The sequence below is a fragment of the Cynocephalus volans genome, chromosome X, assembly GCF_027409185.1.
Source record: "Cynocephalus volans isolate mCynVol1 chromosome X, mCynVol1.pri, whole genome shotgun sequence".
Taxonomy (NCBI): Eukaryota; Metazoa; Chordata; class Mammalia; order Dermoptera; family Cynocephalidae; genus Cynocephalus; species Cynocephalus volans.
The window spans coordinates 142,643,468-142,763,744 of record NC_084478.1 but is presented as its reverse complement, the minus strand read 5'-3'; the positions used below and the strand labels follow the sequence as shown (position 1 = coordinate 142,763,744).

At 50.4% G+C, this 120,277-nt stretch overlaps 2 protein-coding genes and 1 non-coding gene across 3 annotated transcripts; 1 reads left to right on the top strand and 2 right to left on the bottom strand.

The window, feature by feature from the left end:
* Positions 1-7,711: 7,711 nt before the first annotated feature.
* Positions 7,712-18,265, top strand: ELF4 (E74 like ETS transcription factor 4). The gene is made up of 8 exons (XM_063084213.1): positions 7,712-7,783; positions 11,812-11,983; positions 12,312-12,404; positions 14,002-14,163; positions 14,967-15,050; positions 15,138-15,330; positions 15,986-16,363; positions 17,261-18,265. The coding sequence occupies exons 1-8, from the start codon at positions 7,712-7,714 to the stop codon at positions 18,063-18,065; spliced, it is 1,959 nt and encodes a 652-aa protein (XP_062940283.1). The 3' UTR covers positions 18,066-18,265.
* A 6,324-nt stretch (positions 18,266-24,589) lies between these two features.
* On the bottom strand, positions 24,590-85,938 carry BCORL1 (BCL6 corepressor like 1). The gene is made up of 14 exons (XM_063084087.1): positions 85,885-85,938; positions 66,415-66,544; positions 61,193-61,283; positions 57,645-60,914; positions 53,034-53,199; positions 51,871-51,951; positions 49,535-49,924; positions 46,015-46,238; positions 41,375-41,596; positions 39,229-39,395; positions 38,128-38,273; positions 30,837-30,914; positions 29,614-29,767; positions 24,590-26,355 (listed from the first exon to the last, which is right to left on the bottom strand). Exons 2-14 carry the CDS (start codon positions 66,498-66,500, stop codon positions 26,073-26,075), a joined length of 5,358 nt encoding a protein of 1,785 aa, XP_062940157.1. The 5' UTR covers positions 66,501-66,544; positions 85,885-85,938; the 3' UTR covers positions 24,590-26,072.
* Positions 85,939-111,380: 25,442 nt separating this feature from the next.
* On the bottom strand, positions 111,381-111,452 carry LOC134368809 (small nucleolar RNA SNORD45). The gene has a single exon (XR_010022510.1). It is a non-coding gene; the product is annotated as a small nucleolar RNA SNORD45 (small nucleolar RNA).
* Between the last annotated feature and the right edge of the window lie 8,825 nt (positions 111,453-120,277).

The window sequence follows — 120,277 nt, the reverse complement described above, 5'->3', positions numbered from 1 at the left end:
TATAAGAAGAGACAGTGGGCTGGAATTTGGCACATGGGCCATAGTTTGCCAACCCTGCTTTGGTCTAAGAAGTCAGGCTAAGGTGTCATGAGGAGGAGGAGAAGAGCATATTCCAGGTGGGGAGAAAGCAAGTAAGGCTTTGAAAAGAAGGTGACATTTGCATCAGATCTTGAAGGATATGTGGGAATTGGACCTGCAGAAAGTAGGGAAGGGCATTTCAGGCCTAGGGGACAGAGGTGGGGAGGTCACTGTAAAAGTTGAATGTGTTCTGCACATGTGTGGCCTCACTGTTATGTGCCAGCTCTGGATCTTTGGCTGCTGTCCCTCCTCGCCAGAGGAAAGGGTTGGCTTTGTTGAGGATGCTGGGAGACAATGTGGAGGGGAGGACGAAGCGTCGCCTGGGAGTCAGAGCAGCTAGCGGTGTGACCTTGAGTAAGTTGCTTCACCTCCCACCAGGATTCGGTGTCTGCAGTTGGACAATAAGATAGATGGATGCAGTGATCTCTCAGGTCCCTTGTAACTTGGATATCCTGGGACTTGGAGTCAAGGGGAGGTTTCAACAGTGCGGGTGAGAGGGGGAGGAACCCCAGGAGCTCTCCCTGACTTCGCTGAAGCCGCTCCCCGTCTGGCCAGGCCTGCTAGGCTGTCTTTCCACCTCATCCTTTCGCACGCTCCTTTCCATACAGGGAACGCTGGAGCCCCGGCCGGGTGCCTGAAGTCCCGACCGCCCTGTGCTTTGACGGGCCTGGAAGGTGGCCGGTGGGGGAAGGGGTTATTTGGGAGGGGCACTCAGTGCCAAACAGGCGGTAACCCCACTACGGCCCCTCCCACCCAGGGGATACCAGATCTAAGCAAGGAGCCTCCGCATCAGTTTCTAAGACACTCTCTGGCAAGGGCCTTGACAAAGAACACTGTCCCTTCAGTAAAAGTTATCTGACTTAATATCCTGTTGGTGCCGAGTCACAGATTACCCCAGCTTCTAAAAAACCCACTAATGAATTTAATTAGTCTCTGGCTAGTGCTTCTGTTCCCTCCCTCCCTCCACGAGGATGGAAGCAAGCAGGCCTCCTGGGGGACGGGGGCGCGTTCTAAGCCACCGTTCATTCCGCACGTGCACTCCTGCCCCAGTTTTGCACTGTGCCAGCTGTGCCAGGCCAGGCCGGCTTGTTTGGCCACTGGACCCTCCTGCTCTGCAGCCCTAGCACCAGACAAGACAGAGCCTTAGCAAAGTGACTGTCTGGGTGCTCTTTTTACTCCATTAATCCTGGGTTTTTGAGATAATCCCAACTTCAAAATGTCCAAGCCGAACTCTGTCCTGCTATATTTCCTGCCCCCTCCACTCCGTATCCTATAACATTCGTACAGGCCGCACTTCTCGGGTTCTCGACAGCTACTGGATGACCCCATAGTCCACCATTTTTTCCTTTGGGGTGGCGCTAGGATTCACCTTCTGGGTTCCAGCTGCCCCACCTGGTCTCCCATCTCCTCCATTCACACACCCTCTCGCATACCCAGACCAAACTGATCTTCCTAAAGAACTGCTTTTTCATGCCTCTCCCCTGCTCAGGAGTCTGCAGTAACACCCAGGTGCTTTCCATATTCAGTTCAGATTCCACCATCTGATGGACCTGGGTCCTGTCCACTTAACTCCCCAGTCAATCCTCCCCTCTCCTTGTAGTCAAACTGGTTTCCTCTCTCTACCACAGATTTTAGAGTTGTGGTTATATCCCCTTAACCCCCCCCCCCCCACATCTCTATTTCCCTTTCTTCCTTTCCATCTAGGTAAAGACATGCTGAATACTTCATGAATGACCACAGCCAAAAAGTCACAAGTCAGACCAAGAAATTGAAAAACACACTGGGGACATAACAGAGAGCCTTCGCTTATATTAACTCCTTGGCCTTCTACAGCAATCCTTTGAGCTAGGTGGGATATCCTGTTTGGGAGAGGAGGAAAGTGGCCTACCTAAACCACAAGGCAGGGCTGGGTCTTTGAGCTCTGGGTCTTCCAGCTCACAAGCCTATGCTGTTATGGTCTGCAGGGACTTCTGGTGGCCCCTCCCAGGCTGTAGCCAGCAGCCCATCATACTGGGGTTCAGTCGCTGTCCTGGACTCCAGGGGGTGCTCTTTTGGCTTTCTCAAGGCGGCTGGGCAAGTAGGTTCCCTTTGTCGGTAACCCTCCCCCCTCTTCTTCCTCCCTGATTGGGGCTGCTTTAGTGCTTTTCTTGCCACATAACCACAACCCAAAGGGCTGGGTGGGGTGACAGTGGCAAGGACAGGTGACTGGGAGTGCTCCACCAGCCGCAGAGCCTGCTTCTCCCTGAAGGCCTCCCACCCCCCCAGCCCAGACAAGGAGGCATCCCCTTCCCAGTCAACCACTGGAACCCTCCAGTCCCACCCTGCCTATATTCTGGAACCAATGGGGGACCTCCAGGGGCTTAATGGAGCCCCTAGGCCCTTGGCCGCCTGGGAGGTCACCCGAAACCCATCATCTGGATGAGTGCTTTTTAATTTTCAAAGTACTTCACTACCACCATCTTCACTTACCCTAGACTCCCTGGTGAGCACCTGCTAAGCCTGGATTACCCTCAGCCCTTACCCGCTTGAAGAATGACAGAAACCACAGCCCAGAAAGATGGACGACGTTTCCAGGGTCACACACCTTGTTGGGATGCAGCCAGGAAAGCTCTTCTCTCCTCCTCCCCCAACCTGGGCAGTGTGCACCCTGGGTGGGCTGATGGGTCCCCAGGAGAAAGAGGAGAGGACATCTCTTTGCCTGGGGCCTGCCATCTCCTGCAGCCCTAATCGTCCCTCCTCAGGGACAGATCAGAGCCTGGGAAGGTAGGAGCAAGAGGAGAGTCGAGGAAGGGGGCGAGAGCAACTGGGGACGAGCTCTGGGCCCACCTCGCCATCTGAGTTGTGCCAAGCCCTATGCTGGAATCAGGCAGTGACCAAGGGGCAAGGAGGGAAACTGAGTTTCTTATCAATAAGTACAGAGAAGCCCCAACCAACAGAGCTTGCAAAACCTTTATTCTTTTCCCTCCCTCTTCCTGATTTCATCTCAAATGGAGGGGGTGGTGGAAAGAAAGGAATAGAGGAGGAGCTGACAACACAGCTGTGGCCGGGGCCCCTTCACTGGGCACTTGCTCAAGGAGGGAGATTAGCTCACTGATTGGAGTCCGGCCCTAACGTAGCCAAGGCTGCGGGTTTGAGTCCTGCGGATGGGTTCATTCTGCTCTGCCCAGGACTGCAGACTGGCTCCCGAAACTCCAGCCCTCTGTCCCTTAAATACACGCCACTGGTCACGTGGCGCAGCAGGCAGTTCGCTGCTTGAGGACCATTAGCCGGAGGAGGGGCTGTTTTTAAGTAGAGGGTACAGCTGTTCCTGGGGTAGTTTCCATTTTGTTTGTGGTTGTGGGGGAGGGGTGTTGAGGGAGTGGGAAATGGCATGAAGGAAATTGTCACTTCCTTTCCAGAGAATTCCAGAAAGGTTTCACGGAGGACGAGGTATTTCAGGAGTCAGAAGGGGCTCCGAGGGGACAAGGAACCGGAGAGGGGAATTGTGTTTTGTGGCCTGGCTGATTGTCTGGCCCCATGTTTCCTGGCACGTGTGGAAATGCCACGGGTATTACCAGCAGTGCTCAGAGAGCCATTGGCTTGGCTGAACGGGCATAGATTTAAACTCACTCCGTGGAGACTGTGGACATGGCTTTCCCATCAGGGCTGTTTCCTGTAGAGGAGGCCCAGACGGGTGGGCGCTGGACACAGCCTGATATGTTCCAGTGACAGACTCAGGAAGGGTCTATACGCCCAAATGGGGCCCAGTCGTGGTGACGCAGGAGCAGCCCAAACCACTTCTATTTTGCTTTGGTTTTGAAATGCAGTCAGAAGCACAGAGAGCCAGAGGTGTGTGCATTTGCAGGCGGGGGCGCAGGCTGCCTCCTGCGGTAGGCAGGCTCATGCCCAGTGACCAGGGGCCATAGGCTCCCACCAAGGCTTCGCTTTCAGCCCAAATAGAACAGGCCCTGGGAGCCAGAGAGGGAGCGGACTTTGGAGCCAGCTGGGAGCTGTGCGATGATGGCACAGGGTGGGGGGAATTCACCACGGGTGACTGAGGGCTCCCGGTCACCTCAATTCCCTGAGCTAGCATCCAGGGCTCTAGGCCACTGAAGCTGTGTCCCAGCCAAAGGGCTCAGTAAGGCCACTGGAGAGTGGAGCCCCTGGTGTGGGCCTCTCCGGCCTCCAGCAGGGCGGGCCTTCTGTGGTGGTGGCTTCTTTGGTTTCAGGTTCCTGGGAGAGGAAGGTTATTTTGAGGGACTTGGGGGGGTGGTTCACTCCTCTGCTGGGGAGAGTGAGTGCACATGCAAATGAGCCTCTCTACCTCTCACTTTCAAATCCTCAAACATCTGAAGGGGTAGGGGGAAACTTTCTGGACTGGAAGGTTCCGGGGGGGGGGGGGGGGCTCTTAGCTTTGGCCAAGAGAGTAGGACAGTTACTTCCTCCCCCTACACCCCTTCGCCTTCGCTTCCAAACACGATCACGAGGATCAGCCTTGGGTGCTGGGTATGGCCTCACAATCCTGGGTGAGTGGAATCTGCACCAGCCCAGTCCTGAATCTAGATACCTAAACATGCAGACACTTAAAAGAATGCGACTGGAACCATCTCTTCTATTTCAAACCTCTCCTCTTTGCGTTGGCCAAAGTTTCCATCCAACACAGTGCAGTGCCTGGGCTGCCCCTCCTCCCCGCCTCCCAGCAGAGCGGACCTTGGGGGAGTTCATCCCAAGGACCCAGGGGCCACATGCCTTTTCTAGGGCTGGCATTCTCTCCCTGGGCAGCACAACCCCACAGAGCCAGCAGAACCCGGCCCTGCCCCAGCCCACCCCCATCTCCACCGCAGCCTCTCAGGCAGCTTTGGCTCGGGGTTTGTCATTCTCACGAAGGCAGCTCATGCTGGCCTGGGGGAGGAGGAAGCGACGACTGAGCTCGCGGCTTTTCTGGCCAGACCAGGGCAGCCCTTTGACACACAGAGGCTCTCACACACATGTCCCCACACTTGGAGGATACCTGCGCTGCGTCTGCACACCCACAGCGAACACAGACAGTGCTTCTGTGTAAATAACAATGCAAAAATATACAGATGTAACCTCACAGAGTATGTACATTCTCTCATTCTTGTGTAAGACAGAGGGCATGACCCCTACCCCTGCCTAGTGTGCACATGAATATGTACTGTCCAGAAAACACACCTCACAGATGTGACTGACCAGTACCATCCATCTGTCCATCCATCCATCTGTTCATTTATTCCCCAGACAAAAATCGAGTGTCTGCTACATACCAGGCACGGTGCAAGATGCTAAGGTTTCATCAATGACCAACACAGTTGTCCCTACCTTCAAGGAAGCCACTGGCTAATGGGGGAGGTAAGGAAGGTGTGTGGAAGTTCCCCAAGCACAGAGCACCAGCAGTGAACTTGCAAAAATGAAATCCTGACCTGTGAAGAGAAGCCAAAGACATGAGCAAACCTGGAGGGACGGGCCATAGTGGAATGACCTTGGGGGGAGGGGGCAGACACGGGAGTTTCATGTTTGGACAAAGTGGGATTAGGTGAAAGTGATCACCTTTCATTTGACTAGTATGAGAATGTTGCCTGGGGGCAGACAGCCGGGCCTGTGGGAGGGCGGGAGCTGCGGAATGTGGGCCCTGGGCTAGGGGAGACAGACCTTCCAAGCACAAATGGCCCTGGGAGACTTCGCATCGCAGGCGACAGGAGACCTGCAGGTCACATGTAGGGTTGGGTAGGGGTGGGGTGGGGGTGGAGAGCTGGAACGGGGCGAGGGCTGCCTCTCGTCAGTCCTGCTGCGGGTGGCCCTAGCAGGGCTCAGTCTCTCATTCACCCAAAGGGAACTCAGACCCGACAGGTTGAGCTGAGCTGAGCGACCTCTCCAGGCTTGTTGGGGTGGGTGAAAAGGTGTGGGGTGAGGGTGGGGGTGGGGGGAGGGCGGAGCCAGCCCTGTGGGCTAACGGAAAGGAAGTGGGAGAGGCCTGGGTGTCTCCTGTGGGGGAGAGCGGTCATCAGGGAGGTCACCGTGGTCCCCCTCCCTTTCCTCCCTTTGCCCCCTCTGAAGTTCCTCATTTCTTTCCGGCCAGGAGAAGGTTTTGCCGCCCTGGCATTGCCAAGGGAGTGACGAGGAGGTGGGATTAAGTGTGTCACTCCCATTGGGATGCGTGGACCCCATCCTTCAGGAGCCCGTGGCTGAACCAGGCTGTCATCGACCCAGCCACACTCGCATCCACACACTCAAAACGGAACCCGAAGGGCCAAAGATGTGGGAGCTGGCAGTGGAGAAGCCCGTGTTCAGGGGCGTTGGAGCAGAGCAGAGCAGGCTGGCAGGAGGGAGGTGGGAGCGGGGCTGGGGCTGTGGGAGGCAGGCCTGGGTGTGGCCGCTGACACTCCGCTGCCAGGCCTGAGGAGTGGGGGCCAGCACGCCCGCCGTGGGAGCGCCCGAGGTGCCCGCGGTGCGCACGGGGCGTTCGGGGCAGGAGAGCCGCGTGTGGGCCGCGGCAGACCCCGCCGCTTTCCTGCAAAAGGGGCCTGAGCCGGCCTGGAGGATGGGGCAGGCTCTGCCGTCCCCTCCCCCAGCCAGGGCTCTCCTTGCAAGTTCCCAGGGTGACAGTTCAGTCTTGAAACTGAAAGCAAAGCTGAACTAAGAACACAAACCCACACAGCACAGAGGCCACCCTCTCAGCGGGAGGTGGCGGTGGCAGTGGGGGCAGGGGTGCTGATGAACAGGCAGGGCATGTGGCCCATCTGCCCCTCTGTCTCCAAGCTCTGTGAAGGCGTGGCCTGGCCTGAGAGTGCCATCCCTGAGAGCAGGGTCGGGCCACCACTGGCCTCGACACAGCACAACCCCCATAGCGAGACGTTCTTCCTCCATAGATGCTGCCCCTCAGAGCTAACTGGCCCCCACTCCCAAGGTAAACTGAGACTAACTCCAACTGGAGCCAGGCAGAGTCTGGAAGGGCACTCTGTATACCCACGTGTCCCCGCTCACACCCTCCTCTTCCTGTCCCTGCCACATCCATGAGGCTAGGCTGGGTGCTCTGACTTTCTCCTCATGGCCATGCCCTGGGGGTTATTAGTCTTCAGGATGGAGAGAGCCCAAAGTCCCTCTCTCTGTCACCTTCTCCAGAGGAAGGGGGAGGGGAGGGAGGAAGGCTGCATGTCTTTGGGGCTAGCGTGGGTGCAGATGCTGGTGACCAGGACTGGCATGGAGGCTCAGCCACTTCCCACTGGAGGCAGTTCAGTTGACTTCCTCTTTTTCCTTCTTTCTTTACCTGCCTCCTTTCTTCCCCTTCCCTTTTCTCCCATTGTCCTTCCTTTTCAGCCGTCCCTTTCCTGGCAGTGTGCCCTGGCATGCCAGGGTCGCTCTGGTTCGCCAGCTGTCCCGGCAACAAAGCTCAAGGAAGGTGACTTACTGCCCCTTCTCTCCCTTCTCCCCAGGTCACTCCTGCAGTTGGTCCAGCCCAGCATGCAGCCTTGAGCCTGGCGTAGACCCCCACCTGCTGCAGCTCTCTACGCCCCCGTTTTACTGTGGCTCAGGGAGGAGGCTTTAGGCTCCAAAGTACCTGAGCAGCATCGCTTCGTCAGGAAAGCCTCTCAGCTCCAGAGGGCCCTGCGAAGCCTGCTCTCTCTGAGAGGACAGCATGGCTGTTACCCTGCAGCCCAGTGACCTGATCTTTGAGTTTGCAAGCAACGGGATGGATGATATCCACCAGGTATGGCCCCAGAGAACCAAGTGCAGTCAGCCAGTGTGGACGATCAGATAGACCCAGGCAGGTAGGCAGCCAGCCGGGAGTGGGGGGGGGGGGGAGGCTAGGCAGTCAGCAAATACTGACCAAGCACCTACTGTGTTCAGGGCACTGGCCTACTTGCCAGTCAGCCAGCCTGTGTGCCACCTGGTCACTTATGTGGCTGGTCAATAGCCATCTGGCAGTCATTTAGGGAGCTGGTTGCTCACGTGCAATCAGCAAGCCAGCCAAACAGTGGCTGAGCACATCAGCTGAGCTGTCAGTCGGTCCACATTGTGGACTGGATGTGCAGGTGTGCACAGACCGTCAGATGCGCTTTCGCTGCCGGGACACACGTAGCTGGAGTGAGCACTGCCAGCCGGAACTGCAGAGTGGGTCCGAGCCCTGGCATCTTCCAACTCATGTCTCTAGCCCAGCTGGTTGGCCCTTCCGTGACCATCTTTCTGGCCTCAACCTGAGTGTTCAGGGTAAACTAGAAAGAGAGTCTTTTGGTGGGAGAAAGTTGAAAAATAGAATAGGATTCTGGCACTCGGTTCCCCAGTGCTCCATACTTCGCCCTGCACTGAGGTAAGAGGGCACTTAGATGTACCCACTGGATGGTGGACAGGCACGGTCATCACTGCCCTCCACTCCTCCTTCCACAAATTGGAGAAAGAGGAGGCAGCCAGGTACGGTAGAGGAGTGGAAGATTAAGAGTGAGAGGCCCTGGGTTCTGATCCCAATTTGGCCACAGTGTCACCTGGGCAAGTGCTGTCCCCTGCCCCATCTTTGCCAAGAGTAGATCCGGGTGGATTATCTTTAAGGGCATCCCAGATCTAACTCGGGTGCTCTCTATCCTAAATCCTTCCGAGGATGGAAAACTGTCCAATCTCTAGCAGCTTACTGAAGTCTGCCCCCTAGTGGGCTTTGAGCACGTTGTACTTTCTGTCCAGCTGTTCTTGCCTAAGGTTGGTCAACTTTATTGAACACCTCTGGTGTGCCTAGCCTCTTGGAAGGCATCGGGTGAGAAGGGAAGAAAAATATAAGCTCACTGCCACTTGTCATTTTGTACTTGCTTCTAGTCCACTCAGCAACTGTTTCAGTTCTTCATAGAAGCTGTTCTTACCACCCAACCTACCCCTCCACCTTCAGCAGACAGTCTCTCCTCTAATCCACAGAGAAGCTCGAAACCAAGGACACCCTCAATTTCTCTCCCGTCTCCCTTTTATCTATAACATGCCCTATTCTTATTTCCTTTCCACTGACCTGGGAGAAAGAAGTGTCCCTCTTCCTTCCAAGTATAACTCCCTGCCCCTCCCTGTACTTAATCTGGCCTCTCCTGCCTCCTTCAAGACCTCAAACCCACCGGCCAGTCACACACACACACACACACACACACACACACACACACACACACACACACACACACACACACACACACACACACACACACACAAAACAAACACGGACACACCTCAAAAAAAAAAAAAAAAAACCAAAAAACCCTCAAACCATCAATCACCTCCTCTCTCACTGGTATCTTTCAGACCTCCCAGATCTTTGTCCACGATCTAGAACATCTTCAGGTCTCCCTAACCCTAAAAGAAAACCTTCCCTCCCTTCTCTGCACCCCTCTTCAAAATACCACCTTCTCAGTTCCTTTCTTCTCCCAAGGGTAGTCTCCACCCTCTGTTTTTACTATCTCACCTCCCTTTCATGCTTTTTAGGAAACATTTTTTTTTTTTTTTTTTTGGCAGCTGGCTGGTACAAAATTTTTGAATTTTTAAATTTTTTTGGTGAACAACATTTTCTGGAGTATAGGAAACAATTTTTAGTGTAACATGAATGCAAAAAGACTGCATAAATCATAGGCAGGTCGGTAGGTACATAGATAGATAGCTATAAAATGTACACCCATGTACTCACCCCCTACGTTAAGACATAAAACGTTGCTAGTCTCCTAGAAGCCCCTGATACCTAACACTTAATGAGTGCTTACTCTTTACCAGGTCCTGTTCTGAGCGCTTTATGCATACTGATCAACACTATGGGGTCAATAATATGATTACCCCAATTTTATAAATGAGGAAACTGATACACAGAAAGGTTGAGTGACTTGCCCAAGGTCACACTGCTAGGAAGTAGCAGAGCTTGGTTGCAAACCCAGGCAGTCTTGCTGTACATAAGCAGAATCCAATAGAATTTTCTGGAATGCTGTAAATGTTCTATAATTGTGCTGTCCAGGATGGTGCCATTAATCACACGTGGCTATGGAGCACTTGAAATGTGGCTAATGCAATTGGAGTAAATTTTTAATCTTTTCCAAATTTTTCATTTACATTTAAATTTAAATAGCCACCTATGGCTAGTGGCTATATCTTGGACCGCACAGCTCTGGACACTGTGGCCTTAATCACTACACCCGACCTCCTGCCTCAGTCCATCCTCTCTGAGATCCACTGTAACTTGGCCTGGGACCCCAGCACTGCCCTGAAATTGCTCTAGCTGGGGTGACTGCCCAGTGGCCAAACCCAAAGGCCTTTTATCAGTTTATATTCTGGATCCCTCAGGCACATCAGACAGAGCAGATCATTATTATTCTTTCTTCATGAATAAAGAATTAACATTCTCATGAAAGAAAATTTGGAAAATACAGAAAAGAAGAAAAAGGGAAAAAAATCACTCAAAGTTCCACAACCAAAATATGACTATTCTTAACGTTCTGATATATTTCTGTCTACACAGAATTTTTTTAAAAACAGCTGCGATCATACTCCTTTTTTATTTAGGCTCACTTACTTTCAGAACAACTCTGTTCTCCAGGGGTTGAATTCTCATCCTGATTTATTCACTCCAAGGTATTTAGTGATGACCAGCTCTCTTTGGAGCTCTTGGACACTTATTTCTGACTCCCTGATAGGCACCTCCACTTTAGATATCCCAAAGGTACCTCAAATTCACCATGTCCAGACACTGTACCTCTTATCTTTCTCCAAAAACCTGCTCTTCCTCCTCCTGAGTTCTCCCTTAACATGAGCAGTATCCCCATGTACCTGTTGAATCAAGCAGGAAATTGAATCCCTCTCCCCCACCCAGGCCCTGACCTTCCTGCCTCCATAATGCCTCTGTTCTGTCTTCATTCCACTGTCATTGCCACAGACTGATGCCTAAGATGTCTGAGCCCCTAACCCTGGCCATGAACTGGGTCCCCAGCCTTGACTATGCTGAGCCCCTTACCTGACATCGATTGAGCCCCTCACCCTTGCCATCAAGTAATCCTTTCCCAGTGGCCTCAGAAGGAACCTAACCCTTCTCATAGACTGAGCTCTAGCCCCGGCCACGGATCAGCCCACGACTACAACCAGTTCAAAATGCTTGCCTTTGGTTGGGTGCAGGTGGTGAAGAGTGAACCCATCTCTATTCATCAAGAACCCACTCAAAGCATCTGTATTAGTCTGTTTTGTGTTGCTTATAACAAAATACTTGGAACTGGGCGATTTATAAAGAAAATGAAATTTATCGCTTACAGTTTCTGGGCTGGGAAGTCCAAAGTCCATCTGGTGGTGGCGACAGTGACCCGGGGGGGTCTCACATTGCAAGGTGGTGGAAGCAGAGAGAGCAGAGAAAGACAGACTCTCCTCTTCTTTTAAAGCCCTCAGAACCACGCCCCTGACCACCATTTTTAATCCATTCACTACTGCACAGTCCTACAGTCTAATCACCTTTCAACTACCTTAAAAGGATTTCCCACCCTCTTAACAGTCACAGTGGGGGCTAAGTTTCTAATACATAAAACTTGGGGACACAATTCAAGCTTCAGGGAGTTTTGGGGGGACATAGTTCAATCCCCTACAGCATCACCTAGCAAGGGTCGACCCAGAGCAATGTCATCCTGTACAAATGACAGCGCCCGAGGACTCCAAGAATGAGAAACTGCAGGAAGGGCCAGATTCTGGTCGGGAGAGCTTCCTGTGAGTGTGGCTGGGTTTTGAACCTGATCCCTGTCTTCTCTGTAGCTAGAAGACCCCTCAGTGTTCCCAGCTGTGATCGTGGAGCAGGTACCCTACCCCGAATTACTGCATCTGTACTCAGGACTGGAGCTGGACGACGTTCACAATGGCATCATAACGGACGGGACCTTGTGCATGACGCAGGATCAGATCCTGGAGGGCAGTTTTTTGCTGGCAGGTCTGTTCCCTTCCTGGGCAGGGAAGACCTAGTGGAGAAAGGGGTTCTGTCTTCAGGGAGCAGCAGCTCACAACAGCTTCTAGTGATCCCATGCAGAATGGGCAAGGACCCCAACAAAAGGAGGGAACCATCTTAATGGATCCATTAAGGATTTTGAGATGGGCTGGAACAATCAGAAGTGGGGCTGTCCCCTAGTACCTCTGGCCAGGGTCCCTGTGGCTGCTTAGCACCATCCTGTGGCCCTGATTATAGCTGTACCCCCTGCCCTGAGCCCTGAAGGAACTTTTCTTCTCTCCCGCCCCGGCCCCTTCATGGAACCTGGAACCAGACAACAACGAGGCCACCTCACACACCATGTCAACCACTGAAGTCTTGCTCAATGTCGAATCTCCCAACAACATCCTGGATGAGAAGCAGATCTGTAAGTCTGAACCCTGGGGCCTTAACTCAAGGTAACAAAAAATTCCATTTTAAAATATCACGTGTGTAATGGATTCTCAGGCATGTGTGTGTGCACATGTACCACAGCCACCGACACACGTGGAAACATACTTGAGCTGTTACTGGCATGGGAGGGGCAGCAGGGGCGCCACAAAAATGGAAGAGATGGCCAGGTTGACTTTTGTTTTGACTTTTTTCCCAAGTTTTTTTTTTTTTTTTTAAGATGACCGATAAGGGGATCTTAACCCTTGGCTTGGTGTTGTCAGCACCACGCTCAACCAGTGAGCAAACCGGCCATCCCTATATAGGATCCGAACCTGAGGCGCTGGTGTTATCAGCACCACACTCTACCGAGTGAGCCACGGGCCGGCCCTTTTCCCAAGTTTTTAATTGCAGTAAAATGTATATTAACACAAAGTTTACCACCTTAACCATTTTTAGGCGTGCAGTTTGGTGGTATTAAGTACTTTTATATTATTGTGCAGCCATCACCACCATCCGTCTCCGGAACTCTTATCTTGCAAAACTGAAGTTCTATCTCGATTAAACACTAGGTCTGCATTCCCCCTCCCCCCAGTCCCGGTAACCACCATTTTCCTTTCTGTCTCTAAGAAGGTGACTACTCTAGGTACCTCGAATGAGTGGAGTCACACGTATCTGTCTTTTTGTGACTGGCTTCTTTCACTTAGCACAATGTCCTCAAAGTCCGTTCATGTCATAGCACATGTCAGAATTTCCTTCCTTTTTAAGGCTGAATACTATTGGTCAGGGTGACTGTTCAGGCCCTTCTGCTCTTTTGCTTGGCTCCCAGGAAGTCTAAGAAATGCAGGGTGTGACTGGTTTAGAAACGTACCAGGCTTGGAACATCTTCATCCCTTCCCTGTTCTTGGAGGCCAGGCCCTAAGAGGACTCAGATCCCTGCTGAGCCTACCTGGCTCTGAACACCCAGAAGGTGCCCAAAGCAGGCTCCTCCCAGTGCCCTCCCAGGCAGATGTCCTAATACCACAGGAGGGTGTCCCCCTCCCCTCCACCGCCAACTGCCATTCCCCAGGGAACTTCTGTGATACGGCGGGGGAAAGAAAGCCCCAAAGCTGAGTTAAGAAATTTCTAGTCCTGACTCTGATATTCATCCAGGATTCCACGAATATTTAACCGAGTGCCTGCATGTACCAGGCACTGACTTGCTGTGTGACTTGGGCACCTGACTTGCCTTCTCAGAGTCTGTCTCAGTTTCCTCATCAGGAAAGCAGAGGAATTGGGTTAAATGGTTTTTAAGGCCCCTTTGAGTTGTAAAATGACTGAATGACTAAATCAAGGTGGAATGCCACCTGGAACTTTCCCACTAGCCGCAGTGGGCTACGAATGTGGCAGCTGTGATTGGGGCCAGCTCGTGCCCACAGCTCTGCAGATGTTTCCTCCGCTCGTAGTGTGAGACACATGAGGACTTCTCAGGTGCATCCTGTGTCTGGGGCTGTCAGTACCCGCCCTCCCCAGAAGCCCACCATTCTCCAGAGCACTGGGAGGCCATGCTTGGCCTGGTGCTGGGCCCCGGTCACCTCAGGCCTTTCTTCTTGCAGTGAGCACCTCGGAAATGTTTCCAGACTCGGACCCTGTGCCAGCCGTCACTCTGCCCAACTACCTGTTTCCTGCCTCTGAGCCCAATGCCCTGGAGGGGCATTCCCTGGAGAATGTCCCCATAGAGGAAAGTGCCAAGAAGTCTGGGAAATCAAAGAAGAGAAGTAAGGAGGCTGGGGGGGGGGTCTTCACGGGGCTGGCTGGTGGGGGCGGGGGGCAGGGAGACCATGAGGGCTGATGCAGCTCTCGGGTGAGGCAGGGATGGACTAATAGGCTTCCCTTCTGTAAAACCTGGCCTCATCGGTTAGCCTGCCCGAAGCCTGACATTTCCCGAGCTGCTCCTGTCTGCCCACCATATGTGTAAACTTTTCCAGAAATGTCAACAATCCCCATGGGTTGAATCCTAGGCTGGGAGTTCGGATACCAGGTTTGGGCCCCTGGCCAGTCCCTGGACCTCTGGAGCACCCGCCTATAAAATACCAGTGATGCCATGTGCTTATCTCCCTTCTGTGGAGCTTACGAAGCCGAGGTTATATATGAGAGGACTTTGGGCTTTCTCAAGCCATGGTGTTATTGATTTACTCAGGCGATGGCTGCTTGATACTGCCTTGTCAGCGCCACCACCAAACCCTCAGTGCCACCCTCACCCGCACAACAGTGGTGCCTTTAGGCTGCCTCCCCATATCAAAACGTAGGCTAGGCAGGTTCTGTTCTTGCAAAGATGACTCATTTGCAAGCACCGCATCTCCGCACATTGCAGCCATGTTGGGGTGCTAGCTTTGGGGCCTGAAAATGAGGGTGCAGATACCTGAGGGCTGTGGCTGTGGAGAGCGAGCTGGGGCCTGCAGCCCTGGTGACCCAGCTCCTCCTCGTTGGCCCCGTTGCACCCAGCTTGGCTAGGTCCTGGGGCCTCCCTCTCGGGAGCCTGGACCTCAGCCTCACCCCGCTCTCCCACCTTCCCTCACAGTCCGGAAGACAAAGGGCAACCGAAGTACCTCACCTATCACTGACCCCAGCGTCCCCATTCGGAAGAAATCAAAGGACGGCAAAGGTATGACTGGGGGGCAGCGAGGAGGGAGGGAGCCCCTTCCCTGCCGCCAGGCCCCCCAGCCGCCCCTCACCGCCCGTCCCTCTGCAGGCAACACCATCTATTTGTGGGAGTTCCTCCTGGCGCTGCTGCAAGACAGAAACACCTGTCCCAAGTACATCAAGTGGACCCAGCGAGAGAAGGGCATCTTCAAGCTGGTGGACTCCAAAGCTGTGTCCAAGCTGTGGGGGAAGCAGAAAAACAAGCCTGACATGAACTATGAGACGATGGGGCGGGCACTGAGGTAGGAGCTGCTGGAACACACCATCCCTGCCCCGGGGAGTCACCAAGCTCTTCTGTCTGTCCAAGGAGTCTCTACTGCTTCAGCGGAGACCGGCTGGGACTTCGAGGAAGTGGGGCCCCTAACTCTCCCATTTGCTTGTCCTGTCTCCTTTCCCAGTCCCCCTCTGGGAGGAAAAATCCCCTGCCTCCTGCATCTCTGTCCTAGTTTTTTCTCTTTTTATAGTGGAAGAGGATTTTCGGCCTGTCCCCCATCACCAAGAAGGGCTTTCTTCACATTCTGCAAGCCAGAGATGCAGGGGGTGGGCTTGGGTTGCCAGGGGACTTGCTGACCCCCTGCCGTCCATCTCCTCGTTCCTACTTCCATCCTTCATTCCCTCCCTGTCCTCTGTCCCAGTGCAGGGTGGGGGTTGCCATTTGGAAACCCTTTTCATAGATCTTTTGAGTCCTCAGGGGGAAAATCTCAGAAATGTCATAAGAGCCTTCCAAGTCCAAGAGGTGGCCGCGCCCCTCCCCTTGCCCCAGCCCCCGCCGGCTTCCCGGCCAGCTCAGCCTCATGCCCGTCCTGCCCTGGAGGGTGGTGTGGTGGGGAGATGGAGAGGGACAGCCTCCCCCGCAGTCCCTGGCTAACTCCCCTCTCCCCGCCCCTTGTCCCCCAGGTATTACTACCAAAGAGGCATCCTGGCCAAAGTGGAAGGGCAGAGGCTGGTGTACCAGTTTAAGGAGATGCCCAAGGACCTGGTGGTGATTGAAGATGAGGACGAGAGCAGTGAAGCCACAGCAGCCCCCACTCAGGCCTCCACTTCTTCCATGGCCTCCGCCAGCACCACTTGGCGAGCCAACTCCAGGGTCCCGTCCAGGGCTGCCCCCCAGGGCAAGGACGGCTCTCCCTGGGAGAAGCCGAAGGTTGAGCATGTCGGTCTGCAGCCATCTTCGAGTCTGGAATTAGGACTGTGTCTTGACGAGGAGATCCCCACTACCTCCACCATGCTTGTCTCTCCACCAGAGAGCCAGGCCAAACTCACCACAGCTGTGAGGTAAGGCCCCCAAGTCATCGCGAGGCTTCCCATTGCACCCCATGTCAGGGGGCAGTTTTCAGCTGCTTGCAAGGCTCTGCTGTGTCTCCGGTCTTGTGGGATCCTCACAGAACCCCTGGGAAGCCAGTAGGGCACTTGTTGGCTAAGAGAGGAAAAGTGACTTGCCTGGGGTCACACACCAAAATAATGGCACAGCCAGCACTTGACCTGGGGGGCTTCTGCTGCCAGCTTGGGCTATTCCTATCACATCAGAGTGCTCCCCGAAGAGCCACCAGGGCCTCCATGTCTGGGCACCCCACCCCCCACCCCCATGCCTCTTCTACTCCAGAAAAGAGGCAACAGAGAATGTTACAGAGATGCCTGCTCTGCCTTCCTCAGGACCTCCAGGCCTACCCGGAAAGCTCTCACTACTACTCGTCCACGCTAAGGGGCCTCCAATTTTCCCTGAAAAGGTTGGACTTTGGGTTCTGTGTATGTACCTTTACTATGCTGGCATGGGTCACGAGGCGCTCTTCTGAGGAGGGGAGGCAGCAGAGTGGAATGGCGAGGACCATGAGCTCTGGGGTCACGAGGGCTAGATGTGAGTCCCTGCTCTAGTGCTCACTAGCTGTGTGGTCTGGGGGCAAGGTCCATAATCTCTCCGTGCCTCAGTGTCCTTGAGCTTTAAATCACATTATATTCTTATTCAACTCCTGGGCCCTTTTGAGGATTGAGCGAGATGCCACACACCAATCACTGCGAATGACATCTGACCTATACTAAGTACGCGATAAATGTTAGCTACAGCAGCAACAACAAAGAAAACACCTTCCACTCCGTTCCTCTTGTGCCCTCCTTCCTTAGCCAGTTGGGGGACGCCTCTTGCCTTAACCAGCTCTCTTCTCTGTTTCTTCCCAGCACTTCTTCAGTGCCCAGCAACATCCACCTAGGAGTGGCCCCTGTGGGCTCAGGCTCGGCCTTGACCCTGCAGACGATCCCGCTGACCGCAGTGCTGACCAACGGGCCTCCCACCAGTACTACTGCTTCGACCCAGCTCGTTCTCCAGAGTGTTCCACCTGCTTCGACCTTCAAGGACACCTTCACTTTGCAGGCCTCCTTCCCCCTGAACACCAGTTTCCAAGAGGGCCAGGTGACAGCACCGGGGACCCCACTGATTCTCAGTGGCCTCCCCCAACTTCTGGCTGGGGCTAACCGTCCAACCAACCCAAGGCCACCCTCGGTCACAGGTGCTGGACCAGCAGGGCCCAGCTCTCAGCCCCCTGGGACTGTGATTGCTGCCTTCATCAGGACTTCTGGCACTACAGCAGTCCCTGGGGTCAAGGAGGGGCCACTGAGGTCCCCCTCGTATGTGCAGGGCATGGTGACTGGGGCCCCCATGGAGGGGCTGCTGGTTCCTGAAGAGACCCTGAGGGAGCTCCTGAGAGATCAGGCTCGTCTTCAGCCACTTCCAACCCAGATAGTTTCATGGGGTTCCCACAATCCGAGCCTTATGGGAAACCAGACTTTCTCTCCTCCCAGCCGCCCCACTGTTGGGCTGACCCCGGTGGCTGAACTCGAGCAGTCCTCAGGCTCAGGGTCCGTGTGTGTGGCTGAGCCTAGCGTGCCCACATCTGGGAGCCGGCTGACCCGATCTCCAACCCAGGCCCCCTTCTCCCCTTTCAACCCCACTTCCCTTATTAAGATGGAGCCCCATGAAATATAAACGAAGGGGTCAGAAGAAGTGCGATCTGCCAGGCGAAGCTGAGCAGCACTTTGATGAGGACCGATTTAAGTAGCACACCTGCCCTGACGTTTCAGTAGGATGCCAGCACGCCTGTCCCCCAGCCCTGCCCGGCGTCACAGTGGCCAAGCTATGCCCAATTTGAGCATCCCTGGCGTCAGACCATGGCCTTCAAGAGCACTAGGGGATATGCTCTTGGCAGGATGATGAGCTGACTCGGTGATGGAGGGAAGGGAGGTGAGGAGGGAGGTGAGGCAGGGAGAAGTTTGGCCAGGGCTGGCGCAGGGCCTACGCAGGGAATGGACTACCCCATATGTGAATATCTCTATGAATTTGTGCATACTGTGGGTCTGTATCTTCATTTCTTTGGGGAGAACAGGGGTGTAGCTGGGAGTTCTTGTTTTCAGGGGGTGTGTGTCTCTCTGTGGGTCAGCCACAGGGGTGGGGATTTTTTTCTCAAGGCAAAGCATTCTCTAGTTCCTTTTGTACAAGCCAAGATTCAGAACCTATGGGGTAAAGGTTGGGTCCCCCATATCTGGAGAGATGTCACAGAGCTGCAACAGGTCAAGTGTAGAGCTTCAATGGACGTGCGTGTTGGGGAAGATACACACCTAAGGAGAAGGCCGGAGGCGATCAAACCAGGAAGGGAGGAGGGAGCACTCAGCCGGGGAGCCGCGCCCACAGGCTAGCCCGAGACGCTGCTCCGGAGCCGCCTCCTCGCCCAGCACAGCCACCAGGCCGGCAGGCTAGAGCCGTGGCTGCCCCAGACGGCTTTGCCGAAGGATTAGTCAGAGGCCAAGTGCCCCTGCAGAGTCAGGCCAGCCACTCAGTTCCCAGCCAGGGCTGAATTCATTGAATGTTTGTTTGCGCCCTGAGCTTGGGCTGTTTGGGTGAGACCAGCCCTCCGCTGGACAGCAGCCTTCGCTGGCACCCCGGCCTACGTCCCCCATCCTGGGGTCCCTCTTGATTACTTTTGCCCTGATATTTTCCAGCTGTCAGGTGTCACTGGGGCTAGTCGGGCAGTGACCTAGGTTGGGCCTGCCCCATTCCTGCCCTGTGTGCATGAGTGCCCGCCGCGAGGTCCCCACTGCTCAGCCACCTCCACTGCCCCCCACCCCGGACACTTGCCAGCCCACTCCCACGATGGCAACAGCAGCCTCGGGTGGACCACGGCCCCTCACCTGCACCTGTCACACCTAAGCCTGATTCCTACTTCGCCGAGAAGACACAGTTCCCACAGCAGCTCTCCCGTCTCTCCTGGCTCCTCGCTTCCCTCTTTTCTCTTTCCAAGGAGGGGTCAACCTGTTCTCTCTTAAAGTCAACCCCTCGGCCACCCTCCCCTCTCCCTTCTTTGAATTAACTTGCTTCTCTCCTGCCATTTTGGGGACAAGGCTATGAAATGTCCGCCTCAGAGACAAGTCTATTATCTGGCGAGTTCGGCTAATGCGAGTCAGTGCCTCAGGACCTTTGCCATGTCCTCGGTACAAAACCATCCACTTGACCTGACTCCCTCCCCTGCCTGCTCTTCTCTCTCTCCTGCCGGTAGCTGCCAAGCCGGCTCTCATCCTCTCCCCATCTCTTCTTCTCCCCCTCCCTGCCTCCAACCATATACTGCATTTGTCCAGCAGTTGGCATTAAAGTGCCTTTTTCTAATAAAGTTAGTTTATTATGACAATTTCTTGATGGCTGAAAGTAAGCATCTTGAAGAAAGGGTCTCCATTTAAAAAATAAATTTGCACAAAGGTGCTGCATGGTTAGGGGTGGCTCTGTCCCCTAGTTTTGTTGCTTAGAGTGTGGTGTTGATAACACCATGGCCAAGGGTACTGGTCAGCTGCCAAAAAACAAGACAAAACTACAAAATGCCCCACCTCTGTTCTTTTGCTTTACTAAGCTCTACTCAAGCACAATGCTCTTCCCATCCTGCTAGTACCAATTGTGTCCATCCCTCGAGACTCAATTCACGGAAGCGGCCTCACCAGACCAGCCTCTCCTTAAGTGAGTTCTTTATTTTAAACTCTTGCTATTGCCACTCTTTTGGCAAGTGATCGGGAACAGCCTGTGACATCTCCTCTATTACAATCACAAACTGTTACTTAAATCATCAATGAGTTGTATCTACTTAGTCTCCCCAATTAGTGTGTTACCTCCTGAGGGGCAGGGGGGACTGAACCACCCACAGAGCAGGGCACACATGCAGCAGATAGTGAGCATCCATGAACGGTTACTGATTGAGCTGTTGGGAAATGGGGACCAAACTTTGAGGTAGGTGACCTCTGACTTCCCCTCTGCACAGGCACTCACGCCAGGTGCCCCACTGCCCAGGGCCTGCTGTCCCTGACTCAGTGCTCTTATGGTACCCCCACCCACACCCTCACCTTAGCGCTCAAGATTTGTTGCTACTTGGAATATCTTTTGCCCCTAAAGAAATTTCCCTGTCCAGTTTCTGTCCTCCTCAAAGTGTTAAACTAGCTAATTTGTTAAACTAACCTGTGCTGATACAGTTATGGGTGAGGGCTAGAGGAGAATCTCAGGAGACAGTTTCACTTTAACTAGCATCACGTGGGGATGACAACATCTCTGCCTTTGCGATGGTTTAATGGAGTCAACGGACAGGAGCCACAGGAGCCGATCCCCACCTCCCAGCAGCTGATGTGTTACTCCCTCCTCTGGGCTCCCACAGCACTTTGTATATACCTCTTATCTAGCACATTGTAGTTCCTTAATTATGTGTTTATGTTTGTTTTCCCTCCAACAGACTGTGAGCTCCTCAAGGACAGGGACTGTGTGTTAGTCACTGATGTATCCCCAGCGCCTAGCACAGTGCCTGACACACAGTAGGTGCTCAATAAATGTTTATTGAAAGAATCGATGAGTCCTGGTTCTAATTATGGGGACTTCTGTCCTATACTATGGCAAGCAAGAGGAGAGGGAGAAGATGATCTATAATCGGGAGCTATCACAGCTTTTTGACTCCTCATATAACACTGCAGACGGCTACTTCCTTTCCCATGTCTACAGCCACCCCTGGACAACAGGGCCCATGAGGAGCCCAGGGCTGCTTCCAGCTGTGCCTTGCTGTCACCAGATGCCACAGGCAACTCCTAAACTTCTGCCCTTTGCTGCTGCCTCCTTCCAGGGACTGCCTCACCACTATTTCCTCGTCCATCCCTGGGTAGGACTTGAGTGGTGGAAATGTCAGCCCCACTGACATTTCAAAGTTATTTTTGAAATAAAAAATAAAAGTTTTGGGGGGAGGCAGGACAAAAAGTTATTCTGACAGTCACAGACCTTTCTGACCCCATCACATATTCTAAAAGAGGCAGTTGCCTCCAGCTCCAAAGCTTCTAGACCTGGCGTGAGCGAGCAAATTCCCCTCCCCGTGGTCGCAGCCTCCCAGAGCCTGGGCCCTGGCACGCGACGTGGAGGCAGATGTCCGGCAGGTGGCGCTGTCGAGCCGGCCATGGCGGGCTGGTGGTCCGGCGGAGCCCGGGAAGGGAGGGGCGGCTGGGGCGGGGCCTACCGCTCCCGACGGAGGCGGCCCCAGCCCGCGTCTTCCAGTCCCTCGGTCATGCCCCAGCGCCCCCACCTGTGCTTGGGTGGCTCTGGCCCCAACCAGCGCCCTCTATGGCTCCGGAGCTTCGAACTTCCCCCCCGGCCCCGCCCCCTCCACTTTCCGGGGGCAATTCAGCAGTCCCTTAAGTGCCCTCTCCCCATTGGCTAGCCGCGCTCTGGCCCCGCCCCCGGCGGCCCCCTCCCCCAGACTCCCGGACCAGCAGGTTAGCACGCGGCGGCCGGGTCTCCGGCACCCGCGTCTCGGGCACCCGCCGCCGCCCGCGCTGGGGCAGCGGGACTGAGCCCCCGGTCGCCGCCCTTCCGCAGGGCGCTGGGTCTGGCCCACTCGCCCCGCGGTGGGCCTTTAGCTACACGTGCACGCGCCGCCGGCTTCTACCTTGAAATCGGAGAGCGATCGAGGCGCCCGTGACATTCGTTTGCCAGCGGCGGGCCCCGAACGCCCGCTGCGCGAGCCCCGGCTTCGAGAGGGCCGGTGCGGAGCCGAGGAGGTGTCCGCACCCCGCGGCAGGACGGGGTCTGTGGAAACCAGTGCACTAGGGGAACACGTGGAATCCCTGCTCGCCCAGCTGCGGGGTCCGGAAGGCCTGGGCACTTCGCGCCTTCCCCTGGCCGCTAAGCAGGACGCCCTTGGGGCAGACCCCACCCTTCCTAAAGCACACGCACACGACTTAGTGGGGGCAGGACGCTATAAAATACCCAACAGGCTTCCTAGTTATTTGGTTAGAGTACAGAAGGGGTAGGAGTTTACTGCCCAACTCGACCCCCTCCAAACCCACCTACCCCCCATCAAATAGGCATGCAGAGATGGTTCTTTCTCCAGAATAGGAAGACTTAACAGGGCCTCTCTTTCAACCCCAAAGAGGAACACTCTGGTAAGACCGTCCTCAACCATAGGCTCGTGACCTCTGCACGGAGGAGGAACTAACTTTGGCTAAACAGTCGTGTTTTATCTTCAGTATGATCCTCCTTAGTTGGTAGATCGGGAAATTGAGCCTCCCCGCTCTTTGACAGATGCAGCAATGAAGGCTGGGAAAGATTAGGTTCTCATCCAAGGTCAGCCTAGGTAGCAGGTGGTGGTAGCTGGCACTTTCTCCTACACCATACTGAAAGAATTAGAGAATCATTTGATGAGAGGCCGTTGACCAACCTCACCCAAATCCGGAGCGGTCATGTAGATTTACTAGCAGTCCATACCTCCTGCCTTGAACTTTACAACCTGGCAGAAGGAGAGTGGGACTCCAGGAAAGGCATGGATGAAAGAACCCAAATGCAAGAAAACTACTTTTTAGTTCTGTTTCAGCTCCCCTTCTTTGTCTCCAAGCCTTTGCTCAGATTGTCCCCTCAGTTGGAACATTATTCTCTGCCACCCTTAATTCCTACTTTTCTACTTATTTATCACCTCTCCCAGGAAGCCTTTCCCAAGCACCGCAGTGCCCTTGCCCATCCCTTTTAGCTCCCACAGTGTCCTGGGCCTAGCTGAATCCTTACACTGACCATATGGCTTTCATGACCTACCGACATGTCTGGCTTCTTTACTTAACCTCAAGTTCCAAACAGAAGATTGACCTGAAATCAGAACCGTTATGGGGTTGTTTGGGAATCTGAGAAAGGCAGCTATTGTAGACGGCCTTAGGATCAGAAAACGGGGAGAAGGCCAATGTGGAAGATTCATGCAGGAGCTCATCTGGGCAGAAAGATCCAGCTCACAAAAGCTTCTGGGGCTTGAGCAAAGAGAGCAGCTCACAGTTCACTCCTGAGGATGGCTGGTCTCCAGTGGGATACAAAGATACCTTCGCATATACACTCTCTGCCAGGGCTCTCCAGACACTTAAGCCACAGTGAGAGGCCCTAAGAATATAGTTTAAATAGGCCTCACCCTAAGCCTCTCAAACAGTAATGGGTGCCTTCTGGATCCAGCAGTCACAAGAATCATGGCTTCTACCACTGTTTTTCAGAAGTGGGAGGAAAAATTGTAAAATCCAGCATGGGCATGTTGCCTTCATAGTAGCAAGGTCATAGGAAAAGCAGGACCATGGAAGGCCTGCACTGTGCGGTGGGCAGGGGAGGTCCTGACCCAACAGCGAGGGCAGCGCAAAGACCATGCAGCCAGATGCCAGATGCAGCGGGAGGGTGGTTCGAGGCGGGAGACTGAGCCACCCACAGCCACCCAGAAGAGGGCTCCTCTCTCTAATCCTGCTAAGCCTATGGCAAACGAGGAATGCTCGCAAACACACCCCCAAACCAGATACTCAACTTTCCCCACCGGCCCCCTCCCCCACCCAGGATTTGCCCCTGCCTGTCTTTTTCTTTCCCAATCACAACCCAGTGACCCAAATGTTCACTAGTCACCCAACCCTGCCTTCATTCATGGTACCCCACGGGATCCACAACTGCAAAGCAGGATCGGGGTCTCCCCAGTTACTGAGTCAGGATGCCCATCTTCTTTACCTCCCAAAAGCCACACAGGGGAGAAGAGTGAAAAGAGAGACAGGAGACAGAGCCCTGACACAGGTTTTCAGTATGCAAGTGTTTTTGACTCCACAGCCGGTTGCTTAAAATGAAACATAAAGGGCAGCCAGAATACACACCCAAATGCAAAAAAGTAAAGGCAAACATAAAACATAAAATAAACCACACAATACCATGAACCCCAACAAAACAAAAATTCATATCTAAAACCCCTCAGCTTTATATATATACATATACATGTATATATATATATATGTATTTTTTTTTTTTTAGAAAGGGAGAACAACTGTTCAAAACCATCTGGGCAGTATGGTGGGGGTGGGGAGCAGTCCTACAGAAGGGGGCCCAGAACGTCCCCTAGGAACAAAGAACAAACACAATACAAAGAAAATAACCACCAATGCTCCCGTGTGGGTCAGGAGCCTCCGGAGAACAGATTGTCCCATCCTCAAACTGGCTTTTTTTTTTTTTTTTTTTTTCATTTTCTTCTTTTGTTGTTGTTGTTGTTTTAGCACCTGTACAATAAAACTGTACCATCTCCAACCAGAGCCGGCCACAGCGAGGCCCTCCTGCATTTGGATGGTACATACTCTCTACAAGGATTGTTCGGAAAAATAGCAATTGGTAGAAAAATAAGAACAAGAGTGGGAAAGACGACGTCACAGAGGGGACAGGGACAGGGAAGGAACCCAAACTCCCCTCCCTTCTCTCCCCCTAAACAAATGCAGCGCTGGAGGCCCAGGGGCCAGGAGGGAGGCCTGGTGGGGCCAGGAGGGAGGCCTGGTGGGGCCAGGAGGGAGGCCTGGTGGGGCTGGAGCCCAGTCTCCTGCCCTCGCCTAGGAAACAGCTGCCACCTGGATTGCACCTCTGGCAGTCAGTCAGTCCAGAGCCCTCTGCAGATCCCAAAGGAGAATGGGGAGCAGGAGGAGGAGATAGGGGAAAGGGGTGCTGCAAGTCTGGGAAGGGGTGGAGGCTCAGTATCTCGAGGGGGAGGTCAGAACAGGGTGGGGGGAGCGGTGGGGGGGATGCAGGACAAATCCATATTGTGCACTCTGAGGGGAGCAGTGAGGAGGGGCACCCTCACCCCTCAGACCCATTCTCCACTCTCCTTTCTTAGAGCACTTCATGAACCCCTCACCCCCCAGGTCTCCCCTGACCGCCGTAAACACTAATCTCAAGATAGCAGGGCTGCTGCGAAGGGCAGGGGCTGTGAGAGGAGACAAAACTGGCAGGGGGAGGGGGGGAGCACCAAACCCCCAGCTCTGGGCCAGCAGCAGCCACAAGTCACAAGTTCAATTCCCTGCCACCCCCCACCTGTCCCCTCCCCAGTAGGGAAAGAAACCACCAAGGAATAACCATCAGAGGGAGGGAGCAGCCCCAGAGCTTATCAAGAAAGAAAAAGAAAGGAGGTAAAGAAAGTCCCTCAATACAACAAGTTGTCGCAAATCATCACAGTGATACAGACTTATCAGAAACCAATGGAACAATACAAATTAAATACTAATAAAAATAAATACTATGGAAGACAGAAGAACACAGGGGAACGGAGGGGGCGCTCAGAGATTTGGGCTTTTTCCATTTCTCCTCGGGACAGGCCGTGGCCACCCAGGGCCCAGGTTTGGTCTTGGTCATACACAAGGAGGCCAGTCCAAGGTACCCTGGCACCACTTCCCACCACCCCTGGGACCTCTTGTCCTCAGACGTGGCGCTCAACTTTCCACCCCCATCACCAACCACAACAACAATGAGGATGACAGGGAGATGAGAACTAATTGTAACCAAAAAACAAAAAAAATCCAGTCACTAATGCTGGCATTGATAAGGCGGCTTCTTGTTGGTCCGTGTTATTGCCTCATTCTGCAGTCTGGTGCTCGGTGGGGGGGACACACAGGAGGCGGGGAGGGTGAACTCGGAGGAGAAAGAAGAAAAAGGGGTGCTGTTTCCTGGTCAACTGCACCAAGACTGGAATTCCACCTCCGAGCCTAGGAGCCGAAGGAGCTCTGGCTCATAGCGCACCAGCTCCACAGTCTCAGAGGAGCCTGGGGGGGATCTGTCGTCCACGCCTCCGAGCTTCTCTGCAAGGGTCTGCAGCTGACTGGAGGCTACCTGCCGGTAGAACTCGGCCTTGGGTAAGGTGGTGATTTCAAAGTGCGGGAAGCGGGCCTGAAAGATCCTCGAGGAAAGCTTCAGCCTCTTTAGGACATCGGTAAAGAGGAACCAGTTGCAGGGCCTGAAAAGGCAAGGATGGGAGTTAGGGACAGTGGCTCAGGGGAAAGTGGTGGGGACACCGACAGTGGGGACCATGGCAAGGAGGCTAACCTGGCTTTCTCCCACTGTAACTCACTGCCAGTCTGGCTCCTCACACTAAACCCCAGGATCCTGGGGTATAGCAGAGGCGAATAGTTTCTCCTGTCCCCTACAACGCTTGGCCCAGCTTTCAGCTAAATGGTGAGCACTCAGTCTAGGACAAACCACTTCCAAAAAGAGCGGGCAGGAGAGAAATGGGCCTTCCAGAACCTCAAACTCCTAGCAGGCGTCCCCAGGGCTTAGCCTGAAGGCCTGTGACCTGGGATTTCCCATCTGCTGGCACCGGCTCTCCCCCTGCCCCCACCCCTGCGACCCTGTCTGGTTTCCCTTTCCTGTTGTCACTCTTGTTTCCCCTGCCTCCTCGTCCTCCAAGATCTTCCCCGGCACAAGGGAGCCATGGAGAAAGGCCTAAACTGCGGGTAATCCAAAAGGCATTTCTCTTTGGCTCTGGAATGCATTAGACAAGTTTTTTCTCCAGCGGCAGCACCATCGTTTCTGCAGGGCCGGAGCTCACATTACAGCGAGTCTGACTTTGCTGAGCACACCCGACTGGGCGGCAGCCTGGGGACAGCTGGGAGGGGTGCTGGAGAGGCCAGTCATGGGCCAAAAGCTTACATTGACTGAACCAGGAAGAAATGCTGCATCCCCGAGTTAGTGGTCCCAGTTTACAGGGTTTTCCCTCTTCACAGTCCACTGTCCCAGCTCCAGCCTTCACCACTTCTAGCCTGGGCTACACTGCATCAGCCTCCTAACTGGTTTCCCCTGGCTGAGAGTCAGTCTTCTGCACCCCCACCCACGCTCACTGGATCATTTACTACCATGAGGGTTTTCTAAAAAGAAAATCTGACCTTCCACTCCCTCACTAAACAGCTTTCAATGGATCCCCAATGCCTCCAGAAATCATCTCCAGATTCTTTAACATATTATACAAGACCCTCCAAACGTGATCCCATTCAACCTCTTCAGCCCAATCTCCATCCAATAACACATACAAACACACACACCACTCAGTGTACCCCCCACCCCACCAAGTGCCAACCATTTGGTGCAGGACTCCCCTGACTTCTGAACTTTCTGAACTAGTACATCCCAGTGCCTTTGCTCATATCATGCCCTCCATCCTGCTCTCCTTCCTGGCCCAGCTCAGATGCCATCGCCCCCGTGAAACCTTCCCCCAATGTGACTGACTGCTCATCCCATTTTCCGTGGTCTCATGGCACTTGGTTCCTACAGCTGTTATACTTCTGACAGAGCCCATTTCTGAAAGGATGCAAAAGAAACCTAAACTGTGGTTCTCCCTGTGGCATAGGAATAGGGGCTCGGGGTGGACTGAAACTTTTATTTCTCACTTGACACCCTTCTGAACTGTTTGAGGTTTTTACAATAATAAATCTGCTTAGGACATCTTGTCTTTTATTAGAGTTAATTATATACTTGTCTGTCTACTCCACGAGACTGTGGATTCTTTCAAGGCCAGAACTATGTTCTGGTCCTCAGGGTTTGACCTGGTGCAGCTGCTTAAGACATGTTTATGGAATCGAATATTCTCCACAGTGCCTAAAAACATCTACCCAGACCCACAATCCTTTTCCCTAAAATGCAACACTTACAAATGACGGCAAACTCGGTCATCTCACATAATTAGGAAGCGGAGTATTCTGGGTTAAGTGAAAGGGACTGTAGATGTCATACACTTGGACCATCATTTTCAAAGAATGGGGGAAAATCCCCTCGTAACTTTCCCACCGGTGATCAGAATTCAGTCTTGCTTTGATGATTCAGAAGGCACTTCTGAACCCCACAGGGTCCCAGAGTCATCATTCTACACCTCCCCCTCCCCTTTCTTGAAGAAAAGAAATTTTCACATTGTGCTGCAGCTGTGGAGGATGTAAGGTCAGGAAAACCAGCTTTGTGGTCCCAAGCTCCCCATGCCAACATGCCCGCTGCCTGGCTCGTTGAGTGCCATGCAGCCCTTGGTGGCCCATGTTCTGTCCGCATCTAAAGCAGACTACCCTGGTCCTTTTACTGCCTGGGACCCAAGATCCTATTTCAGAGAAGGAGGTGCTGAATACTTTGGAGGAATTAATTAACTGTGCAATACTATATCCCAGAGGCCCAGCCCCACCCGCAGGGATCAGCTTATGCCTGGAAGAATAAGGACCAAAAGCCCCTGAAACTTGATCCCTACTAGTGTCATCATATAGGCTATTTTTATTCTTATCAGGCCCTGGGGGAAGGGATGCAAAGAAACTGTGGTCTAGTGGTTAGTGTCTGAAGGAGGGTCTCACTGGAAGGGTTCCTAATCCATCATCTACCCCACTCCCTGTCCTGTGCACCTCTTGCAAGTTCAATTTCTTCAAACAGCGTTTGATATTTTAAAAATAGATATCATAGAAGAAGTATCCTTAAGATTGTTTGCAAAGATATTTGAAGACACTGGTAAGAAGAAAATCCGTATGACAGAGGCTAAGACCAAAAGGGCGGTTCAGCCCGCATCATTTCTCCCAGGCAGCGCTTCTACATGCTGCTGCTGTGTAGAGAAACTGACAAGAACCATGGCCCTACAGGCTGCCGAACTCCCTTCTGATTCATCAAAGAAAGATTAAACTGGGTCCAGCAGAATGTTAAGTGTCAGGTATATTCTAGTCTCTGAAAATGGGTAATCCCCACTATAATATGCACAGTAACCTGAGCTGACAGCCTCGATGCCAACACCTCACCAACATTAAGGCTACGAGAAACCAGGCTGTGCATTACTTGAGGACCCTGGTGGCCCCACAGCTATGACAACCATATGTCCTGGCTTTTCAAAGGATCTCAATTTCAAATATTCTGTCTGGCTGTCGCCAGAAACCACAAAAATTTTCCAAATATTCTAATAGTTTGTCAGCCCAAATATCTCCCAGATTATCTCTTACACGCAGGAACAGTGCAAAAGGCCTTCAGAGATCGAATGTAGATTTGGGGTTCTAGAAATGTATACAGTTGATGTACTAGTTTGAACATAACGAATTTGGGCTGGAAGGTCGGGCTGGCCTTTGTCACATGTTATCTTTCCTATGCCCCAGTGCTCATTCACCAGGTCTTCACTTCCTCCTGGAGAACTTCATCTTCCCAGGAGGCGGGCCAGGGGTTGCCAGGATTCTGGTGCTCAGTCGCCGTGGATCTCTCAGACACTCACCCGTGGGACACTGACACTTGGAGGTTGTAGCAAGGGAGAAGAGGCTTGTCTGAGAGTTCGAACATGAAATCATCCTCTTCCACATCATCTCCTTCTTGATCAGAGCTCCCAGGAGGATTATGTAGGAGGTCACAGGCAAACCCTTCTTTTTCTTCTGTAAGGAGAGCACATAGGGAATTAGGACTTAGTTACATGCACAAAACCAAAGAAAAGAAATGCTCCAACCAGATACAGGGACGTAAAAGGGGGTGCTTAGGAGATAAAGGACAAGAATGCGAGCCCCTGGACAGGGCCAAGGTTTGCTGATCCCATGGCTCACATCCTTGTGGGGATCAGTGAAAGTTCTAGTCCAGGAAGAAAGCATTTTGTGGCCAGAGATTCATTATACTCCTCCACCCTCCAACTGGAAAAAGCAAGGTGATGTGAAGGATGAGCTGCTCAGCTGTTGGAGATGGAAGCCTGAAGATACTATCAGCAGTCCAGGGCAAGGTAAATACACCTGCCCTTCTCCAGCTGCAGCTTTCCCAAGCTAACTCACTGTCTGCTGGGATCCCCAGACGACCAGCAGGGGCTCAGATGGTTCCCTTCCCCAGCCACATGTTTGGGTGTGGTCTGTTGCATTCCATCCCAGCCTTTTCCCACTCCAGCTTTCCCTAAGCTTAGGGATGGCCCAACAGGCAAATGCTAGCTGAGCACCATAGACGTGCTGATCTTCTAAGGAAGGAAAGCTTGGGCCAGAAGGCTAAGGGCTCAGGAGACAGCAGCTATCTCAAAAACTGTGTGTGCATTGTGCGGGCAGGGTAGGGAGGGAATGGTAGCTGCCAGATGAGGGGCTGTGTCCCTCTTGAGTGTGAGCAATACCAGAAGAGGTGCCAATGCTCACAAGGGCTTCTGGCAGGGTTAAGACAAAGCAAGGGAGTAGAAAGGGACCTTAGAAGAGAGAGGATATAAAAAGTACCCAGGGTGGAGAATGCTAGAGGGCTACTGAGGGATGGCTTTGTCCAAATCAGTGCAGTCATCTTCTGCTTTAGGCAAATGCTTTCTGAATCTGGGGGAAGGGTGGGTTAGGGTTTGGGCTGAAAGGGTCTGTAAGCTACTAAAAGGTGAAGAAGGGATATCTCCACAGGGCTACTCCTATCTTCGAGAAGAATCAGTGAAACCCAAACCAAATCCTACATCCCTGAGCCACAGGTAAGGGTGGAAGAGTCACACTTAAAGCTTACCCAATACAGAACTGCTGTAAAAATCCCAGGATACACCAGGATCACCCTCTGCCCGGCCCTGAAGATCCGAGAGGTGATCTGATGAAAGAAGAGAAGGTGGTGAGACAAGGAGGGTAGGCTGGAGGAGGAATCTCAAAACAAAGTCCACGTATATGGGGCTAGGAGAATGGGAGAAGGGAAGGAAGGACCACAAGAAGGGCCAGGAGTGACCAGAGAGAGATACACTTCCTGCTCTCAGTCAGAGACTGCAAACCAGCTGCCAGGAGCCCAGTCTAGCCCACCGACGGCCTGGGGTTTCTCCTAGCAGTTTTTAATTTTTTTTGGTGGATGGCTGGTACGGGGATCCGAACCCCTGACCTTCGTGTTCCCAGCGCCATGCTCTCCCCCAAGTGAGCTAACTGGCCAGCCCTGTCCAAGTGTTTAAAAAAAAAATTAACTTTCAATGTTTTAAAATTGGGGGATTTCACTTAAAAATCAGATTTCAAACTTTTCATGAAAAAAATCAGATCTGGCAACACTGCGTCCACATTCCTGCATGTCAACAGTTGGCTAGAGAGAGCAGTGACATGTGCGGGCTCCAATTCACCAGTCCCCACCCAGCCTGCTTCCCTCTTTTACAAGATCAGCCTGGAGGCATTTAGGTTTGGGATCCCTGCTTTAAATGCTGTAGGGAATTACTCTGCAAGCAGAATCCTAGACCTGTCCCAGGATCTTAATTCCCTGCTAGTCACAATGTTCATATATCCAATCATGATCTCTCCAACTTAAAGTAAGATAAGAAAGCATAATTCCACCTTTGAAAAACATGGGGGGAAATGGCCAGGTTTATCCTCATAAAAACCTTTTGCTTCCATTCCTAAGCATATACCCAGAAGAACTCAAAACAGGTGTTCAAACAAAAACTTATACATGAATGTTCACAGCAGCTCTGTTCACAATAGCCAAAAGGTGGAACCAAGCCAAATGTCCATCAACTGATGAAATTTCTGGTGGCAATGTTAGATGGTTCAGCTGCTGTGGAAAACAGTTTGGTAGCTCCTCAAAAAGTTAAACCCCAAATTACCATACAACCCAGCAATTCCGCTCCTAGATATAGACCCCCAAAGAATTGAAAACAGGTACTCAGATAAGTACATTACATGCATGTTCATAGCAGCTCTAGTCATGACAGCCAAAAGGTGGACACAGCTCAATGTCCATCCAGGGAGGAATGGATAAACAAAATGTAGAATATCCATACAATGTAGTATCATTCGGTGATAAAAAAGGAACGGAGTACTGATAAATGCTACAACATAGATGCTAAGTTATAGAATCCAGACACAAAAGGCCGCATGTTGTATGACTTCATTTATATGAAATGTCCAGAATAGGCAAATCCATAGAGACAGAAAGCAGACTGGTGGTTGCCAGGGACAGGGGGGAGGAGGAACGGGGAGTGATTGCTACCAGGTAGAGGGTTTCCCTTGGGAATGATGAAAAAGTTCTAAAACTAAATAGTGGTGATGGTTGTACAACATTGAAAGTGTACTTTCTGTCACTCAATTGTACACTTTAAAATAGTTAAAATAGTAAAATCTATCTTATGTGTAGTTGACCCAATGAAACAGTTTTTAATAATCACCTTTTGCTTACTTGCTCTATAGACAAACACCAGGTCCCCTTAGCCTCCTTATTCCGTAGGTAGGCATCATCCAGTGGCATTATTTTAGCAACCTTCCAGGAGATAAGGGGTTTCCTCCTCTTGGAAAAGGCAGCCAGAGAGAAAAGGCAGCCTCTCAGTCCCACCTGGACAAAAAGCAGGTCCACTGGCTTTTGTGACAAATTCACCAGAGTCATCCATGAGGGCATGACTCAGTGGTTGCCAATATGCCACCTAGTACAACTGGCAAGCTGACTTGGTGTGTGTGGTTGCCACCAGCCCTCAAGTGACACCTGGGCAACAGGACAGGAGAGAGTCCAAAGAGCACAAGCAAGGTGAGGGTGCCCCCTGAAAACCAAATCCCATGAGGAAGTCGGCAGCTCTTAAAGGAGCAGAGCTAGTTTACCAACTGGAAAGGACCACCGCTACCCAATGTGCCTCCCCTTTGGGTCATCCTACCAACGAGAACGCCTATTAGCTGCCATGAGCTACTAAAATAACTTATTTTTTAGCAACCTTCTAGGAGATGAGGGGTTTCCCCCACTTGGAAAAAAGCCAAAGAGAAGCTTTCAAAGTAACAGCTGAGCAACCAAAATGGGAAATCTTTAGGTGTGTGCATTGTGCATTAGATCTTTCGTGCCTCCCATGGAAAAACTCTGGGGTCACGCTGCCAGCTTGTGTGTTCTTCTGTCCACTGTACCACTTGAGAGTTAGAAGTAGTTTCTTCTGGGAGCATTTGTCAGTTAAGCAGAAGTCTATCCTGTGACTAGCCCCATGCTGGGTGTCATCGGAGATAAAGTAATGAGAGTGTAAGTTCCAACAAGGCAGGACCATATCTGTGTTGTTCATCAGTGTCTCCCCTGTACCTCAGCCCGGTGCCTGGCACATAGTAAGAGCTTTATGCATATATGGGGAGGGAGGGAGAGAGGAAGGACTACAAGGTGAGATTATAAAGTGTTTGCTTAACCAGCATGCTGAAACATATGCAATCAAATGACTGCTGCCCCCTCCCCCACAAGAGTCACACAAGGTTTCCATCAGAGCAGCTCTAGCTCACCACATTCCTGGGGCTCCTCTCTAGGAACTGCCTTCAGAGCCCCTGGCACATTCCTCTAATTCTCTTCACTGACTGCAAATCTTTGTCATCTGCAGGTGGATTGCCTTTCTGAGATAGCCAAAAGCGAATTGGCAGAGCAGAGATGCTAAAGTTGGAAGAGGCCCATGAGTGGCATGCAGGAGAGCTCCCGGATTTGCTTGATGTGCAGTTTCCATTCACTTTCCTCATAGATGTTCACATACAATCAGGATGAAGAATGACTTTCCTTTTCCTTGTTTCTCTCCCCACCCCCACCCCGTGCAACAACTTTCAGTCCATTACTCTCATCCTTTCCTTGAAAAGGTACCCTGGGCCCAGCAATTCCACTCCTAGGTATATACCCCAAAGAACCGAAAATGGATACTCAAACAGGTACTTGCACACCCATGTTCATAGCAGCTCTATTCACAATAGCAAGAAGGTGGAAGCCACCCAACTGCCCATCAATGGATGAATGAACAAAATAGGGTATATCCATACAATGGAATATTACTCAGCTATAAAAAGGAATGAAGGGCTGGCCAGTTAGCACATTTGGTTAGATCACAGTGTTGTAACACCAAGGTCAAGGGTTTGGGTACTCGAACAGGCCAGCCACCACAAAAAAAAAAAAAAAAGAAAGAAAAAGAAAAAGTATTGAAACATTCTAACACATATAGGAAACTTGAAAACAGTATACTACATGAAAAAAGCCAGAAACAAAAGGTCCCATATCGTATGGTTCCATGTATATGAAATGTCTAGAATGGGTAAACCTATAGAGATAGAATGCAGATTGGTGGTTGCCAGAGGCAGGGGGAAGGGGAATGGGGAGAAACTACTTAATGGGTACAAGGTCTCATTTGGGAGTGATGAAAAGGTTTTAGACCTAGAAAGAAGTGGTGGTTGCATAACATAGTAAATGCTCTTAATGCCACTGAATTCACTTTTAAATGGTTCACTTTTAAATAGTTAATTTCATGTTATATGAATTTCACCTCAATAACTTTTTTTTTTTTTTTTTAAAGATGACCGGTAAGGGGATCTTAACCCTTGACTTGGTGTTGTCAGCACCACACTCTCCCAAGTGAGCAACCGGCCAGCCCTCATAACAATGTTTTTAAACAAGCATCCTCGGGGCCTCATTGTAAGAAGAGAGCCTCTCACCTTCATGTGAGCGGCTCCCTAGAGATCAGTTTCTCTGTTTTCCAGGGTCCTATCATATCCCTCCCCATCTCTTCCAACTAAGTCACCAGCTGAAGGACATGAAAGGAGAGAAAAACAAAAACCAAGCTGTCTCTGATATAGGGTCATATGGCAGAGGTCTCTGGCAGGAAAAACAAAAACCTGTGATTCAGTGACCTCAAGTGGTAAATTGCTAACCCTTTCATTGGTGTAAGGAAAAGTGTTCCTGTACTTCCTCTGATGCCCCAAACTAAATCCCAACAACGCCCCACCCCCACCTTTTTTCCCACAGTAATCTGGCCCAAAGGGGAGGTTTGGAAGCCCTGAGAGCAAGGTAGAAAGGGTTTACTATCTGGCCTCCATCCTTCCTCATCTCAGGAGAAAAGGGCTTCACCTTAAGCCAATCCAATATAAGAAGTCCACGTTTACAACCCAGATGAATTACTAGCATCTTCTGCTTTACAAAAGGTTTTATGACAAGATACCTGTAAATAGTGACATTCCTTTGTGTACTGAGAAGATTTGATTCCCGACAACTTTTCCAGAACAGGGACCTTAAGCTCTACAGGAGCTGTCGCTCACCTTTTCTGCCTGCAGAAAACGGAGCCCTTTGGGGCCTGGTGGGACCTCCACTAGGGGAGGATGAAGACAATTAATCTGCAGAGAGCCTGGTTAGGTAAATGCTTGGGGATGAAAAACAAAAAGCTTTTTAAATACCTCAGCCAGGCAGGCAAGGTAAAAATAATAATAATAATAATAATAATAATAATAATAATAATAATAAAGCAAATCCAGATGTGCATGCAAATGCATCCAGGTATAGGGCGTGGGGAGGTGGGGCGGTGGAGGGAACCGCCTCTCCAATCTCCAACCTCACGTGCTCCCTGCAGCCTCTACACCGCTCTCCCCAGTGGCTCCTGGAGATCAGGCGGGGAGGCATACAAAGTTGAAGAAAGAGAACAAAATATTCAGTTCAAGGCGTCAAAACAGCCCCATGATGGTTGCACAACATCATGAACGCACTAAATGCTCCTGAATAACTGTTCACTTTAAAATGGTTATGTTAGGTGAATTACACATCAATTTTTTAAAAAGTCCGTGATTATTCTCAACCATCCCCGCCACCCCCCACTCCCCACCCCTGCCAAGATAGCCTTTGGGCCCAAGTCTTCACTTATTGGGAGCCTGCTGACTCCTGCTAGCACCTCCCTCCCTGCGGTATCTGGTAAGGTCCTAGCCCAGCTTGCTAAAACTTTCCCTAACAGCCAGACAGACTCTGCCTTTGCATGGAAAAGAGGTGGCCCAGTTTATAACACTGCATGGGCTCCTGAACCCCATTATTAAGCCAGCTCCACGCCTATAATTTGAGAAATGGTGTCAAGATTTGGATGAAGGTGCTCAGCCTGGACAGGCTACGAAGTGCTAGAGTTCAGAAAGTCTTCTGGGGATTGTGCAACACAACTGGTCTTCGAGTTAGTTTAAGGAGGCATCAAAAGGCTAGCTAGTAGTTGGGATGAGTTGACAGAAATAAGAAAAAGAAAGAAAGGCTGGCTGGTTAGCTCAGTTGATTAGAGCATAGCCTTGAACACCAAGATCATGGGTTCAGATCCCCATACTGGCAGCCGCCAAAAAAGGAAAGAGAAAAACATGCTTATTTCTAATTTTTGAACTACTTAAAATGGTTTCAACATTCCAACTCCTTTGGTGTTCTGGAGGAGGGGGTGGGGAAGCAGAGAGTGCATCTGCTTACTGAGGTGGTCAGAGATCACTTTACTTGGAGCCAGAGTGCCCCAAGACCCTCAAGAGGGTGGTTTCTAGCCCAAAGAGGTCCCTAGATTACAGCAATTTATCAAAGACAGAGCTTCATGTGGTGCGTTCATCATAGTGAGATGCTCTGGACAGTCATCTGGGCTGAATGTGCCTGGTAATCCAGTGAAGTGCAGACAATGTGTGCATGTGTCTGAGGCATGTGTGCATGGTATGTGGGAGGAGGCCACAAAGGGTGGTGTGCCCTGAGCCCCGCACCCACAGTGATGGCTCAGCTAAGGGACCAACAGTCATCAGTGGCCCAGGACAAATGACTGAATGAACATCCCAAAGCTCCTCTGCCACTCAAGGACAAGATGTCTGGGAACCCAGAACTGTGGGGAGGGAAATCAGAAAAGGTAGCCCTCCTGCCCCCAGCCAGGAAGAGCCTGGATCAGGCTGCGAGGGCCTGAGGCCTGTACTCCGGGACTTAATCAGCTGGACTGGAGGCAGGCTGGAGGCTGGCTGAGCAGGAGTCAAGACCTCCTTAGAGGCCTCCCAGCTTTGCTTGCTATAAAAGTGGTACTTTCTCCTTCCATCAGGATATTTAGATCGGGTCCCTTTATGTCTTCCTCCATCATCAGCGACTTAGTTAACTTCTGTTCAATAAACAACTGAACTCCTGGTTGGGAGACTAGAACTGGATCTCTGGTGGGGTCGGGATTAGGGCCAAAGCCCAGGTGAGAGCAGGGAGCAGACTTGGGCAAATCCTTGGTCCCATTGGCTATTAGTCCGAGAGGGGTTCTACTACAAATATTGAAGACCTCAAGGAGGTTGAGATACAATTCCCAGCTGCTGCATCACTCAGGCAGTCCGAAGAGTAACTGCTGGAGCAATGGCCAAGCTGTAATGTCACTAAGAGGCGGGGTTCCTTTATTCGGAGGTCAAGTCTGAGGAGATTCCTATTGAGCATGCCCAAGCTAGCCTCCCCTGCTCCCCTTTTCCCCCCTGCCCACCTCAGTAGAGCTATCTAACTGCAGACAAACAGCTGCTATCCACTAATGAGAAAATAAATGTGGCTGGCTTGTGGCCCTTACCATGGGCCTGAACACCAGACACTTTTCTAGAAGGGGCAGGTGAGGGAGGAAGAGAAAGGAATGGAAAGAAGGAGGGTGCCAGGATGCAGAGGGGACATCACAGTTACCAGAGGCCAGGGCTTGGAGGAATGAAGCTCTGGGAAGGGTCCCAGGGGTTCCACTTTGATCACAAACAGGCATAAATTGTGACAACAAAAGTAAAATGCTAAGTGTCACTTCTTTGCAACTGACATCCCACTCAAAGCACAGGTCAATGCATTCTGCCTCCAACTAGACCTACTAGTGGGGCTGCTGTCCCACAAGGAGACCCACCCTGGATACCTGGCTGTGAGATGGGTCCCTGCGGACTAGCGGGGCTCTGAAGAGGACGCATGCACTCGTGGCCTGGGGGTGAGAGGAAGCAGGCCTTTGGGCTTTTGCAAGTGGATAGAGATTTCTGAGGTGTTTGAAGAGGGTGGACACCCCTCGTAGGAGATGTCAGAGATGGAGGGAGATGAAGAGGCTCTCCCCACGAGGTCAGGAATCAGAGGCCTGGGCCGTGCTTACCGCTGAGAAAGCGCTTCATGGTGTCACTGCTGGCCAGCTTCATGGCCGTCTGACCCGAGTAGGTGGCCAGCGTAGGATCGGCCCCATAGGACAGCAGGAGCCACATGGTCTCCAGGTTGTCATTGACCACCGCATCATGAACTGGCCTGCAGAGGTGACAACAGGGTGAGGCCCACAGGACCCAAGTGAGAAGTGGGGTATCAAGGCTTTGGGCTACCTCACCAGGGGAAAAAGTGAGATGACCCCAGGGCACCCCAGGGGAATGTGGGCTAAGACTTAGGGTGGGGAACCACCTCTGGCCTGCACCTCATACCATCTCCCACCTCCTCCTCCTCTCTGTGTACTTCTTACTCCTCCCTCCCATCACTCTCTCTCTTATGCTCCCCCCATCTTGGGACAGTCCCTAGTTATGATGTAGCTCCACTGATAGTTCTGGAGTTCAGCTGAGAATGGGTCTCTGAGCGAGGATCAAGTTAAAGCAGACGTCAGGAGCAGGGTAAGAACTGCTCAAGCGGGTGACTGCTCAAGAGCAGGGATGAGCAGTGTGGCTCCACACACCAGGCCGCGGCCAAGTAGAGACTGCATCCTGTGGTCCAGGTCCCCCTACTTGGTAAGCAGCTCAGGAAATAGGCTCTGATAGAACAGAGGAGAATGGGTACAATTTCTCTAGGACACAGGAGGGATAGTTTTTTAAAGTGTATAGACATGAAATTAAAAAATTCAAATCTGAAATATTACCCCAAGGTCAGCTTACCACTTCCTAAAGCCCTAGATTCTGCCTATGACAGATGCCCCACCAGGATGACTTGAGAGAAGCCTGAGCGGTCATCCTGGTGACAGCTGTACGTAATGGGATGGTCCCTAGACACCCCAGCCTCCCCTTAGTAACCAATGTGGACTGGCCACCCAGGAATGCATCGCCCCTGCCCTAAACTGGTTTCCTCTTCAGTCTACAAAAGTCTTCCTGAAACACCTCCTGACAAGGCATCCATGCATCTTGCAGCCTGATGCACTGCAGAGGTTCGGTTGGGGCAAGTTCCTTTGAGTGAGGGGCTGAGCTGGGAGTGTGGGTGGGACTCGGGGGATGAGTGGCCTTCTTGCCTCGTGCCATCCTGTGCGCTGCAGTTCACATTGGCCCCATGCTCCAGCAGGATGTTCAGGATGTCGGTCCAGCCCCGGGAGCAGGCCTCGTGCAGGGCTGTGTAGCCAGCATTATCACGGTGATTCACGTCCTCACTGTCTTTCTGGAGGCAGTAGAGAACAACGTCCTGTGGGGACAGAGATAGCTCTGTGAGCAAAGAGAGGTCTAATTCTGGAAGCTCCCCAAATGTCTGAGGAGTCTCAGAGCCTGCCCTTTATAGCAGGGACTGACAGGCATGTCTCAAATCTTTTGTCACCGAAGTCAGTCCTGAGCCATCATCACCAGGGCGCCAACTCTGGGCTGTTTCCTTCGCAGTAGGGAGACATTTCCTATGGCCACGGATATTCATCTGGGTGGTGGTCACTGGGGTGAGGTCCTCAGAGAGGCTCACCTGCCCACCCAGTACTCAAACACTCAGACCTCGACTCCCTGAGCTTTGCAAGGCAGCCCCAGACGAGGGAAATGAGACACGTGGTAGCAAGAACAACCTCTGCTGGTAATTTGAGAACGAGGAACAAAGAGTTGTTTTAAACACTATCCTTAGAGGCTGGTCCAATGTTCATGCCAGGGCAGTCACTTCCAGCCCTCCCCTCAAGTCAGGCTTGTTCCTGGAATAATCCAGTGCAGTCATTCGTCCACACTTTAATGCTTATCTTCCTTGGGCTGAGCCGATAGGCCCAGAGGTGGGACTCAGGGGACTGAAGCACCCGAGCTGGTGAGGGATGAAGCTGGGAACTGGGCTGAGGGGCGGGGGGAGGCTGGCATCGTTACTGGCTGCCTGGCCTGCAGAACGCTGGACCCTTGCGGTGTACTATCATCAGCCCTCCCAGGACACTGGGGACACGGGCAGCTCAGGCATTCTGCCTGACAGCTCACAGGCTGCCGGCTGGCTACAGCGCCTGTGTATGCCTGTGGTGGTACAGAAACTGTCAGGCTGCCTTCACCCAGGAGGAAGCACAAGCCCTCCTACCCACCTCGCCCATGCCCCAGACTCCCTACTCCCTCCCAGATGGGCTGCCCTGTGTACTCGTGCCCTGTCCTCTTGGCTTCTCCAAGCCTTTCTCATTTGCTGGTTTTGCCCTGGGTACAAGAAAATTATCCTTGAGGGAAGGGATTGGTCGCCATTTTTCCTTCAGGTGTCCCTTGGCAGCTCTCCAGGCACCCACGCTAGGTGCTCAGGAAAGATGGGCTGTTGGCCGGTGATACGCTGTCACGTCAAACTGACCAGCCTGACTGTCCGCAGCTGAAACCAGTCAGCTGCAGGTGACAAGACTCTTGAAACAAGGCTTCCTCTGTAACCCGGCAACTCCACAGCTAGGAGTGAATGCTGAGGAAATAGTCACGTGGTGGGCAAAGGTACATGCTCAGAGAGCTTATATCCACAAAAAGTGGGAAACAACTGAAATGTCCAACAACATAATTTAATTATGGTAAATGAGTCAGTCTTCTACCCCTTCGCTGGCCCTTGGAAATCAGAAGAGCTTGGTTTGAATTTAGAGTCATGTATACGGAGTAGCTGAGTGACCATGGACATATCACTTAGCTTTGACCTTCTCATCTGTAAGATGGGGATAATAAAGCCTACCTCCACAGGCTTACTGTGAAGATGAAATACGAAGTAAGCAAAGCTATTGTCATGACAAAGGAAGTGTGCGATAAATGACAGTTTCCTTTCTTGCCTTCTTTCCAATCTCCAGGGAAGTATACAAGGTGAGGTTAGCTCAGCCTCAGCCCTCGAACATACGCCTGATCCCTCTATCAAAAGCCAAAATGAGGGGTAGGTGGAGGAAGCAGCGATTACCTGTTGCTCCTTAGTCAGGGAGCCACCACCCAGCAAAAACCAAGACAACATGAAAATCAAAAATGCAGTTCCTGGCCTAGGAATGTTCTGGATGATCTGGCGTTACCATTTCAATTGCGGTCATCCCTAATTGATATTCACATGAGCCTGCATTCCCACACGCTGAGATAGGACAAGGGGCAAGGCAGCCACAGAGGCGAACTGAGCAGCGGAGGGAGGCCAGCCTGGACGCAGCCCCAAACAGCAGAGAAGCTTCTCCACAGACACTCAGGCCCATGGCACCCTGAGCGCAGGGAGCTCCTTACCTTGTAGCCAAGACGAGCTGCCCGCTGCAGGAGGGTCTCACCAGCATTTTTGTTCACTATGAGTCGGCGTGCCTCTGGGGGGATCTGCCGGGCTGTGGGTGACTCCAAGGCCTCCTCTGGGCCGGCACTTCGGGAATTAGAGGGTTTACGTGATTCTGTAGGTTTCATTGGGGGGGAAGATTTGGGAGATCGTGTCTTCTGCTGGCTCCAACGACCTTTACCCTGGAAAGCAGAGATGGAGTTCTGGGTTAGGCCAGGCAACATGTCCCATCCATCATGGCCTTTCCACCCAGCTGCCAAAGCCATCTTATCTGTGTACATGTTGCACTTGGCTTCTGGTACCCCAAATGGCCCAGACCACGATCAGGTTTGAGGCTAGAGGCTGGACTGGTGTTTCCAGGATCAGCAAGGGTTCCCATGCATTTCCACCCAGTGGAAAGAGGCTCATGCCTCATCCCGCAAAGAGGCTCAAATCCTCATCCCGCCCCCAACTCCTGAACCAAGGAATGACGAAGGGACTGGAAATCAGAGTGAGGGGACATCCCAGCTTCTCTCCAGCATTCTGCATGCCTTCTTTACCTGCCTCGATCCCCAATTATTGAGGTTTTTACAAGTCATATCTATAAATAAGCAGAAAAACTCTGAAGAGTAAAGTAAAGTGGAGACAGCTATCTTTGACTAAAGAGGCACAGCTCTTAAAGCTTACTCTTGTTACTAAAACCTTCCCCCCTTGTCCAACCCTCATAGGCTTTTCCCATCTTTCACCACACTGTGTCCTCAGATCAGACCCAGGCCTACCTGGGGTGGTAGAAAGAGCTCAGGCTCAGGAATCAGACAGACCTGGGTTTGAATCTTGCCTCTGCCATCCAGTAGCTACAAGGCTTAGGGCAAGGCCCAACCTCTCTGAGCCTCACTTTCTCCCTTGCAGGGTCTTTGAGAGAATGAACTGCAAGGGCTCCAGCACAACGAACAGGGTAGGTTGCTCACAAAGCGTTAGGAGAGACCTATCCTCCTGAGTGACCCATGTGTGCCTCCCTTTCCCCCGACTCTGAACTGGAATGTCTATAGTGGTTTTCCATGCCTGTCCTGTCCTACTGTGGGTATTGGGTCCATGGGGGCAGGTAACTTGTCTCTTTAGACCAGGGGTCTTCAGATTGGGAGGAACTGTGCTCAAGGAGCTGTATTCAAGGAGAACCAGACCAAAGGAGCCTCATCTGCACCTGAACCTAAACTTGGAGCTGATGCCATAATTGGACAAGACTTTGGGGGTCCTTGGGAGGGGTGGGTATACTTTGCATGTTGGGGGGACATGCATCATTGGGGGGGCAGACAGCAGACGGAGGTAGCCAGCCTTCAAGATGGCCCTGAAGATCCCCACCTCCAGATACTCATGCTCTTGTGTAGCCCCCTCCTATGCTGGATAGGGCTGACCCGTGTACCCAATAGAAGACTGCAAAAATGACGGCCTGTGACCAAGGATGGGTCCTAGAGGGCACTGTGGCTTCTGCATTGCTCTCTTCTGGATCACTTGCTGTGGCAAAAGCTAGCTGCCATGTCATAAGGACACTCAAGCAGCTCCTTATTTTTTATTTTATTATTTTTTTAAAGATGACCAGTAAGGGGATCTTAACCCTTGACTAGCTGTTGTCAACACCACGCTCTCCCAAGTGAGCTAACCGCTATCCCTATACAGGGATCCGAACCTGTGGCCCTGGTGTTATCAGTACCACACTCTCCCAAGTGAGACATGGGCCGGCCCTTCAAGCAGCCCTTTAGAGAGCTCTATGTGGCAAGGAACTGGAGCTTCCTGTCAGCAAGTGTCATGGACTTGCCAGCCATGTGAGGAGCTGCCCTGGAAGCAGATCTTCCCATCCCCGTCAAGCCTTCAAAGGAACGTAGCCCTTGTTGATGCCCTGACGGCAGCCTCATGAAAGACCCCAAGCCAGGCCTAACTAGGCTGCTCCTGAATTCCACTTACTGTTGTGTTAAGCCACTAAGTTTTAGAGTACGTAATCTGTTATAATGCAATAGATAACTAGTATAACCTACTTATTCAAATCTCTTAGAGCATCAAGGTCTCACTCAAATCCCATGTCTTCTGCAATATGCTACAACCCTCTGGCCCCCACTGCCCTCTCTCTTCACATCCAGAGAACCCAGTCTGAGTCACAGAACCTGATGCCTGATGCTTCACTTTCTTCTTTCCTTCCAGTGTTTCACAGGTAAGTCTTGCCTCCCCTGCTAGGTTTTGAGCTCCTTGGGGGAGGATTCATACTGTCATCTCTCTCATTCCTTACAGCAGTTAACCCAGGGATGGGCACATTATTGCCAAAAATATTTGTTGATTTGATTCAAGCAACCATGTGCAGAGGCCTGGGTAGCCAGGAGAGTTTTATGCCTAGAAAGACATAAGACCAGGAAAAGAGCTGTAGCAGAGAAAAAATGAGGGCTCGGGGCATTCGTTTGCTTTGGTAAATCCCAATACCACAAGAAGCCATGATCAGTCCCCATTCTGAAGGGGCAGAGAGGTGTGATCCCTAGCAAGAAGGCACCAGCTATGAGGGTACAAGGAAGATAGAATGTACAATGGTAGGCCTGAAGGATGCTGGGTAAAGACACAGGTTTTCATGAAGCCAAGCCAGGAGCCAGAGGGTGATTCTCCTTCTGGGAGCCAGAGCTGCCAGAGAGCAGCAAGGGAGGCTGCCTGAGAGGAGGGGTGAGAACAAGTGGGGGACCCCTCCCCCACTCCCCAGCTCTGAGCCCCTGTGGGAAGAAGCCCTGGGCCAGTGCCCCACTTCAGTGTTGCAGGAGTGTCCTCTGCCCTCCCCCATACTGCCTTGCTTCCCACTACAAAGCCCGGTGCCATGGGGGGCAACCAGAGCAGGTGGTGGTGACTGGGAGAGAAAGAAAGGCGGAAGGGAGAAAGGGAGACCCTGGGGAGGGACAAAAACCTCTTCAGGAGAACATTTCAGCAGACAAATTGTCAGGCAGAATAACCAGACAGAAGTATCAGTGTGTGCTGCCGAATGTCAGGCCACCGGTTACCTTTGTGTGGGATGTGGCCATCTGAGTGCCTGGGGAGGAGCAGGAGCAGGGGAGGGGGAGGCAGGAGCCTGGGATGCCCATCTTTTGCCAGAGCTACTCAGGGGAGGTTACAGTGTTTCCTGCCTGACCATCCCCTCCCCCAGTGTCTCCCAGATATAGACAGAAACCACCCATTCAGAGTCTGAAAGATACATGGACCAAGCCGGAACTCCAGAAGCAGACAAGCCTGCTTAACGTCCCAGCTCTGTCACTCACGACCACTAAGGAACTTCACACAAGTCCCTTAACCTCCCTGAGCCTGTTTCCTCACTACAAAATAAGGATAATAAAAGTGCTGACCTCTAAGAGCCACTGGAGGGATTATGAATGATAACGTGAACGAGGCCCTTCACACAGAGTAGAGTCCCCTGCTCTGTCCCCAGGCCCCTAGCTTTCTCCCATTCCGTTCTGGGGTCAGAAGGAATGGACACTGCTACCATACCATGCCACGCCACACCGTGCCTCTGTCCCTCATTCTTGCTCCCACCTGAAGCACAAGGATGTGAGGCCACACACCAACGCTCAGAGAGCACTTTAGGTTATCAAAGCCTGCCACAGAGTCTCTGAGGCTGAAAGGGTGTGGAGTGCCATCTCCATTTTTAAAGATGAGGAAATAGCCTTAAGTACATTGTCTGAGCTGGGAGGGGGAAGGAAAAGGAGGGGCAGACAAGCACCTGGGTCCCACCTTTTGCCAGTGCCACTCAGGGATTCCTGCTCTGCAGCTGGAGAGAGTAGTAAGAGTCACAGCCACCAAAACAAGCCCAATATGGCCTTTTTTGTTTTGTTTTTTAGTTCTTAATGACAAATACATACCATGGGTATACATCTGACCCTGGACCTTCACTTCTCTCCAATGTAAAGCTCACCCAGGATGAGGACTGTCTGATTTTTTTCTAATAGTACAATGTGGAACCTACCACCAATGTTGTGAACATCAGACCCAAAAGAGATGTTGGGTTTGAACGGGGGTTCTAAGAGTACGTGCCTGGCTACTGACTGCTGCGTGCCCTCCCCCTCGCTCCTGTGGTTCCATGCACAAGAACAAAGGAAGTGGGGCTGGGGGTGGGGAAGCGCAGCTACAACCTGGGCCCAAGAGAAATTCCCTCAGCCTCACCCTCAAGCAACCTGTCTGGACATCAAAATCCTCCTACAAGTTGTTTTCTACCTTGACTGACTCAGAAAGCTCCATGATTGGTTTCCAGTGAGTTAAGCCCAGACAAAAGCTTCTTGATTGGATGTTAACAAGCTATTCAGGCTAACATCCTGCCATACTCTTTAACTCTTCCTTAACTCAAAGGAGATCCGAGGATTGTAGAGGAAAAGCCATCACGGGTCAAACCCTATAGTTAGCCCTAACTTTAGTGCCTATTCTTCGAATCCGCCCTCCAACCCTTCTAGAACTGGTTTAGAATATTTTAACAAACATGGGTTAATTTGGTTCTCCCCAGTCACTCTTTGCCCCACTCTGAAGATTACTGACCGAGGAGCCTGATGGAAAGCCTGCCTCCTCCAGCCCACTCCCCTCCCCTGGACAACTCCCCGGGGGGGCAACGCACCTTTGCCTCTTCTGAGACATTTGCCATGTGCTTGGTCTTGCACTTTCTCTTTCCTGATGGCTTTTCTGAATTTTCAAGGCAGGCTGGCTCCTCCAGGTTATTTGGGAGGAAGCCATTTGGTGAATCCGAGATCCCCTGGGCTTTGTTGGGCAAGAGAAGGTTCCTGTTCCTGAGGCGGTGTTCCGAACTTTGGGGGGAAGTCTTCTGCTTATGGGCCTTTAAATCTGAAGGCAAGAAACAGGAAAGAATGGATGTCAGAGAAATGAAACACAGAAAAGCAGCGCCTTCCTCTAAGATGAATCAGAGAACTTGGGGGATTAGAATCACAGTGCAAAGTTGCATAACTATCGGCTATCAGTATCTGGTACAGTGCTGACTATTCCGCTAAATGCTTCTTGAATGGACACTACACTTCCACATCAAAGACCCTCCTCCACAAGCAGGAGACAAATCCAAGCCCTGCCAGCAGGGGGACCCATCTTGCTGTCCCCAAGATGAGGGCAATTTTAAAAGGATTTCCCCACAGTCCAGAGCAAATCAGAACTTATTTTCACCCTTTTCCCCCATCCCCTGTGTCTTTCTCTATTCCAATATGATAACGAACTCAGCAGCTCTGCTAAAGTCTCAAACACACCCTCACAGCCTCACCCCTACCCACCTGATGGCCCTGCTTGTCACTCCCTGAAGACACAAAGATCAAAGCCACAGAAACTTCCCCAAACCAGAAAGTGCCATGGGCCTACTTAGCTGGCAGCCAATGGCAGAAACCTGCTGCCTTTCCTGGTTGGAAACCAAGTCACCAGTGTCACTAGAACACAACGGGCAACACCTCTAATTCTAGCTGCAGCTCATTGCACAAAGTGCATTCCAATTTCAAAAAGGCCTGCTGGGAATGGCATTATTGAGAGCCTCATCTCATAGGGTCTGTCCTAAACCCCATGTGCAGGGGCGAGACATTGTGTTTACCCTTATCTTCTAACATTAGTGTTATGTGGCTTGGCCACTAACTGTATGATTGGCTGCAGGCAAGTCAATCTCTGTGAGCCTCAGTTTACACATCTGTAAAATGGGGAGAACAGGATCCACATCCCAGGAGTGGTATGAGAATTAAATGTAAGATTCTTTTATAAAGTGATATACAGGGTAACCCATCATTATTGTATTATTTAAGTGCAAGCTCTTTAGGCAGGGCCATCTCTCCCACAGGACTGAACACCATGCCTAGCACAAGGCAAAAGATCAGTAAGTCTCTGAAGTGAATTAACAACAGTCCCAGTTTCTCCAATTTCTGAAATGAAGGGATTGAGATCTAAGAGTTCTCAAATCGCCTCCCCTGATCTTGATATGGGCTCTTGTGTGTGACATTGCCCAGGGCTGATCCAGATGTGGGAGTCATCATTCCAGGGTGAGGAACTGGCTATAGCTTATGAACAGCTCTTAGAAGGCCAGCTGGTATACCACCCCTTTCTCCCAACTAGTCCCAGCCCAGCAGGGGGTCCCCACAACCTGTCCAGGAATTGCCATGCTAGATGGTCTCTAATGGCAGTTCTAGCCAGTACATTCTAAACTAGGGCTTTTGATGCAACAAGTTCAGCCTGAGGCAAAAGAGGAAGGAACAGAACCAGGCCTTGTGAGGACCTCAGGAAACATGGGGAAACCATATTATAGCATTCAATGCCACAGGAAAAGAAACAGCTCCCTACCCCATTTACCCAGGGCAGGGCAGACTCTGGAGTTTATTTGATCGCAGAGAAGCAAGGGCTTTTTTGCAGCACACAAAAGAACAGAGAGCAGAGGCAGTAGGTGTATGAGTGGAAGCCGCTCTTCCTACCCACTTCTCAGGTCAAGAAGGGAGATAGCCAATCCCAGGATGAAAGGAAAGGCCATGAGGCCCAGACAGGAGTAGGATGATTGTCCGTCAACCTCAAAGACAGGGTAGTAGTAGGAGGGATTGGAGCTTTCTGAGAAGACGGCTATTTGTCAGGCAATTCCTACATGAAGAAGCCATCATTAGACCTGAAGGAAGGTGACCAGACCATATGCCAAATCCAGCTGCCTCAACGCAAAACCCTTAGTCACATCAATGGAGGGAGAATGACCTACTTTCCAAATCAAGCAGGATGCCTTGATCGGTGGTGCTCTCCACATTACTGGAGGTGTTCAAGCAAAGGCTAGCTGTCTACCTGTCAAGAATGCTGTGGAGAACTCCATCTCTGCACTGGGTGGCAGACTAGACCAGGCAACCTCAAAGGTCCTTCTGGTTCCAAGAGCTGATAAATTCCACAGGAAGCTTCCAAGCTAGGAAACCAGCCCCCATTAGAGAACATCAGGTGATACAAAAGCTCCTCTTCATCCTAACACAAGTGGCTGAGGCCAATGGTTTGACAAGTCATTCCTAACTGATCCATTATGGCTCTGGCAGAAGAAAGGGAAAATTGTCCCCACTCTCTCACACCGTTGAGGAAAATTAGCTCAATTACTGTCTTGAGCATAGGGATACGTACCATACATATCTCCACTTAAACAGAGCCGGAAATGAGGTTAAGCCTTCTCTTCATTATAGCAAACCCAGAATCTACCACCCACTCAATACGAGGTTATTCAGTCTGAGCTAATAAGACTGCAGACGTTTACCAGCAGCCCAGATGAATGCATTATAGGAGACAATTAACTGTTGCTTCAAGGGGAGAGGTCAGGGAATGACAGTGAGAGACAGAGGTGTCCTTATGGAACCCAGAGATGGGCTTTTGGCTCGTTTAGTAATCCACTATATGAACGGGCCCCTAAAAAGTACTTAGTGGAACATATTGGTATTAGCCTCTTGTGACAGTCTGTGACTCCATGACTACATATTATAACATGTGACGTAGCCAAAGGAAGCCTGGTTTTCTCTTTGGGCTGCCTGCTTTCCCAACTCAGATCCAACAAAAATGGTGCCACCTTGGGTCACCTCGAAGCTTCGCTCCGCCTCTGAATGATCTTTTTGGCTTTAACCAAGAAAGCAAGGTTGTGCCCGCTTCTACTTGAAGCTCTTCTGTTGGTTTGAGGGAACCACTGTGCTTCTTTTAGTTTAGGGGCTGGAGGCATCCCAGGAAAGGCAGCCAATGCCCTCTTTCTTCTTGAACCCAAGATTCTAGGAGAGAGAACCTGTCCTCCCAAAAGACTCAACTCCCTCAAGCCAACCAGAGAACTCCCTGGTATCGAGTTGTCCCATGCCAAGGATGTCACTGTGGCTTTGCCCACAGGTTCAGACTTCTATGAGAAACTGGAGGGCTTGGGCCTTCGTGTCCTCAGCTCACCTGCAGGCCAGTTCGAACTCATTCAATCTCAACCCAAAGCCAAAGCTCGGGGCTGGAGTTGAGTGACCTCCTCTGGCAGCTGGAGATAAAGCACCAGGCTTCTATGGGTCCAGAGGCCTCTGGCTGGTGCAGAGAAAGCAGAGGTGCAGACACCCGAGCTGCCCGAGGGTTCCCAGAAGCCAAACTTGCTGCGGGGCCAGCAGCCCCCTGGCCGGCCTTACCTGCTCTCCCTTTCCGCCGCTGCTCCTCTTCCTGCTCAGTCAGGTACTCCCCAGTCTGATATTTTCGGCTCTTCTGCCGTCTCCGTTTCTTCCTCTTCACCAGACCCTCCTCCTCATCTTCCTCCTCTTCCTCATTGGTGTCCCACATTTGCCGGGTAGCCTCTGTCCTCCAGGGCATTTCTCGGGCTCGCCACAGGTGCCTGCGGCCCTGGCTCAATAGGGTCTTGTCCTGGGCATGGTGGCTGCGATACTGGGTGTCCCGTTGGGTCTTTCTCACCTTTCGACGTTTAGTGGGGGTGGGGGTCACCTCCTCTTCCTCTTCCGTGGGGAAGACTTCCTGGCTTCCCATGTCACTGTCTGCCATGCCAGCAAAGGAGCTGCAGACACTTCCTGTGGACGGGATGTACAGAGGACGGTCAGGTACCTCTTCAAAGGACAAAACGTGTTGTTGAAGCGAGTGCCCTGGGCTAGGAATCTGAAGGTCTGGGTTCAAGTTCAGGCTCTGCCAGTTATCAGCTGTACACTTCGGGAAAGTTCCTTCATTCCTGTTTCCTCATCTATAAAATGTGGACACTGTTCTCCCCTTACTCACTTCACAGGGCTGTTTTGAGGCTCAAATGAGATCTTTCCCCCATAAGTGCATGACAGAGTCTGAAACATCATTCAACTATCAGGTATTAGGAACACACACCCTCACTCCTCCACGTTATTATGCCACTTGGATTCATTTCCCAAACACGTGCTTAGTGCTTACAAGGCTTTCCAAGCATTGTGTGAGAGGCAGGAGAGGGCCACGGGCCCCTGCTGTTTGGGAAATCAGGGTGTAGTGGCAGCAATGCTCTCGCTGACAGAGCCACCCTGAACAAGCAGAATCATCCCAAAAGAAGAGTCTCAGTAAAAGCGAAGCAAGGAGGCCCTTTCCTGTGACACAGCCTGGTTTAGCCACACCCAGACGCTGCGTAGCCACGCCCTCTTCCCTTCAACTGACCCCACCTCCTACTGAGTTGCCAAGAGTTCAGGGGTGGAGCTTGCTCCCAGCTGCCCGCCTGCCCCTCTTGCTGCAGCTGTGCCTCACCACTGGGCAGGCACTTCCCCTCCTCTCCCGACCACCTCGGGACAGATGGCACCTCTCCTGGGCTCCCCAGCCACCACACCAAGAGGCCGTTTTCTCTCCTCACTCTTTCCTTCAACTGTGGAAAACCACAAAAGTACAATCCTAAATTGGTCCGTTTTCGCACAACAGGAGACCTGACACCTTCCTTGAAGCAGCTGTGAGACGCTACCATCTTTCTCCCAAGGCCCATCTATTAACTCAACAATCCCCAGACCCAAGCAAGGCCAGCAGAAGAAAGAAACAATTCGAGGCGAACAGAGCAGCTCTTGACCAAAGCTTTGAGTCAGTCAGACCACTTAAAGACAGCAAATAGCCAGCAAACTTTCCATTATACGGACCAGGCAGGGAACAAAGTGTTCTGGTTAATCTAATATTCTGGTTAATACAGAATCACCATAGAGATCACACAGGGATCACCAATTTCCAAAGAATCAAATACAGTACAATGTGTTTAACACTAAAATGGGGCTGGCTGTAATGTAATCGCTCTTTGATGATTCAGAGGACACTTCACGATTTTGCGAGGCCTCCAGGCCATCATTATGAGCCCCAATTACCACCACGCTCGCCATGTGCTGAGGTGCCAGTTAAGAGAATGTCAGATAACTTAGTTTACACTGTGCCCTGCTTCCCCATTCTATCCGATTTGCATGGAGATCTGGGTGAACCAGGACAACCATCTCTAGCCCTGTGCACCAATGTGGAGGCTAGCAGGAGATAGTGGTGGTGGGAAAGGATAGCTTTTTTTAGACCCCAGGGGTTGACCAATACAAATTCCAGGGGCCGAATGTAATTCTGCTGGCCCTGATGACTCAATGGCCTTTCCATTTCTGATGATGCCTAACACATAGGCAATAGGACCGAGGCACAAGGGTTAAATGTCTTTGCTTGAGATTGGCCCCCAATAATCGGGAGATGGCAAAGCTTGGAGTAGAACCAGCTTCCCTGAGTGGCACAGGCCTTTCCTCTTTCCACCACTGGCTTCCAACAAGAGATGTCATATCCCTGCTCTGAAAAGTTAAGCAAATAGTTCTAAAATCATGGGCAATGTCCTCACCCCCCACACGGGGCTCTCTTGTCTGTGCAAAGAGCTGGGCATCTTGGCACAGCGAATCAACTTCCCAACTCTCCTCCTGGGCCGATGGGAAAATCGCTCACTCAGATTTCTACCTCTCTTTTCACAGAGGATGCCAAGGTAGGCCGTCGCCTTTGCCTCACTCACCAGACTGACTGCGCGTCCGGGTGCTCAGAACCACGGGGATGAAGTCACGGAAACTGCTCTTTGCTTTCTTTTCCAAGGAACCTGGAGTGACGTGTGGTTTAGGGGTAAAAGGCAGAAATAATATCACAATCAGAACCTAAAAACCAGAAACCCCACCTGAGAGGCTCAGGTGTAAAAATCAAGGGAGGGTTTGTGTCTACCCTGTGGTTACCCGGTCACATTTGTTAGCTCCTTTTATGCTGCAATCACATACATACCTCTTGTAAAGAATGAGCATTTCCCAGTGGCTTTTGAAAACTGGGAGTTTGGTCATTTGTGCTAATGGCAAAAAAGGCAGGGCACAGAACTGATTCAACAGCATGCCAGAAAATAGAAGGCCTGGCTGCCTGTATGACTCTGAGGCTGCTGCACCTCAACAAAGTCATAACTGAGCTAGAGCAGGTCCCAGAGAAAGGCAATTTCAGTGAATCTTAGAGGACTGAGCGGGGCAGAAAGATGGGAGCAAGGAGAGGTGAACAGAGGAAAACTACCACATGAGAACAGACTAGAAGAGGCAGGTCGTGTCCCACGTGCAGGCAAGACCATGAACACAGACGATTGTGGTCAGAGATGCTTGCGATTCTGTTCCTGATGAGGGCAACCAGAAACTATTTGTCGCAGAGCATACAGGTTAAGTACTCCCCACCCCCAAACATCCTGTGTGTCTCTAAATGATAATAAAGGTTTAGGATTTCTCTAAAACCTTCTAGCTCACTATTTATTTTTATCGTTTTAAAACGGGAGTTTTCCAACACACCCAACGGTAGAAAAAACAGTATAATGAACCCCATTCTGCTGCTTTTGCTTAAATCCTCCTTAAACTTATTTCTTCTTTGAGCCTAGCCCCCTTGCAGGGAAATGGGTCAGCTCCTCTGTTGCAGGACTGCCCTTTGTCTGTCTGAAACTACCTCCTTTGGCCTTCAGAGTGTGCCTTGTTTCGTGTTCAGAGTGAGTAGAATAAGCCCCTGCTCCCTTCTCCCTTGCTTCAACTCCAGAGGTGTCAATTATATCTTCCTTCCACAGTGAAGAAGTCTCACTTTTCCAGTCAGTCCCAGAGCCCCTCTTCCCCCACCAACATGCCACGGGGCTCCCTCTGCAGCCCAGCCCAGAAGGTCAGGGCCTACCTTCCTCATGGCCATCGGCTCGTTTTCCTGGAGACTGGGACTCCGGCTTCGCTGGCTTCCGGTGCTTGTGCTTTCCCCTGACTCCATTGTGCTCTTTTCCTGAATCTGAAGCCCCCCGGGGGCTTTTCTTGGTGGGCTCCTGGGGGTCACTGGGTAGCTTCCGGCACTATGGAGAGGTAGAGTCAGATCTGAGGTCAGTTTGGCTTCTTAAGAAAGCTCTCTCAGGTCTAAGCCATGTGCTCCTTTGGTGACACATAGATATGAGCTGCCCAGGGTGGAGGCCAGGGTAAGAGCCACCTGCCACCTTCCACAGTGGGCCACAGAGGCCCTTCTGGACTGAATCCAGTGCCCTGGAAAATCTCCACAGACATCCACAACCCTCACTTTAAAGAGGTCTACAGAGTCTGCGTTCATAAGCCATTGAATAAACACCCAAAATCAGTTTAAAAGGTGAAAAGTCAAGCCCCATACTTTTTATATCTAAACACCGATGGAGAGACAGGCATTAAACAAAAATGCCTCTTCTGCAAGTTGGGTAACTACATTGTTCAAATAACTTCACTGTGAATGGTATTGACACCAACAACTGAAAATAATTCTCAGTACGGGCCAACTCAAGAAAAATGGTCTATTTTCCTGTGTAAATTAATACCAGAAAACAGATTCAACTAAAGCAAGAAGTTAACCCAACACAGGGGCAATTCAAGTCTCCCCATACTTATGAAACACAATGAAAAGACCCACTTTATACTCTGCAGCACTATCAACTTTTCAAAAGGCTCTCATCTCTATGATTTGATTTTGTCCTCCCCACAACCCTAAGAGGAGAAGCTAACATTATTTCCACTGAACAGATGAGGAAACAGATGAGGTTCCAAGGCAAGAGGTTGAGTGACTGGTCCAGGGCAACACACAGCCTAATGTGTCCACTCACTCAGGGGCTGCCACTCACCAGGCACCTGCAAGTCAGCTCCTCGGTGCTTGCAATAAGAAAGCCGCAGAGCTGGGACTGAGAGCCGGGGCTCCTGTACCCCTTCGCATCAGCTCTCAGAACCTCTCCTTCCCTTCTGGCTTCCTCGGCTGCTTCTGCTCGGCCCCACTCACGCCTAACTGCCTGTTGCATCCCATAGGCACAACAGCTGTGCTTACATGCTGCAAGGACACTCTTGGCCTAACAGTCACACATTCTCACAAGCTTTGAGGTCTCTCTGTGCCACTAAACAAGAAGGAGGGCAACACAGGGATTTCCAGTATTCTAGTATCCAGGGAGCGCAGAATAAGCAAAGTATTTGAACAATGAGAGCAGGTCCTGGGAGGAAAGGAAGAGTTAAACCTGCTCAAGTTGTTTTACCACTAAGCAGCCCCATGCCTTGCCTTCTAGAAGGTTATTTCAGTCTATCTCCAGCTAAGGGGCTGGTAGATATCTTACTGATAGAACATTTTCTGGGGTGGCGTGGGGGAGAGGGTTGTCTCGATTCTCCAGGGACAGGGAGTCACCACTGCCCATCAAATTCCAGGATTTCCCCTATCCCATGAGCCCCTCCTGCTTCTTATCTAGCAGAAGTATGAGCTGAAGATTCAAGTTGGTTTCCCCCTTTGCTTGCTGACCATTCCTACAAACCAAAATGGTAAGAGAAGCAAAGAATTGGGGAGGAAAGAGGAAGATGGGGAACTGCTGCTCAAAATCTGACCTTCAGGTATGACCAGAGAAAAACTATTTTAAGTCAGGGAGAATAAAGTTAAATGCACATAAATTTGAGCATGTCCTATTTATTTCTGAATATCATTTTTAGCTGGCTCTTTCAAATACAGATCATTAACTTTTACTACCTAAGATAGACAAAAACAAGTAACACAAAACATCTAGAAGGGACTTCTGTCTGTATCTTCTGTAAGGGCAGCTTTGAAAGTAAAAACATATTGCATACTCCAACTTATGGAAAAAGTTGGGAGGATGGGGAGACCATGGAAGATGAATGTTCCGGTTAACAGAGTTCTGAAATATTTTCCAAAGAATGAGAAGACAATAAAATATGCTCAGCAGCAAATGAAGCAAAACTCTCTCTTTGCTGATGATTCAGAAGGCCCTTTAGGATTCTGAGAGGCCTTGGCCAGGCGGTGCAGGCAACAGGAGACTTCTGATTCTTGGCCATGCCTTGAAAGTGGCTTTTTTGAATTAATCCCTGATCCTGGTTTGCTTATCAATGGTTTCTTTCTCAGGAAATGGAACGTAACAAAAGAAAAGATCTAAGTTATTTGCTCTCCCGAAAATTGGACATTTACTAAACCGTTCCAGGCAGTCACAAAAGGCTGCTTCCAGGTCCCAGATTCTGTAACTTTATTTTCTGCCCTCTACATTCGTCAGTGGGTGCACTGAACTGTCAACTAATATATGAAGGGGCAGTGCCTGCCTGTCACTGAGTCATCTGCAAGACATAAGTGCCATGAGGATAGGGACCACATCTGTTTTGCCTATAATACTAACAATAATAACAGCAGCCACCAGCAGTAACTGAGCACTTAACTGTGTGCCAGGTACTGTTCTAAGCACTTACATATATCACCTCATTTAGAGGCTTCCAGTCAAGACGGTGGAATAGACAGTCCCCAGCATCACTCTCTCCTACAAATCACCTCATTTAATCTTTTTTTAACAACAGCATTAATGGGATGTGCCATACAATTCCTTTATTTAAATGTACAAAATGCAATTGTTTTCTGTATAGTCACGATTTGTGTGACCATCACCACTTATCTATTCCAGAACTTTTTCATCACCCTGAATGGAAACCCTGTACCCATTAAGCAATCACTCCCCAATTCCCCCCATCCTCCCCAGCCTCTGGCAACCACTAATCTACTTCATGTCTCTACAGATTTGCCTATTCTGGACATTTCATATCATCATCTCATTTGATCTTCACAACAACCCTATGAGTGGATAATATGATTGTCTCATTGTACAGATGAGGAAACTGAGGGCCAGAGAGATTAAGCAGCTGGACCAGTAGGAAGAAGTGGGGCCAAAATTCAAACTCAGGCTCTGTACCTGGCTCCTGAGAGCACCCTCACCAATCCACTATTCTGCCCTCCTGAAGACGTACTCCCACTGCCTGTGAGGGCCTGGCATACAGCAGCCATTCAACAAACACCTGCTAAACATTCACAGAAACAATTCTATAGCAGGAGAGTGGAAGACAGTGTGGCACAGCTGCAGAAGAATGTGGACTTTGGAGCCAAAGAGACTGGAGTTTGAGTTCCAGTTCTACCATTTAGCAGCTGTGTAACTTTGGGTAACTTAGCTTCTCTGAGCCTCAGCTTCCATCTTCCATTTTCTCACCTGTAAATTGGGTATAGTATTCACCTCATAGGGTTATTATTGTAAGGATTAAATCCGATAACACACGGAGAAAGCACTTGGTATATAGTAGGAGCCCAACAAATGGCAACAACTCTAATGACATGAACTATTATTGTTCTGATTACCACCAAGGACAGATCACAGTTACCTGACCAAGTGTTATATGCACTACTGTGTCGTGACCTATGTTCCTACTTTGTGTGTTTCTGATATACGGGGTGGTTGTGAGGTCACTAAGTAAAACCCATCCAAAGTCTACCCCAGGGGTTCTTAACCTGGAGTCCCCGAGTGGGCTTTGGGGAGGGGAGTGGCCCATGAACCCCCTGAAATTACTGGCAAAATTGTGAGGTCATGTTTCTGGGGACAGGGTCCATAGCTCTTATCAGCTTCTTAAAGTGATCTGTGGCCCAAAAAAAGACTAAGGACTACAAACAATTCATGACGTTCTGGCTAGAAATCTGTCCCTTCATGCGTGTCACCATCCAATCTGAAGGCCTGTTAAAAAAACTTCAAATTTCTCCATATTTTGAATAAACCCTATACTCAACTGTTTGAAGAATTTCTCTGAATCACCAGTGGCCTCCAGATCCCCTCTGGAGGACCAGTTGATTCAAGTGCAGTGCTCTTTCTGCCCACCTTTTAGCCTAGAACTGTGCCACCATCTATAGCCTTGCACACAGATGCCCGCCTGCCTTGCATGCCAAATTCTCAGTGGGCCAAAATCCAAAGCCGCCACCTCAAGCATTACAGGGATAGGAAACTGGTGGATTAGCCTGGCAGCCAGATTGGCTCTGACCCCACAAGACTCCAAGCAAATCCTAAGCGGTCTCCCCTAATGGTGCCAGGAACGACCCTGTCAAAGGCCCTTCCCTCCCTGGTCCCCAAGTTCTCAAGACCAGCAGTAAAGGCAAAGGAAGAAAGGTTATTCAGGGAAGAGCCTGTTATTAATTGATTTCCCTCACCAATACCTTCTTCCACTTTCCAACCTCATCTGGGACAATGGCTTCCCCAGTCTCAGGGATGGAATCATTTCCCACATCCTACAAAATACAAGCCAGCCCCTCCCCACGCTAAAACAACACACATGGAGAATGTGACTTAGATTTACGAAAGCCTTCCAATCAGTTCAGTTCACATAGCTACTCAAGAACACAGCGTCATGGGGTAGGGGTCAAAGGAGGCTGAGATCTGCAGAGCAAAGCGGACTACCAGTGTCTGGGCCCTGCCCTTGACCTCAGCACAGCACTCACCTTGGGTCTGTGGGAAATCCGGACTACGGGCTTGGCTTGTGGCTGCTGCTGTTGCTGCTGCTGCTCTTTGCCTTCCTTCTCTTTGCTGCACTTCATCTTCTTGGACGGAGATTCGGTCACATTGTCTGGTTGCCACTTGTTCTTGCAAGCAAAGACCCCTACGCTTTCCTGTTTCACTCGAGCCTGCCCGGCCTTAGCCCGAACTTCAGTTTGTCCCCTCTGGGGAGCTGATGGGAGGCCATCAGCCCGGAAGCAGGTGGCTAAATTGAAGACCACATCACCATCCACCTTCTCCATTTTCACGCGCCCCAGATCCACCTGGCTTCCAACCTGCGAAAGCTCTGTGCTGGAGCCCCTCTTGCCGCTCGGAACCACGTCCAAGGTGAGTTCCTTGGGGTGGTTATCATGAGGTAGCAAAGGCAGCTCAGGCATCTTGCGCAGGTTCTGGGGGGTGGCCAGGACTAGCTCATGGGACATGTAGGTGGCCAGCACTTGGTTCTTAGGCTTCGTGTCTCCTGCCAGCTTCAGGCCACAAGCCCCCTGGGGGCTTTCCACCTTAGGAGTGCTGTCAGAGCAGAGGTGGCTCTCTGATTCCTCAGGCCCCTGATTCACTCTAATGTCCCCACTGCTAGGCTGAACAGACAGCGCCAGGGTCCCTGTCTGAGGGCTGAGAGTCAGGAGGACAGGGTTGACTTGTTCTTCGTAAGGCTTGGCAGCGATCCGGCAAGTTTTGTTCTTTGTGACAGTGTCCTGTTCTGGGGCAAAGGGGCCCCCTGGCCGTGACTGCCCCTCAGGAAGTCCATGCACGGCTTCACTGGAGCCAAGGGACGGCACACCAGAAAATTCAGAAATAACGCTGGTGGGCCGGATGGGCACCCCCTGACTGGGGGTCAGCTGCCCGGCACTGGAAATGCCAATGGAAAGCAGAGACGCCTGGTGGTATGGTGACCAGCCAACAGGCAGGACCTGGGTGCTGGTGGGTTTCCCATTGACTGAACACCGTGGATAAATATTTGCTGGCCCTGTGGGTTTCCACAAAGAGAGCTCCTTGGTTTGGCACCCTGGCAGCCCAGGGGCAATGCGGGCTGGGGTGTAACGTTTCACTGTGCTTGGTTGTCCCTCAGCACCAGTCTGGCCGCCCTTCTTGCCACACGTGGCACCAGTGCTCTTAGGCTCTCCTTGATCAATGATGGAGATGGGTTCCTGCTTGGGGAGATGGCGGGGGTCACGGTTGGAGCCCAGATTGGGGTCTTTGTTCAGCAGCAGAGACGCAGGCACTGGGTTGGCAACTCCCACATAGGTGCCAGGAATGGTGCTGATCAGTGCGGTTGAGTTCTTCACCCAGGTGCTGGGGTCCCCATTCCTCACAATCTCGGGAAAGATGACAAAGGGCGAGGAGGTGGACCCCAGGCAGGAGGTGACGTTGCTGCTCGCAGCCTGGGTTGTGCGCTGAGACCTAGACAGGACTGTGGAGAGGAGGGCCTTGCTGCTGGTATGCACAGGGGTCAACACGGGCATGGGGGGCGTCTTGCGCTGGTTCGGCAATGGAAGCTTCTGGCGGTTGGACTTGGAGGAGAGGTCGAGGGGCATCTCGCTGCACTCGGATGGAGAGGCCATCTCTCGCTCCAGCTGTGGAGGTGACTTGAGGGGAGAGAAGGTAACGGAAGTCCCTTCTGTTTGCTGCTCGGTGCCACCTGGCATCTTGGCAGGGTGTGGGGTGGCTGAGCTTCCACTGGGGACTGGCAGCAAAGGCTGTGGAGTTGGAAGCACCTTGGCAGAAGCAGTGGCAAGGGAGGTATCTGCCAAAGGCCCAGGGACCCCATCAGGTGCAGGCTGGGTGGTGGTGCTGCCAGATGGGGAAGTACAAGGGAGCCTGTTCACCTCTAGAGAGACCAGCTTAGAATCTGAAGTCAGAGGCCGGGCCACAGAAAATGCATATGGGTAAGACCGGAGCTCCGGGGAGGCCAGCACGCCCGGGAGACACCTGTCCTGCAGGTAGGATGGCAGGACAGGGAGTGTAAGAGTGGAGGAAACCCCCAGGGTCGTTGGCAGTGTGGCTACACTGAGAGGCTGCCCACAGCTCGGAGGTGGGATATATACCAGCGGCTGGCTTGGGGTCAGCACTGTCCCTGGCTGAAAGGACAGGGGGACTTTTTGCATAGCTGGTGCCTGAGCTGCAGGAAAACACACTCGACTCAAACTGAAGGAGGCCGGGATGGGTGCAGAGGTGGGAATGGCAGTGGGCGTGGCAGCCGGCATGGGCGTGGGGGCTGGAGTAAAGATTGGGGCTGGGGTAGGTGCAGGCACCGGCGTAGGGGCAAAGGCAGGGATGAGGGTGGGGGTAGAAGGGGGGCCGGAAGATGGGGTTGGGGTGTGCATTGGCACAGATGGAGGGGCAGGAGCTGCTGGAGGTGTGGATGCCGGCATGGGAGCCAGAACAGGAGTGGGGACAGGAGCGAGAACCAAGGTCGGAGCCGAGGGGGGCACGGGAGCTTGGATCAGCGCCAAGGGAGGAGCTGAAACTGAGACTGAGAGAGGGGTGGGAGCTGGAGCAGACAGAGAAACTGGGCCTGAGGGGGGAGCAGAAGCTGGCACGGGCACCAGGACTGAGGCCGAAACAGAAAGGGCATTCGAATCAGAGATGAGTGTGGGCACTGATGGTGGTGCTGGTGCCAGAGCTGGGACTGGTGCTAAGGGAGGGGAAGGAGCTGGAACCGAAGTGGCAACCTGGACTGGAACTAGCCCGGAATGGGGCACTGGAGCAGGGACGGAGAGGGGAACCTGGAATGGATCCGGAACAGACGCGGGTACAGAGGCTGAACCGGGAGCAGGGGGACAGATGGAGGCCGGCAGCGGACTGAAGTTAGTGGTAACCAGAGGCAGGGTCCCCTCCACAGGGACTCCAGTTCCGAGAGTTGCCAAAATGAATGTATTCTTCTCCCCGACACCGTGCCGAGAGTCCAAAGTCTTTACCCCAGCTGACGAGCAGTCAACCTGTTTGCTCATTTGGGTGCTGAGAGGAGTCCAGGAACAGTCAGCCCTGCTGTTGCCGGTCTCGGTGCTGTCAGGAGTGGGCAGCTTGAGCCCGTCTCCTGGGCTACTCAGTGGTACCAAAAGGCCCTCGGCCTCTGCCACATTCCCAGCATAGTCCATTTCTGGCTGGCGGTCATCAGGCTTGTCTTCTGACTTGTGCCCAAGTTTTTCTGTTGTACTGCCATCTGGGTCTGACCCCCGGGCATTGCTGCCACCTCCAACTGCTGTGAGCTCCACCTGCAATGATAGAATGGCATGCACATCTCAGCTAGCTCCCCATGGATGGTGCAAGTGTCCTGAGGCCCCTAAGAGTCTGGTCCTCTCTGCAACTCAACCAACCAGGTCTCAGTAGAAGCAGAGGGCAGCCAGCCAACTTCTGTCCCACCCACAGCAATTCCCAGGAAATACCCTGTCCCTTCCTGTCCCCCTTCTTGGGATGGCAGACTGGGCATGTCGCCTGGGCAGCTTAGCTCCACCCTTTGGCGGGTAGCATGTGGCTCTACATAGGCCCTTACCTTGGAAAAACTGCTGCTGACACAAAACTCCTGAGATCCAAAGCGCTGGCAGTCACCTGTCGTAGACTCCTCATCAGAAAGAGGTGCTCTTCTAGCATGGGAGACAAAAACAGAGGGGACATGAGGCCCAGCCTTCGAGCCACCACCACGTTCCCCAGAATGCCCCCTGCCTGCCTGGGTTCCCAGAAAGCCTTCCTCTCTCATTTCCCTAGGTGGCTTGGGGGTATCACAAGAAACTGGGGGGTACAGGTTGCAAAGTGGAGCCTCCACACTCAGCTTTGCAAGTTCCTGAAAAGGAGCCTGTTCTGACTAGACACCCCTCTTCAGACTGTTTACCCCGTTTCCTAGGGCTCTCGCTAGGAGTGTGGAGGACACCCCAGCTCCTTCACCTTTTTGCCAGAGCTTACCCATCATGGTGGCCATCTGGGATGGACAGTGCATTGCCCAAAGGGGAGAAAGATGTGAACCATGGAAGGCCTCAGAAGGCATGCAAACTGCTTTTCTTTCCAATACAATCTTATTTAAAGTCTTTAAGGGAAGCTGGCTGAAGGTGCCATATGGGTAATCCTTTTCTAAAACAAATAACCACCCCCATTGTGTCTGAAGGCCTAGTCTAAATCTGAACCATCGCCTATTCACCTGACGGGCCTGCCTAGAGCAGATACACGCTTATTAGGGCGTGTAATGACACTGATTTGAGGCCACCAGGTCATTGGGTACTGAGAGGCATTTAAGGACACTACTTCTTTCCCTCCAGGGGCCATTTCCCTCCTATCTAGAGTTCCACCTGGCTCCAGCCAGTGCCCTCCCATCTACTCTTGCCTGAGTTCCATCCCCCGCCAGCCCTCCACTCTCCCCCCAGCCTCCTAGCACCACCTCCTTCTCTCCCATCCCAGAGGAAGGCCCTCAAGGCCACAGACCCCAAATTCAGGTTGGTACACACCAGAGGGAAGGGCTCAAGGCCAGAGACCTGGGTCCCAAAGAAGGAAAACTCAACTGTACCCCCACCTGCTCAAAAGTCTTCTCCAAATTAAAGATAAGACTCTTAGAAAGGGGTACATCCCGACCAGAAAAAAAGGTGGGGGGGTCAGACTGGGAGGGTGAAGTGAAGAGGGGACAAACACCCACTGAAAGTTTGGTATTTTAATAGAGCAGAAATGTAAAACCCTCTGCTGCCCTAGAGAGGATCCCAATGGGGCAGGAGCTGTGGGCAGGAGTGGCCGAGTAGGAGACTTGAGTTAAAAATCAAAGCCTCAACATAAACGCTGCAGCGCCTTTCCTGGGTGGGCAAAGCACTGGACTGCTCCATGTGCCCCTGGGGAAATGCACTGCGTTCAGCCATACCCCCAGCTCCTGAAGAATCCAGCTCCCCACCTCACCAGCCACCCTGGCCTAAGGGCAGTTAGGGTGCCCGCAGCCAACCCCAGCAAGAAGTGGGAGGGCCCTGCTAACTCCCTCCCTCCCACTGAAACAGGGATGCCAAAATTGTACCTGGGGCAAGAGAAGAAAAAAGGCAAGGGGAGGGGTCACCGCGGGCCTCTCCCCATCTTTTCAGGGTTCCAGAAGGGCCTAACCGAGGGGCAAAGGCTTGTTCCCTTTAAAAGGCAGCTAGGCTGGCAGAACTGGGAGGGTTCCACTGCTGGAAATGACTGTTGGTGACAAACAGAAATGATTGTAAGGAGAGGCAAGGGCTTTAGATGTAGTCAGGGGGGTCTTGAGGAAGGGGAGGAAGGGAGGGCCTGAAGGAAAGGGAAAACATACAGTCACACCAACTCCTGAGAGACCAGAAAAGCAAGACCTATACCCAGCCTTGGGCAAGGGGGAAGCGTGTTCCGACTAGACTTACCAGGGATGGTTTTGGGGAGAGGATGGTGGCTGGGGAAATAGCAGCAGTCCCTGCTTCGCCAACCCCACTTGGGAAGGTGCTATGTATCTACATTCTTTCCCCTCCTGACCATACAAAGGGGAGCTAGCTGCATGCTCAGCTCCCTGAAATCACACTTGAAAGCAGAAACCCTGCCCTCGAAGGCAGCCACCAGAGAACCGCAGGGCCGCTGAGAAACTCTGGTGGTGGCAGCGGAGCACAGTCCTGGCTGCTCCAGCCAACCCCATGCCTGAGTGCCAGCCTACGAGGCTCTGGGAAAATGTCATGCAGCCACGTTTCAAATCCTCTGAGGGGAGGGGTGTGCAGAGCTATACATACGTTAAATTGCTCCCTCAAGAGGAGAGCCTGGGACAGGAAGAGCTTGCAGGGGAGGGGTGCCTGTAGAGAGCTGGGTCAACTGGGCAAGGTTCTGAGGGCGCAGGTTGGGGGTGGGGCAGGGGTCAAAGCAGGCGTCAGTCAGGACTGAAAATCAATCCCACTGTCTCTTCCCACCAGAGAGGACACCGGGCTGCTATGCTCAAAGCTTTATTGGACTTAAATCAGAAACGGCCCCAACCTCTCTGGGCCGTTTTCCTCATTATTAAGGGCTAGCACCACCACCAACCCGGGCCTTTTTTAGTTCCTGTTGGGCCCGGACTACACCTGAGATAAAGACACAGCCCGGCACAAAACAGGCTCCTCACCTTCCAGGTCCTGCAGACTTTCCCTGCCTCAAGTCCCACCACACCCTAAAACCACCTTCATTCTAGCCAGAGCCTTCCCCAAACACACTACACTGTCTCTCTTACTGTCCAGGGAAATACCAAACCTTGCCTCAAACTCCTACTCATCCCTCAAGCCTGGCTTAGAGGGCACTGCCTCTGGGCAGCCTTCCCTTCTTCCTGCAGAGAGCATGTCATTCTTGCAGTAGACTCCCATAGGACAGGGACATGCCCCTCTAGAGCACTCATCGTCAAGGTACCATGACCATCAGTTTGCTCTTGTTGTGTTGAATAAATGTCAGTTGAATGAAGGAATGAATTGCTAGAAAGCAAGCAAGCCCACACACAGATTCAGCTGGAGGTTTGACTAGTCAGCCACCTGGGCCAGCAGAAAGCCTGTGCTCTCTGTTCTGTAGTTCCCAACTGCAGCTGATGAAGCTGGGCAGGCTTCTGAAACATAACTTTGAATTAACCCCCAGGTACAGCTCTATACTCAAAATTTCTAAGTTCAACAAGTTGTAAAGGGCTGAGGGAAATGGTTTTTAAATAAGGTGAGATCACAGGGCCGGCCTGTGGCTCACTTGGGAGAGTGTGGTGCTGATAACACCAAGGCCATGGGTTCGGATCCCTATATAGGGATGGCCGGTTAGCTCACTTGAGAGAGCATGGTGCTAACAACACCAAGTCAAGGGTTAAGATTCCCTTACCAGTCATCTTTAAAAAATAAAAAAAAATAAGGTGAGATCACATTTTGGAAATCAGCTGTAGCACAGCCTAGTCTGTGGAGAGAAAGTGACAATAAAGGGTGAATGAGATAAGAATTGACAACGCTTAAAAGATCATCTTAACTGCTAGGCATATTTGGTAATTTAGCATCCCAAGAAAAGTCCATAAAGAAGGAAAATCAGATTTTGAGCCCACTTCCTTCTCCTTTCTCAGCAGGGATTTAGAGTGGGCAGTGAACCAAGGAAAACTGTCCGCTGGTTTTTTGAAGGCTCTGGTCCAGAACTCTGCATCAAAGTCTCAACTACTTATAACTAGATCAACATAACCTGCCACTGAATACTTACAGAGATCATACCACCATCCTGCCTTTCCCTAGATCATCTTTTAGTAATTATCTAAGAACAGATCTCACACACAAAGGAAAATACCTTTTCTGTAGCGTATGAGAAAGGAAAATACCTTTTCCTTTGCAGCATCTGAGACAAATTTTGTCTTATATTCCTTGGTCTTGACTTTTGTATTCTAAAATTAAATTCCTTTTAAGTCCATCTCTAACTCACTCCTCAGTACAGAGAACATTAAGCTATCAGGCGCTAATGGCTTAAGAAAATAAAAAGGTCTATTCTGCTAACCTTAACCTCAGATAAGTACACACTTCTCCAGTTAGGAATAGGAGAAAGTAGATAAACACAAAGACATCCATTCCTTTTTCCTTCAAAATTACCAATACTCTCCGCCCAACACACACACACACACACACACACACACACACACACACACACACACACACACACACACACACACACACACACACACACACACACACACACACACTTCTAAGATTTACCAGGAAAAGTCAGATCTTGAATCTCAGAAAAAGCCATATCATTCTGTGTTCTAGGTGGTTTATCTGTCATGTTTGAATTTAAACAGTCAATGGGTCGAAACAACAGCAAATCACCAGCAAGCATGGGGGAGCCATGCCTTCTCTAAAAATGGAGAGGCACTGCAACCATCAGACACAACTCTTTGGTCAAGCGTTATGAAAGTCAAATACAAAACCTGAAGGCCATTTGGAGTGCCCTTGGTATTGGGCATGATCGAGAAATGGCATATCTTGGTCAACCAAGTATTTTGGTGAACAGAAGAAAACTGCAAACACACACAGATCAGGCAGGCATCACCAGCTCTGAGTTTTGTATTAAAACTATGTCAGGCAGTCTTATCTTCCTTTGATACTCCATGAGGATCTCACCGTGAGTTGTCATTAGCTTTGTGAGGCAGGAAAGTGCTGACCACCAGAATGCCCACTACCAGCTCCCAGTATGAAGCTGAACGATGAAACCACCTTTCTTCCAGGCCCAGATCAAGGACTGAAAATATCTTATGTGTTTTCTGGAACACCGAACTTTTTTTTTTTTTTTTTTTAAAGATGACCAGTAAGGGGATCTTAACTCCTGACTTGGTGTTGTCAGCACCATGCTCTCTGAAGTGAGCTGACCGGCCATCCCTATACAGGGATCCGAACCTGTGGCCTTGGTGTTATCAGCACCACACTCTCCCGAGTGAGCCACAGGCTGGCCCTAGGAGCACTGAACTTTGATGTAGCAAATAAAAATAGCAATCACCTGAGTTTCCCCTTACTCCACAATCTGACAGTTTGTAATGAGGAGACAAATTCTGGCTGGCAAAAGGGCACCTGTTGGCCTCTCACCTTCATCTGAAAGAGACAGCATGGCAGAGCAGTCCACTCACAAAGCTCCATCTGCATCCCATCTCAGGAAAATTAAACACAACCTAGACTTTCCTGCCCAGGGTCCCTCCCCAGGCCTTACTGCGTATGGCTACCCCTCTGCTGAGTGGGTCCCCTCACTGGAGGCCGGCACCAGCCACCCTCCCAGCCTCTTTACCTCTCCTCGTTGATGCCACACATACGAATCCGGTCAGAACTGGTCCAGTTGTGCACGCCACTATAGAGCGGTGCTGTTGAGATCATGACAGCCACTCACCACCAGATAGGACCTGCTGTGGCCACTCCCCCTAGGGAAAAAGAATACCAAAAAATCAAAACTAGTAACACGGACAGCTGCTTCAACCATCTTTTACACAGAAATGTTTCAATAAAGGTAATTATAGCATCAAAATGTTAAAGCAGTCTCTCTCACAAGCCAGCCTGCTCTGGAAAAGTAAGGTTCACAGAGGAAGAGGGAGCACCAGCTTTCCAGGAATCCATAGGTTTCAGGATAGAGGTGAGGACACTGTTAATCATCTAAACTGATTTTTAAATGATCTTAAGAGACAGATATGCTTGAATGTTTGAGGAATTTCAATCTATTTCAGACAAATGAGATGACAGTATATTTTTATACACAGATTTAGCCTAACCAACTACAATTAGAGGGCTGTACCCATATATGAACAGCACATTGAAAGACTACTGGGGATCTTTTTCTCGTCTACTCTCTCATCCTTGGGTACTGAAGTGTTTGAGTGACGTAGCCAATTTAAGCTCTCCCGAGGAAGCACACGCTTTCTTTATAAGCCCTTCAAAAATACTCTTCTGACTTTAAGTTGGACATAATGCATACATCTAACCTGGTTTAAAGCTCCCTCCAAATCAGGTGCAATACTCTTTGTATTCTGACCACAAACAAGCAAATATATATTAAAAAAACGATGTTCCATGAAGAACCACACATTTCTGTCCCTATCCCTCCCTATTAGTCTGTCATTCCCATGACCTACCACCCCCTTCAGCAGCCAATGTCCAGCTCTTGCTATTGACAACCACCGCATGGTAAATTCACCTTCTAGAGAAAAGGAAGCATCAAGAAAAAGAGCTTCATGCAATGAACTTGTCTTGAGATCCTTAAACTCTTGAGTTTACTTATTAGCTAAAATCCTTATTTATCAAAGCTCAACTGAACAGAATCCTACAGTGATCAGAACTGTATGCTGCTCTCTACTTTCCAAAGAAGTAAATCACAGTAAAATACAGTCACATCAGGGAGTTGTTTCATTTATCCTTTTTTCAATTTTTACAGATTGTCCAAATTCAACACAATTGCACTTATGCACTCAACAAATACTTAATGAGCTCCTACTATGTGCCAGCACTGTCCCGGGTACTGAGGATTCAACAATTAACAAAACAGACTAAAATCCCACCCTGCGTGAAGCCTACATTCTCGTGAGACAAGATGGACAATAAACATGTTAAATAATTCTACGTGACAGCATGTTAGAAGGTGATACAACACAGGCTCAGGGACATGGGGACAGTCTAGAGTGCAATGGGCTACAATCTGAAATAGGGTGATCAGGGTAGGCCTTACTGAGAAGCAGATATTTAAACAACCCAAAGGAGGTGAAAGTGTGAGCCATATGGATATCCGGGGGGAGAGAATTGCAGGCAGAGGAAAGAGTGCATGAAATGGTCCTAAGGCTGCCCGCTAAGATCAAGGAAGAGCCAGGAGGCCAGTGTGGCTGGCTGGGAGGAGAGAGGTGGGAAGAGAGGAGCACAGAGACGTATCCACCCACTGAGGTCCCTTCTAGGTCCCTGGCACCTTTTCTTTATATTTTCCCCTCTCCTGGCCTTTCTGGGGTCCTCCTCTCTGGCTACGCCCCTCCCCTCCCAAACCTAGGCATTTACCAGGCCTGGCCCTCGTCCTGCTCTCTCTCCTCATTTCTGCCACCCTCTCCCATTTCTTCCCTTCCTGTTTTCCAAGGCTTCATCCCTCTTTCTCTTCCTCCTCCCACCCATGTCTCAGCCCCTCTCTCCCTTCCCCTTCCCTCTCAATCTCTGTTTCCTTCCATTCCTCCTCCCAGTGTCTCTCCCTCCTCCCCTTTCTCCCCTCCATTATTCTCCCAGCTGTCTCTCTCTTCCTTCACCATATATATCTCCCTCAGCACAATCCCGTCCCCCTACTTTCTCCCCTTGCTTCACCTCACTTTCCCCATTCCCTCAGTCTCCCCTTGGGTCTCTCCTCCCTCCCCTCCCCCACCCCCTTCTCCCTCCCCTGCTGTCTCCTCTCCCCTCTACTCTTTGTCCTTCTGCCTCTGCCTTCAGTCTCCCTCTATGGTCTTCCTGTGTCTGTCTGTCAGCCTCCCTCTGTCTCTCTTCCTCCATCTCTACCTTTTTCTGCCTCTCCCAGATCTCCCCCGCCCCATCTCTCCCTCTGTGCAGGTATGTCAGCCCTGCCCCTCCTTCGCACTCCGCTCCTGAGCTCCACAGTTGCATCTCACCCCTTGGTGTGCTGACGACTCCCAAACCTGGATCTCCAACCCTGACCTCTCTCCTTCAGCCCAGACCAGAATTTCCAGCTGCCAGCTACTTGCCATTAATTGGACGTCCACAAGCCCCTCAGACTCAACAGGTTTCAAACCCTACTCATTATCTGTTCCAGAAACCTGCTCCCCACCCCCATGCCCAGAGCAGCATCTTTCCTATCTTAGTTAATAGCACTACTGTCCCCTAGCCTGGACATTTCAGCATTGCTGTCATCTTCAGCTCCCTCTCTCCCACTGCCCATATCCAATCAGGAGTCAAGCCTTACTAATGCCACCTCCATGCTTTCGTTCCACCCCTCATGCCACTACCCCAGTGTGGGCCCTCATCATCTCTCACCCAGAATATTACAATAGCCTCTTAACTGTTCCCTCTGCCTCCAATCTCTTGATTCCACAAATCAATTCATCTTCTAAAGCTCCAGTTCGATCATGTCACCCCTCCCTCCTCTGAAGCTTTCAATAGCTGTTGTTTGCCTTCTGAACCAAGCCTGCGTTTCTTAGCACAGCCTTCAGGGCCTTCACCACCTGGCCTCTTCTGCCACATCCTGCCATTTCCCTGCCACCCCCAGCTCCTGACCCTCCCCTAAACAGACCATCCAGTTTCAGGACTGTGCTGTTTCCTCACCCTGAAATGGCCTCTCCCCATGCCCCCTCTTCCTCTGTCATCCCTCAAGCCTAGCTTAAATGTCACCATGTCACCCTCCCCACCCGCTGATCAGTTAAACCCTCCCTCTCTGGTTCTCCTAAACATTTAATTCCTACCTCTACCCCATCACTGATTCTCATTTTCCTCTGCAGTGTGGTTAGCCAGGGGTACGGCATGTCTGTCCCCCCCACCAGACAATCAGCTCCTTAAGGTAAGAAATATCATCCTCTTTTGTCTCTGATTCCTCCACAACACCTCACATATAGTAAGTACTCGGTAAATGCGTGTTATATGGAACTGAATTCTGGATGAGAATTGAGGTGATGACCCTGAGAAATCACAAGCAGCAAAATCAACCAAAAAAAAAAAAAAAAGTGTCCACCAAGCTTGCTTACTATAGAAAAAATTGTGTACTACAATTTGAAAAAACTACAAATTGCCTACAGCACACTCTTGCAGGCCGTGGATTCTGGCCCAGTTCATTGTCTTTGAGCTATTTTGCACCTCTGTAAATTGCAGGTAACTGATGGATATGCAAACTCGGTCTTGTCCCATAGAGTTTGGATTGACTTCTCTCCCCACTGTGGAAAAACCAGTTTTGCCTCCATTTGCAATTCAATTCCTTTACTCCATATAAATTTGTGCCTTTTGACTTTTCCTTTGAAATGGCTATAACATCTGTCTGGTTCCTCTGTTGATTAAGGAGTAAAATAAAATCTTTAATACGTGTTCATTTTTATATTTGTTGGAGAACTGTGATTTTTACCTTTTCCTGAAAATTATATTGTAACATTACTACAACAGTTATGTGATTTAGCATAATTTCAGAAAAATTTTTATTTTTGTTTTTATTTCCTTCTTTTTTAATACTTTTTTCTAAGAAAGATTTTTAACAAGGACCCCATTTCCTGAACATCCTAGTTAATCAAGTTTTGACTATTTATTAGAATATCTTGGAATATCCACAGTGTAAGAAACAATAGCTCAGCCTCTTGTCTGATACAACAGGTACTTTTTCATCTTTTCTCTCTACCAAGCATTAGAGGACTCAGGCAATGGAAGGGCCAGTCTTATGTTTAAACGAATTTCAACACGAAGTCTAAGTTTTAGTTGCTACCTAAATATCTATAAGCAGCAGATATGAGGGTACTTCAAAAACTTTATGTAAAAATAGAATTGAAAGATAACATGAATCTTTCTATGAACTTTTGCAAGTACCCTCATGTAAGTCAATACCAGGGATTTTTCACTCTTGGGTTTATTTTTGTTCTGTTTAGAGGAGTTTAGTAGTTTGTAGGGTCTGGGACAGAAATCAGAGGGGGAATCCCAGCATTTGGAAACAGAACAACATATAAAACATCACCAGATAAGAGTTTTTAGACCAAACAAAACAAAACAAAAAAGAAAACCAAGTTAAAACCAAAATAATTAACTACTACATGTACACATTTTATGACTACCTAGAGAACAAAACTGATACTGGATGTCCCCATTTTCACAAGATCCTGAAGATGGAGAATCCACTTAAATCTCTGCCTCCCGATCTTATAGCATGATTTTCTCAGAGCAACACCTCTTCCTATTGGAAGCTAATTAACGGTAGCCTTTGCGGATGAAGGGAGGGGAGGGCTAGAAACACAGGCAGGAAAATATTGAGCTAAGTGGTCTATGCCAGAAAGCAAGAGGTGCTCCTGAACCAGAGAAAGCAAAGGGAACTTCTAAAGTGGCAGTAGAGAACAGGTTCCTGAAGGCATAGATGTAAACCACTGTTTCCCAAGCCAGAATCACTGAGGAGCTTGTTCAAAATACAGATCCATAGGTCTCAGCCGGAGATTCTGATTCAGTAGGCCTAGGGTTTTGTTTTGTTACATCATATCCAATCAAATTAGTAGCCACTCAACTGTAAGCTACTCAGCAGAGGTGAGCAAAAAGGAGAAACCTTACAGACAGGCCACACACGGTAGGTTCTGCTGCTGTACACACTTGCATACCAGCTCGCTTTCACCTGAAACATCCACACTCGTGTGCGCTCTCTCTCTCTCTCTCTCTCTCTCTGATGGGAACCATTACATCAAAGGCAAAGTTCTGAAAAGGAACTTGGAAGAAACCTGGTAGTCCCAAATGACCCAGGAAGCACAGGCACAAGGATATGAAATACCTCAAAGGATTTTCCCAGATGTCACAACCATGTAATTGTTAAGAAATGAACAGCTGCATGGCCCAAGAATCAAATGCTGGTCACTGCCTGGAAGGCAGCGGGACTACTGTGAGCTATCCCCACTTTGCGGACAAAAACTCAAAAGACAGATCTAACTCATGGTGAGGACAAAGGAGAGCACATGCTCCACCAACCCAAAGTCATGAGCATGGCTGAAAAAATAAAATAAAATAAAACTTTTCAATTTAGGAAGCACATGCATACAGAAGTAGAAGGACTGACCAAGATCCGAGGGAATGAAGCCAACAAGCAGGCAGCAGGGAGAAGACAGCTTGATATAATCACCACACTATGGAACAGGGGACATCATGCAGAAAATGGACTAACAGGGGAGCAATAACTTAAAAACGGTGAAAATAGCAGCTAAGCTGAGGGCGAGCAGGTAGTAGAAGAGAAACCATAATGAAGCAGAGATCTTCAAAAAAAAAAAAAAATCCAAAAGAAAAAAGAAAAATACTAGAAGACAAGGCAGGTGTGAAAGGCATAAAAGAGAAGCCCATGGCGCAGAACATCCAAAAGGGAAAAAATGAAATAGGGGAACCTCAACTATTTCACCATCATGGGCCAAACTGAAACACTGTGGGGAAGCGCTGAAGACAGACATTTTAGAAAAGTTTAGAGAGAATATGGTATCAAAAGAGGAAGAAAGACACAAAATTATAGCCTAAGTCAGGGTTGGGGGAGTCAGTAACAGGGGTTGAGCAGCACTAAAATCTACAGGAGATTGTAGAGATGGGGTAGAAGTTTTTTGTTTTGTTTTGAAATGGAGACGCCAAAACAAGCAGATTTCACAACATTGACAAGCAAAAGCATGGTTGTCATTGTGCATATGAGGAAGAGAAGGACATTAAAGGAGGTCATGGAGCATCTATCTGGCAAATGTTTTTTACCAAGGTAGATACTGTTTAAAAAGTTTTTAACCTTGAAAATGATCAGACAGGGTTTTCATCTAGTTGACAAGTGCTCCAGAATCATGTAGCCCCCTTTGTGGCCAAAGACTCCTTAAGTGCAGAACAAATCAGAGCTGGCAACGTATGGGACACCACTAGGCCCTCCACACATAGCAGAAAACCTGCCCGTTTATTCATGGTTGGACTCTACCATCAAGATGGTAAATTAGAAACCCAAGACTGAGAAGGTCTCAGTTAAACTAAATCTGGTGGTACACCCCAGGCTCCTTTTGGTTCATACAGCGTGGTGACCTGGAAGCAATTACGACTTCAAAAAATGAAGGAGCCGGAAAATATTCATCTTGAAGCCTGGCCCTGAATCAGTCCTCAAGAGGATAGGCGTGGCCAGTAGACAGTTTAAGGAGGAGGGTTGGGTCAGTGATGACTAATGAGCAAAGAAAACCAATTTTAGGACCTACTGCTCCAATAGAAACCCAGAACTCTTGGTAAAACTCCCATAAGACAGAGGCAAACTTCACAGAAGCAAAGGAGAGGCCACCCCATCATCCCACTTTGGGAAAAGCAGCATCTAACAAACCACCAAGGAGATCCAGGAGACCATTCATATTGAGATCCGAGGGCTAAAGTGAAAAGCTCATGGCTTCCACCCAGTCACTGGAGCACTTTTAGAGAGAAGTCCAAACTTCTCAAGATCATTGTTTTCCATGGGAAAGTGTACACATATCCAACAGAGATAACTTTACCTGGCTTTTGATATGAAACTCCTACGACAGATCTTACCCTTCTTGCTCTGCCTCCTTCAATGTGAATTCAACAGGAGACTAAATTCCTGTTTTCCCTACTTCATTACATACCCAAACCCCTGCTTCCCAATGAGGAAATTGTCCCAATTTAAATTGTTCTATTTTAATGATTTCCCATATAAGGGTATTCCCCTCAATATCTATATCCACTCATCTTTCCCTACCATTAACCAAATATCATTCCTGAAACTCAAGAGTCCCATATACATGCCCCAATCACTTCACTTTGCTCCCCTTCATTCAAAGCAGGTTCCTCTACCACCACACACAAATGCACAACACATAATCAACTGGAAATAATCTGCCGGGCAATTTAAAGGAGGAAGAAGGGCCCTTTGTACTGCTCATCTCAGCCTTCTGCCTCACTAAATCTATTCTAGCACTTTCTAGTACCCCTGGGTTTTTTTTTTTTTTTCTTTTTTCATATCCAAATATTCCACTGGTGTCTACCCCAAGAGATCAGTCTTATAAGGGACACTGCATCCTGTTCACAGATACGTTAATTCTTGTCTTTACCAAGAAGGCTAAGTAGTTGCCTACCCATGGTTACAAGAATGGACACTTTCATAAACTCCTTGGGTACCTCCATGTTTTAAAACTTTGCCTATAAATATTTATGAGACTGGATACAAAAGAACTTTAACTGTTAAACACACGAGAGCTTACTCATTTAAATGAATGTAGTTACCTCCAAAGTAGTCACCTTTGGAGGCTGGACATTCATCTCAACTGAATTTGCAAACTCCCTGGAGTACCTCTGTGAGGATTACCATCCAAACACATGCCACACTCTTTCCAATCTCCTCACTAGTGCCGATTCTCATTCTTTCAGGGGCAATTTGATGTTTAAGAACTTCCAAAATCCATTCAGAACCATCTAATCAAACAGCACCTTGAAAAGTGATATACTCTAGTACCCATGGCCTAAACTGTGGTGGGAAAACTTGGAGAGCACTTCCAGTCCCCACTTCTCAGCCACTTCAGACTCTCGCTATGTCCATTTACCATGTCATCTGCAAAACGAGAATAAACTAGTCCCTACCTAAAATTGAAAATAACATGAAAGCACTTGAAAAGACCAAAGGTAATCTGGTCCAGCAATGATGTAGGCAAAAGCAAAAGTTTTCAACTTTCACTTACATTTTCATACCACCCGATTGTTTTAGCTTTTCTACCACTGCCGTGATAATTTTTTCCTATTATTCAAATAGTAGTCAACTTCCATTTCCTGCTGTAAGGAAATTATTTTACTTCATTTAAGGAAAATTCATCACAGCTTTATACTAGACCTAGGATCTAGCTACAAGATTTTGTACAACTTCTAGATGTCACAGAGATCTAGAAAACTTAAGCAAACATCATAAAATTAATCAGTCCTTTCCAAAATGCTAAGCCACCTTAAAATTTCACCCTCATGGGCCGGCCCCATGGCTCACTTGGGAGAGTGCAGCGCTGGTAGCACCGAGGCCGCGGGTTCGGATCCTATATAGGGATGGCCGGTGCACTCACTGGCTGAGCGTGGTGCAGACAACACCGTGCCGAGGGTCGCGATCCCCTTACCGGTCAAAAAAAATAAAAATAAAAATTCACCCTCAGTAACTAGGGCCATTTTTTGAGTACTTCTAATTTCTGCTAGACCAAAATTAAGAGTTGGCTTTCCTCAGTCTTGGTCTTCAGCATGACCATGTGAATATTTAGTGTATCTTTCACACTCCAAAGTTGAACCATTGTAATATGAGACTTGAATCCCTTTTGTGATCTGTGTTCTACCTGCCATGGACTGTGACAGTGGCCCTTTGGTGTCCCCATTTCAGTATACCACATTCATTATATGCAATTTTTTATCTAAAGAGGATTCCTCCTCACTCAACTTTTGCTTTTTTTTTTTAAGTTTGGAGAGACCATTATCAGGTTATTTTTCTCTATTATCTCACTCCAGACCAGACCCAGCTGTGGGTTCAACTAATTTTATATATATTACTCATTCAAATGTATATCTATATCTATATACCTTTCATTAAACAGTATTAGCTCAAAGAATTTCAAACTCTTGGTATTGACTCAATCAGTCCATAGGTTCCTCAAGGCTAGAAAGAATATTTTCACCTTTTAATAGCTTCCTCCCAATAGTGTCTAGCATGATACAAAGCACGCGATATGCACCTAATAAATACTTGAAAAAATGAAATCCTCTCTATGTTATATGGAGACCAAGAATCCCATGTAAAAAGCAATGGGTCTATGGATTCCTTTAACTTCCGTTGCTCTCACATAAACATTCTCTCCTTTCTTTTCTTTACTTCCACCATAAAGACAATCACAGAAATAAAATAAAATCGGGCCAGGCAAAAGAACAAAATCAACTTTCTATTATCTGAGTGTAGTTTAGCTATAGCTAATTTTTAAACCCAGCCAATGTATAGACTGCCTTCAGCCACTGTCAGTAGATGTGTGCTCAGGGAACAACTCATTTTAATATTTGCCTAAACAAGGCCGGCCCGTGGCTCACTCGGTAGAGTGCGGTGCTGATAACACCAAGGCCACAGGTTCGGATCCTATATAGGGATGGCCGGTTTGCTCACTGGCTGAGCGTGGTGCTGACAACACCAAGCCAAGGGTTGAGATCCCCTTACCGGTCATCTTTAAAAAAAAAAAAAAAAAAATTTGCCTAAACAGAATATAAATAGGAAGGTAAATCTGCTGGGAAGGGAGGCAGGTAGAGAATCATTATGCATTTCAAAAGTCAACGGAGGGCCGGCCCGTGGCTCACTTGGGAGAGTGTGGTGCTGATAACACCAAGGCTACAGGTTCGGATCCCATATAGGGATGGCCGGTTAGCTCACTGGGTAAGCATGGTGCTGACAACACCAAGTCAAGGGTTAAGATCCCCTTACCAGTCATCTTTTTTTAAAAAATAAAATTTTTTTAAAAAGCCAACAGAAATTATTATTTTGTTAACCAATCTACTGTTTTAGATTGGCCTGTCATCACTCTCTCCTTATACTGGCATCAAAGTTCACTGTAAGCTGAAGAGAGATCTATTTCACAGGCCATCATTTCTCTCCACTCAGAAGTTTGGTTTGGGGAAACCAGAGCTATTTGAGGTATTATTCTCTCCCATTCAATAGTTGATGAACATCCTTGTCATGGAGCCATAGCAGACCGGGCTCTATCTACCAGCTTTTGTAGAATTTCTGGATGCCAGAGACAGCTGGAAAGCCCAACCAGTCATAATAAAACACAGAAGCCCTTTTCAGAAAGCAATGGTTTTTAAAAATGTCACCCATGGCCCAAAATGTCCCCTAAAGTTTCAATTAGATATACACTCTTCAGTTCCTGCCCTGAAATACTAAGCAGTGTTACAGCACAGCTGTTTAAAGAAGCCGCCACTTCCACCTCAAAGGTAGATGCAGTGATGAGTCAAGCCATTTCTTCCTACCATGCTGTAAATGCTGAATGTGAACCAATACAACAGAAATATGGAGAAAGGCAGACAGAGAATCAAGATAATAGGAATTGTTCAGGAGCTATTGATAGCTTTCATTCTGCCACCATGTTTACTATAGTGTAATATAAAAGGTAACGCCATAGGACACAATTGAGAAAAATTAGATTATAATATAATAATGATCCCATTTATTGGGCACCTACTATGGGCCTGCTGCTACACATCTATCATCTCGTGTAATCCCCACAGCCCTGTGAGATCAGTATTTTCATTTCCTCTGTATAGATGAGAAAACTGAGGCTCAAGAAAGTTAAGTGACTTGCTTCCTGCCACAAAGCTAGGAAGTAGAAAAGCAAGTACTCTAACTTAAGGCTGTATGTCTCCAAGGCCCCCAGGTAATTCTGATGCACACTGAAGTTTGAGGACAACTGCAATATACTAACCTGGGCATGGCTCAACCGAGTGAAACTGAATAAAGCCTTGTCACAAGACTCAGGTATGGAGGGCATCCGCTCACCCTGGGATTCATGGTAATGTATGGTGCACGACACCAGCAATATAACAAACCTCAATGGTACCCTTAAATGGCACTAACACTATGATTTCTAGGCATACCTTAGTAATGAGGTAACCAAAGTTTGTTTCTTAGCAGACAATCCATAAAGAAGCCCCAAGCACAAAGTTCTGTCTGCTCCTTAGTACTCTTGATTCTTCACAGACCCTTAGCTTAAGGTCTTCTTAAAATCCAATGAATATAGGACTGGCTGGTTAGCTCAGTTGGTTAGACAGCAGTCTTACAACACCAAGGTCAAGGGTTCAGTTCCCTGTACTGGCCAGCCATCCAAAAATATATCCAGTGAAGATGCATCCCACCTCATTACCCTGACAGGTAAATCTGAAAATTACACTTTACAAATAATACAACATCTCTCTTCAAATCATCACAGTTCATTGACTAGGGAAAATATGACCTTGACATGCAGCCTGCAGTTACTTTTTAAAAAATGAACCATTTTCTGGTGTTGTATAGAGAAAGGTGGCTTCCGATTAAAAAAAAAAAAAAAAAAAAAAAAGAGGGAACTAGAACAGCATATTTGAATTATGGGGATAGAAACACAGAGTTAATGCAACTTTGGTTCACCAAAGGAAGTTTTCATCATAAAACATTGTTTTAAGTTATTAATAGTAGGAAAGGGTATGATTTAGAAAACGAACAGTTTCGACATGAATTTAAGGATGACCACTCTAAAATTGGCATTAATAAAACCTAGTTCATATGCAAGATTATATATAATTCCGTACTAGCATCCTAGTGGCTGAAAAGTTGATTACTTATTACCTCCCTTTTTGGTCATCCCAACAGTAAACATACTGGCAAGTATGGAGTCACACCTAATTCGAACTCCGGTGTCAAGAACTTTCCTTTCTTTTTGAAAACTCGAAGGTCTAGGGTCTTCTCTCCCCCTTATGTAATCACCAGTGGCTTCTCTCCTTTCCTGTCTATTTGATCTCAACAATTTCCACTTTCTCCAGCACTCTCTCCATTCACTCTAGTGTTCACTTTCCCACCCAAACTCAACCTTGAATTTCTTCTCTCTGAATCTCAAATACTGGTTGGCCTAGAAAACAGCTCTCTACTCCCTATGGCCATTCTATTCCATCCCAACTTAGCTCAGTCTAGAATGAATGACTATTCCATATGTCTAGTCCAACCCCTGATTAGAGCCTCTCCTCCATACCCCTACTCCACCCTCCAGTTCTGGCCCAAGGCTCTCCTGCCACTGTTCTTTATCCTGTTTCACTCTGGAATTTCCATCCCTCACCTCCTTATATCTTGGATCCCTCCCACTTTCAGACTGGAAAAACTGGTGTATTCCCACTTTCTCCTTCTTTCAAGGCCATTCTATTTAGGAGAGTGACTCCCTTCCCCCATTCAGTATCCTTACTCTAGTCTATATTTTCTAATTAATACTTAGACTTTTAAGTCCTGGATCCCACCTAACCTCTGCTTCCTGGGCCCTCCCAGAGCAGCAGCCAAAGGCAAGTTTTTTTTGTTTTTTGGTTTTTTTAAAAGATGACCGGTAAGGGGATCTCAACCCTTGGCTTGGTGTTGTCAGCACCATGCTCAGCCAGTGAGCAAACCAGCCATCCCTATATAGGATCCGAACCCGTGGCCTTGGTGTTATCAGCACCGCACTCTACCGAGTGAGCCACGGGCCGGCCCTCAAAGGCAAGTTTTTATGGTCCCCAACACTAGCTCTGAATGACATCTGAGTACATATCTTCCTCCTTTGCCTCTTTACTCCTCTTTTTCTCTCACATTCTGCATTTTTTTTTTTTTTTTTTTTAAAGATGACCGGTAACGGGATCTCAACCCTTGGCTTGGTGTTGTCAGCACCATGCTCAGCCAGTGAGCAAACCAGCCATCCCTATATAGGATCCGAACCCGTGGCCTTGGTGTTATCAGCACCGCACTCTACCGAGTGAGCCACGGGCCGGCCTTTTTTTTTTTTTTTTTTTTGTTTTTGTTTTAAAGATGACTGGTAAGGGGATCTCAACCCTGACTTGGTGTTGTCAGCACCACGCTCAGCCAGCGAGCCAATCGGCCATCCCTATATGGGATCCGAACCCGGGGCCTTGGTGTTCTCAACACCGCACCCTCCCGAGTGAGCCACAGGCCGGCCCCCACATTCTGCATTTTTAACCTGTGTACTGTCTCTAAGTTCTCTACTTCCTTGTGGGTAAATATATCTACATTCCTCCTTAAATGCCAGTTTCTCCCCAAACCTAATTTTACCCACAATCTTCCTTCTCTCTTGCCCCAACCTTGGTGATTCTGGCATGAAAGGGTATAGAGCCTTAAGAGTTCTTCAAACTTTAGTTTGGAAAACATTACTGTGGAGATTTCAATGTTCTACTTTTTCCTTAGTTAGTCCTAACTTGGGACCAGTGATAATCACCTTTCTTCCCCATTCACTGCCCAACCAACCCTCTTCATGACTTCTCCTTTTGCCTTCCTTCTTTGTAGTGTTCAAATCCTTTTCTACCATAATTCTGTTTCTCTCAAAGCAGCCCCTCCATAAAACTGTAATCCAGACTAATCATGTGAGATCCTCCACCACCTGTACTAAACACTTTTTTCCTATTTAACAAACTGCATCATGAATAAAGCAGAGACCTCTGGAGGAATCCTCTTTGCTTCCCAAGAAAGTCTACACCACTGAGAAAGAAAGGGATCCTCCCTCTCTCCCTACCCTTCCCCGGCAAATCAAAATAGTCAGATCCACATGAGTGCCCTTGGTGCAGCCACCATTTCTTCGGGAATTACCTTCTACTCTGCCTAATCCAGACTCCAACAGCAGAGCTTGCCAGGGCCTTCTGTGCCTATCCCAATGATTTGCCGTCCCTTCCTTATTGGCCTATTCTAAAGAAGGAGTCCTCCTTAACCCAGACGCCAGTGTCCCCTCCCCTTCCTCCATCAATGACTTACTGAGTCCTGGTCTTCTCAGAGCCACAACAGAAAGAAACCTACCTATCCTTGCAGCAAAGCTGGTAACAGGGTCACCCCTCTTAACGTCAATTTTGGTGAGGCTCTGTGCCCCAAAGCCTGTGCCTCTCTTCTCCCACCCCAAAGGCAGTTGCCTCAGTTGCCCTATCAAAAGATACCTGCCTGTCAATATCTCCATGACTTAGTCATGATGGCCATATTCCTCCTAAACTCTACTATCGACCTTCAGATTCTCCTGACTCACCAAGCCCCCTGCTTCTCCCAGCTCCCCTAGTCTTTCCTACTAACTTTGCTTCTCCATCAAAATTTTACAGGTTCCTACCCAACTTTATGTTTCTATTTGGAGCCCCTGGGTGATTCTTAGAATTGGATTTAATCCCCAGTGGGATCCCCCAAACTTCTTTCCTACATACTGTCATCTTTAGCACCACAAGGTGACATAATCATCCAATCTGAGTTCCCTAAACTCTGCCTCAAATATCTTCCATTGTGCCACCTACCATCTCCCCCATAATAAAGCTCTCTCAATCCCAACATTCAAGGACAGGACAGATAAACAGAGAACTAGATGACCTTTAAATTCACTTCCAAGGGCTAGCCAGTTAGCTCAGTTGGTTAGATTGTGATGGCATAACACCAAGGTCAAGGGTTTGGATCCCCAAATGGCCAACCACCAAAATAAATAAATAAATAAATAAAGTCCCTTCCGATTTTGGAACTTTATTATCAACCTAATCCACTCTCTACCCCAAATGCATCCTCCATTTATTTCCCCATAAAACATTTCATCAGCATGATTTTGAGAAGTACCTTTCTAAGCTGAAAGACCCATGGGGCTAACCAGTGTAATGCTAACCCACAACCGCACCCCTAGAAGTCTAACCGAAGGTTTTTGCAACTGTATTCCACCTCTGTGCCACGAAGACTACCTCCAAACTGCCTTGAGAGTATTCAGCGGTGGCACGAAGTTACCGGGCCCCTTCTCACACTTGTGTAAAGAGCCTCTAAACCCTGGGCTAGACGCCTGCTCACCAAGGGACTCCTGTCCTTACCGTCTACGCTAGGAGACACCAAGAATGAGTATCACCACATCTACAGTTTCGATATGCCAACACTAAAAATTTCAAAACAATAAAACAAGAACATAGCGCTTACATGGGGGAGGGGGAAGGTGCAAGCGGAATAGAAGGGCACCCCCACCGGCCTGTGCAGTTGGCCTCTCGAGTTGGCAGTGTGCTTCCCTCCCGCCTTTCCCTTCGATCACATCTTTCTCTACAACATCTTTCACTTGCACCTCCATAACGCGAAATCCCCAGCGGAGGTGCGGCCGGCTCCTCCCAGCCTTGCCCCGGACGTCCCTCTGGCCCAGCTTTCCTCTCGGCGGGACCCCAGCGAGGAGAGCCCTCTCCACCATCCAGTTCGCTTCTCTATCCCTTCCCGGGCCTCTGGGCGCCCCTGCAAGGCTCTGTCCCGAAGCTGAACCTCGAGGAGCCAAGCTCACGAGGCCCGTCGCGGGACTCACCCTCCCTTCCTTCTCCCGGTACCTCGTCCTCCATGCACCCGGCCCCCGGGGCTCCTCGTCGTCGTCGTCGTCCTGGCTTGTACCGCCCCCCGTCGGGGGCTCCACCCCCCCGCCTGCCCCCGCCCCCAGGACGGCCCCCTCCCCACCGCGCGCCGCCTGCGCCCTCTGCCCCGGCACGGGACTCTCTTTGGCCTCCGTTCCCCGCCCAGAAGCGGCGGCAGCGGCGGCGGCAACGGCTGCGGCGGCCCCAGCAGGAGCAGCAGCAGCGGCGGCGGCGGCAGCAGCAGCGCCGCCCCGGCCCCGCCCCGCCGCCCGCCGGAGCCCAACGCCCCGCCCGCCCGCCCCGCCGCCGGACTGCTCCCCCCGGAGCCCACCACTAAGCCCCCCCCACTACCCGGCCGCGATCCACTCGAATCCAGCTCCGCTGGGCCTGCTGTCCGTTCCTCACGCCCCTTAGGACTCGGGGTGGGGGAGCCCTGGGGTTCGCGGCCATCCCTCTCCCTCCTTCTCCAAGGGCCGGGGGGATTGCCCCTGATCCCGAAACCCGGCCCCATAACCGGAGCCTCCCTCCCTCCAGCCTTCGGCTTCGCTCTCAGACCCCTTGCCTCCAGGCCTGGCGCGAAGCGGGTGGAGGGCTTGCACGCCGGATCACCCCCTGGCTTGCTGGAGCTAGTATGAATTACCCCCATCTCATCCTCCTCCAATTTAAGCCCCCTCCCCGCCTCGCCCGGCCCGGCGGCCCCCGCCCCTGAGCGAGGGCAGCGGAGCCAGGGCGCTCCGAAGTCATCCCCCGCCTTTTTTCCAGGGACTCGGATAATTGCCCCTGCCCCCATCATAGCACTCCCACTCCCGAACCCAGGCCCCGCCGCCACCTAGGGGTACCCCTTACCCTATGGTTCCCGCACCCCAGCACCGGGGAGAAAGCAGCCCTAAAGAGCACCCGTCGCACCTCCCCTCTGAGGTTGGAGGGTATTTTCTCCTGGTCTCTTCGAGACTTCATCACGGACACCCCCCCCCCAAAATAAGCCTTTTTTCGCCCTGCCCTGCTGGCCAGCCTCCCTTCGGATCGTCGGATCCTTGGATCGGGGGTTGGGGCCAATAGTTAACAAGACCGTGTCCACCTCCCTTTCCGAGGAGTGGGGTAATTCTTATGGTTTCCCCCCAGGATCAACCGACCCCTGTTTCCATGGAGACCCCCGCCCAGCCGGGAAGAAGACTCTCGGATCCTGGCGAACAAGTCTCACCTGGCTAAGAGAGAAGGGGGTGGTCGAGGAGGGGGTAGGGTAGAGCAGGGATGGGGTACGACGGTGGGAAGTGGAGGGGAGCTGTCCCGAAGGGAGGGGCGAGGACGGAGCGAGCTCCAGGGAGCGATACGTCCGGGGACGCGAAGAGGACGGTGCCCCCGGGGGGCAAGCAGAGCGGCCGCGGGGCGAAGAAGGGACAGGGTTGGGGAAAGGCTTAAGATAGAAAGAAGCGGGTGGGGGGATACGAAAAAGCCGGGGAGTCCAAAGGGGTGGAGGGGTTGGGGGAGAGAAAAAAAAGACGCACCTGTTCCCGGGTCGGCTCCGCGGGGAGGCTCAGGCCGCCACCCGGGCTCCCTCTTACCCCTCTGAACCGCCACCCGCCTAATACTGCCCCGATCTGATGCCCCCCTCCGCCCCTTATCGCCACCGACCTCCTTCTCCTCTCTCTCGGCGGCGGCGGCGGTCGGACTCTAGGAACTGAGAGGAAGAAGGGAGGGCTCAGCAAAGCGGAGGAGAGACAGAGCCACACACTGGCAGCAGCCGCGGCGAGCGAAAGAGTGAGGGGGAGAGCGGTGTGTGTGTGTCTGTGTGTGCGAGCGAAGCCTGGTGGAGTGGGTGCCGGTCGCAGAGCTCGACGGGAAGTGGAGTCCGGTCGGGTTCGCGGGCGGCGCCAGCCCCCGCTCCAACGGACTACAACTCCCAGAATACCGCCTACGTGTGTGGGGGGGAATGGGGAGGAGGAGGCGAAAGGAGGGAGCGAGCAAGAGAGGGAGGGACGAAAGCAGGGAGCAAACGGCGGCGAAGGGGGCAGAGCCAAGCAGCCCCGGTGACACTGGGAGGGGAGGGGAGGAGGGGATCGCTGCGAGGACCGAGCGGATTCCGGAGAGGGAAGCAGCGGTGGCTGCAGCAAGCCAAGCAAAAAGCTAGACTCCCGGGAGAGGCGGAGGCGCTCAATCCGCTGGGCTGCATGAGCCCCACGCCCCCCCCCCACCTCGACGCCCCTCGAAAGGGGAGGTTGAGGAAGGGAGAAGATCAGTGCGCCGCTGCCAGGGGCTTCTCTCTCTTTCTTCCAACGCTCTCCACCTTATGCCCCGATCTGACTTTCTCAGGCCACTGGTGCCCGATGTAGTGTGCAAATCCGGAGACCCCAGATCTCCCCGGCCAGGCAGCACGGAGCAGACGCATTCAATCCCCTTCTCCCAGGAGCCTGAGAGAGGCTCCCCTTGCAGGCAGGGCGTGACTGCCCCCTTCTTCCCGCCCCCCCCCCGTCGCCGCCACCCCCCATCTCCCTCCCCGGAACCCCTCCCCTGAAGCCGGGACTTGCCTGTCTCTCCCCGCCAAGAAATGGAGTCCCTCTGGGGGCGACTACCCAGCCCCCTCTCTTATAATGGGCCCCTACCCACCAGTATCCCCTTCTTAGCGTTGCCCCCCTCACCGAGTAATAGTGGGGGCGAACCGAGTTGGACTGGTGGCTACTCTCCCTCCGAGACTAGCCGTCCTTGGCACGCCGACCCTGTGTAGAGATAGGGAAGCACATTAATACCCCCGCTCCCCACTCCGCCAGGTTCGAATCCCCATGTAAGTGGCTCACAGGAAAGAGGTGTTGGTAGTGGAAGTGAGCTGGGGGTGAATCTCAGTCTTCCAACCTCATCCCAGCCGTGGAAATCCAGGGATTCGTCCCTCTCCTTAAAAGCCATCAAATCGTTTGGGGGTTGGGTAAATTATCTAAACCCCAATGTCCACGCGACTCAAAGCGACCCTACCTAATAGGAATAAGATACGAACTAGGCTGCCGCCGGAGGGAAAGTATTCCCCCCCCCATCGCTGTCCACCCCCTCCCAAACACATACCCCTAGGAGAGTCAGATGGCCGAGGAAGGGGGGAGGCGGTGGGAGTGCTGGAGAGTGAAAGGATTGTGGAGGGAAGGGTCCGCGGCCCCCAGAGAGCAGAATCCAGATGCTAGGAGTTGGGTGGGGGGTGCGGAATAATTGCAGACGGTGTCTTTCCTCGCTTTTCCCGGAATCGCCGCCGAACACCGTCTAACACTCGGAGTTGCTTACCAGTCAGTCCCCTAGCCCCATTTGTGCGCGTGAGGCGGCTGGAGCCCGGGAAGCCCGGGCACAAACTCCGCGGAAGCTGGCCTTCTCCGCCGCCGCCGCGCTGCCGCGGGCCTCCCTCCCTCCGCTCGCGGCCCCGCCGATCTACCTTCGCCCCCGGCCGAGGCCAGACCCCGCTCACAACTCCACGCCCCTACTCCACCCCCGGCTCCCCCTCCCGTCGCCCTCTCCCCGCGGGTCGGGCCCAGCCCCTAGCGCCGCCCCGCCCTACAGCTCGGTCCAGAGCCCAGCAAGTGCCCCGAACTCGCCCCCCGCCCCCACGCCCAGGCCAGTCCAGCCAGGCCCGGTTTCCCCCTCCTGCCGCGCCCCGCCCCCGAATCCACGTCCTACTTCGCCACCCAACTCGGCCCGGTCCGGGTTCGGCCCGCGCCCACCCCACCGGAGTCCCCAGTTCGGTCCGGTGTACGGCCACACACCCCGCCCTTGCCTGGGTGCCGGCCTGGCCCACTGCCTGCGTCCGCCGAGCCGGCCCATGCGCGCGGTCCGGGTCCGGGTCCGGGTGCCGGCCTCGGTCCCGGCGGCGTTGCCGCGTCTCGCCACGAGGGCTCGATCCACGCAAGATCAGAACCCGAGCGGGGTGGGGGCCGTGGAAAGCAAGTTTCTTTATCCTCCCTCCGCCCCCGCCGCAGAGCCGCGCTGTTCCCCCCCGCACCCCTCACGGCGCCCCCTTCACCTGGGCAGAGCCCCCGTGGCCGCTGTCGCAACTTTGCTCTTCTCCACGCCGCCGGGGAAGCGGGCGAAGCGGGAGGAGGAGGGAGGTGGCGGGGGGGTGCTGGGATCAGGCCGCTGGGCTCCGGGAGGACACGTGGGGGAGGAGGGGAGGAACGAGGAGGAAGGGGGGACGGGCCTGCAGTTCTCGGGGCTCCCCTTGCCAGTCCCGTGGAAGCCGGAACCTCACCGGGCAGCCGCAGACCCCGCACTGGCCACGGGGGAAGAACGGAGCCACCTTCCCCGGCCAGCCCCCGGCTCCAGGAAGGGGAGGGGAGCAACGCCGTTCAGGGTCGGAGAGCGAGCGTTTTCGCTCTTGCTTTATGTGTGACTCTCCCGGTTTAGCTTCAGTGTGTTGGGGGGGCTGAGGGTCTTGCATGCGGGGGAGGGGGACGCCCCCGCCGGCTGCCCCGCCCCTCCCCGGCCTCCCACTTTCCCACTCTGGGCGACCTCGATGCGTGGTTCTAGCTCTCGGGCACGCAGCCCCGGCCCCGGTGCCGAAGTGGGACAGGTGCTGGGGAAGGGAAAATGCCGAGGCTCGCCGCCTCGCCTCGCTTCTCCGGGGCGGCCCACCCTTCGTGCAACCTTCCGGGCTGCAAAGCCCCTGGGCCACCCTCAATAGGCAGCCCCCACATGGATGTGGAGGAATCTTGGCGGGGAGGGCAGGGTGGAGAGCGAGAGACCCGAGGGAGGAAGGGGGAGGAAGGGGGTCGAAAGGTCTGTTAAGGGGGAAGCCTGCAGGACTCGGAGCCAGCCGAAAACCCAGATCGAAGAGGACTCGGTTTCTGCCCGCTTTCCCTGGGTTCCTCAGTCACCAATCCGAGCCCCTTGACCCTTACCCTTTACCCTAACGACTCCCCGCCTGGCCAAAGGAATAAATCCTCGTGTGTGTTTACATCCCAGGCCATCCCCGGGACTGAAGTGCTGAGAAGCTTGCGGTCCACATTGGAACTCTGATGACTTTACATTAACTCCGAGGAGAGCAGCTTGCGATGGAGCTGAAGCTGCCGGCCGACTTGCTTTCAGTCTTAGGGTGTATCTTACCAGCTCCAGCCCTGAGCCCTGTGACGGGGACTTCAAAGGCATCGCCTCAGCCTAGAAGGTATTAGGGGAGGTGCCCAGCAGTTCCTGGAGGATTCAGTGCTTTGTAAACGGAATGTGAAATGAATAGCATGAATATGAAAAAAAAAAAAAAAATCTTATGTGCAGGTATATTGATATTATTTATTATATATTTATCTATACTAAGGAAGCCAGAGAGTCATTTGGACTAGAAGGAAGCCCTACCAGATTAATGTCTTCCTCCTCCTCCTGGCCTCCCTCTGGCTTCTTCTAGGCCGAGAGGTTCCATCTCTAAGCTATGGGGTGTCTTCTCTCCATTGGAAGGACTTTAGAATGGCAGTTGAGACTTGCTTGGTATGTCTCCCTCACCTGGTTTGAGGGATGTGTGTGAGTATTGGAGAAAGTTTTCTAAGGCTGCGGTGCTTTGCTATTGCCTGGGGCCTGGTTTTTTACCAACCCTTTTGCTTGTCCCCACCAACCTCAAAATCTATTGCCAGCAACATCGACGTAGCACTGGCCATTTATTTTGCTTTGGGAACTTCTTCTCTAGCTGTTTTACTTGGCTACTCCTACCTTCCCAGGCACCCCCCACATACACACACACCCCTTAAAAAGTTTTTGGCCTAAGTTGCACCAAGAGAAAGTGAAGGTTTGGAAATGACTTGTTTAAAGCTAATCAACATATGAGTTCACAATGCATTACCAAGGGGGAAATTGCCTCTATGGAGCCTGATAATGCAGACCCCACCAATTCTGCTTTGATTTAAGTTGATAGTCTTCATTGATTTTAATTACTCTAGTAATTACTAAATCTCCACTTCTCTTAAGGCCCTTAGGGCCTTAGGGCTACTTTGCTCCTTGGTTTGAGGCTGAAATGGATTCAGGATACCTTGGTTCACACTAGTCTGTGTCTCACCATTTGGCTGCATCATTTATCTGGCGAAATGAGGTTGGGGCAAGATGGTTATTTCCTGGCTGAAGCTCTAGCTTCTCTGAGCCCTTTCCTGTTGGAGGCCAGGCTTCCTGCCCTACAGGAGGTGATGGGAAACCGAGGAGCAGGGTGGGGAAAGCTGTGGGAAACCTTGTAAAGAATGTAGATATTAATGATTATTTTATTTGAGGCTAGAACCACAACATAACCATAATAATAATACCCTACCTTTGTACAGCATCGGAGTGTTTACAAAGCCCTTTTACTTGTGTTATTTCATTTGTTTCTCACTACAACTCTCGATCTTGTAATTGAGGAAACTGAGTCTATGAGCATCTATGAGTGGCTCACTCAAGGCTCCGTGGCTAGTGAGTTCCTGAGCCAGGACTCAACCCCAGTAGTCCTGACTCCACATCCAGAGTTCTTTCCAATATGGTACAGTGCCTCCATTTAATGTCAAAATAGTCTCTTTCAGACAGATTGTTTTTCTTAATTATTTCTCCCATCAATAACAGCTACTGGTCCAGGCCTGGACTCTTGGAGAGACAACTTGGTGTAATGGAAAGAGGATTGTTTGGGGGAGTTCTAAGAACCAGGTCCTAGTTCTGTCTTGTCAATAGCTAGCAGTGGGACCTCAAGCAAGCCCTAACATTTGACTGAGTAGTGCCAGGCTGATTCCAGGGAGGATGTTGTGGGTCTTCCTCCCTCCCCTCTAAAATATGGAAATCATTCCCGTACCAGCCAGCTGCCAAATATATATATATATGAAATCAATGTACCTGCCCTACCTCCCTCACCGGGACATCCCTTGAGCATCAAATGAGAAATGGATGGGAAAGAGTTTTGTACACTGTAACTACTGGACTTATGTAATAGTTATTATTATCAGCATTGGTATCACCAGCCTCTCTAGGAGTAGCACAAAGACCTAGCAGTGACACCAGCCTGGGCCCTGCACTCCTGAAGCTTACGGACAAAGGAGGGCATTTGGGGGTCCCAGGGTAATTTAGGCCCTAAACCAACCTCTGATTAAATCAAAAGAATAATTACTTTAATTCTCTGCCTTATTCTGCAACCAGAGGCCTTGTCTCACTGGTAAAACAGCCCAGCCTTATGACCAAAAAAAAAAAAAAAAAAAAAATTCCCAGTGGTTTAGATCTTTAGAGTTATCAGAATGAAGTAAATTTGAAGCTTCTGGTAGTCCCTTCTTTCCCTGTACCTCAGTTCAATTGAAGGTGAAGTCTGGTTTGGAACTCAGGGTCTTAGGACTGCCAAAGGACTCGTTCTAAGTCACTCCAGTTGGGACTGTGGTGAGCTTAGCGGTATCACACCAAGGTCAGTGGTTTGGATCCCTGTACTGGCCAGCCGCCAAAGAAAAAAACAAAAAAATTAAGTCACCCCAGTTGAAAGAGGACCAGGGGAGGAAGAGGGACAGAAAGAGCCTTGCAAACTGGAGGAAAGAGTAACTGTGTATTACAGTATGTGCTCTCTAGTGTTTTACTTTATGTTCTGGCGTGGCAGGGTGCGGGTGGGGGTGAGAGTGGGGGTGGCGGAGGGAGAGGGGAGGATTCCTTGCTCCTGTTTGCTATTCGTAAATCCGTTGCAAGCAGGGTTGCTGCTGCAGATGCATTCCAGCAGCCCAATGAGTGCTGGGGGACTAAGTACTGGCTCCCTGAGAACAAACAGCCGAGGAAGGCCTGGTCTGTGCCCTCTCGGAGCCCTGGGTCTAGATGAGGAGACAGCATGTCTGGTTAAACTTAACTCTGTAAACAACCAACAACCTTTCTGGATTTTATAGCCAAAGAAGGGAAAATGAGGAAGGGGGCTAAAGTCGCCCCAGAGGCCTCACAGGTCAAGCCCCTCAGCTCGCTGACCACTCCCCTCTTCCCTGAGACTCTTTGGGCTCTTCACAAAGTTTGTAATCAAAAGGATAGTGTTAGAGGTGGAAGGGACTGTAAGAAATCGTCTGTCCGGGCCGGCCCGTGGCTCACTCGGGAGAGTACGGTGCTGATAACACCAAGGCCCCGGGTTCGGATCCCATATACGGATGGCCGGTTCGCTCACTGGCTGAGCGTGGTGCTCACAACACCAAGTCAAGGGTTAAGATCCCCTTACCGGTCATCTTTTAGGAAAAAAAAAAAAAAAAAAAAAGAAATCGTCTGTCCTCCTAAAAATCTGGTTGCGGCTGCCCACTGCCGACAAAATCAAGTCCATGATCCTTCCCCTTGCTTTCAGGGCCCTCCCTGACCTGGATCCAGCCTCTTTTCTTTCCAGTCCCTCACAAGCCCTCTGTTCTAACCAAGCCGGCCCTCAGCCCTCTTGCTGTTCCTTGGGCAAGACTGCACTTTCTCGACTCTGCTCCTTGGCTTTTTCTATGCCCTTCTCAGTTTATCGAAATCTCACTCAACCATTACTCAAGCTGGCTCTTTCAGGCCACCTTCTCTACTCCCACACCTTCCCCATGGAAGCTAACTGCCCCTTTGGGGTACGCCCACAGTACTCAGCCTGTCCCTTTAGTTAGCACTTCTACACTCTGCTTATCTATTTCTTCAACGAGATCTTAAGTTCCTTGGATGAAGGGACCCAGTATTTCTCATCTGTGCATCCCAGTCTCCTTCGTCTCCCCCAACACCCCCCACCTTGGCACAGAGTAGGACCTCTACAGTTGTTAAGTGAATGAATGGATTGGATCATCCTTATTTTATAGTGGGGAAGCTGAGGCTCAGATCTGGCTTCCCTTCTTGCCAAAGACTGTTTTTTAGTCTTGGTCTCTTTTAGTCTTTCTCTTCTCATTTAGTGGTTATGCACAGAATCTCTGAAGTTAGACAGACATCATTTGAATCCTGGCTGCACCACTTCCTGGCAATATATCCCTGGACACAACTTTTTTCTGAACTTTGGTTTCCTCATTTATAACATGGGGGCTAATAAGTACCTCCTAAAAATGGTATAAGGATCAAATCAGTTTTTGTAAGTTAAGCACTTTTTTTTTTTTTTTTTTTTAAAGATGACCGGTAAGGGGATCTTAACCCTTGACTTGGTGTTGGCAGCACCACGCTCAGCCAGTGAGCGAACCGGCCATCTGTATATGGAATCCGAACCCGGGGCCTTGGTGTTATCAGCACCGCACTCTCCCGAGTGAGCCACGGGCCGGCCCTGTAAGTTAAGCACTTAGAACAGTGCCTGGCATCTCGTAGATACTCCATAGTTTTTTTAAAAACGTGAGGAATTTTTTAAAGGGTTCGGAACTTTGAGAGCACCTGTTTCATTCAAGCCTGGGAATAAAAGCCACAACCTGAGCATAAAGAAAAAGAGGTGTATTTTTGTCAAGGAAGATGGAATAAAATTTAGCAAGACCTTTCAGTAAAACTATTACCTCTTCCCCTAAAGAGACCAAAGAATATTGAGACTAGCACCCAGTTCAGAGGCCCACCTTGGTGGGTACTCACCAAATTCCACTGAATTTGGAGCAGCTGGATTCCTATTGCCGTGGTGGTGATTCTGTATAGGCTTAGGAGTGTTGGCATAGACCGAGGTGCTCTGCTGAACCCATATATACCATTCTTGATCCTATCCACATGTCTGCACCTGAGTTCCTCTCCACCTGGCCAAATCCTTGAGCCTCGCCTCCACGAAGCTTTCTTCTAATATTCTAGCATCTGAAAAGCTCCCCCATCCTTGACCTCTTGGCCCCATAGGTAAATATTGCACAGTTTAGCACTTAGTGCTTTTCTGTGCTATGCAACTTAGTTCGACCTCCCCTTCTGAGAGCAGTCCCCTTGTCACAGAAGGCAGCATTCCCCACAATACCTGGCAGCATTTGAGCTGTAGATAGCACTCCATGAATACTCTGGGATTGACTGGCAAGTAGGCATTTGTGGGGAGCAATGGGGACATGCGTCCATTGCCCAAGTGCAACGCATTTCTCTTTTTTCTTTTTTTAAAAAAGATGACCGGTAAGGGGATCTTAACCCTTGACTTGGTGTTGTCAGCACCACGCTCACCCAGTGAGCTAACCGGCCATCCCTATACGGGATCCGAACCCATGGCCTTGGTGTTATCAGCACCACACTCTCCCGAGTGAGCCACGGGCCGGCCCCAACGCATTTCTCAAACCAACCACCCACATGACACCTCAGGCTTTTCAGTAGCCATCTTGTCTCATAGAATTTGTATCTGGACAGCAAGGGCCATGTTTTACTGTGTCCTACACGTGGCTCAACATAGTGTTTCCAATATTAACAGCATAGAGTAAGCACATAGTTTTGCTGCTATAGATAACTCGGTAAAGAGATCATCCTTATTTTGGGTTTGTGTGTGTGTGTGTGTGTGTGTGTGTTTATATGTACTCTTGTGTGTCTGTTCTTGCTCATTAAACTGCAAGGGGAGGGTTGGCCAGTTAGCTCAGTTGGTCAGAGAGTGGTGCTGATAATACCAAGGTCAAGAGTTTGGATCCCCATACTGGCCAGCCACCCAAAATAAACAAAACAAACAAGTCAAAACCTGGGAATTGGATTTTTAAAAAAATCTAGGGAATGAATTCCTTCATTTCTTCTGCCTTCAGTACACATTCAGTCTATACTCTAACACCAAATTTTCTCAAACTTTAATATACATCCGAATCACTGTAGGAAGCTTGCTAAAATTCAGATTCCAAGGGACCCTTCCACCCAGTGTTTTATTGAATAGGTCTAGGGTGGTGCCTTGTACTCTGCATTTCTAACAATCTCTACAGTAACTTCTGAACCAGTGAGTTCTTCAAATACACCTTGTAAGACATTGAGCACTTTTTCCATTTTTATCTTCACCAGAGATCCCCAAACTTTTCACTACCAAGGGTTTTATTATTTGTTTCCCCTCATAGGCCGCATTTAACACACACTTACATGTCACTTAATAAGTGGCAGACGCTGTTCTAAGGATTTTACAAATATTAACTTATTTAATACTCATAACCCCATAATATAGATGTTCTCCATAATATATTATGTTATCCTTTTACAGATGAAGATATTGAGGTACGGAGAAGTTCAGTGACTTGCCCAAGGTTGTCCTTTTAGTAACTTATTTTTTCAACTGAAGGCAAATTCATATAATATAAAATTAATCTTTTTTAAAAAAATTGGTTTTGGCAGTTGGCCAGTAAGGGGAATCCAAACCCTTGACCAAGGTGTTATAAGTATCACACTGTTTTAAAGTGTACAACTTAGGGCTGGCTGGTTAGCTCAGTTGGTTAGAGCATGGTGTTATAACACCAAGGTCAAAGGTTTGGATCCCCATACAGCCTGAAAAAAGAAAAAATGTATACAGTTTAGTGGCATTTACTATGCTCGCTGTGCAACTATCACCTCTATCTGTTCCAAAACGTTTTTATCACCCCAAAATGGAACTCCATACCTGTTAAGCAACTGCTCCCTATTTCTCCCTCCCCCTAGCCTCTGGCAACCACCTACCTGCTTTCTGTTTCTGTGGGTTTGTCTATTCTGGATATTTCATTTAAATTGAATCATATAATGTGTGGCCTTTTGCATCTGGCTTCTTTCCTTTTTTTTTTTTTTTGGCGGCTGGCCGGGCTCAGGAATCCGAACCCTTGACTTTGGTGTTACCAACACCATGCTCTAACCAAGTGAGCTAACCATCCAGTTCCCCTGTGTCTGGCTTCTTTCTCTTAGCACAGTGTTTTCAAGGTTCATCTACGTTGTAGCATGTATCAGTCCTTCATTCCTATTTATGGTTGAATAATATTCCATTTATAGATATACCACAATTTGTTCACCATTTCCAGCTAGTAAATTTTAAAGTCAGTATTCGAATCCAGGCAGTCTGGCTCCAGAGTTTGTGTTCCTTACCCTCTGCGTTTAAAATATTTATCTAACAAGGGTTTGGATCCCCATACTAGCCAGCTGCCAATAATAATAATAATAAATAAAATAAAATACTTATCTACTTAAACAGGATATATTTTCTAGTAATAATTAATTTGCCATTTAAAACTTTATCAGATACATATAAAACCACATCAGAGCTTCAGATCAACCTGAGATACCACATTGAGGTTATTTAATTCCACACAAAGCCAAAAAACACTTGATGTTGTTGTTAACCTCTACAGCCTCATGCAGGTTCGCATATGATTTCACTAGACTTTATGAAATACCAGTGTTAATTCATAGACTCTCCCACAGACTTTAGTGGGTTGGGGGACCCCAGTTTGGGATCCATTGATTGCAAATCTCTTCAAGACACCCAGTCATGACAGAGAGATTCCATCAGTAGACTCTACTGATAATACAGAAAGTGCATGTTAGAAAGATTATCCATACCAACCAGCTAAACAAAAAAGAAGTTGGAAGTTAACCTTCAGTAAACTAGAAAATTCCAAAATCCAGTAAGTCATTCTGCCTGCATGTTCTAAACTAGAGTCTCACCTCTCAGGATGCACATGGCCATGTCCTGAGAGCCAATAAGACAGCCCCTTAATTGCTCCCCAAAAGGTGATAGCCTAGGCTGGACTTACCAGAAAGGCCTTCCAGACTCAAAGCGTCTGCTCTGACATAACCCGAGGTGAGAATGCTATTCCAACACCACGCTGATCGCATGATTTTTCTCCCGACTTTTCAAGGGTGTGGACAAAAAAACAAAACACCCCCCCCCAAAACAGGCTTGAATCTCCTCTGGAGGTTTGTGATGCCCATAGCCCGTACCTGAGAGCCCCATCTGATGTTCTGAACATTGCGCTCTCCGAAAGGGTCCCTTATTGCCCAGTTAGAGACCGAAAGACCCAGCTTGATTCATTAGCCTTGACTTTGCTCAGCAGAATAAAATGAACACTAAGGGGAGCCTTAAAGGGGAAAGGTACCACAAAGCATGTCGCTTAAGAGGTGAGGGGTAAGCGATGAGTGGTGAAGGCTTCTTCATCCTTGTAGCCCCAGGGCCTAGCAGAAGGCCTGGCACTGATGGGAAAGCATTCAGTACATGTTGGTTGATTGAATGACTGACTGAAAGAGAGCCTTCTTCTTCATCTGGAGGTTGTTATGGAGGCGTTGTAGAGCTGCTCTGTGGGGACAGAGAGTGGAGGGAAGTTGGCATGGGTCTGGAGTGCCCTGCCAGGACCTACACAGACCATGTTTCTCTCTGCCTGAAAATTTCTCCCAGGCGAAGTGCTCAGAGCCTGCAAGTCTCAAAAGTAGATTCCTCTGAGCTCACTGTGTACTTTATTCTACTGAACTCAACTCAGAGGGATTTAACAGTGGCATAGTGTTGTAGGTAGAATCCAATGAGAACACCTATATAAAAGCATATTGAAAAAGATAAATGGGCAGGGAATTCTCATCAACTCACCAATATTGGCTTTGCGTGGTCTAAATTACCTTGTATGTGCCACTTGGCCAGGTAGGTTTCTATCAGTGGGCTTTAACACTGAACACATGTCTGGCAGACACCCCCATACACATTTTATAATGTAGTAAACTCCTTTTTGCCAAAATCCAAATAACCACAATCCTTTTTGCAATACAATGCAATAATCTCTTACATTTGTATGGGGCTTTGCAGGTCACAAAGTGCTTCCCCATCCATGACCCCATTTGTTTGTCGACTGATGTACAGGATCCTGGTGTGAGTGGCTTTGGCTGTGTGCTGGGCCTCAACACCAGGCCTCTTGCTGTGGCAGAGACATCCAAGGGTATGGTGACTTGCTGCCACAGACTTGCAGGGACATACCAGCACTTGGGAGATTGGGCTGGTAGAATGTGACTCTTGCAGCTGAAAGGAGCTAAGACTTGTCTACACAAAATCAGTACTGAAGCAGCAGCAGAGGGGGCTGAAGGGTTGGAGCGCCCCTCCTGATTTCATTCCATCAGTCATTCATCCACAGATTGAATGCTTGAGTTCCTTTCCCCCGCTTGTTCTGGGTATTAAGGGTACAGAGACAACAAAACTTGTCTCCTAGACCTCCCTGGCCATATGATTTGTGAGCCCTTTTCCCCTTCCAGTCTCTCTTGTTCCTTGTACCCCTATTTTTTGCCAGGGTACAAATGTTGAGGGAAGAGGCTCCACTCAATCTCTCCCTCCCATCTCTCTCTCTCTCTCTCTCTCTCTCTCTCTCTCTCACTCACACACACACACACACACACACACACACACACACACACACACACACACACACAGATGCTTCACCTAGGGCCTCCAAACCTCCAGGACTACCCAGCTCTGTCATGCTCCTGTATTAAGGAGAGTATTGAATAAACCAGATCCATGAGAGAAAAATGAAAGTTTATAATGCATAATAACAACAGTAATCCTCACATCTGTATAGAACATAATAGTTTACAAAACACTTCCATCCCTACTCCCTTATTTGATCCTGTATCCTGTCGTTGTCCTTCATATTCAAAGACAATCTGCTGATTGTGATCTCCATCTGTGAGTGAAGCAAGACTAAAGAAGGACCAAGAGGCCCTCCTGCCCTCTGGTAACAGACTGAAATTGTCTATGACTCAGTTTCCCAGCTTCTGGAGAGTCTGGAACCCCAGAGTAAAGGGCTGCTGGCAAGCTAGCCCCCCTGGCTGGGATACAAAGCCTTTGGCTCCTGCCGGGAAGGGTGGGATGGGGAGGAGAGACCTTCCTTTTCAGGCAGCCCCCAAATGAGCCCTAGCTCACATCAGCAATTTGGGCAGGCCTGGCCTGGGAGAAGGGGAGCAGTTTCAATAGAACAATGAAAGGACGGTGCCCTGAATCTTTTAGAAGGATGTGAAATGGGGCTCTGAAGCTAGGGAGGCAACTGCTAAGTTCAGGCTTTGTAGGGTGCCGACTACTCCAGGAAGCTGGGCTTGCAGGAGAAGATGGTGAGACGGACAAAGAGGAGTCCCCATTGTACCCACTGGGTTTCTAGGCCTTTTTTTTTTTTTTTAACATAACTACTTCACTCATCCCCATTCCCTCACATACTCCCTTATCTTCTTTCATTTATCTAGTTTCTTCACTGAGTCCCCTTCTACCTCCACTCCTCTAATGCAGCCCCAATTTTCTGAGTTAAAGATGCTTTCAGTGAAAGCCCCCTCCCAGAGACTTCTGAAGCCCGCCTAGGCAAAGACTCTCAAACTCCCGCATCCACCTCTCTCTCTTCATGGTCTTTAGCTCGTGGCTGTGACTACACTAGTCACACCTCCACCTGGCCCAGATGGGAATGCCTAAGAAACGAGGGAGGAATAGGGGGATATAAAACCACTGTGCTGCGGTGGGGTGGTTTGCAGTAATAGAGGATCAAAGCCGGTCCTTTCCTGGTAGGAGGGATCAGAGCTGTCTGTCTTGGCTGTTGTGAACAGGGTGCCAAACAGCAGGGAAAAGCTGCTTTTAGCTAGTGGCCAGGTTAAAAAGAGATGATGGGGCCGAGTGGCTGCCATACTGGGGTGGGGACGGAGACCCACGACCCCTCCCTTCATCCCTGGATGTGACGAGCGATCACTTGAGGCTTACAGCCTCGCCCAGCCTTGGAAACTCCCTTCCCTAAGGAAAAGAGCTTCATTCCAGCCCAGGAGCCCCCGGCCGAGTCCTCACCCAGCCGGTGCCCTGACGTTCGGGCCGGCCGAGTTCGCATTGTCGCTCCGGCAGTGGCAGCCAGTGCGGGGCGGGAGTGTGTAATTGCAACCACTTCCTGCCCCGGCTTGCCCTAGGGCTGGCCCCGCCCCTGAGGACAGTCGGGGCGGGGCCCAGGTACAGTGAGTGAGTCCGGTGGGGGTGGGGTGGGGGGCCTGCGTAGTGGGGCCGCCCTCAAGGGAAATCAGCTGAGGCTCGTAAAAGGGCGGGGTGGGGGGGGACGCCCTTAGTTCGAGCCAGCATGCACGAAGGGCTGGGGCCTCGGGGCATTCTATTGGCACAACCCGTCCCTACAAGGAAAGGTCTAGACAACAGTCGCTCTCCGACTAGTATACGACTAGTTCCGATATTAGCTTTATTCATGAGCTCCAAACATTCTGAAGCTGGAGGAGAGGGGGAGGGGCGAGCCGGGGTCTACACGTAGGGATGCTCTCCTCTCTGGCCTTGGCACCGGTCTCTCCAGAGCAACTTAGGGCAGCAGAGAGAAAGAAGGGGTGGGGGCTACTGGAAAGACTCTGGTGGGGCACAACACCATTACTGTGCAACTGCCTCTCCTATCCTGGAATTTCCAGGATCTGCTGGCAGGTAGTATCATCGGTCTGGCTACCCAGGCCTTCTCGGAATGCGCAGCGCGCACAGAGCCAGCCCTACATCAGGTACCCTGGAGGTAGCAAAGAAGCAGAAAGACTGCCCCCTCCCTTCAGGGAGCCAGACATCAACTGGGCATTAGGGTTGCAGAGTGGACAAAGCATGCACTTTGTAGTGGAAGATGGAGATTGCAGCCGTGCCCCACCCCCATGTATTAGCTGTGTGACTTTGGGCAGCTTGCTTATCTTCTCTGAGCTTCAGTCACCTGTGTGTAAAACGAAGCTACTAATACTTGCCTTACAAGGTTCTGGTAAGGGTGAAATAAGACATACATGTGAAAGTGCTTGAAAAGCTGTAAGCACTATACAAAGTCAAGGAAGGGACGATAATATTAAAAAGGGTGGAGGTAGGAGAGAGGACCCTAACGGGCAAAGATGAGCAAGCACCAATGATTAGGGTGTGAACTCTAAAGAGGCTCTCAGAGGCAATTGGGGGGTCAAGTCTGCCCGGTAGGCTTCCAGTTGGAGATGGGTCTGAGAGAGGAGGTGCCCTAGGGAAAAGGCGGGCAGGCGAGTGGAGCAAAAACCATCATTTCTCTCCTTCTGGGAAGGGCTTGCCGCAAGCCTTGTTGCCTTAATCATGCCCATGTGAAGAGAGGCCAGCGGTGGGGTAAGGAGTGGTATTAGGGGGAGGGGGTGGCCTGTCAGCCCTCCGAGTGTAAGGCAGCAGCTGGAAGTGCAGCCGCTCACTCACATACCACGCCTGCAGCGTGCACACGGCTCACTGGAATGAGCCCGGAATGTCTCCTCTCTTCGCCCTCTGCAGACAGAGAGCCATAGAGCCGAGGGGAGCTGGGTGAGCTGAGCACATTAATTGACAGCTGCAAACCTGTAGGCTTCTCTGCTCCCTCCACACTCTGGCAAGGGCTGCCCGGGCCCAGGCCCTGGTGACCCCTGCCCTCCCTGCCCAGCAGTAGCCCTGCCTCCTCCCACGTGGGGATGGGGCCAGCCTCACTTGCTTCGTGGGTATTGGGGGGAGGGTGTGCCTATGTGTAGCGGTGGCACATGTTTCTGGATGCATGCACATCTATGCATGTCAGCAGCCATGTGTACAGGTCCAGGCAGATGTCTGCAATCAAAATGTGTCACACGTGTGCATGCTCCAAGTGTCAAGAATACAGGACTGACATTTCGGCTCCTGTATGACTTTGGACTGGGAACTTTCTCATCTGTAAAATGAAGAGTCTTGTACCAGAGCACCTCAGAGGGCCCTTTCAGCTCAAATGTTTCTACACGTAGGGCTGTGGCTGCTTAGTCAGGGCAGTGAAAAAAAATCGGCCAAACCAGTTGTGACGTTGGCTGTCGACACTTCAGATGTTTAGGTTTGGAGATTCAACTTTCAAAAGGCCAGTTACTTGGCATCATGTAACATCTATTCGCTTTCCAAGGAGTGGTCTTACACTGACACCCAGACTGTGACATGATGGTATTTCTGTATTTGCTCTGTTCGTGTGTTTACGTGAATGTGAGTGTATCTGTGGATGCATGTTTAAGTTGCATCACAGAATATTAGAGCTGAATGAGGTCCTGGAGGTCATCTAATTAAATCCCTTTCATTTCTAGTTCATTTATTCAACAGCCCTTTAGTGAGCTAGGATCTGTGCAGGGAGCTGCAGAGATAAATAAGGCATAGTTTCTGCCCTCCAGGAGCTCACCGTCTATGGGAGAGAGAAACGTGTAAACAAATAATTACAATACAATGTGATAATAGAGGTATAAATCGCATAAATCGTATGCTATGGGAACACAGAGGAAAGACCAATTAATTCTGCCTGGGGGTGTCTGGGATGGAAACTATGCCTGTGACAGTCTCACTTTACAATCATTCTACAGCCAATGAGTTTTTATCTTCATTCTCCTACTTCCAAAATATTCAGTCTTGTTCTTCACCACCCCCCACCCCCACCCTGCCCCACCTCCACTCAACAAATCTAGGTAGATGCACAGTGAGTCAAAGGCATCAGGTAGAACTTGGACACCCTGGTGAGGGGGTAGGGAGAAGTCTGTGGCTGGAAGTGTGAGGCTATGGGAGGAGAATGAGTGTGCCCACACAAGGGCCTGTCTGCAAAACCCAAAAAGGACTGGCCAAATGGCATACTGGGATCCAAACGGCCCACTGGGATCAACCGTGACCCATACTGCTCTCAGCTATAGGTCAGGTGGGGACAGTTGAGGTTGCCTGAGTCACTGGTTAATGCTGAGGTAGGGGTGGGGTCTGAGAGGGAGGCGAAGGGAACTGAGAATCCAGTCCTTCCTGCCTGGCCAAAGGGGTGCATGGATGGAGATCACCTTCACCAGGGCATGCCCTTTGTGTTTTCTGCACTAAGAATGGGGCTGCACTAGGTATCCCCTCTCCCTTGCCTGTGCCCCCAAAGAACAGCAACGCACCTTTGTGGGATGGTCGCTGAGGATAATGTGGCAGCCTGTCAGTGTGAAGGGCAGGTCAGTAAGAAGCTAATCGGCAGGGGGAGGGAGGGACATTAACGCTGGACTCTGCACCAGGTTCTAACCACTGCCCTAAGCGCCCAAGAGATGGCCATGGGAAACGAATCTCCAGTCCCCCAACTCCCATCCCAATTTGGCGCCTCTCCCCTTCTCCGCGGGCAGGAGACAAACCACCCTCCTCGAGGGCCTACCACCCCACCAGGGCGGGAGCAATCCCATCCCCTCCCACCCCTCGATCCATAAAGCCAGGAGATGCTACCGCGAAGGGAACCCTGGGAGTGTGCCTTGAATGACCCCCATACACATCTGGATTTTTGGAGTTCAGGCCAGCCCCCTAAAGGGACCCCAGGGAAGGACGCCAGAGGGAGGGAGCGGGGGAAGGGAGAGGCAGCGCAGAGTGAAGGGCCTGTCGTTTAGGACTCGCGGCCCCACGACTAGGACCGTCCCAAACTTCCTGTTTCTTCCGGCCGCTCTGACCCCAGGGCTGCGGCTCCGAGATAGCTCAGGGCTGGAGGTGCATGCTGGGTAAGCGCAGACGGCCGGAGTAGGCGAGCTCTCGCTGTCGCCGCGGCAGGGCCGGTGTGGGCGCGCGCTCGGCTTCCTTCCCCGGCGGTCACGCTTTGCATGTGGGATGGGCAGCGGGGCAGGTGGCAGGGAGGCCCCCACGCTGAGGGCTCCGGGAGGAGCCTCAGCTGGGCGGGGGCGGAGGGGGAAGGGGAGGAGGCGGCCCGAGGGGCGGGGGTGTGGGCTGGGAGTTTCTGCATTTTAAAGGGAAGCGGAGTTGCCTTCGTCGGAGGCCGAAGTTCGAGCCGACCTCTTCGCGCCGAGTGCAGGAAATCCTGGAGGGGCAGCGCAGCCTGCTCGGCCCGGGCCCAGCCCCGAGCTCCCGCGCTCCCCTGAAGCCTTAACGAGGTAGTTTAGGACAAATAAAAGGAAGTCCTTCTTGACTCAGAGAGGAGAAACTTGACGGAGCTGGGAACCCCCTCCCCAAAGGTGGATTAGATGTGGGATTCAAAAAAAGAAAAAAAAAAAAAGTGCAGGCAAATGCTCGACTCCAGAGAGGCACTAAGGCGATCCCCACAGTGGAAGGGTGGAGGTCGGAAGGGACAGCCCATCCCTCAGTGCCGCGGTCCTCAAGATAGACTGCATGGGGGGGGGGGGGCACTGCTGCTACTTAGCTTCCGTTTCAACAGTGGGGGAGGCGAGGGACTTTGGAAAGATGGTTAAATACATAAAGATGGTTAAGTCAGAATGGAAGTGTAACCCCCACCTCTACTCTCACCTTCCTTTGGGGCCACACCCCCTGCGCGCCGCCGCAGCTCCCTTCCATTCCCACCACCTCTCGGTATTCCGTCCTCTCCAGCTCTGCCGCATGCTTGCATGGTATTGAGGAAGCTGGTGTTATGCCCTCACTTGAGGGTCGATGTTGGATGTAGGACCAGGCAAGGTGGATAGGGCACGCAGAGCACACGGGGGCCCACTTCACGGATTATTGCCCCGTTTTGAAGATGAAGAAACTAAGGCCGCCCAGAGAGCTTAATAATTTGCTGGCAGTTAGTAATAGAAGTTAAAACACAACTTGAAAATGGGAGGGGGGTCGATGTTTAAGACTCAGATTAGGCAACCATATCCGTCACTCAGACCCCACCCCCACTAGCTGAGTGCCACTTTAGCAGTCCTCTCTTATCCTCTCTCTGATGGCACACCGCGCTAGGGCTATTTGATTATGTTTCTGTCACCCGTGCTAGATTACGAGTATTTCAATGATGGAGACAGGGTCTTGACATTTATTATATTATCTTAGTGCCTAGTAAAGTGCCTGACGCATAGAAGACACTCAGTAAATGTTTCTTTATTGAACGATAGAAATTAGGAGTACAAACTCCTAGCCTTTTTCCAGTCAAAATTCTGCCTTATCTACCTATCCACCTACACACCTGGCTTAGAACTACCCCCTTAGAGGCAAGATCTTTCTGTTGCCACGTACTCCTGGTGCTGGGCTTCGTGCTTAGAGGGGCTTTAAAAAATAGACACAAAGGGTGAGGGATCATCTTTGAATGGCTGGTTAGCTTACCTAGCCAGGGGCAGGTTCGAGCTGCCCAGTTATAAATCTGTTATGGATGTTCTGTGCCCTGGTGCCCTTCTCCCAAACCAAAATATAGCAGGCAGTGCAAACATTTATGCAAATGAACCAAGAGCCCTGCTGCTTTCAAAAATAAATGATGGAGCTCATATCAGTAGTTGCAGTGTGTCTTGGCACGGTTTGGAAGGGGCCCTTCCTGCCCCTTGCTAGTTCTCTCGGGAAGCCGGGCACAGTGAGAAACAGTGTCCCCTACCCCTCTAGTTTCTCCCTCCCTTCCAAAACTACAAACAGCCACAAACCACATGGCCCACAAGCAACTGAGATTTGTAGCCATTGGAACCTCCCAGGGCAGGGGTCAGTCAGGAGGTCAAAGGGGGTGTAGGCATCACACAGTCCAGAGTCATTACTCTAATGCCCTCTGGGAGAGTTTCGAATCAATGGGCCTATTTGTCCTCCCTCCAGGGAGGACTGGGGGTAGGGCAGTGGGGGTCCATTATCAAGCCCACCCCCACAACATTGCCTCCAAGAAATTCACCCTTGGCCTGGCATCTTGCAAACCCCACCGCTACCCAGAAAAGGCAGCAACCGGAAGTGGGATTATTTCTCTGGGGATGGGCAGATAGGATGTCTCCTTTGCATTTGTAGGTTAGGAATCTAGGCGTCTGGACTTTTATATGGGAGTCTGTGGCATTTACAAAGCCAGTAGGATGACTTGGGGCCCCTGTTGACCCCTCCACATTTTGGTAAATAGCCAGTTTCCAGCAAGATTTTGCCCTAGCCCATGTTAGTCTCTGTTCCTTCTGGGAAAGTTTTATAATCACTGCATGTAGGAAAGAGGCGGGACATATAGTGCTTAAAGGCCTAGACTTGGGCGTTGGCCAGACCTAAATTCCAAACCACATTCTGTCACTAACCAGCTGTGTGACCTCTTCAAGTTACCTTCTCTGAGCCATGATTTCCCTATCTATTAAACGGGGATAATAATAGTAACTATCACATAAGAGTGTTACTGGGATTAAATACAACGCGTGTTATGTACATGGCACTTTGAAAGGGTTCAGTAAATAGTAGCGGTGGTGACCATTCTTATTAGGTTTTTGTTGCAAGTACTGTTCTGCCTGGTACCTGTCAATCCTGGGGCACTTCTTAGGTCAAGTCCCTCCCCAAGATCCTGGAGAGATGGAATTCTTTTTGTCACCCCTCCCCTCCTAGCATTCGGGTCATTGGCTGGAGCTATGCTGAAGGTGCTGCAAGTGTGGCTCTGGCCGCAGGCAATATCCCCAGAGGGGACTTAGCTTTATTGACTAAAATGGTATTAAGTGGTCAGCTGGGGGGCTCAGGGAAATAGTCCCTCCATAGGCTCTAAGAGGCATAAGGATGGTATCTAGGGCAGGGGAGTACCATGGCTCTAACCACAAGCTGAGTGTATTTACAATGAGGCAGCTTTGAAAATATTTTGTCTGATTTACTTGATAACTTCAATCTTTTTTTTTTTTTTTTTTAAGATGACCGGTAAGGGGATCTTAACCCTTGACTTGGTGTGGTCAGCACCACGCTCACCCAGTGAGCGAACCGGCCATCCGTATATGGGATCCGAACCCGGGGCCTTGGTGTTTTTAGCACCGCACTCTCCCGCGTGAGCCACGGGCCGGCACTTTTTTTTTTTTTTTTTTTAAAGATGACCGGTAAGGGGATCTTAACCCTTGACTTGGTGTTATCAGCACCACACTCTCCCGAGTGAGCCACAGGCCGGCCCGATAACTTCAATCTTTAATGGCCTTTGTTTAGAAATTTACCCTGGTATGGAATTGGAGAGAGTTCACTTTTCATTCTGGCGGAGGTGGATGGTAGGCCGGCAACGGCAGCTCTCTTAAGTGCTGGGCAAGATGGCAGCGAAACACCATCAGGTTCTGCCAGGATTTCACGAGTATGTAGGTCCAGCTCTACTTCTGCAGGGCACTTTCATCACACTTCTGGATTCGCCCTCATTTATTGAGTTTGGACTGCAAAGGGGAGAGAGACTGGGTCTCTCCCGTGAGACTCGGGACTCTCTGAGGTTGGAGATCTTGTCACCCCCACAGGACTGGGAGCCTTCCGACGGCGGGGCCCGCGCCTCCTCGCTTTGGCTGGCCGCTCTCCAGCCTGGGAACCGCGAGGGCTGCCTCCGCCCTCGGAGCGTCTCCCCGACCCGTGCCCGGTGCATTCCTCGGTATTCGAGGCTCCCGGTAGGCTCAGCACCCGCGGCGGAGCGATTGGCGCGGAATGAGGTCCGAACTCCCCAGACCTCTGGCTGGGGAGTGGTGGGGGGAGCAGCCCGCAGCCCGAGGAGGGAGGGGCCACGTGGTGGGGAGCTGCGGAGGGGTGCCCCGATTCCGTCCGCCCCCTTTTGTCTGTCCCCCGCGCCGAAGAGGGCTGGCTGCTGGGGGTGAGGGAAGCCCGGCGGGAGGGGAGCGGGAGCGAGCACGATGGGGGCTGGGAGAGGCTGGAGAGGTGGAGGGCCGAGGCCGAGCGGAGAGGAACGGCCGGAGCTGCCCGAGAAGGCGAGGAGGAAAAAGCGGAGGAAGGAAACCCATCCTGCCCCCAACACTCGAGTGTCTCCTGTTACCAACCGAAAGGTGCAGCCTCAGGAAGAGGTGATCGGAGCCGTTGAGAGCAGGCGGTCACGTGAACGGGGGGGGGGGGGGGAGAGCGCGAGAGAACGAGCGAGCGCCGGACCGGAGAGCCAGCACAAGAGAAAGCCCACAGACAGACAGACCGACAGACAAAGAGCCCAAGAGGCAGGCCGACGTGGACCACGAGAGAAAAGAGGAGCGGGAGGGAGGAGAGGAGCGCGGTCCCGGGCCTCCCCCTCCCTTTCCTTCCCCTCCTCAGCCTCAACTCTCTGGTCTCACACTTGGGGGGGCCTGTCCTCCAGCCGAAGGAGCCCTTTCTTCCCCGCTATCTCACTCTACCCATGCAGCTGGGTTTGACGCGTCCCTACTCCTGAAACGACAAAATCGGCTGTAATTGGGCCTGGTAAATACTCCTTTTTAGCTTGCAAAATACTGGCAATTCCTTGTTATCCGCAGGGGGCTTCCCCAGGGCCCCTGGACTCTGAGGCTCTCCCTGACCTTAGATTCCCCCCCACCCCGCCCCAGTAGGCTGGAATGTTGAGGCCCTGGGTAGGCTGAGTCCATTCTCGTGGAAATGAGGCTTGGGTGAGGAGTCCACTGTGCTAGACACTGTGCTAGGTCCAGGGGGCTGCTGAGGTGGACAAAACAGCTGAGCCTGTCTTCTGGTAGCTTTCACTCTAGAGGGAGAGGAGGTCACAGACAGACAGAAAAGGCTGATTGAAAGGGGCTATACCCAGTGCTAACAAAGTGCTAGGGGTGTGTGTGGAAGAAGGACAAATGACAGAGGAACCGGAATGCTTCTTGGAGGAAGTAGGATTTGAGTGAGGCCTTGAAGGCTGAGGAGAGCTCTGGAACCCAGGAGATACAGGGGTAGGTGGAGGGATTTATTCTGAGCAGAAGGGCTGGAGGAAAGGCCAGCTCCTTCTATCAGGAACCCACACTGGTTTATAATTATAAAGGTAAATCCGTTGTTTTAAACAAATTGGATTGTAAACATTGCTATTTTTCTTTATCTAATTGCAGGCCCTACTACTGGCCCCTTGTTGGTGCTGATTACTGGGAATTGGCTATAATTTTCCAAAGTGCTACCAGTTCAATGACAACTTTCCTTAGCCTGCTTTTTCCATTGAGGAAGCATGGTCCAGGAGGAAATGAAGTCAGTATCCTGTCCCTTGTCCCCCTGCCCCACAAGGATAGGAGGTGGCCACCTGCTCAGTGAGTATGGCTCGGGGGCACTGAGAAGTATGTCCTGGCATTGTCCTCCTCTCTCCTCACACACATGGCCTCCCATTGGAGTCACTGGGGGTGGACAGCAAGGGCTGGGGTGTGCACTGCAGTGCCTGGTGGTGGGCAGCCAGGGAGGGGGTTCCAAATCCAGATTCCAGGTATGAGCAGGTCAGGTGTTCCTTGGGCATCCTGGTCCTTTTTTTCTGCATCTTAATCATGTGAATCCCTTTATCTGTATCCCTTTCAGTTTGCAAAATACAGTCAACTCCCTGTTATCCACAGGAGGCTTCTCAAGGGCCCTGAGAATCCTGCATCTCCCTGACCTTAGACCCCTCCCCTTTCTGGCTGTGGCCACGCGAGGAGTTGGGGCCTGAGAAACACACGGGTGTTTCAGTGGGGAAGAGACACCGCAGCTACAAGCCTTGGGTGGCAGGCCCAGAACAAGGGGGTTACCAAGACAAGGGATATCACTTGAGAAATGGCTGGCTGGGTTGCTAAGAGCAAGGGGACCAGAGTCTCATAGGAAGGCTGTCCAGTCACCAAATACCTTGTATAAACAAGGCATTAAGATCATTAAGATCATCAAGATCAACCTTTTTTGTGACTGTTACTCATTTATTTCTTCCTTTGGTTCTTTATTCCACAAATATCTATACAACATCACTGTGTACGCCTCTTTGCTCAGGACTGGGGACAGAGTCCTTCCCCACCAAGGGCTCCTGCTCTACTGAGAAAGACATAAATTCTAAGGAGCAGGAGGGAATGTTTGCCTTTGTTCTTAACACAAGAATTATTAATTAGATAAGGAAAAGGACAGTAGGGAAAAGGCAAAAAGTGCATGCTCATTGTCAAAAATTTAGAAAATACAGAAAAGCAGAAAAGTAATTATTTTTATTTTTTATTTATTTATTTATTTTTTCTAAAAGATGACCGGTAAGGGGATCTTAACCCTTGACTTGGTGTTGTCAGCACCACACTCAGCCAGTGAGCAAACCGGCCATCCCTATATAGGATCCGAACCCACGGCCTTGGTGTTATCAGCACCGCACTCTCCCGACTGAGCCACGGGCTGGCCCAGAAAAATAATTTTTAATCAATAATTTTAATTATTCCACTTCTGAGCTGTGTGAGATTTCAGCTAGGTAGGCTCTGGGAGCCTTAGTTTTCTCACCTGTAAATCGGGAGTAATTTCCTCACAAGGTCTTTATGCAAAGACATGGTGATAATTTATGTAAGTAAAATGCCAAACACAGAACCTAGTACATATTAGCTACTTACTGTTTTGAAGGCATATTATTACATAACTACCATCCAAAGATAATCAACTGCTATTAACATTTTGGTGCATTTCCTTCCAGTCTTTTTAAAAATGTGTATTTTTCCACATATTTTGTGATTCAACTCAATATACAACTTTATAGCTTGCCTTTTTTTTTTTAAACTTAAAAATATAACAAGAATTTCCTCATGTTATTAAAAAAGGTCTTTGTAAACATCATTTTAGTTGCCACATAATGGTCCATTGTGTAGATTCCTGTTGCTTTTTAAAAGCTCCCAGGCCTACTGTCTCCTTTGTCCTTTACCCATGACCACCCCAGCGATATCCTTGACGACGAGGTCTTTAAGAGCCGAAGACAATTATGGAATCACCTGTTCCCCAGTCCCCACATTCAGATCCAATTATTTCCCAAGACATTGATTTGGATCAGTTCTTTCACTTAGGCATTTTCACAATTGTCTGCCCTTACACCTAGTGGCAGCCAAGACATTCTCAGTCCTTGTGGTACCATATTGTGATTCAATGCAACCCTTGCTTCAGAAGACCCTCTACTCCTTCCCTTCACCATCTTTGCCTCTCCCCACTCCCTAGCCTGCCCCCTGAGGCTGGGGTGGGGGGTTCCTCAAGGACTCCTTGGAGGCTAGTCCCGTTTCCACCCTTCCCACCAGAGACGGCACCTTCGCTGCTCTGAAAATTCAGTTTTGTTGTTGTTTGTTTCTTTTGTGTGACTGGTAAGGGGATCTTAACCCTTGACTTGGTATTGTCAGCACCACGCTCTCCCAAGTGAGCAACCGGCCATCCGTATATAGGGATCCGAACCCGTGGCCTTGGTGCTGTCAGCACCATGCTCTCCCAAGTGAGCCATGGGCCGGCCCCCCAAATTCAGTTTTGATGTCACCAAAAAAGTAGGTCAGGAGGTGAGCACTGTAGCCACTGGCAGGCCTCTGGAGAGCCAGATCAAACTCCTGTCTATGGAGGAAGGTTGATAGATCCTCTTCTCTCCTGGGTGTTGGAGAGAATGAGAATTACATAATAGGTAGCGAGTGAGGGGATGGGGTGGGAGTGGGTGCTTTTCTTGGGCCATTTCTTTTTTTCATTAGGTAAACCCCTCTTAGGCTTTTGAGTTTCTCCAAAGTTGGGCTAGAACTGTCAAATCAATGGCTTGCTGTGGGGAGACCTGATGCTCAGCAGACGTGTTCCTGAATGTAGCCCTCCAGTTTCAAGACGGAAATCTTTAGATATCTGGAGGGTTCAGTATCAAGCAGGCAGTCTGGGGTTCTAGAACATGAGACTTTCCTTGTGGAGAAGAGAATAAAAACCTGCTGGGGTTCTCGGAGAGGCATGGGATTCTAGTCAACAGGACAGTCCAGAGGGCAAGAGCTCATTTCAATGGAAAATATCACCCATTTCAAATCAGTGGGAAAAGAATGCATTATTTAACTGATGGTTTGGGGATATCCAATTATTTTGGGGGAAGAAAGTTAGCACCTCATGCCATACACCAAAGTAAATTACAGAATAGCCTAATCAGTCAGGTTCCTGGTTACAAACCACAGAATCTAATTCTAACTTACACAGAAAAGGAGTTTGCCAGGTTATTGGGGATCTCACTGTGATTGGAAACATGAAGAACCAGCTTCAGGAAAAGGGTGGGAACCAAGAGACGCAGGCACAGTCAGAATCATGCCAGGGTGGCGCAGCCCCCTCCAGAGACTTGCCGCTGCACTTCTGGACACTTGGCTGCTGACACCTCCAGGAATAATTGCTGCTCTCCCCTGCAGTACTACAATGCTCAAGTTCCAAAGTCCAGAGGGAGAGAGAGCATCTGGCTGGTAGACTCTGGGTCACATCCCCACTACCTAGCTGTTGGTGGAGAGGGAGAGGGAATATCTACCTTCCATGTTTCTAGGGATTTGCTTCAAATCATCAGGGTGTTTGGATACTGAGCAATCAAAATTGTCAATTATAGTTGCTGATGTTTCTTGAGCACTAGCTATGTGCTAGGTGCCCAGACAACTGCTTTACATATATTATTTCATTTAATCCTTAAAACCTGTAAGCTGGCAACTATTATTATCCCATTTGATAGACAAGGAAGCTAAAGATGCCTTTGGTCACACAGCTAGCAAGTAAGGAGTGGAGCTGAGATTTGCTCCTGGCTCCATCTGACTCCAGAGCGAGCCTATGCTTGCACTTTTCCATTATGTTCCAGAGTGATCAAGAATGGCCAAAAATAAAACCATAAGCAATCTAGAAGAAAACAGGTGAATATCCCTCTGATCCTAAGAGTAGGAAAAGTTTTTCTAGGCATAAAGGTAAAAGAAGAAACAATACTGGACATGATAAATAGATTTGGCTATGTAAAAAATGTAAAACTTCTTGTTTTAAAATTAACACCATATAGCTCAGTTGGTTAGAGTGCAGTGTTATAACACCAAGGTCAAGGGTTCAGATCCCCATACTGGCCAGCCACCAAAGGAAAAAAAAAAAAAAAGAACACCACATTAGAGATGACAAATCAAGGCTAAAAGGAGAAAAAGAGAAAAAAAATGATACAATCAAAATTAAAAGGCAGACTGGCAAAAAGTACTTGCAATATGTGACAAAGTTTTGGTATCCTTGATATATAAAGAAGTCTTACAAATTCACAAGAAAAAGACAAACACCTCATTAGAAAACTAGGCAAAGTACATGAATCGACAATTCACAAAACAAGAAATACCAGTGTCTAATAAACTAGGAAAAACATTAAACACTACTACTGAAGTACAAATTCAAATACTGAGATAGCAACATAAAACTTTTTACCCAACTTGGAAAAAATGTATGTATACATTTCTATTTATTTTAATAATACTCAGTAAGAGTTTGGGGAAGCATGATTTAAAAATCAGTTTTATTGAGGGAGAATTTAGCTGCAATTAGCTGTGTCCATTTAAATCGTACAATTCAACGAGTTTTGACATATGTATCCACCCATGAAACTGCTGGCACAATCAAGATACAGAACTTATCCATCACCCCCAAAACTTTGCTTAGATGCTTCATTATATTTTCTCTGTTCCTCCACCTCTGTCTCCAGGCAATCATTGATCTGATTCTATCATTATCATTTCATTTGCATTTTCTAGGATTTTACACAATGGTATTATACATATTAAAAATATGAGGGTACTTCAAAAAGTTCATGGAAAGATTCATATTGTCTTTCAATTCTGTTTTTCCATGAACTTTTTGAAGTACCCTTGTGCATGCCAAAATTATATGATGACCAGCACTTGCTTCAAAAATAATCCATTGGCAGGGGGAAATGGGTGAGGATGTAGGTAAAATAAGATTGGGGTTTGCTATACTATTTTAATTTTTGTATGTGTTTGAAAATTTCCATCATAAAATTTTAATATGCATGCCTCTTGATCCAGTTGTATCTAAAATCAGATATGCACAAAGGATGTTAATAAGAAATTACATTTATAATAACAAAAAAGGTTAAGCAATCTAAATACCCATAAAAAGACTGGGTAAACAAATTAGGAGACATTCATTGAATGGAACACATGGAGTCTATTTTTTTCTTCAAGGTCTCAGTGTAATTTTAGAACTCACTTCAACTTTGGATTTAGCTACTACATGCTATCATATCATTGACCACACATGGAGTCTTTACAAATCATATTTTTGAAGAATATTTAATGACACTGGAAAATACAATATACATTCTATATGAAAAACACAGGTTACGAAACAGTCATATACAGCATGATTCCATTTTCATTTAAAATATGTAATAAATATAAATAAAATACTGAAATATTAATGGTGGTAAACTCTATGTGGTAGGATTACAAGTGATTTTTATGATCTTCATAGTTTCCTGTATTTTCAAAACTTCTACAACAAGCATGTAATACTTTTATAATATTTTTAATGGACGAAAATAGTTTTTCATTTCTCTTTGGTACTTGGCATTTTTCCAGATTATTTTCTCTTACATTGTCTTATTCTTAACCCCATGAAACCTATAGGACAGCTTTTATTATATTCCCATAGATCCAAAGTAGTATGTTTTCAGAACTAGATGGGATCTTAGAGATTAAGACTGATTCTCCCATTGTTTAGATGAGGAAACTGAGGATCAGAGAGGGGAAGTGACTTGCTTAACACCACACAGAAAATTAGCGTCAGAGCCAGGACTAGAAGTCAAGCCTCCCTCCCCCGCCCCAACCCCGCCCAGGCTGACTCCAGGGACCTTTCACTGCGTCATAGAACAAGGGATCCCAGTTAAACCCAGTTCCTGACAGGGACCATGACTAGACATTCTTGAATAGGATGCCCAAATAACAGACAACTGCCCTAACATTTAGTCCTAGCCGTAACCCTGGCTACAGAATGAAATCTCACCTTACTCCAGGCCCCAATGAACCCCTCAACTCCACACACAAACCAATCGCCCCAACCCTGGCCAGAGTCTGAATTTTTTTTTTTTTTTTTTTTTTGTGGCAGCTAGCTGGTGCAGGAATCCAAACCCTCGACCTTGGTGTTATAACACCACACTCTAACCAACTGAGCTAACCAGCCAGCCCAGAGTCTGAATTCTGATCAGTGTTGCACAATGAGCCCTTTCTCCACCCCCTAACCCCATCATACAAATCTGTATGGTTGAGAGGGGTATGGGCAGGATATGAGTGAATCAATATAATCTCCTCCTTTCAAGGGTCAAGGGTGGCAGTTTCTTATACGCAGGCAGGCACCTTTTAACTAGAAGGGCAAGGGCAAGTCCAGAGCTTCAACGGACCCTGCTGAGAGCCAGCGTTGGAACTTGGAGAGAGTCTAGTTTCTCTTACTCATCCATGTGGATATTCAGAACTGCAGACTGTTGGATCAGAAGGGCCAGGCCCAGAGGACTTTCCCTGGGTCCCCTGAGTTAGCTGAGGGAAGGGAGGAGCAGCCCAGCACAGGGCGGTTCTTGAAAAGGCCTTTGGGAAGCAGGGGCGGGGCGCAGGGGTGGGGAGTGTTGAGAGAGCTGCTGGATGAGCGCCAGGAGAGATCGAGGGAAAAGAAGATGCGACCCATGACTGACTCCTGGTCAAAGGAATTGGAGTGACAGAGAAGAATAGACCATTCCTTCTTCACATCTATTCCCGGAGGAAACTCGGTCAGTTCTCTTCAGTGCTGGAAACGCCAGCTGAAATGACGGAGACTCTTCAGGGGATAAGGAGGTTCCCCAAACTGGAAAGGAATTGCATTTTCTGTGAGAAAATTGGACCAGTTATGTCATTCCTCAGTGTCTCAGATCCCCGATCTGTACAATGGAGCAGCAATAGCCTTTCTGCTCCTGCCTTCTTGGGGGGTGGGGGGAGGGTGGCGGCTGTGAGAATGCCTAAGACAGAATTGGGCACAACATGCTTGAAGTATCTCTAGTTTCAGCCCTGGCTGGGAGGTACTCGTAGCACTAGCAGAGTTACGGTTCAAGTTTGGCTCCGTTACTGACAGGCACTGGAAGGCTGGGCACTTGGCCCAGGCCTTTTTAAGGGCTAGGGCACTACTCCCTCCCACCACCCCAGCTTAAGTTTCCGGGAAGTGGGGTTTCCAACTCTTACCTCTCTCAATCCTCCCTGGCCTGCTAGGGGAGTCCCATCCCTATTGTCACTGCTCAAAGATTAATTAAGGTGACTCCCTGAATGCCCAGCATTTTGCCAAGTGGAAAGAAATCCTTTGGTGGCATGAGGTAGCCCTGTGTCTGAGTCTGGAATGTTGTCAACCAACACTTCTCTGCTCCACATTCTTGAAATCTGGAAAATGGGCTGTCTCTTTCTAGCTGTAATTGTGTGTGTGTGTGTGTGTGTGTGTGTGTGTGTGTTTTGCGGTGGGGGGGAGAGAGTTGAAGTCAATGGGGGGGGGGGGTAGTGCTGCAGGCATTAATGTGCCTTGTAGATTTTGTTTCCCCTCCCACAAATGCTTAGAAAAAAAGACCTAAAAAGTCTGAGAGTAGCTTCAGGGTGAATTCTCTGTGGTTTAAGGCTTTTCAGACCCCAGTTAGCCCCCTGCCCACCTGGGCAAATGAAAGACAAAAATGAAAAGTTAAAAAGGAGAGATCAAGGTAAATATGTCAATCTCCTTTCTACCTCATGGTTTTTGTAGAAAAGATGCCAGTGGCAGCAAAGATAGAAACCCAGGAGACAACATGGAGGAAGCAAGAGGACCGTGGTAAGGAGAAGGAAGCTGACCACGTCTTTCCTGAAAGACTTTCTTTTATTTCTCTGCAGGTGAAACTGTGAGCTCAAGGGGCTTTCAGTGTGGCCAAGGAAACAGCTTACAAGAACACTGGAGAACAAGGAGAGAGAATGGAGCATCAAGATTCAGGTAAAAAAAAAAAAAAAAAAAATCAGACCAAAAAGTTGAGAGGTGGTCAGAATCAGGAGAGTCTTCTGGGAGGAGGTGAGACTTGAACCTTGACTTGGGAGAATTTAGGTATGGAGAGTGGTGGGGAGGGCATCCGTGGCTAGAAGAACATCATGAGTCCATGTGGGGGGTGGTGGTGCAAAAGAACAAAGACTGCAAAGAGCTTATTTGTTGAGGGAGGCAGTGAGCAGCAGCGGAGCTCAAGAGGAGGGTGCGGGTGGCAAGGTCGTTGTGGAGATCTGAAGAGAATGTAATCTACTGGTGGGAGCGAGGAAAGAGTTTGTTTTCCTTTTGAGAACTCCATGGCCCCAGGAGACCAAGAGGGAGGCTTTCCCTTTTTCCTCAACTGCTGGGCTCAGCCCTCTGCCCTCTAGCACCCCCCCCCCCCCCACGCTTGCAAGGCTCAGAGGCAACTTATAAGAACAACAATCAGTATGTTACAATCATACTGAGAGCACTCAGGTCACTGCATGGGCATGCATGTGTGTGTAAGTGTGCATGCTACTCTGCAAGGCTGCACACAGAGCGTGTCATGTATGCTATAAAATGGAAGCAGAGCAGATGGCAGTCTTTTGGCATCCTTTGAGGCAGGCTGCGGGGCACAGTGAGAAGGACACAGGACTTGGATTCAAATCCCAGATCTGCCATTGTCTATCTGGGTGACCCAGGGTAAGGCCCTTCACCTCACTGAGTCTCAATTTCTCTTCTGTAAAATGGGGATAATAACAGTACCTACCCCCAAAAGTTGGATGGAGGTGAAATGAGATAACTTGTAAAGCACCTGGTTCATAATAGGTATTGAAACATGTATAATATTTTATATTAATTACCCACTCCCCCATCCCATGTCATCCCCGGAGCCTGCCCTGCAAGCCTGAATTCCCACCATTTCCCACCAAGCCCTGGCTTCTTTGTTCAAAGTGCTGTTGAAGGCAGTGCTAGGCAGTTTGTAGCAGAAACAAATGTAATGAAATCTTAGTTGTGGAATCCAGGTGATGGGGGCTCGTGGTTTGTGTAGGTTTGAAACAAAGCACAAAAAGAAGAGGAAACACTTCTGTCTGCAAAAAGGTTACATTTATCCCATAGGAGAGAAAAAGGCCAGCAACTAATTTTTATGCCACGCAGAATGTGCAAGGAGGCCCTCAAAGAGGGACATAATGCTGTAAACCTTTAGGGGAGGGAAAGATGACTGCACCTGAGGGACTGTGGGTTGCTTCCTGGAGGCGGGCAGTTCAGCAGGTCCTTTGAGGAAGAGAATTTGATTTGCAGAGAACAAGGTGGGGGACTTGGTTACAGTGGTCCAGGCTTGCTCAGAGAATAGTTGCCAACAGCACAGACTCTGGAACAGAATGTGCCCAGTGTGCTTTGAGAACTGCAGTTCAGTTGGATGTGACAGGAGGGGGAACACATTTACCCCTTAGCACTCAATGATAAACAGTTGTGGAGAGGGCTTAATTGATCAGGTTAACCTGCAGTTTGCTAGTGAAGTGCAAAGCCAGAAGGGGGCCTATTTCAGGGCTCAGCTGAGAGATGTGGGTGAAGGAGAAAGGAACTTGAGAACTAATCTTGTTGCTGAGGAGGAGGGTTCTCCAGGTGTATGACTGGACAGGAGCACGCCTGGGAGGGTTGGTGTGGGTCCACTCAGGGTCTGGAGTTCAGGGCAGAATTTACAAGGAGGAAAACAGAGCATGATGGGCCCTGAAGGGTGAAACATTTTTCCTGCCCGTGCCACCTCAGTCCGTCAAGGGGTCAGAAATCCCCTGATATCTATTTTCACTCCTTTTTGGGCACCTTAAAGATTTTTTTCAAGTTGAAGCGGCTGGTATGCAACTACAAGGCCTGGATAGGTGGTGGCATGTCACTCCACCATCAGCTTAACTCCTCACCTTTGCAGAAGGTAAACTTACCAACCTTTCAGATAGAGAGCAAGACTCTCCTGGAAGAGAAAGGGACGGGGGAGGAGTCTAGAGAAGTGTCCATGAAAGAGCACAGGGCTGGCTGAGGACAGGCCTTCTTGGCAAGTGACCAGTAGGACAGTGGGCTTCAAAAGGAGAGGGTGGGGCAAAGCAGCAAAGACCAATAAATTGGTCTAGGTCACAGTTATTTCTCCTGGGGGTCCTGTGTGCCTCTCCTTGCTCCCTTTCCCCCCCAGTCTGGCCCCTCAGTACTGTGATCATCACCTGCCTCCACACACAGTAGGAAGGAGGCAACCAAGAAAAGCCCATAATACTCTCTATAAGGATGGGCCTGGCTGGCTGGGGAAAGATACCCAGGATGCTGCCCAGCTGGTCCCCATCTGGGAGGGCCAGTTTAACCCAAGTTTCTTAGGCAGGTGCCAGGAGAGAAGACCCCAGAGTCTAGCAACCCTGAGACAGGGCAATCAATCCTTAAGGACTGGAGTGAATTCCACATTTAAAGGGATGGCCTTAAGAAGTTGGAATTGACCACCCAAAGCTTCCCTTTGCCAGTTGTATGGGGTGGGTGGGATCTGGGGACACCAGAGTCCATGGTTGGGGACCATGTTCACCTTTTATGACTAATATCTAGCAACCATAAGTCAATTTTTTTCATCTTTTTTGAGTGTCTACTATGTGCAAGGTACTTTATTATTATCAATAATAGCCAACAGACATCAAACACTTATGATGTGGCAAAAACTTTACTTGTATTATCTCAGCTCATCCCCATAACAACCCTGTGATGTAGATACTATTATTGTCCCCATTTTACAGAATGGGAAACAGAGGCTCAGAGAAATGATATATTTCACTGAAGATCATAGAGCTACAGGATTCACACTCAGGTCTCGTTGGCTCCCAGTCCCACGAGCTATGTGCTGTCCACTGCACAGTCTCCTGCATGCTCTGCCGCCTCACTCCTCACTACAGGATGCCTTCTCCCAATTAGTAGATTAGTCATGTGTTGACACTTCTAGTCTCAGTCTAATGGCTTGTTTATTTAACTGATGGATGCTGCTCCCCATTTGAGGCCATTAGCATTTAAACAAAACAAAACAAAACTGTTGAGCCTGGCAAAGTGACACTGTGTTTACTGTTTTTCTCCCAGTGTTAATTGTGAGCATTTTCCAAATATGTATTTTGATGTGCTAACAGTCCCTAAAAGAACTGCAGAACAATTTAGTTATCTTTTCATGCAGCTTCAGCTTCAGCCCCACTCCCCTTAATCCCCTTGGTGAGTGGGAGAATTCTTGGCTGGGATGGGAAGAGGGATGGGGACACTCTCAGTCTGAATAATTAGGGGGCAGAGAAACTAGGCTGGGCAGGCGACTCTGTCCTTGGGGGCTAAGCCCCAGAGTATGCCTTCTTCACTCTTGGGGAGGGAATTTGGTATTTCTTTCCAGGACAATAAGAACATCTGTGCCAAGGCAGAGGAGGAGGCCGGGAGCTCCGAGGCATCTCTGCCGGAGTCTCTTGACACTGTCCAATTGTTACTGTTTGAGTTTCTGCTTGGATCACTGACCATGTCCATTTAGAGCAGGCTGGCTTGGATGAAGACAGTGTAGGGCTGAGGAAGGACAGAGAGGACCTGTCTGGCTGAGGGCGGGGGTATGAGGTGGGCAGGGAGCTGAACTAACTTGTTTTATAATTTAAATCATGTCATTAGAATCATATGAACTAGCTCTGAAGTGACCAGTTACAAATGAGCTGCTGTGAAGTACAGGGTGAATCTTGCGTCCATAAGTAGGAGGAAGGAACGCTTCCACTGTCCCCCCTCCCCTGGGGTAATTGCTGTCGATCGAGTCCAGTTTGTTTGCAGCCTCCCACTTCTGACAGATTGGGGTTCAGCTCAACCTTCCGGTAAATGGATGAAGAGCTACAGGTTTGATCCTTGTGTGGGACAGTTTGCTTCACGCTGAGAAAAACCTGGTTAGTTCCTTCCTCCCAGCTCCAGTTGCAAATTGGAGGTACAGTTGAGAGTTTATAGCTCCCTGCAAACTCATTCCCAGTTCTGAAAACTCACGTCACCCAGTGTGTTCTGATGCTGACTGCAGCCATGTCTAGCCCAGCAAATCGGCCTCCGACTGGGGATAAAGTAAGGCACCTCCTTAGTTTCTTCCTTACTCAGGACTTGCAGCACAGGAACTGGGAGTCCTGGGGACCAAGAGGTAGGCACCTGCCTCCTGCATAATTAGTTACATCAGTCTCAAAAAGCATTGATGGCCCATCCCTTTAGGCATCATGCTGTGCCTGGCACGAGCTAGTAATCCCGATCCATTCCTGACCCTCCCGAATTTACAACCTTAAGTCACACAATAATGACAGAGATCCCAAAGGCGGGCAGTTAACAAATACATCCACTTGTCCGCCAATCACAAGGGATCCACTGAGTGAGCCACAGCAACAAATAGGGCCCCCTTCAAAGAGCTTCCAGTCTGCTGGGTAAACAGGCAGTACTTAGTAAGGGCTTGGGAGAAGAGTTTCAGGCGAGGAAACATGGTCAACTTGGGCATCATCGAACAGACTTTTTTAAAAAAGTGCCTATTGGCATGTGGCTGGGATTTCTGTCGACTCGAGCCACGTCCCTCACCCTGGGTCGAGTTCCAGTCCTCAACCCGTGGGGTTGATACAAAGGGCCAGAGGCAAGGTCGCTCTGCGTGGTGTGGTGGGGAGAAGCCTGGGCAGAAAGGCGGGAGACGAGTCGCCAACGTGGGCTCGCTCTCATCCTGGGTGGCCGGGGCGTGTCACTGGCCCTCGCCTCTTCGGGCCTGAAGGTCCGCAGCTAACCTCCCTCATGGCTCAGGCATTTTGGGGACAGTCCTCCACCCTCGTCCCGCTAGCTTTGAGTCTCAGTAGCGCGCTGCGCGTTGGTGGCACAGGTTTGGGGCGGGAGCCGGGAGGAAGCTCCGACTAAAGTCATCCCTGGCGCTCCGGTCTCCCCAGGGCGCACCGGCCAGGCCCGGGCTTCGGGAGGAGCCGCGGCCGGCTCGTCCTCCAAACACTTCCGACGGGCGCCTGCGCCCCAGGCGGTTGCCGAGGGCCAGGCTGGGCGGGGGCGATCCGGCCGACCCGGGATTGCGCTCCCGGGCCGGCCGTGCGTTCGCCCGTGAAGTGCCCGTGGCCGCGGAGCGCGAGGCTCCCCCGAGGGCGGGCTTTGCACGGCGCTGGGCTGGGCTGCTGCAGGGCCTGGGCGGGCGGGCGAGCGAGGCGGGCGGAGGGAGTGCGTGTGTGGGGAGAGCGCGCGGGAGCGCGAGCCGCCGGCCCGGGAAGGGTGGGTCGGGGAGCGGCGGTGGCGGCAGCGGCCGCGGCGGCGGCGGCGGCGGGAGGAGCGAGCCGGGAACGAGGGCGGTCTGCCCGGCTGGCGGGCTGGAGCCGCGGGGGGGGGGGGGGGAGGGCGGAGCGCCGAGGGCGGAGATGGGGCGGCGGGAGGGAGGGGGCCGGCGGGGCGCGGCCAGGGGGCGGGGCGCCGGGACCTGGGGAAGATAAGAACGTGCTCGCGGGGAGCGAGGGCGGGAGTGAGGGAGGGGCGGGGGACTTAGAGACCAAAGAGGAGACAAAAGGACGGGGTGGGTGGGAGGGGCATAGACAAGCGGGGGAGGGGAGGGGCGCCGGGGGACGCCTCGGAGGGAGGGGCCTGTGCGGTGGAGGGGCATGGTGTGGGAGGGACTTAGAGAGGGACGTGAAGGGACAACATAAGAAGGGAGCGCGGGGTACGGAGAAAGGGGGGGCGGGAGTGCTCCACCACGCTGGCCGCGAAGGGGAGGGGAGGCCGTGAAGGGGAGGCCGCTGGGAGGACCGGCCACACACGGGGAGGGGGTCCTGGGCTTGGACAGTCCGCGAGGAAGGGGGGCCGGGGCTGGGGCCGGCTTGGAAGGGGAAGGGTGAGCAGACACGGGGATAGGGAGTGCCGCGAGTACCCGCGGGTGGAGGCGATGGGCGTGTGTGGAGCGCTGAGGGCAGGGATTTAACGCTGCTGTTCGGGCTGACCACACTGTGGGGGCTGCACAGACGGGACGGGGCTACCAAGGCAGGACGAAAACTGCCCAGGGGAAAGTGGGACCTCCTCCGATGGCTGGAGAAGGGTGGCGGGGGCGGTCTCGGGCTCGGCAGGAAGG

Coding starts and splice junctions, on each gene's coding strand:
- BCORL1 (XM_063084087.1), bottom strand. CDS start 66,500: ATGATCTCAACAGCACCGCTCTATAGTGGCGTGCACAACTGGACCAGT. Junction 53,200..57,644: donor GGATTTCCCACAGACCCAAG/GTGAGTGCTGTG, acceptor ACCTCTCCATAG/TGCCGGAAGCTACCCAGTGA. Junction 39,396..41,374: donor CAGCTCGTCTTGGCTACAAG/GTAAGGAGCTCC, acceptor CTGTCCCCACAG/GACGTTGTTCTCTACTGCCT.
- ELF4 (XM_063084213.1), top strand. CDS start 7,712: ATGGCTGTTACCCTGCAGCCCAGTGACCTGATCTTTGAGTTTGCAAGC. Junction 15,051..15,137: donor GAAATCAAAGGACGGCAAAG/GTATGACTGGGG, acceptor GTCCCTCTGCAG/GCAACACCATCTATTTGTGG. Junction 15,331..15,985: donor ACGATGGGGCGGGCACTGAG/GTAGGAGCTGCT, acceptor CTTGTCCCCCAG/GTATTACTACCAAAGAGGCA.